Raw genomic sequence first — 144,179 nt, 5'->3', positions numbered from 1 at the left:
TTCCCTATTGCCGTACAAAAACTGGAGGAAGGGCCTTTGCTATTGATGCCCCCAGGGTCTGGAATGCTATTGCCAATAAACTTTGAATCACTACCTATGAGATCTTCACTCAAAGCTGCTCTAGAGGAGTTGTACAACCCTAGCTGCCACTGCTATTCAGTGGCCTAAAATATGGCTCTAGATTTTGGTGTTATAATTTATTTATGTAGTTTATTGTTACAAATTCGGTCACAGTCCCTATGATCACTGTTACATTGGATTTATGGCTTTTATTTTGGTGATTTCGAAAACGGTTTTTTTTGGCCATGTTTTTGTTTATTGTAGTACGGAGTTAGACTGATGGCCTTAATCTTAGTTGTCTTGTGGTTGTTGTTGTTATTTGACTTGCATCCCACTGGGATTTTTGCACACAGCGTTGGTGTACGGTGCTATTTCAGGAATATTTTGATATTTTTGTTCCTGTATTTTCTGTTTGCACAGTCACATAATCACTTTAAGATGTTTTCTTGTTCATGTTTTTTTGTTTGTTGTGGTTGCACCCGATTCAAGAGCCGAATGGCTCACAGGGCTATACCAAATAAATGAACTATGAACTAACGCCACGATTACCACGTTCGGCGATCCGAGTGCGACCCGCGTTTGTTAATCCTCTGCCCTGCCGATCGTATCTGTGTAAATATATAAATGTGTTGTTAAACCCGCCACCACCCGACACAGCCAACTAGTAAGGGTTGTCACGTAAACAGAACGTGGCCAACTAGTCACTTGTACAGCTCGCAGGTTGTGTGTTGGAGAGCCAAGCCACAACATTTACAATCGACGTACGACGTTTCGCCAGTAATTACAACTAGCTTCATCAGGCGACAGACAGATTTGTGAAGTCCACCTGTTTCTTTCCTTATGTCGTGACATTGTGGGATGTCACTATGTGGTGCCGCCCCTAGAGAGTCACGGCGTGCGGTGTGGCGACATCGCGGGCACCACAAGGGAGTAGGTGCGGCACCGCCCTAGAGAGTCACGGCGTGCGGTGTGGCGACATCGCGGGCACCACGAGGGAGTGGGTGCGGCACCGCCCTAGAGAGTCACGGCGTGCGGTGTGGCGGCACCACCCCCAGAGAGTCACGGCTGACAGCGCTGAGTGGCACCACGCTCTGCGTGCAGTGCCGGCCCCTACAGGATGGGGTGCGGGAATGCCGGCCATGGAGATGGGGGAGCCGTCCATAAATGACGTTACGCATCTATGGGGGGGGGGGGTCAGACATTTGTTACGATGTGTGACGAGGGGGGGGCGGTTTGAGGAATGTGACGTCACATCAAAATGGGCAACTTTTATTAAATATAGACAACACTTAAATTTCGATTTAACAACACGTTCTACTTAATTAAATATAATCTTTAATAAATGTTTTCTCCTACAACATCAGAGTGCAGCAACACATTAAATACGCACTACAATGACAATAGTTTAAAGCGATATGAAGCATGCTTTATTTGCAAAATGGAAATATGGTTTTGGGGGGGGGGGAGGCAGAGCTTTGTGACGTCATATTTAAGGGGGGGTCTGACTTATTGTGACGCCGTGTGACGAGGGGGGGGGGGTCAAAAATCGTCCAAAATCGCGTGACGTCATTTACGGACGGCCCCTGGGGTTACTAAGGGCCGTGGCACTCTGGTTGACCCCAGAGGACACGTGACCGGTAAAGTCTACACAGGGGCCCCAAGTGGGGGCTAGGGGTGGTCACGTGGTCGGGGTCCAGATCCTGCTCGAGGATTCTTTAAGGTGGGCGTGGCCAAGGGCGGGGCCGGCCACGCCGCAGAGGATAGAAGCCGGCTCCCCCAGAGGGACCGGTCTTGTTGTTGTTCATCCTGAAGCAACCTTCGTCAGACCAGGACCCAAGCTGTGGTCCGGTCAGCCTGGTGGTCACGTAGCTAGTTAGGTTGTAATTAGTGTAGTTAGCCTGGTGGTCACGTAGCTAGTTACGTTGTAATTAGTGTAGTTAGCCTGGTGGTTACGTAGCTAGTTACGTTGTAGTTAGTGTAGTTAGCCTGGTGGTCACCACCATAGGTTATTATTCTGTGAAGGGGCAGTTACCCCGTGTGTTGGTGTTCATAAGTGTGTTGCCTCCAAAGAGTACTTCTGTGACTCAGTTGAACTCACTACACTTAAATAGAGGCGTAGATGTGACCACACCCGTGCACTCGTCTTGTGCAAAGTGGGGGGGGGGAGTTAATGAATAGCCGTACCAACGGTAATCCCGATTGAAGTATGGTGGCCTGTATAGGCATGCAATTAAACAATGTATTATTTGATAATAATTCGCTTCCACGCAGCACTAAGTCAGTAGCTATCAAAACGGTTAACGTAATTTTTTATTTATTTCAAATTCAAGTTCACTTCTATTATCCTGTATTCTCTCTTTTAGCACAATTCACTAGCTTTATGTATTATTTGATTCTCTTTCAGTGACTTAATGTGATGAGTTACTTTAACTGTGTGTGGTATTACCTTTGAATCTCTGCATCTTTTGAGGACATCCAGTGAAGACAACAGCTTCATCCGCTTAATTCGGCATTCTCCTCTAGCAAAACGATGCCACCTCTCAACTCCCGAAGCCCCCTTTTGTGGCGGCGAGCAGACCCACACATTGGCATCGAGATTTCTGAACATTCACATCATTAGACCTCCTTTGCCAGTACCAAAATATAATTTATAGGGGTTTTCCCCTTTTTTCTGGCAACAAAACTGAAACCTTTTTACAAGGAATCATGTGTGCATTAACCACAATACTTGTGGTCAAAATGCAAACAAAAAACACACGATTAGAGTGTACGGATGCGGATACCTGATGCACAAATGGAAAATTAAAAACTGCCCGGTGTGCGACTGGTCATTCAGAAGAGACAGCGATGATACACTACTATGCTACTGCCCCTGGCGCTGTGGTTGTCTGGGCTTGAGAGCCTGAATGTGACGTTGTCGTTGTTGCACTGCATCTACATCAGCCGTACGATAGAAGAAGTATTGTGGTAACACTCCAATTTAGAGGCCTTTTTCAATCCACTGTTAGATGAAGGCCGCCCCAACGCCGAGTCTGTCATGGGGATTATTTGACCATACGTCACCATGCTGGTCTTTGGGGTTTGTGAACGGGAGGCCCAGCTATTGGTTCATGGCCAGGCTTCACACTCGGGTCGCCGGGTTCATAGGTTATGTTGTAAGGATAAAGGGGCATCCCTGCAAGTACTTGCAGACGCCACACCTGGCAGCAGAAGGGCCTTCACGAGAAGGAGAGCTCTGGACAGCCCCTCTTAGAGGGTATTTTGACCTTGGAAGAAGTGGGAGAACTCACACTTTATCCCCACCACGTGTGATTTTTCGATCACCTAATTGTGGTGGTGTACCGATTTATACTGCTGGGTGGACACATTCGATGGGATTTAAAGAAATGTGCACCATTAATTCAACTGCAGTTTTGAGAGATTGAACCGGCGTTTGCTGTATCAGTGCTTCTCAACCTTTTTCATTCAACGGATCACTGTCGAGCTGGCTCCATTTTCCCTGCCACACCGAACCAAAACCTCGCTGTGGGTGGATGGGTGGGAGGGATTGCGTTGTAGCCGAGAAAGATTTTGCGCCTGCTTGCTGATGCTCCTCTTATGACAAGAGGGAAATCAATTGGCGCGCTGCCAAATCCGAGGGACAAGAATTTGTCCAACTGTAGAAGTGTATTTTTAGTCTGTGTGAGTGTCTCTGTCTTTGTGTGTCTTTCCGTGGGGAGCAGGAGTTACCGTGCTGCACTCCAAACCCAGTGACCCGAGTTCTATTTACGCTCACAGTCAACACCAGTAACGATTATCTGAACCAGTTTTGGCCCTCCCCAAGGTCGACTCAGCCTTAAATTAGTACCTGGTGCGGTGTTTAAACATCGCCACTGGGGAGACAAAGTCGGCCGGGAATGGTGCTGGTCACCCACTCTCTCATTTTCTGTGCTGGCCCTTATAAGTGCTCGAAAACAGAACTTCCCCCAAAAGCCTGTTAAGGCTATACAGGGATCTTTGTCTGTAGGTCTTTTTGTCCATTTTTTTGTGTGCCACTGAGTGTCTCCCTGTGTGTGTAACTCCGTATCTCTGTGTCTCTCTGTACGTGTTTTAGCGTCTCTGTATTTGTCTTTGCGTTTGCCTCTGTATCCCCATGTGTCTCTTTAACTGCATATGCGCGATCAAGTGAGTTGAGAGGGCTGGGGGTGGGGGATGACGGCTGTCCGCAGTCCTGCGCATGCCTGACAAATGGAGAGGGGGTGGGAGGTGGGGGCTTTAAATTTTATATTTTCCTGTAATTCCGAAAATCCCATGGCACACCTGGGGATTTTCCACAGCACACCGATTGCGAAGCATTGCTCTAGATTGAAATTCCAGTGTGCACCTAATATCAGCACCTTTTCCCCAATCCTTATATATCTCAGGCCTTCCATCTCTTCATGTGCACGTGCCCCCCCCCCCCCCCCCTTGTGTGCAGAGAGGCCGTGAGCGTGCGCTTGGCGTCACAGCACCATGGGCTTGTTTTCGGCCTGCTTCATCGTACTGGATCTTCCCTCATGGCCCCGACGTCAGCGGCTACAGCTCAAGGAGCAACTCACCGCCCATGGCGCAATCATCTCGCACGCTGTCACCTCCCACGTGAGCGCCGGGCCTTGATGGAAAGATTGTTGTATAGTACAACGTCGCATATCCGACCGTCACCTCTCAGCCCTGGCCAATTATGCATCTTGGCCAGACGTCTTGTAGGAAGTCATATTCTATAGATGTTCACAGATCAGGCCTTTTTGCATTCTTAATCGTGCACACATTTTCACACTTCTAATGTACATGGATGCATTTTGATAAGTTTAAAAGTAGTTTTCACTTTTTTAATAACAAAAATAATATATTCTCCTGGTATCCAATTAGTGTTGTGAAGTCGGTAATGAAAGATACGTCTTTGCAGGCGGTTTCAAGTGGTAAGCCTCATGTGGCTATGGGCCGTGTGAAATGAGATCGCAGGTCATATCTTTATCTAGGCCCACAGGCTGCAACTTTCTGACTCCTGCTAAAAACGATCTGCTAGAAGTGAACGTTCTTCTTTGTAGCCCCACTGCTGCATCAAACGGTCGAGTTTGCAATCACTCCTTGTCCCTCTTCACTCACGAGACTTCGGAGTCACTTAGAAGCATGCTTCCGCATGAGACACATGCGTGTAATGCGCGTTGGTGATTGATAATCCCTGTCCCGTAGTGCACGCATCTGGTGGTGTCGGCAGAAGGGGCTGGCTCTCCCTCGCGCTTGAAGCTGGCAGCCAAGCACGGCGTGCGAGTCGTGTGCCCGGAGTTCCTGGATCGGTGCTTCGCGACAGGACAGCTCTTAGAGCCGGCGCTCGCCGACGATCCTGCCGACAACAACAACATCGCCGTCGGCAATGAAGGTCGGTGTCGGTGATTGTAAAGAAGCCACAGTAAAACCCTCTTCTCGAGAGCGTTTTCAAGAACGTAACCCTCGCGAATGCAAAAACCTTTTTCATCGGGGAAAAATGGGGTTACGTCCCTCGTACGAGTGGGGGGGGGGGGGCGAATCGTAAATGTTTCGTAACAACGGCTATATAAATGAATAATAATGATAAAGAACAATGTGTTTTTTTAATTACCTTTGATGATGATGGTTTGGCGACGATAGAGATGATGGTGGTGGTGGTGGTAGTGATGGTGAGGAATTCAGGAGGATGACTCCTCGGGAGATGGATAACGCCACACAGCTGTTATGAGGACAAAAAGGGCAGCCGAGGCCTCGTGCCGAATCTTCGCAGACAGTTTCAAATGTAACAACATTCTGCACGCACCTCCCTGGTGCCGGTGGTCTAGCACTATGTACACTCGTGAATGCTGGAGTCCGGCGGGTCGGAAATAAGAAATTAGTGTTTATTTAGTAACTCGCAAATATGCCAAACACGCAAATCCAGAACTCGCGCATAGCAGGGGTTTACTGTATTTATTAATACAGTAATTAAAACACTCGGGCATTTTCCAGTTGGCTTTTTTACACCGCTGTACAGCTATCTTGAATATCACAGCCATGTGTTTCCGCTGATAATTGTGTTTGTTCCTTGCATTTTGATTCAGAATGTTGTTCTGGCAGTGCTTGTAATGCATATTATTGTTATTCTTTTACAAATTTAGATTTTTTTTCCTTCCCCTTACCATTACCTCTCCCAAACAGAACGAGAAAATGGTGTCGTAACTAGTGCTATCCGTACCAAAACACGAGATCACAAACGAGGACCGCCAGCAGAGGAAACATTTGAGCTCAACAAAGTCAAGTAAGCCACACGTTCTGAATTAAACTGAGAAACGTGTAACTTTTGTTCCTCATTGGCTGATATAGGAATTTACTTCGAATGTACTTTCTACAAATTGACTTTATAAACCCACGTTGAAACTTGTAATGTGACAACAAGAGATCGTCACAGTTTCATTGATTAACATCAGTTCTTACGCTCGCAATGCAAGCATTTAAACATTTAAACATGCTTGAAAAAATCGATTGTTTGGAAATGTATGCTTAATTCTATGCTAATGGAACGAATACTACAGATTGCACATTCATAAAAGACCGGAGAAAATGACACAGAATTTGAGACAGACATTACGATTTAAGAGTACAATTGAAAACACAATTGATACTTGAATTGTGATGTTTAATCGAGTCGCGGAGTGGGGGATTATCACAAGCCGAGTTCACGATATTTTTCTGGAAAAAAATATTGTTCAATATTACAAACACAAAATACATTGTGTCTATATTTCTGCTAATGCTGTCCCTTAAATTGTATTTAAAGTAGAAGTTCATGATTCACATTATGCAATACTCTTTAAGTCATGTTGGCATCAACCCTGTGGTGTAAACGTGGATATACAATACTCATTTTGCAGTATTACAATAGTCGTACTAGCGCGTAGTCTTAGCGTGTTGTCTGAGTTGGAGTTTTGTAATGAATAGTGAATACGGTATGCAGGCTTTGGGTTGATGATGATGAGGACATCAACCGGCCCGCTTTCCCAGAGGAGTTTGAGATGGTGCGATCTGCAATTTTCTGTAAGGTAGGTGTTGTGACAGAGATTATAGAGCACACATTACTTTTTGCACTTTTTTGTCAATTATCTTCCACTTTTGCTATCAGTGTCATGTTCTCATGATATAAAGATTTTTGTTTTTGCAACTCACAGAAAATGGAGTAACATAATCCCACGTTTGAGAATGGCCTCTGAAAGATAACATCACAATATTTTTTTCTGAGGCCCCTTCAATTACCTTCTCACATGCCCTGCTTCATGAACGTGTATTGAAAGAACCAAAGAGTATTGCATAGCAGTTAAAGTACTTTGCCGAACTTAAACCAACCTTAACTGAATGGGTTTTTGTGCAGTCCCAAGTGACCAGGCTGAAACCTTCAAGTCGCTCTACTTTCTTTAAACACAGGCGGCTGAATCCGAGATTCGCCCTTCTCGCACGCCAAGCCACCCGACTGCCACTACGAATTTGCATTCTATGTTTGTGCAATCGTGAACGATGTCAACGCTGACGTTTTGACATTCTGCTCTCAAAGACGAGTGAGAAGGAGCAGACGAAGGAGCAGTATTGGGCGGTCGTAGAAGTTCAAGCAGCTCCACACTCCAGCGGCCTCGTCTTCCGTGTTGCTGCCTACCACGCCACCTGCAAGAACTCCGACAAGGTCAGGTTCTCTTGCACGTCGTTCATAAACTAGGGCATGCTGCCGTGTGATGGTTTCATGGTTGATACATCCGCAGGATCAATCCGGACGACTGCGGGATTCGAACCGGGAACCTCTGCAACAAGTGGCGAACGCACTGGAGTGTTTTTTGTTTGCATTCTGACCACAAGTATTGTGGTTAATGCAGACATGATTCTTTGTAAAAAGGTTTCAGTTTTGTTGCCAGAAAAAAGGGGAAAACCCTATTCTTATATGGTGGTTTTCCGTTATATTGTTTGCATAATACACACATAGTGTCAAATGAAAATAAAGAAATAACATCACATGTTGTAAATGCTTTACTCTGGTTATAAACGGAAATAAATAATATTTACTGGGGCACCCCATCCCTTATTTATCCAGATAATTCGAGGACATGCTTGTACCTATTTGAACCTGAAGGTACTTTGCCTTTGGTGAACCCAGAAACCAGAGTCAACTGTGACGTCTGTGCACAGGTGACCAGCAGACTGACGAAAGTGCGGATGGCTGGGAGTGGACGGGAGGCCGAGGTGTTTTTGGGCCACGCCTGCGAGGTCCTCACAGGAGAGCGGTGCGGCATGGTCAAGGTGGATCAGCTTCCCGGCGACCTCCAACTCGGCTCTCGCTTGTTCCAACAGGTGCTTGGGGGTTCAATGGGACAGTCAGGAGGTTAACAGTCGATTGTTAAAGCAGAGGTGGGGAACTTACAGCATCGGCTCGATCCGGCTCATGATTTAATTTCACACGGACCACTTCATTTTGTACAGCCCACGGCCACTCGGGGCCTACCACTGTGAAACAACGGCCCGTAAACATAATTTATCCATCACCGTAAGCATCTTAGTTACACTTATCAGGTGCTAAACGAGAATATTTTCGACTGATAAAACACCTGGTCATTGTTGCGGTCACCCTTCCTAAAGATTGTAACCACTTGGGCATCCTTCCATTACTGTGGAACTCGTCTTGTGGACCAGATGGTTGTAATTGACATGCACACCACCACCACCACATACTGAAACACCTCTTCTTACACATTTACAACTTCACACAGTTAAATATACCCAATAAAGTGAAGATACACCTAACACGTGTACTTTAGCGGCCAATATTATGATTTTTAACACATTTTTTGGGTCATATATTTTAAATGATGTATAATACTGGCAACTGCCTGATGATGCTGATTGTTCCTATCAGTGAAACGACGTACTTATTTCAATGTTGTGAGATTGCTCTTCAACGTACCGGTGATTCTGCGAAAAAAGCAATAAATTGTCACGTTTGTTCACGTGGCAGCTTTATCTATTTGCTGTGTCACGTGGAGTATGGTTTTACGACACACGTTTTATTTACGTCATCTGAGCCAAAAATCTAATATCAATGGAAGAGAGACTTGGGGAAAGTGTTATTAGTGAGCATCTATTAGAGCCGGCATAGCACATGAGAGGGCGGTGTTGTTAATTTTCTGTGCAACAAAACACTTTTTTACGGATTTGACCCCACAAAGGGTGACGCGTGCCGTAGAGAAGGGGAGGGATGCTAAGTCAGTTGTTGGTTTCTCTCAAGTGGCTTCACGTGGTGCATTGAGGCATTAGGTGCGTCAATCCTGTTCACATCTTTATATATATTTTATTTGTTTGTCCCCACTGATGATGACAGGCACAGACGGAGATCTCCATGGCGAATTTTCACCTGTCCAAGGAGGTCGGCCGTTTTGTGTCGACCGTATGGTCCGAGGCCTTGGGGCATCTCTCCCAGATCCTTCAAGTGCCCATATTGCTGATCGAGCCTAAGCAGGTAAAGCGGAAACCACCATAACATTCACAGCACAGGTGTTTTCCAAATGCGATGGCACCACAACTGCAGTCGGGTGACTTTTTCCTTTTTTCCACTGGCGCATTAGAGCCACGCCATCGTGGGGCCCTTGCGGTACGGGTGGTTTTCCACTGGTTATTTTCCGTGCCGCCGAGTCACAAACCATGAAATGTGGCTAAGGCATCTGAATCTGGTTCAGGATCAAACAAAGCCAGGGTTCGCAATTTCATCGTACTCGTTCATTGTGCGTGACATAAGTAGCGCGGTTCGGGCTCGGCAGTGGGAAAAATCATCTGTGCCTCTAGAGCCATGCCAGGCTGGCTCGTTACAATCCCAGCACAGCTCGGTTGTACAGTAAAAAAAGAAGGTATTTGATAAGTTGTGGATTATTTTAAGGTTGAGTGTGGGATAAACTCGGCTGCGGTGGCAGCTGGATACCTCTAGTTGGCAGTACAGCAAGTACTTTGCCGATTGTATCTTTACAGCGTTTTTCTCCTTTAAAATACTCGGATAAACATTTTTTAAAAGGATATCTTTTTTTGTTGGAAATGATTGACCATAAATAAATCTTTCTTGCCAAATGACTGGAGTGTTTCTACACCCACATGGGCATTCTTGATAGGCCTTCACCACACTTCGTTTTCAACTCTCCTTACAAAGCTGCATAATTGTAGATAACAATTTTAAGGCCTTCAAACTAATGCTGAAAGGAGGGTTATGCATTAGGTTTGTCCGTGTGTCACGGGAGGTCACAATAACTCCCGTAAAGATGATGCAGAATTAAACATTTTTTTTAAGTGTAAAGTTGTGTTGCTATTAGGGATGGGTTCCACAGCAACAGGTTGCATACGACATCGGTGTTCACGAACGTACGGCTTCCTGAGCTGCTGGCGAGAGACGCGGTTGTAATGATTACTAATTAAATACATCCAAGAACAAAACAAATGTTGAAAAGCTGTTGCTTTATCCCATGCGTATGCATGAATTGTCTTCGTTTCCCCATGTCTTATTGTCAAAATAAAATATAGGTCACCAAAGCAGAAGCTATACTGCTGCAGCTGAAGAAGGCAGTGCTGAGCAAAGATGTACATGATGAAGGTGCATTGGAGAGACTGTCAAACGAGTTTTACAAGATCATCCCTCAGAAACACGTGGCTGTTTGTCCACTTACAGGCATGGCCAGTATCTCAGCAAAACTTGACCTTTGCCAGGTGAGTGAGCAAGCAGTGTCGCCGCATGTATTTTTATTTTTATTTGGAGAATCTGCCGTCGTGTACTAGTTATAACGCTGGACTTGCAATCGAGAAGCGTCGCCGGTTCGATCTTCCCAGCATGGCAGTTGAAACAGTGGCCAAGTTTCTTAAATCTTACTGACTCTGCGCAATCAAGGGTCTAAATGGGAATGCCACAGTCAGTCAACTGGTGGTTTGGGTGCGGTGAAGTGTCTGTACTCCCCCTTGATGACCAGCCAGCGAGAAAGAGTAGGCCAAAATACTCTGGAGGGGGGCCCTCTAGAGCTTTCTGCAGTGGAGGCCTTTTCCTGATTATCTGGTTGATTAGAAGCCTAATGTCGATGAACATTCTCACTTGCCTGATGTTTCATCCTGGCAGCTGATCCGCGACGTTGTGGATGCGAACGAGGCGACGAGGAATAAAAACACGGGCGGAGACGATAGCTCGGTGAGTGTGAGTGAGCGAGGAGTGGCGACACATTTTATCATTATTATTATTTTTGTCACCAGCCACAGACATTTGGGGGTGGTCTGGACGTGGATGTAGTGCTATAGGGTCACTTGACTAGGCGGCGGATGGGCTTAAATTTTTGTTAATTAAAAGACAAGAATATTAGCAATTCTTCGCTCATAAGTACACACACTTTTCTTCCACACCACCAGGTGCAACCTCTCAAGTGAGGTATTGCTTGCCTTCCCCCCCCTCCCCCCAGTGTGTTCCGTCTGCCAACTACTCTGGCTTCAGGCCTGCTTCCACTTTCCCCTCAGCAGGCACAATCCTACTGCTCTTGATCTTGTGTAGCAGCCTACTCTCCTCGATGTTGCTGCATTGGACCCATCCCAGGAGATTGGCGTGCGGTGTCTCTCCACGCTCATCCCCCGCTGTCGTTGATTCGTCACAGGAGGCAGATGCTGCTCCATCGCCCAACGTCACCGCACCCCATTTATGAAGGCTGCGTTGATCGTGCCTGGGCCTTGAGAGCCTTGTTTAGTGCATGGAGCTTGAATCTCCAATGTCATGCACACCTCTTCTTGCAAATCCAGTGTTTCTCACATCTGGACTCAGAAGGCTGTGTGGGTGAACACACTTTCAGTGATATTCAGTCCGCTTTGTGTTAAAAAAAAAATTCCCCCTCATTCACTCATACTCGGTCACCATTCAGATCTTCCTTTTTAACCTCTTTTTAATGAATCATCCATACGAGTTGTTCTCACATCACAATTGACACGTATTTTTTACATCAAACCGAACCACTGGTCCCTTTCACTTCTCAACAAGAATGTGTTACACTGCATCTTTAAAATGCATATCTCACAACTTGTCATAACGTGATACACATGTCGGCAGTACTCACAATAGCAACTTGGCTTTTCACACCGGCGTGCTCCTCGACTGAGCCTTGCCTAAATTTTCCGCCTTTATATCCTGATGTCTTTCTCGCTGGAATGACACGCACACCCCACACAATGCATCTTCCACTTTTCACACTCTTCTCCTCAAGTTGGAAAAGCATGGCCACTTGCCATAAACCAAACACCAACCATTAACTCCCCGTTTTTGTAATATGTACAATTGCGCTGAAGTTGCATGAGTGAAAATAATTCACTCCCCTTGTTTCCGTTGTGTTTGGTGGAAATCCCCTTCCACGACGTACAATCTCAGCTCCACAACGTCGTGTGCCAGGTGTGGCCTGTTTTGCTTCGTAATAATTATTTGGGGGTGCAGCTATCGGACGATAGGACAATGGACGTTCAATCAATAATTTTGCCGGTTTGATCTCCCAGGGTGGCAGTTGAAACAATGGCCAAGTTTCTTAAATTCCCCCCCGTCCCATCTCTGTGGGAACACCACAGTGAGTCACTCGGCAGGTCGTGTGTGGTGGAGTAAAGTCTCCACACTCTCCCTTTCTTCCAAGGTGACTGCTCAGCATGCATGGGGTAAGCCAATAAAACTCTCGAGATGCCCTCTGTAGAGCCCTGCAGTGGAATACCCGACTCTGTTGATGATCCGTTCGATCATAAGCCTAATAATTATTAACATTCCACGTGCTAACGTTTCATCCCGGCAGATGAGAAAAGAAAATTTGGCTTTGAAAAAGCTGACGGCGTCGTCACACAGCGCCACGACGCTGGCGCAGTTCACTGCCCTGCGCTGCTCCCTGCTCCACCTGGAGCCCAACTCCAGTGACTTCAACAGCATCCGCAATCAGCTGCTCCAGTCCAGCCACGGGAGGTCAGTGGCAGCACAAAAGGAACGAGGACTCACAGAGAGAGCCGTGATGAGGCTCGGGTTGACCGGATGCGGCGATATATGTTCTATGATATAAGGTCCTTGATAACTGCTTTGTTTTGCAAAATATTGTTATTTAATAATGTTTAAAAAAATCTTATTTCCTACTGCTACTGCCTTTGTGTTGGTGGTTTGCATCATGTCAGATGTTACACTGCACGATTTGGGCTTCTTCAGGATGCAAATTCAGTTCCTCAAGAACCTCTTGAATTGAGGAACTAAATTGGGTCCACTGGCCTGAGCTCCGTTGAATTATCTTCCTGATCTAGAGTAGGGTTGAGCCTCTATCATGCTTGGGTATGTGGTCAACATTCACAACAGATGTTGTGTACAGCGATGTACATTGATAACGTGCTGTGGGCAGTCAAGGACAATGCAGCACAATCCGCTGTTGTACTTTACTGCTGTGCTCCCACATCTATGCTCTTAACCTTCACCAACCCAGACTGTCCAGTGTGGTTGAATAACCCCCAGCGACCCGCACTGAGTGTGCTTGCCCTCGCCCAACAGTGGATTGACAACAGGGCTCTACGTGTACATTATCGGTTATTCTAGTAAATATTTACCAGGTAAGGCCCACTGAGCTATATAGCTCAGCGAAGTGGCTTATCACGTGGAAATCTATAGCAGCCAAAAAACTCTAAATGCACGTTTATAAATGTTGGGGGGAAAATCGGAGGATATGCAAATTCCAAATATACAGCAGGCTTCGGGGTCTGGATCGAACCCACGACCTCCTGTATACCTGGCGAGGTAGTTAACATCTTACCACCGTAGCGTGGCACTTTCTGGATGCTCTCTCTGCCGTGCCATGTCTGGACAGACTCGATGGTTTCAAGATCCTGAAGATTTTTCGTGTGGATCGCCCCGCGGAGATCGGGCAGTTCCGCTCAGAGGTCGGGAACACGCGTTCCTTGTTCCACGCCTTCGCTCCGCGCAGCCTGCTCGGCATCCTGTCCAGGTGAGGGGCGATTTGACGGGATCGTCATCACCATCATCGGCATCGTAATTTATGTCATTGGCATTTTCACTTTCGCTCATCAACAGCTTTGTCAGCATAATCGTGATTGTTTGCATAGTGACGATTGTCAAATTCTTGGTCACGTGCAGCATCGTCGTCAGAAATGTATATCGTCACATCATCTTCTGCTTCATCAGCTTAATCATTATCATTTGCATCATCATCTCCAGCATCTCCGGCAGAAATATCGTCGTTATCACCTGTTTCTTCAGCTTTTTCATAGCAGCAGCATCCTCATCATCAGCAATAGAATAATTAACTCTCTCTTCAGCATCAGCTGCATCATCATCAAGGGCATCAGTATTATCATTCAGATTAATATCTGCAGCATCATAAGCATCATCTACACCAAAATCATCTGCAGCATCAGCATCATCAGCCGAAGCAGCAACAGAATTTGTATTATGACCATCATTTGCGGCATCTCCAGGGTCATCGTCACCATAATATTTAACATCTTTATCACCTGCAGCATTATAATAATAATTACCATGGTATAGTTTTTAAAATTATCATAATTTTACTCAAAGCCATTACAACCTCTCAAAAATGAACATACTCTTTTGTTATAGTAATAGGTTTTTACCCTTTTATCTGGCACAAAAACTGACACCTTTATACAAGGGATCATGTTTGCAATAACCACAACACAAGTAGTCAAAATGCAAACAAAACAGACAACTCTGATAATATGCAATGTCCTTGAATTTGATTGGACCACACCCGAGACGGCTTTTCTTAGAGCCCAGTCTCCACTGGTGTTGCTGCGATTGCCTTTAACTTTAGCATCCATCAAAGAAGCCGATCTTGCTATGATTGATATACCAGTCATTAGAAAAGTCCACTTAGCTCCAAGTCCTCCGATGTAACATTAACTTATCTCTTCTCTAGCTCGGAGCATACCCATTTAGCTTTCTCTAGCAAATGCACACAAACAGACACAATATAAAGATTCCCCATTTAGCCTTGAACAGACTTGTGGCATGTGCTATTAGCGATCAAAGACAAAGATCCCCCGTATAGCCTTAACAGACTCTTGGGGCAAGTGCTCTTAGCCAACACTTATAAAGGCCGGCACAGTACACGAGGGTGTGGGTGGCCAGCAGCATGCCCGGCCGCCTTTGTCTCCTTAGTGGCAATGTTTGCACATCGCACCAGCTACTTATTTGAGGCTGAGTCAACCTAGAGAAGACCCAGGACCGGTTCAGGTAATCGTCACCGGTGTTGGCTGTGAGCGGGAATCACACTCGGGTTGCAAGGGTTCGTAGAGCAGCGTGCTCATCGCTGCCGCTCCCCGCTACAATACGGCTATTGGCGAGCACACACACAAACACATAGACAAAGATCCCCCGTATAGCCTTAACAGACTGTAGGGGCAAGTGCTGTTAGCAAGCACCTATGAAGGCCGGCACGGCACACGAGGGGGTGGGTGGCCAGCACCACGCCCGGCCGCCTTTGTCTCCCTAGCGGCAATATTTACACATCGCACCAAGTGTCGACCTAGGGGAGGCCCAGGACCGGTTCAGATGATCGTCACTGGTGTTCGCCGTGAGCGGGAATCGAATCCGGGTCGCCAGGTTCGTAGCGCAGTGCGCTAACCGCTACACTACCGATCCCCATACAATACGGCTGTTGGCAAGCACCCATACAAACATCCACACGAACACTCACACACTCACATAAACACTCACACAAGCACACACACACACAAACACACTCACACATAAACAACAACAACCGCCATTCACGACTAAGTGGCGGTGACGTCACCACGACGCTTGTGCCAGGCCATGTGCACCCTGAGGCCACGTGAAGTGTCGAACGCCCGTTGGCAGGAGGTCACGGGGCAGACCCAAGTGCCATAGGTCGACTGACTAAGATAACTGGCTGATGAACCACCTGTGCCCCCTACTGTGCCAACCTGCTGTGCTTTAGCCACCCGGCGCTCCGCTCGTTGTTGTGAGCGTTGCTCCTCCGCCCTCCGTTGTTGTTGGAGGGCGACTGCCTCCAACTGCCCAGTAGCATCCTTCACGAGCCTCCTCCACAGAGGCCGATCTTGACACCGCTGTTACCAGTCATCGGCAAGTCCACTCAGCTCCACGTCCTCCTGTACCACATTACTCCATCTCTTCTCTAGCCCGTGCCGCGCCCGTTTAGCCCCCTCGATCCGGCCGAACAAAAGCTGTTTCGGCATGCGGTGGCTGGGCATGCGGGCTACATGACCCAGCCAACGCAGCCTTGCCTGCCGGAGGAGCTTACCGATGGGATCTTGCCCAGATCTTTCAAAGATTTGTGAGCTCCTCACACAATCCAGCCTGGTTCAACCCAGGATGGATCGTAGGCAGGCTAACCGGCGAAGATGTTCCATTATGGGGGTCCACTTTTCGCAAGCGTAGAGAAGGGAGGGAATGACCGTGGCCGAGAAGACCTGAAGCTTAGTGCAGAGCGACAGACTAGGTAGCTTCCACACAGCGTTACGCAACCGATGAAAAGATATTGCCGCTCGACTGATTCGGAGTGAGACCTCTGCTATTAAACTGGAGCAAACACACTCACACAAACACACAAACACACAAACACACACAAACACACCAACACAAACACACACACTCACAAACACACCCACACACTCACATAACCTGTAGTTATTAATTCACCTCCTTGTATCTCTACATTTGTTCAAGGGGCCTGCTGCTGCCCAAGACGGTGGTGGGGGAGTTTGGAGTGGAGCGCACGGACATTGGCATGCTGGGATGTGGCATTTACTTCAGTGACTCCATAAGGTGCTGCCCGTATATGGTGTTGATTAGTCATGGACCGTTCTCCCTTCCACTCTTCTTCCCTCACGATTCGGTGAATGAATCGATCTGTTTATTGCTCCTGTGGTGCGTGGAGGATGTCTAGTGACTACAGAGGTTCGCGGAATTTGTTGCATGAATGGCTGCAGCCTTTTGTAATTTTGGTGACCTCCCTCACTAATCATGCTTTCTTGTGTGCAAGTACGTTGGACTTCTTTCACACCTTACGTAGCCAACCGTGCTATTCAGAGGTGCGGGGGGGGGGTACATAGCCAACCGTTCTTGAGTTCTCCCCAGGTTAAACAAGCGTAACTCTTGATTGCGGAATTATTGAATAAATGAGCACATAAAAAATTGCATATTGTCTGCGTGGACAAAATTCCACACGAGACTGCATGTTTTTTTTGCACAGGAGTTCAAGCCACTGATGACACCTTGTGTGACGTGACGCCGAAAGCACAATCGGAACAAATTTGCCACAAAGACAAGCGGTAGTGAAGCGATCGATCTGTTCCGAATGGAATAATCGTTCCAGTGGTCGCTACGTGTGTGGTGTTGGTCGTGACGACGACGACGACGACGACGGCGGCGGCGGCGGCGGCGGCGGCGCTGCCCTCTGAATGAATTAACGCGAAGGGGTAACGATGGCGGCGTCTTCCCCGCGTGCCCGTGTCTCCCCGCTCGCAGCACGAGCGTGAAGTACGCTCGGCGCGCCGCAGCTCGAGACGGTGGCCGCGTGCTCGCCGTGTGCGACGTGGCGCTGGGCCGCTGCCACTTGGTGCGCCGCCGCGACCGCTCGCTCGCCGCGCCTCCGCAGGGCCACGACAGCCTGCACGGCGTGCGCGCCACCCCGGGCACCGCCTCCGAGTTTGAGGTGAGGGATGGACGCGGCGTTGGCGAGAGGGCAACGCTGCCTCGCGGCTGTTTGCGGTCGTGCCGCGTAGCGCCCCCCGGGGTGTGCTTTCGGGGTTGTCGCGCGCGTCGAAAGTCGCGGCGTCCCGACGTCTCGCTCGTGCTGGGAGCTTCTTCGGGAGCTGCCAGCGAGTGCAGCGGACAGTCGGACATTGGTGTGGAACAACACGTGCATGGTACATCCCAAAAACACCCAAAAACACGAGAGAGGTGGCAGAGTACCCTGTTTACGCTGGTGCATTCAGCCGTGTGGGTAAGCTCCCTTGAACCAGATAAACATCTAAAATTGAAAACCAAAAACTAGACCTCCACGCTGCAGATTCCAATCCCTTGTTTGCCACAATTGCTTGACTCTACCCACGTGAACTCAAACGTGTCATAAAGTAATACAATTACGTTATCAAAATCGATGACGATTCCTACGTCTGTAAACCCATTGTACATGAACAACTATTACAAACAAGTGGTGCGATGTCATCAATATGTATCCAGAAGAGAGCACATTGATGACATCACACCACCGATTTAAGGCCCAAGACTGGAGGGACATTTTCATATTTCTGGAAACTGTCTTATAATGCTGGCTGTGTAACTACCATGGAAAGTCGTGCCAGATGATTAAATGTTATGAATTGGTCTCCAACACACCGTTGTTGCTGAAGCAGTAATAAACTGCAACGTTTGTTTTCATGACAACTTTATTAATTGAATGTTCCGTGTGGAGGAGGGTGTACAACACACAAATTTGCGCGATCTGACCAAAACCAAAAATCTATTGGGAATCATGAAATTGGTTGCGAAGGCTTTTGGGTTCAATTGGACTATTACGCTTTCATATCCTAAATTATAAATGTTTCATGTCTGTGTTTTTATTTTATCTGCGGGCCACCCTCCCCCCAACACGACCTGGGATAATCGAGAGTTGGCTGTATTTCGAACGGGCACAAGTGAATGTTTGAATGCGTGAGCCGCAGCGAACTTCGTGCTGTCATCGTGGTCTCAGGGCATTGGCGGCTAAAGTGGCGACAACCGTTTCTCCCGCTGCGTGTCTGCGTGCGCAGGACGACGAGTTTGTGATTTACGATCCCCGGCAGCAGAAGCTCCGCTACATCGTTCAGTTTTGCCTGGAATCTGACGTGGTGAAAGAGGAGGAGAACTCGGACGCTGAAGAGTTTTATGAAGCCCCAGAAACCCCTGCCGATGAGAGTGAGCACTATGTGTTTACTACGCGGTGGCTTGAGATGCGGTCGTATTTAAAAGCTCTATGAATCTAAATTGTGTTGTGTTGGTGTCAGGTGTGTGGTTAGCGGTGTCTGTGTGGTGAGTGGTATCAGGTGAGTTATGAGTTGTGTCAGGTGAGTGGTGTCAGCGTCTTGAGTTTTTATCACATTTAGACACATTTATATCAATGTAGATATAAACCCGCATTATACCATGATTGGGTTTAATGTAGAATTTCCATCAACGGCTCGGGGCCATCAACTTATGTGAGTGCCGCCCCATGGTCAAGTGCACAGGGAAGACACTTAATTCTTACTGGGTTTTTTTTTTTTTTTTGCATTTTGCTCATCCCAATGTCAGGAATTCTTCCTGAGCCCAACATCCCGGAGTTGCTGCCTGAGCAAGGAGAACCGAAGCAGAGGCTGAGCGGGTTACACTCGGGAGTGGGGTCGCCCGTGCCTCTCAAGGCCGTGCACGTGCGGGCAAACATCCTCGATTTTACCGCCCAGGTGAGACGGGGAGGAGGGGGTTCAGAGCGGCCAAAGAGATTAGAAAACGCATTCAAATCAAAGGTCTCCGATGTATTTATTTGGGCAGTACCCCGTGGGGTTGTTGTTTGGCGTCACGTCCCGACATTTCCCTGCGCCTGCTGGGAGCATCTTCAGGAGCTGAATTCACCAGCGTAGACTTCCTTAAGAAGCTCTCACCACGTGGAGCGAAGCGTCGGATGTCGTGTACTGGACATCTGTGAAAAAAAATGCTTTACAGCTCATCGGATTCCTCTGAAAAAGTTTATGTTCTGATTCTGTGCCAAATAATGCACAGAGTACAGCCCGAAAATACACGGGAGCGCTGTACAGCACAACTAGCAGTAGGTTCAAGGAAAAGAAAAAGTAAACACGGACCCCTCTTATCGTTTCTTGACCATCCACGTTTGTGTTTGTTGATCACCTGCACACAGACTTGACGCTTTCCTCTCCTCAAGGGGCTCAGCAAATCCGGGATTGTCTCCTCGCTCACACTGCTCGTTGCTGTTGCCGCAAATTCCCTCATCACCGGTCGCTTGCCTCTGGCTGTAGCGTAGCGATGCCCACGGGACGCTGCTCTAGTGGGCCACTCTCTGAATTCCCACAAAGTTGTCTTCATTTGAGCGACCGCACCCCCCCCCCCCCACCCCCACCCAGGTGGTGGTGATGCAGGAGTACGACAATGACAGCACGGAGCCCATCGAGGCCAAGTACACCTTCCCACTTGACGAGATGGCGGCTGTGTGCAGCTTCGAGGCCTTCATCAACGGCAAGCACATCGTGGGGCAGGTGCGGCGCTGCCCTTTGGGCCTCTCGCGCCCTCGCGGGCGGCTTCGGTGCACAGCGTCGCCTTCCGGGACGGTGACGCCTGCTCACCGCGCTGTTGCCTTCCTGCTTGTCGGTGGTTCCTCACTGCGCCTCTGAGTCACTCTCTCTTCGAGAGTGAGTGAATACCGTGCACGTTACAAGCTTAAATTATTATGATGACTGCACTCGCTCTATATGCCTTTTCTTTCAGGTGAAGGAAAAAGAGACCGCCCACCAGCAGTACCGCAATGCAGTGAGCCAGGGCCATGGGGCCTATCTCATGGACCAGGAGTCCCCGGTGAATATAACACGCACCACACTCCATGGTCACGGAAAACACGCGGCACACGTCGGTGCCTCGACATCACACCGAGTTGCCGAACCGCTGCTTGCTCAGGTCAGATAAATGTGTCGTGAGTCCAACTGAGTTGCAGACGTTGTCTTTGGGAGCAACACTATTTATTACATCAACTCAACGCAACATAACGTAACCTACACTCGGGTGTTGAACGCCCATCTAACCACGCTACGGCAAAACTAGACACGGTCCCGCTATCCTGGCCCGGGCCACGAGCTGGGTCCCGGACCGCGTGGCTAGAGGCTTCTTCAACCCGATGTGGATCTTCACTCACCAACAGTCAAGAACCCCGAGCCCCACACGGGGCCCCCGTTATATCGGCCCGGGCTGGGGCTGGCTCTGCCTCTCGCCTCGCCCACCTTCTAGATCTCTCGAGCTCTTTCTTGAAGGCTCCCGAGAGCTCCTCTATGCCACGTGACCACCCAGCGGCCCCTGTCCACCAGTGGCCCCCCTCCAATATCATCCGGTCACATGTCGGCAGGTCAACCGGCGTATCGTGCCCCAGCGTAACCCTGGCTGGCTGACACTCTCTCTCGCTCCCTCACCGGGAGCCCGCACCGCACACCGTACGTGGTGCCTCTGCGCTAACCAGCGCTCACCCAAGCCCCGCTCGGGCTGGTATTATGCCCAGTAACCGGGCTGCACATAATGACAACACATTAGCCGCCGTGGCCTTGCAAGCCCGGCACCACACAGTGACATTCACAGTCACTACAAATGTGTTTGTTATGACCAGATCACCCAGAAAATGCGACCGATCTCGTCAGAAGTGAAGCTAGGGTTGCACCTGCTTGGATAGTGCTTGGATGGGTGGCCACCATGCAATGCAACAGGTGCTGGAAGCTTCTGCGAGGCTACGTTGTCAGCAGACGAGGGCCTAGTGCAGCAAAATCGGGGTGCCACGGTGACGAGATGTTAACTACCTCGCTTGGTATACAGGAGGTCCTGGGTTAAATGCTGACCCTGACGCCTGCATATATGGAGTTTGCATGTTCTCCCCGTGGTCGTGTGGATTTTTCTCCGGGTCCTCCGGTTTTTCCTTCCACATTTAGAATCAACATGCGTTTATAGTATTTGGTTGCTATACCTTTCCACGCGATAAGCCACTTCGTTGAGCTATCATTTGTGGCCAGGTCGCTGATGAAAAAGAGCTTTACAGCTCAGTGGGCCTTGCCTGGTAAAATACAATTTTTTTTGTTTTTGTTTTTATAGTTTAAAGCCATTGCTGATTTAAGAACTTATTGGCTCACAGGGAAATTTTAAATAAACTTAACTGAGCTGTATTGTACCATGCTCCATTATCTATACTCCTTGGCTTCACCCACCCACACTGCCCATCATTACACAACCCCTACGACCCGCATGTTGCGACGATTGACAAAAGGGCCGTATGTGTACATCGATACAATTGCAGACAATAACAGGGTTGTTTATACTCTGTCACTGAGAGGGAATGAGGATCTCGACGTTGTGGCCGACCGGCCCTGGTCAGGGGGTCAGGTCGTCCCTGTGAATCTCAAAAAAACAGTCGAGGAGGAAGCGAATATCGGAGGCCCGGCCGTACTCGGAGAGAGACGAGGAAAGAGAGCGGAGGGACTGACGGTTGACCCGATGTCCTCCCCGCCCACCTCCGCCGTGGCAGGACGTGTTTGTGGTCAGCGTGGGGAACCTGCCGCCGGCGTGCCGCGTGCTCATCAAGGTCACCTACGTGTGCGAGCTCGCCGCCGAAGGGGCCGCCGTCCGCTTCCGGCTGCCGGGGAACCTGGCGCCGTGGCAACAGCGGCTCGCCACCGGCGACGTCACTCAGGTGCAGCAGCAGTAGCAACGACAACTACAAACAGCCACCATTCGTCACCTAGGTGGCGGTGACGTCACCGCGGAGCTTGTGCCAGGCTAGGTACACTTGTGCCATGCAAGTGCAGCTCACGCGCGCACACGCACTGTGGAGGCAGCGAGAGCGGATCGCATAAATGTTGCGAAACTCCCCGTAGGTGTTGATTAGTTGCTTGGCTCGCCACAAGTCAATACAGTAAAAAAATATGGGCTCCTCCTGTCAGGATGGGATAGAGTGTTTCCCCCTCGCACACGTGGGTTTTCTCCGGGTGCTCTGGTTTTCTCCCACATGTAAACACTCATTAATTGGCTGATAATGCCGCCTCATCGAATGTCTTGCCTTCCCGCTCGTCTGTGGTTCATCCTCGCACCTCTTGAGTCGTTGTTTCTCTTGGTGAGTGAGTGAATACTGTGCAGTGGCACGTTATAAGTTGAAATTATTATTTTATAATACAACGATATTTATAAAACGGATACAATTATCGCGACTAGTATATCATACTATGCATCATGGTATCGCCATATCACGCCAACCCTACTGACTTAAAATTCTTATGTTTAGCTGTCGCAATAACAGCAGAAGTATTCCCAGTGCCGGATTATCCTAGTAGCAAAAGTATCTACATGCGTTCAAGCTATCAATTCCGGTTCAGTGATTCTGCACTTGCTCTGTTACTATAGTACTATACTGCCATCAACTTTTATACACGACTGGGTGTTTAAGGTTAGCGATTTGCCGTATTATCTGGCTGTATAGCAAGTGAAAAAATACAATTACTTCACTATGCCAGTTAAAAATGTTTTTTAATAGTTATTCTTTATTTTTTCATTTAGAGCATATGCTACAGGCCCCGCACTAGCTTAATCCAGCACTGAGTATTCCCTGGACGTGAAATGTCATGTAAGTTACGAGTGCGGCGCGTTTCCTCCTCCAGGAAACGGTGGAGACGCTGGCGGTGGCAAAGCACTCTGGGTACGAACGGCCTCCATCCGCGAGATACAACGGCCAACATTACCACTTGCACAGCAGCGTCAACACCATGCACTTGTTGTACACACAGGTAGTCCTCGACTTACGAGCAATAGGCTTACGAACAACGGACTTGCGAACATCCACGCTTCGGGTCTGTTCGATTTACAGACGGGTCCCAGGGACATAACCCGTTGGTAAGTCGAGGACTGCCTGTACTTAAAAACACACGAACCTCTTACTATCCTTTACGTAGGCCCACTCACATTGCTTATGCATAAATGGAACCGTTAGTAGGTGGAACTTGAAATCATGTTGGTGAATGAGAACCTTAATTGACAAATGATTCCTTTGTGAATTCTAACCAACTTGTTGCACAAATAACAAACATAAGAACTGGACCGGATTCATTATCGAACTAAAGTAACACAATGCAATGTTTGTTACATTTTAAAACAGATGTTTAATGGTGCCATCTTTTTGCATTCTTAAAACTTCAGCACAATCATCAGCTGCCATGGTTCATCCACTGTTGAATGAAATCCCACTCCATCGCCATTCCTCATGGTGCTGTGATGAAACTATTCATCTCACTCCTACGTAAAAACTCATCGCTTTCATTCCTTCACCAGTCTTATCCATCGGTCATAATTGCTTCCAGCGATGAGTGAAGTCCCGTTGTGCTATTAACTCCCTCGCCTGGCATGCAGGAGGTCATGGGTTCGATCCAGACCCTTGACGCATGTATATTTGGAGATTGCATGTTCTCCACGTCGTTGCGTGGATTTTTCTCCAGGTCCTCCGGGTTTTCCCTCCACATTTAGAAAAATTCGTTTAGAGTATTTGTTTGCTATAAATCTCTACATGATAAGCCACTTCGTTAAGCTATCATTTGTGATAGCCAGTTCGTTTCTGAGAAAGAGCTGTATAGCTCAGTGGGCCTTCCTTGGCAAGATAAAAATATATTCTTAGTTTTTTCGGTAAAGTCACGTTGAAGAGAAACAACAAAATAACAAAATATATATAAAACAATAAAAAAAATAAAAATTCTCTTCAACGTGACTTTACCGAAAAAACTAAGAATATGAATTACTGCAGTCACGAAAGCTTTAAATCAAAATTTAAGATAAAAATAGTTTAGTTTTTTTTGTTTTAGCAACCCGGGTTTCATTCCGCGCCATGGCTAACATCAATGGTGATTGGTTCGGAATCGGTCCTAGACTCCCCTTTCATGATCCACACTGACGAGCGTGGTGAGTATGGTCAATCAACATAAACACGATGAAGAAGGACCATCGCTCTAAACATCGCTTCTTGCATATTGTTATTATAAGGCGACACCCATAGTGTTAATGACGATTGTGATTGAGTTTATTATTTTTTAAATCTATAAATGGGTTTCCCTGTATACACCGTCCACGGGGACTTGGCTGCTGAATTTTAACGGCGCTGTGCGACCTGCGCTGGCTGCTACAGACGCTTGTCGGTGCAGGTGTCTGTGGAAATGCCGTACGAAATCATCAACGTTACCTCTCCCACGCACGCCATCCGCGTCAAGGTGAGCGCCACCCACAAAACCACCCACAAAACCACTGTGGACCACATTAACTTTAGAGCGTCCGATGAATGTATGTTTAATTTGTTGTCCTTCCCCGCACCTCTTGACTATTCACGGGTGGCTATGTATGGTGTTAAAGAAGTTCATCATATACGTATAAAGTTCAACATACATATAGATTGATGTATGAAGTTCAACGAACATGTATGTTGAACTTTCGCACCGTACGTAACCAACCTTCGACTAGTCCTCGGAGAATGACCACGTGAAATCCCCCGACTTAACACGGACACGACATTAACGCTCGCCATGTTGGCCTGTGGCTCAGCGTACGGCATGCAAGGCCGTGGTGGAGCTGGCGTCCAGCGACGACTCGCTGGGGTCGGAGTTCCAGCTGCTCGTGTTCCCGGCCCAGATCCACGAGCCGCGCATGTGGGTGGAGCAAAACCCCGAGACGGACAGCCAGGTGAGCGGCGATGCCCGAGAGCTCGTAGATCTTCTCCCCTGCCCAGGAAAGACCGTCCATCAAGTCTGTTGCGTTTCAGCCGTTCGTGGACAATGGGAAAGTGTTAATCTTGTGGGCGCTTTCCATCCGAAGCTGAAAGCGTTTATGCATTAGAATTAAAATCAAAAGTTTATTTGCCAACTGAAGCCCATTTGAGCTATGTAGATCTCTTTCGAGCGGGCTCGGCCGATAGCTCTGTGTGTTTGGAATGAGGGGGGCTCGATAGCGCTTGTTAACATGGTCCAACATATACCAAACTGCGTTAGAGAGTTGTGTTACCGTTCGGTATTTACTTTGTTGAAAATCGCCCATATTGATTAAAAGTGTTCCCAATTTAGAAACGCGCGTTGAAAGGCGTTGCACACCAGTCGCTTGTCACCCCAACAAGGCCTGCATCCTGACCTTCTACCCGGAGTTTGCACCGAGCCCCTCAGAAGGTGTGGACATCGTCCTGTGTCTCGACTGCTCGGCCTCGATGACAACGCAGCCATTAACCGACGCGAAGAGACTGGCCCTCTTCGCTCTCCGGCACCTCCCGCCCGGAAGCAGATTCAACGTGCTCAAGTTTGGCACGCGTAAGCGATCGATCACGTGCGCGGCGCCCGGCGAGGTTAAAAGGGCAGCTCCTTCCTTGTGTGTATGTTGAACTTCTTTCCCAACCTACGAAGCCAACCATGCTAATCGGAGGTGCGGGGGAAGGACAACAAACTAAACACAAAAAGCATTTCTGAAGAAATTCGTTTTCAATCTAGATTTGCACGGCTTTAGTGGCTTCCTAATATAAGGAAGAGGATTCCAGATGACCGCAGAAGCGCATCTGAAAGCGCGTGATGCAGTGACGATGGTCAGCCAAATGCCGCCACTGCGAGGATGACCGGAGTTTGCGTGATTAAACGTATGAGGTTAACGCCAAATAAAGTGGCCGGATTTACCGTGTCCCGCATATAATGGAAGTTTTTGGAGGACCAATACAAATGTCAATCTTAAATATAATCGCAGTCCTCCGAGTTTAAATAAACAGAACAGCTTGCAAAGCAACGCTGACATCTTGTTAGCTGTGTCTCTACATGGTGCAGAAATGTCATGCCAGGCAGTCCCGATTGTTACTACTCTATTTATAAATTCCAATAGTTGATTGTTCCATTTGCCTGTACTCTGCACACCAGCCAAACTTTAGAAATCACTGCCTCTGCATATCTACACATCCACGAGTTTGCTACCTTCAGGACAAATATTAAGACTTAATTAGGTCACACTGGCTATTCCCAGAATGATTCCTATTTCGTTGTATGATTCTCTTTGTTTTTTACTGAATGATTCTGCCCACGCTGAATGTTTCTACTTCCGTCAGAATTGTAATTTGTTATCATTACATAGTACGCTTCGAGATTCGGTATGAATGTGGATTTTGGTAATTCTAATTTTGGTAATTCTAATTCAACACCAAGAATGGTCTCAAGATTTACGTTGGAAAGGTAGAGTATTGATAACAATGTCTGTAGTAGTATTGAACATGTGGTCATTATATTGGCTTGTTTAAATAGGTGCATCACAGTTTGTCGATAAGCAGGTCACATGTGGTAAAGCAGGACAATGTTATACCTGGACAGCGATTTAACTGTGCACTGTTTCTTTACAGACTACAAGGAGCTCTTCCCTGTTTTCCGTGAATCCAGCCCATCCAATATCGCAACAGCAGTTAGCTTTATAAAGGTGAGTTTTAATGCTGTGAAATAAACTAAGTAACAAATATATATGAATATAACCTTTAAAAAATATTTGTAGCATATTTATAGTTAATTAATTAATACATTTATAACACGCACAATGTGAACTTAAGCAGGACATTCAGAGGCAAGGGAGGATAATAAGTAAGGAAAGAGAAGTCTTCAGATTGCGGCAGAAGGAGGGCACAGATATGAGCAGTGAAGGAGGGATTGAATTCCAGATGATGGGGGCCGAGAGAGAGGAGCAATATTCACTTTGTCTGTTTCGAGGGTCAGCCTTGACAAGGAGGCATCTTGAACCCGATTGGAGGCTGCAAGGTGAACTGTAGGACGAGACGGCAGGAGCGAGTAAGGCAGGTCGACCCAACGCGTGCTGGAACTTCTCCACAATATCCACTTGTACAGTACAGTCGTGGTGTTGTTGGTAAAGCACCTGACTCAAAATCAGAATCTGAAGATTAAAAATCCTTGTTGGGTGTGGGGCATCCACTCAGCCCATCATTCCTCCAAAGCCTAGAAAATAATCACCACCTTACAGGAAGTGGTTGTTGGCCGTTCTATGTAAAGACGAACCCCCCAACGTGACAGTGTCAAAGTTCAACTCTGCTCAGGTCCACCAGTGTAGACGATCGGCATCCCGTTGCTCGTTTGAACTCGGAGACCTCCACGGCTCTACGCACACCAACCCCTCGCCCTTTCTTCCTCCCCGACCCCCCCCCCCCCACCGCCCCCTCCGGCAGCGCTTGCACGCCGACGCGGGCAACACGGAGCTGTGGCGCCCTCTGCGCAGCGTGGCGCTGCTGGCCGGGGGCGTGGGCGGGAGCCGGGACGCGGCGGCTCCGCCGGTGTCCGTGCTGCTGCTCACGGACGGCGTGGCCCAGTCGGAGGCGCGCGCCACGCGGGAGGCACGGGAGAACGTGCGGCTCTTGCGGGTCCTCGCCTGCGGGGTCGGGTGAGCACCCCCTTTCTGCAGGAGTGACCTCGCGTCAGCCAACGCTGCGAGCGTGTGATGGGGCGACGCGGCGCCAAGTGGACGGAAAAGACACTTTAGAAGCCACGTCATCGGGAAAAGAGAAGGAATCTGGCACTGTTTGGACACGTATGTAGGATGGACAACAGGAAAATTAAAAGTATGTTGGGAAAAATGAGAGGAAGACCTAGAAGAAACTGGCTTGATGACGACATAAGGGATTGGTGCCAGAAAGATGTGACACTACTTAAGCATATTAGCACAAGACAGAGGAAATTGGAAACAAATTAGCAAATTTGCAGTGGACCGCCTGTGGGCGATCTGCCCATGGTTCGTGATGATGATAAATTGGAAATGGCCAGGTGGCACATGGGTCAAAGCGGCTGAGCCACCATGGCTAAGGTCCTAGTTTTAAATCTGGGATTCACCCCCCCTGTGATTAAAGCGGTGACGTGGCCGAGCAGTCTAGCGTTTGCCCAGTGGCCATCTTGGGTTAATACGCATGCCGTCTGCTTCACAGTGGATGTCAGAGATACCATGATGTTATTTTAATCCTGAGCCGTACTTAAAGCTATTCCGGAAATTATATTGGCACCACCTCCATCTCACCTTTTTTTGTTTTCAAGATCAATCACATTTATTAGAAACTTGTCCATAGGATTATAGGAATCTACCGTACAATAATATACGATTTGTATTGATAGGTCCACCTTGTACTCTAGTGCCTTACACCAATCATTCCTAGTCCCAAGCCATCCCGGCCTAGCAGTGTCCCCAAAACTATCACGTGAGAAATTAAGCCCTGGTTTGTAACAGATCATGACTAGTGTGTGCTGTGTGTTTCTGTTCGATCAGTGAAACGCCAAACAGATATTTCCTGAATGCTTTGGCACGAAACAGCGGAGGCGCTTGTGAATTCTTCACCGCTAAAAACAGATCAACGTGGACAGACAAGGTGAAAATCCCTCGTAACATGCAACATCACACCTAACAATTTTAGGGAATTTCACCAATGCAATTAAAATGATCTTGGTATTATGTTTGTGTGGTAGTAATGCTGTCCCCAGCACGCCAGTTTCAGAAAATGGTGCAAGTTTTTTTTTTTTTTTAAATCCCCCTGCCCATCTGCCCAGCAGGATAAATGGGAACCACCACCAGCACTTGTAGTGTGGATAATCTCCCACTACTTTAAAGACGTTTTTCACTTATTATTTATTTTACTAGGTTGGGCCCACTGTGCAATGTAGCTCTTTCTCAGAAGCAACCTGGCTATCATGAATGATAACTCAATAAAGTGGCATATCATCTTGTGGAAATTTATAGCAGCCATTTACTCTAAACGTGTGACGTTGATTCCAAATGTGGGGGTAGGGGGTGAGTGGGGAGCTGCCACCAGTGCCAATTTCCATGAGTCTCGTTTGTGAGTCTCGTTTGTGAATCTCGTTTGTGAGTCCCGTTTGTGAGTCTCGTTTGTGAGTCTCGTTTGTGAGTCTCGTTTGTGAGTCTCGTTTGTGAATCCCGTTTGTGAGTCCCGTTTGTGAGTCTCGTTTGTGAGTCCCGTTTGTGAGTCCCGTTTGTGAATCTCGTTTGTGAGTCTCGTTTGTGAGTCCCGTTTGTGAATCTCGTTTGTGAATCCCGTTTGCGAGTCTCGTTTGTGAGTCTCGTTTGTGAATCTCGTTTGTGAGTCTCGTTTGTGAGTCTCGTTTGTGAGTCTCGTTTGTGAATCTCGTTTGTGAATCTCGTTTGTGAGTCCCGTTTGTGAGTCCCATTTGTGAGTCTCGTTTGTGAGTCTCGTTTGTGAGTCTCGTTTGTGAGTCTCGTTTGTGAGTCTCGTTTGTGAGTCTCGTTTGTGAGTCTCGTTTGTGAGTCTCGTTTGTGAGTCCCGTTTGTGAGTCCCGTTTGTGAGTCCCGTTTGTGAGTCTCGTTTGTGAGTCTCGTTTGTGAGTCCCGTTTGTGAGTCCCGTTTGTGAGTCCCGTTTGTGAATCTCGTTTGTGAATCTCGTTTGTGAGTCTCGTTTGTGAGTCTCGTTTGTGAGTCCCGTTTGTGAGTCTCGTTTGTGAATCTCGTTTGTGAGTCTCGTTTGTGAATCTCGTTTGTGAGTCTCGTTTGTGAATCTCGTTTGTGAGTCTCGTTTGTGAATCTCGTTTGTGAGTCTCGTTTGTGAGTCCCGTTTGTGAATCTCGTTTGTGAGTCCCGTTTGTGAGTCTCGTTTGTGAGTCTCGTTTGTGAGTCCCGTTTGTGAGTCTCGTTTGTGAATCTCGTTTGTGAATCCCGTTTGTGAATCCCGTTTGTGAGTCTCGTTTGTGAGTCCCGTTTGTGAGTCTCGTTTGTGAATCTCGTTTGTGAATCTCGTTTGTGAGTCTCGTTTGTGAATCTCGTTTGTGAGTCTCGTTTGTGAATCTCGTTTGTGAATCTCGTTTGTGAGTCTCGTTTGTGAGTCCCGTTTGTGAATCTCGTTTGTGAGTCTCGTTTGTGAGTCTCGTTTGTGAATCTCGTTTGTGAGTCTCGTTTGTGAGTCCCGTTTGTGAGTCTCGTTTGTGAATCTCGTTTGTGAATCCCGTTTGTGAGTCTCGTTTGTGAATCTCGTTTGTGAGTCTCGTTTGTGAATCTCGTTTGTGAATCTCGTTTGTGAGTCCCGTTTGTGAGTCTCGTTTGTGAATCTCGTTTGTGAATCTCGTTTGTGAGTCTCGTTTGTGAATCTCGTTTGTGAGTCTCGTTTGTGAGTCTCGTTTGTGAGTCTCGTTTGTGAATCTCGTTTGTGAATCCCGTTTGTGAGTCCCGTTTGTGAGTCTCGTTTGTGAATCTCGTTTGTGAATCTCGTTTGTGAGTCTCGTTTGTGAGTCCCGTTTGTGAATCTCGTTTGTGAGTCTCGTTTGTGAGTCCCGTTTGTGAATCCCGTTTGTGAATCCCGTTTGTGAGTCTCGTTTGTGAATCCCGTTTGTGAGTCCCGTTTGTGAGTCTCGTTTGTGAGTCCCGTTTGTGAATCTCGTTTGTGAATCTCGTTTGTGAGTCCCGTTTGTGAGTCCCGTTTGTGAGTCTCGTTTGTGAATCTCGTTTGTGAATCTCGTTTGTGAGTCTCGTTTGTGAGTCCCGTTTGTGAATCCCGTTTGTGAATCCCGTTTGTGAGTCTCGTTTGTGAGTCCCGTTTGTGAATCTCATTTGTGAATCTCGTTTGTGAGTCCCGTTTGCGAGTCCCGTTTGAGAGTCACAATTGGGAGTCCCATTCACGAGTCCCGTTCGAGAGTCACGATTGGGAGTCCCGTTCGCGAGTCCCATTCGCGAGTCCCGTTCGAGAGTCACGATTGCGAGTCCCGCTTGAATCCGTGTGCCCCTAGATGCTGGCGCTGATGGAGAAGGCGACGCAGCCGGTGTGCCGCGACGTCACCGTCGAGTGGCAGCGCTTCGACCGCGGCGCCCTCGGCGGCGATCGCGTGGAGATGCAGGCTCCCAGGATGATCCGCTCCGTGTTTTGCGGCACGCGGCTCGTCGTGTACGGAATCGTGCCGCACTGCACGCAGGTGATGGCGCCTTGCACACACCGCCGCGCGGTCCAGCGGCACCGTCGCCAAAAGCCTAGCCACCTGTTGGCGACGAACATGGGTCCTGGCTCATCATGGCAAGGGGTCGGTGGTTCATGTTGAGATGAGATAGTCTGGGTGAGTTTGCTTGGTTAAAGCTGACATGGGTGATGAGTGAAGTCCGAACCGATCCTGGACCCCCGCCCCCTTCACCCTAACGTGCATGGAGCAACGTGGTGAAGCCTTGTCGAGTCATTGTGGAGGGCCTTAATCTACAAAGTGCATTGACAAAGTTCTGTAAACTGTGATTTTAATTGTAAATTATGATGTTCACACAGAGATCGGTGTCGTTTTGCAGGCAACGCTCCATGCCATTATCAACAACCAAGAGTTCTCTACGATGGTGTCGACCAGCAATTTGCAGATCACGCGTGGAAAGGCATGTTCTTTCGTGGTGCCCACACTTGCATACACGCAAGCACACTTCTACGATGTATGTTGCTTATTGTGAGGTACTTGGGTAAGATGTCCTTGAAATCGGGTGAATGGATGGATGGATGTGCCCTGTTCTGCACGTAATGCGGCCTTTTGGGGGAAGACCATTAAAAATGTGTAATGTAATGTGAATTGATAAGCGCTCAAAAATAACATTACAAGCTGTAACCGGGGATACATTTGGTCTTGATGAAAATAACAGCAATTTGTGAAGAAAACGAATATGGCCATTCCACCATTTAATTAGCCCGGTATTTCAAGGACAAGACAAAGATCCTCCGTATGTGCTATCAGCGAACACCAGTGAAGACTGGCACGGCATACAAGGTGGAGAGTGGCCAGCACCACACCCGACCGCGTTTGTCTCCCCAGTGGCGATATTTAAACAGCGCACCAGGTTCTCGTATGAGTCAACTTAGGGGAGACCCAGGAGCAGGTCAGATAATCGTCACTGGCGTTAGTCGCGAGTGAGAATCGAATTCGCGTCACCGGTTTCGTAGCGCTATACTGCAAGGACACACATGAGCACACACACGTGCACATCATACAACAAAGTGCATTGTTCCTGTGCTCACACTTGCCGAACGATCTCGTGACAGATGCTGCACAGGCTGACGGCTCACGCCATCATCCAAGACTACGAGGACGGGAACCTGCATCCGGACGAGACGCAGCACGAGGTTTTTTTTTTTTTTATCCGAGGCTCGCGCCTTCGGCTATGAGCGGTGTCCAAAAGCGTAACCTGCCACCGGCGTTGCCGCCCGGCTGGAGGAGTAGCTGCGGTGTCGTTACCGGGTGTTGACGTGGGGTGCCGCGTCGGACGCTCTGAGCCTAGTGTTTGCCACGATGAGCGGTTGCATGAATCGGTGGTGCTCGAAGCAAAGATAAATGTATTTGAATTTCACGTAGGAAAAGGGTGCAGCCTGGCAGTCAACTAATTGCGGTGCACCCAGTCATGGTGCTGAGTGGACAGAGGCAGGGGGATTTATGAAAACTGCACCATCGTGTCACCTGCCATGCTGGATTGTACATGCAGTGTGTTATCCATTACACCATGGCAGAATCCCTGGGTCTGTAATTTAGATAAATTCCAGTTCTCAGAATAAAAAAATATCGGTTTTGCTCTCATGTAATGGACATTTCTCTCTGTAGTAGGGAAGGTTGGTGCTCGTTGTAGTGTTACGAAGACAAATTATTTTCTCTTTATCCTCCTGCAGACTGATGAGACAAGCGCTCTTCGTGAGTTCGTCCACTGGCTCAATAAATCTACGTCCTTATCCAAACATCAGTCGGCAATCTCCAAAACCATAGACCACATCGTAACGCCACTGCCCATTGCGATATTTCGCCGGGAGGGTTTCAGATATTCACCATGAGGCGTGACTGAAGAAGCTACCGAGCGCGCGTAGCGAAAAGTCTGCCAAACTATACGCAGACGTGAAGATATATATTTTTTCTTCTCCACAGGTCATAATAGCAGAAATGAAGAGTCGAATCATCGAGTTGAGCAAGGAGTATTCGATTATAACGCCGTACACCAGCTTCGTGGCGGTGGAGGAAAGAGACTCTGTAAGTCTACAGTCCACGGTTTGGGCGTGTGGCTATGTTTGAAGGCGGCATATATACAGGCGTCCATCGCACAGCACGCGATTTGTGTTCCTGAAAAACAGCATGCAAGTCGAATCGCACCGTATGTGTATAATATCATTATTTTATCCCTATTGGCAGACTTTCCCCCTGCAACAGTGCCTTTGTGATGGCCTTGTGCTTATAAGAATGACGCAAGTACCAAATGTACAAAGTTGTTATGCCACTGACACTTCATGATTGAGCTCTTTATACGTACAAGCAGAGAAAATTAACCAAAAGGTTAATACAATTATCAGCTTTTGAGCATCTAGTGGCACTGTCCATAGGTTTCACCATGGTGGTTGGATGGCATGCTGTGCCACCTTTGGACGTCCCAGAGATTATTTCAAGACACGGGGTGGCTGAGAATGTGGATGCTTGTGGCAAAACTGTAGAGTTCACACACGGCAGTCTGTGCTTTACGAGGTAAGAGGCACAGCCCAGCAACTTCTTGCTCACGCCACTGCTGGTGGAAGGGCCTTGGCTAGAGGGAGCTCCATAGAGCTCCGGTAAATATTATTTTGACCTACTACCCATCGACTAACTGTGGCGCACCCATTTACACTGCTGGGTGGACAGAGGCAGGGGGATTTAAAAAAAGTTCCCCATTCCTCCAAAGGCCGCGCCGAGAGATTGAATGAAAACAGCGGTCTCTGGATTCAATTCTTGTGCATTGCGGTAATTATGATGCACCCGGGATGCTCTTGAGATGATGTCTGTTGAGACAGTGTAGCAATGAAATCTGCTTGTATGCAGATGCTAGGTGAATCATTACATTGCGATAGATGGTGTTGACTTGGAAAGGCCTTCACCCAGCAGTGGAAAGACTGGCTGATAATTTTGATGATATGAGGGCGTGCGCGCGTGTGTGTGCAAGTGGTCCACCTGAGTGTGAGGCTGTGGTCTCTCTGTGACCCACAGACACTGGCCGATGAAGCGACAGGCCCTGCACTGGACGAGCTGCTCTCCAAGGAGTCTGTGGACTTCCTGCCCTACGTGGGCTGGGTGGAGGAGGAGAAGGCGAGGAAGAAGAAGGGTTCAATGCAGTTCCACCTGCGGGCAGAAAAAACAAAAGCACCGGTCGGTGGAAGAGGAGGCTTGGCCTCCTCGAAAATAAAATATAGGAAAACACGTCCAGCATGTTTTAGTTTGATACCTGAAAAAACTGAACAAACTCCCGAAATTGAATTCGGCAGTGCAGCTGAACGTGCAAATTTGTCTCCGTTTGAAATAGAGGCTGCAGCAGACACGGCCTCTCAGTATCCTTCTGAAATCCAGCCAAAATTTGCTCATGCAAGTGTAGAAGCGGTACCGTGTTCCAATGAAGGTCCATTAAATCTCTCCAGACGAGATGTTAAGGACCATGGTGTGTCAGCTTCACGCATAACCACGATGTCTGCTAGCAGTAGATTTGGTGAACGCCATCTTTTACACCGAGCCGCACCAGTGATCTTAAAAGAAGCATTTGAATGTCGGCGATCTCAACAAGGATTCGGCAGCTCAGCTTACGCACCTCGATCTGTCGTTCACCAACTGAATTCCGCTGAAACACCAGTGCCTCTTATCAGAGCTCAAGCATTCGCCCCATTAACCATCTTCGATAACGTGCAGCCTCCAGGTGTTTCTCTGGGCGTCATTGCGATGGAAACGCCGAGCAGGTTCACTCCACCTTATCAAGACACCTTTGAGCGGGGACAGGCAAGGAGACAATCGGACCGTTTCACTAATAGTGCCTATCCCTTTAAACCTCAAAAATGCTTGGCTCGCGTTAAAAAACCTCCACCTCCACTATTATGTTTTACGGCCCGTAGCCCATCAAGTGCGGCACCAATGCCCGACGTCCACGAGCTTAGAGCTGCTGGTTTAATGAGCAGAGTGCCTGAATGTGCAAAACGAGACGTGTGCGCATTGCAACTACCTAACAGGGATTCACCACCAACTGACTTTCCAGAACCTCCACGTCTCCCGCCTCCACCTCCAGCGCAGCATGCCTCGCGTTTTGGACAACCAATGCACGATGACTTTCAGTCTTCAACTTGTCAAGCAGCCAGCCGACTTTGTGAAGAGTCTCCGTTTGGAGGCTCGTCCAATTTATCGGAGAGTTTCAGCAGCGAGGATGATTATGGGATGCCTTTTGAAAGTTGTCTAATGTTCCACACATCACCTGGAGTTTCCCTGTGTGGCAGCAGTGGGTCATCCGAGTTCTCCGATACGACCCCTTGGCAACACGCTGACTTGAGCAAGATCACGTGTCTTCAAAACAAGGTGATATTAACAGTATGGTAATATACATGCATGCCGTTTATAAATGGACGATACAGTATTAGCACTGGCTAATCACATTCCTTTATCATCTGCAGTGTAAATACAAGTATTATGAAGTAATATACACTTGCTTTTCGTTAAATCTTGTTGAATTGCATAGAACACTGCTAAGCCAGTATGTACGTTTATGTTTGTGTTTTGTCATCTTCCATTGTATATCCACTGCTGGATGAAGGTTACCATGCCATCACCATCACTAACGGTGCTGTGGTAGCACAATCAATTTCGCTTCTGCACTTTGACCTCTGTCCTCTCTCCCACCGGTGTGCACTGCTCGTCACTCTCAGGCGTCTTTTCTCCTTTTGGCGGCCGTTCGGTCACGAGCCTCTTCCTTCAGTCGTCATCCATTCTTGCCACGATGTGTCCTGCCCAAGTCCACTTAATCTCCTTCAGAATCGATGTCTCAGTTTTTACGTTTGATCGCTCATCCACGTTTTCTCTCCGTCATCTCTCCACTCTTCGTTGCGCACTTTTCAGCTTTTGTTTCATTTGCTTTATCAATCGTCATGTTTCGGATCCGTATGTCATGAGGCGTAATGTGCATTGATTAAAAAAAAAACGTTGTTAATGCACATTGGGTCAATATGAGCGATATGAAAGCCATGCACAGCAAGTCTGCATAAAATAAGAGAAAAACTCTAGTTGGTGAGATGGAACTGAAAAACACAGAATATGTATCACTAGGGGAAATTATTGAAGGCAGATCAGGAACAAAACAATAGAATAAAGAGGCACACAACAAAAGGATGGAGTGCCATTGTTGTTAGGTGGAAATTAAGGAAAATAAAAATTTCTATAATGTACTGGAATGCCTCAAAGGAGATACAACCCAAAAACAAATTTATATTATTTTCAGATACAACTGTCTTTTGTGAAACTTGCACAGTAGGGGTCACACTTTTCCCACATACTGCAATAAAATTGTCTAATGGCTGTCACCCTGATCAATTGAAATCTCAATAGATGGAATTTATCCAAATTCAGTGCAAAGCCAAATTTAATTATGTTTTTTGTACAATCTTTGGTGACCAGGCTGGAACCACGAACCTTTCCTGTACCTTACACTTCTATCCTGCTTTTGTATTGTTCTACCATTCTGGCCCTACTGGACATGTGAAAAATAGCATTATAGCTCATCGGATGCCTCCTGCAGTACAAATATTCAGATTCTGATTAAAACAAAGGATGGAAGGCCTAGTTCTGCATCTGCAAGAGCGTTTTATTTTCGGTTGAAATATTCCTTGAAGCCCCTTGGCAAATGGTGACTATTTGAGAACGATAGTTACATTTCCACAATGTTTCTTTGAGTAAATGTTTTTTTTTTTGCAATCAGGATGGGTCCTGGGATGGTGGCGTGGAGCTGTCCTCCCTCGTTGGCTGGAGCCCAGATCACATCACCGTCATTCTGAAGAAGCAGGGCATACAGTCCCTAGGTGCAATGGCTTTAACTTGTTCGAATTTAAGACAATGCATATGATTCTTAACAGTAATTGCTTCCTAGCAGTCGATTTTAATTTGTGCCTTATTTATAAGATGGTCCCACTACTATTTATAATCTGAGTGTCCATGTAAAGATTCAACCACCGATGTGATCTGATGATTATTTTACAAGTCATTTTTATTGTTTTGCATTTTTTCAAGGATTTTGTCACGTGTGTGCAGTTAGTTGCATGAGTCTTAAATTAAAAAAAAATGCTTATGATTCACAAGGACCTTAAACAGAGCATTCTTCAGTGCAAAATTATATTTGTGTATCGTGAGCACAAGAACTAATGGTAACTAATCGCGGCACTTTGAATTTAGCATTATTTTTTAATTAGTGTGTGAAATATTACTGGCATTTATGTCATTATTGTAAAGCATGAATCTTAAGCAGAACTGCAGAAATATCCCAGTGCATTTTCTCTAAATATATATTGTGGTGAAATTGAGTAAAAACCTCACTTGTTGAGGTATACTGTGATTCTTGGAAATAATGAGTCCCTAAATGATACTTAGAAATAATGAGCCAATGCTCTCCCATGAGTAAAATTTTTATTACACTCTGAAAATTAAACATCGCAGGATAGATTTGTTTCAAACGATCGAAAGAGAAAAAATAAGTATTCCGCGTATATGCTGTGCAGCTTGCCGATGTGTTGTTGGGCTTGGTGACCGACGTTCTGCTCCGCATACCTTCTTCAGGGTGATGCTGAACAACACGCAGTGCAACGTCGGATAATCCACACTGCAAAACCGTGAACACCTACGCAAGTCTGATTTCCCCCCCCCCCCCCGCTGTGTGCTTTCACCGAACGCAAACATCCCAGGGCTACGCATGGAGGAAGCCATCGTCCGGCTGGTGTGGACGCTGCTCGTGCTGCAGATCCTGCGCCTGCGCATGGGGCTGGCCTCGAGCCTGAATGAGTTTGTGCTGTTGCTGCTCCGACGAGACGTCAGCACGTGAGTGCCACGCTGCCGTCACTTTACAAAGCGCTCGGCTCGCTAACCCGCTCCTGTCCTTCCACATACACACACGCATTCATGTATGTACTGTGTGTTGAACTTCTTTCGCACCGTACGTGGCCAACCGTGCTAATTGGAGGTGTGGGGGAAGGACAAAAAAACTAAGCACAAAAAGCAGTTCTAAAGAAATTAGTTTTAAAAGTGCATAGCTCCAGTGGCTTCCTAATATCGGAATATCGTTCCAGACAGCTGCAGAAGTGCATCTGAAAGCGTGTGATGCAGCGACTCTTTTTGTTCGATGACAAGCCAAAAGCCGCTGCGAGGATGATTGGAGTTCACGTGATGGTTTATGTCCCTTAACGAGATCAGCGATTCTCCCACGCAATTGCCCTCTCTCTACAAAACAAATACAGGGCGCTTCTAAAAAATGTTAACACTTCGCAGAATTTGCAACAATACCACAAAAAATGTGCCTCCAGGTCTCTGGAGACCACCTGGAAAAGATTCCAAGCATGTGTTGACAATGATGGCGAACAAGTGGAGACTGACTTTTTGAAGCTATTAACATGAATTTGTTATCATGTTACGCTGTATTTTCAGTTCTTTTTCCATTAAAAACGATAGTCCCATATACGTGTTCACATTTTTTTAAAGTATTGCCACCATTTCTGATTCATAATTGATTTTTTTTGGGTCAGATCGCATGAGTACAATGTCAACGTGTCGTACTCCCTCCTCCACCTGACACAGCCGATTAAATACTTTATCATATGAAGTGTCAATTCATTATCGCTTCAGCAGCATCAATTGTGTGGCTGGAGAGCTATTCACACACATTTGACAATTGAGTACGGACGTTTTGGCGGTAGTTACAACCAGCATTGCCAGGCGATTGCGAGAATTGCAAAAATGTCCTCCAGTCCTGGACATTAAATAGGTGGTATGTCATCGTTGTACCCCGTCACATAAATTATGTTTTGACTCACGTGATCTCAGCCAACGTGTTCAACCCACTGTTTCTGTACAACGTCTTGCGGGAGCCACTCTGACTTGACCTTGTTGATGTGGCCTTAGAGGCCAGTCGACTCAGGAGAACAATGCTACAAACGGCAGAGCCAACACTGCGGAGGCCCGACGTCCCAATCTGGGTTTCAGCCACCCGTGATTAAAGCGGGTACCCCCAAGTATAGCCCAGCGGTGGCACGTTTACCGCTTGCAGCGCGGCTTCGCAGTCCGAGCCCGGCGGCCGCCCAGGTTAACACTGCGGGTGTGATGGTCATAAAAAAAAAACATGTTCCGTGTGCTTCAGTGAACTTTAAAGATACCATGAAGTTATTCAAAAGAGAGGGAGGGGTGCCTATGTACCCGTGTCATCGACAATGCATTGGCACTGTCCATCTGCCTGCAACAGGGGGACATGACTACTCTCGTAAAGATGATCCAATATGAATTAAACTTTAGCCCAAGGTTTGTTGTTACCATGAGAAAAACCAAGTTTATCAAAGGTTTACCCAAAACTTGGCAATAAGAAAAAGAGTCCTAAAAGAACAAACCGCATGTTGGATAGCACTTCAGCTTCCATGCATCATTTCAGAATCTCAGAATCCTTTTTAGGCTGGAGGAATCCAATGAGCTCTGAAGCTCTTTTTTTCACAGACTTGCAGTCATTTGACAATGGCTGTGTCGCGTGTCGCCTGGACTTTAGGTTGGCTGAGCTGGATATGTTCATGCCGGGGAGTGCCGACGCATTTGCGCGAGCGGCCTCCTGGATCCGGTCGACGGAGAGCGTGTGCCCGTGCGTGTGCACGCGGCTCGAGCTGGGCCCCAACTGGCAGGCAGCCACCTGCAGTCTGCTTGGAGTGGCCTGATGGAGTCTGCACGTGCCTGCAAATACACACATGCCCGCACACACACACACGCAGCCGTACGCTCGCGCACGCATACACGCGCACATATACACTCGCGTATGTTAAGGGAACTTCCAGAGGAGTATGTCATTTAAGGGTTAAGTGGTTTCGACGATAACGCAAGACGTGATGCACTTGGATGAGACTCTCAAGATTCGCGGCGAATCCACTCGTAAAAAGCATTCCCGATGAACTGGCGCGTGCCCTTTTTCTGGCTCTCTGGGCCGTTCTCTGTTCTTTTCAATGAACCCTTTAACTTCCCGTCCCAGCTCATTGACCAGCCTCCATTTACCGTTTCAACTACGTGGGTATTTACCCTTCAAATCCCCTGGCCAATCAAGAATTGAAGGTCAGGCGTCCCGCCAACCATGCGCGCACGCCCAGCAGCCAGCCAATATTTAGGTGAGCTGAGCACGTGCTCGGCTCGTAGGAGCCCTGGCAAGTGACGGGCTGGCCCATCAAGTTAAAGGGCGCTCCCCGTTTACGTTTTAAGAAATTTAAAGTTTTAAACTGTGAGTCATCACAATGCTGTATGTGGGGCCACTTAAACAATAATAAAGTATCTTCTTTGGTTCTTTCGGTAAAGTCACGTAGAATGAGAATAAAATAATAAATTGATAAAATAAAATAACACAATAATATTGTGAGAATATTATTGTGTTATTTTATTTTATCAATTAATTATTTTATATTGTGAGAATATTATTGTGTTATTTTATTTTATCAATTTATTATTTTATTCTCATTCTACGTGACTTTACTGAAAGAACCAAAGAAGATTAATCCTTGCAGTCACGAAAGCTTTAAATCGAAATAATAAAGTATTTGACGGACCCTACACTCACCGCCCACAGCAGGCTCTGCTAACATTGTTGATAAACCACCTTGTGTATTTTTACAGTTGGGCTGTGTTGTGGTTATACCCTTATAAAAAAATACACATTTAGTGTTAAGAAGGATTACACACATTGTCTCAATCATATGTATTTTAATACTCATCAATGATAATGAGGAAAATTATAATTAATTGGTTAATGGTTGTTTGCATACATATGTTATTTCGTTCAGGAAACGTGGCACCACACATAGGAGACTAACTTGACTTGAGAGCTATGTAACAAGGTTTGGAGGTTGGCTAAGTCCACCAGAGACTCCCCTACTCCAGAGCACGACATTATACTCACAAGCTGTGGCCACACCAGACGCAACTTGAGGCCAAACGTACTTAAAACGACCCTCGGAAATAGGAGGAGAGTCGGTGGATGAGTCAGCTGTGGCCATACCTGGCATGGGACTCGAGGCCAAACACAAACTACCCTCATCCCCGAAATAGGAGGATGGAGTGAAGGTGAAGTTGTGGATGGCTGGTAAATTGTAAGGTCTTCATTGTCTCGCAAGATCGAGAACGTAAATCCAATAAGAAACGCATTCATTCTTATACAATGGCGCATTCAATCAGTACAGCAGTGGGCTAAATTAGTCACCAGTTGCATCAACCACCGGGCTGACGCTGCTCTGTCGCCACCCATCAATCTGCTGCCTGCGCTATGCACGTGACGACTTCACAATCAACAGCACAGAATATGCCTACATGCTTGCTGTCGCCTCAACGCTAGCGTGAGACTGACTACTGCTACAAACTGAAAGCTGATTGTCTTTGTTGAGTTTGCCTTCTAATGATATTAATATTAATCATGAATTTAGCCATTGATTACTTGATTTGTATCACCGTAGCAATCATTCTTTGGATCAAGTGTCAGTTGCGTATTTTATGACTGGCAGTCTGAAGTGGGTGGCTTCCATTCAATGTTTAATTTTGGGTATGCAAGCCACCCATTTTTATTAATCACTTAAAATTTTATAAATTATAGGGCCAAAATACGCAATTGTATACTTGTGGGTGCAAATAAAAGTGTGTGAATTGAAAAACTTTTTACCACTTTTTTACGTTGTCCCAATGTCGTTAACTTAATGAAGACATTAATGTAAATTCTGCCCATTTGCATACAGGAAGCTGATGTAATGTTGAAGTGCAGCAAATAAATTAAAGTTAGAGCAAGAAGGACGAGAGATCAGTGAGGCAGATTTACCCCAACAGTGAGTGGCCTTCAGGACGTCTTTGGAAATAATATTCTGGAAGAAGTAAAGAGCAGATCGAGAGAATACAGAGAGACACTGTATAAGCTAGATGAACGCGTTAACAAATAATGTGATGCAGGAAAGTACGAACAAGAACCTACTGTGGCTGAGTGTGAAGTACGCCAGGCCCTGAAGAAGCTCACAAACAAAGCCCCAGGAGGAGAGGCATATCCATTGAGCTCATCAAGGGAGCAGGAGATGAGGATATTCAGATACAGTTTTGTATCAACAGATTTGGTCTCGCAGCGAGTGGCAAGCGTTCCGTTATCTACCTCTCTATATAAGAAAGGCGACCCCAGCAAATGCTGCAACAACCGTACGAGAGCTCTCATATCACATACCAGCAACGTTTTGTTGAAGATTACTCGACATAAAATGGAGAGCTATGTAGAACGAGAACTACCAGATATCCAAGCAGACTTTAGGAAAACAAGAGACCAAATCGTAAACAGAGAGATAATGTAAACATCAAAAGAATACCGGCAACAGCTGTACCTCTGCTTCATTGATTACTCTTCGTAGAATGAATGAATATTAATGATTTTAATTAAGCTTTTTTTAATGGCATCTTGAATTGTCACACGAGACGAGTCCGTGTCGAAAATTTCAGCTCGTTAGGCTTCGTAGACCCGAAGATATTAAAGCGTCAAATATTTGAAAGAATATAAACGGACAACACGGCATCCTCGAGAAACGTGCATAGTAGAGTCGTAGTGATAACAAAAACATCGAAACGGGTTCCGATTGGTGGCCCGAGATCGCTTTCCGATTAGCGGGTGCCTATCTCTGGCACAAGACGGAGGGAACTGTGCAGTGGACACCTACCGGGCTATCTCGCCAGAGATCGTGATGATGATGATGAAGATCCCCAGGCGCTTGGTGGGAATGGGGAAGAGCAACGCTGATGAGCCGACTGTACCATGCTCGGTGCTGCCGCTGACTGGCGGTGATCTTTGGCACAGCGCTCGACCCCCGTTCGAGCGACTTCCCAACGTGGCACGCAACGACCCCGGCACGGACGAGTGTTGGAGAAGAGCCGCTCCGTGAGCCAGCGCGAGTCGCCGTGGACTTGGGGGGGCCGGGGAGTGAGGATGGAGTCCCGACACTGCGGCACCCTTCAGGCAGTCGTCGTTGCTCCTAGAAGATTAAAAAAAACATTGCGTTCATGTCATTTTATTTCGGGTCTTGTCCGGTTACATTGCCCCCCCCCTCCTCCTCCTCTCCTCCCCGCCTTTCCCTCATCATTCCCTTCACTCCGCCTTGATAGGTATTGTGTCTCAAATCGTTGCCCCTGTGATGGGAGGGCGGCGTGCCCAGGTGCTCCAGGTGCCCAGGTGCTCCAGGTGCCCAGGTGCTCCAGGTGCCCAGGTGCTCCAGGTGCTCCAGGTGCCCCCAGTGCCCAGGTGCCCCAGGTGCTCCAGGTTGCACCAGGTGCCCCCAGTGCCCAGGTGCCCAGGTGCTCCAGGTGCTCCAGGTGATTCAGGTACCCCCAGTGCCCAGGTGCCCCAGGTGCTCCCTGTGCCCAGGTGCTCCAGGTGCCCCCAGTGCCCAGGTGCTCCAGGTGCCCAGGTGCTCCAGGTGATGCAGGTGCCCCCAGTGCCCAGGTGCCCCAGGTGCTCCAGGTTGCACCAGGTGCCCCCAGTGCCCAGGTGCCCAGGTGCTCCAGGTGCTCCAGGTGCCCAGGTGCCCCCGTGCCCCAGGTGCTCCAGGTGCTCCAGGTGCCCAGGTGCCCAGGTGCTCCAGGTGCTCCAGGTGCCCAGGTGCGCCAGGTGCTCCAGGTGCCCAGGTGCCCCAGGTGCCCCGTGCTCCAGGTGCTCCAGGTGCCCAGGTGCCCCAGGTGCCCCGTACTCCAGGTGCTCCAGGTGCTCCAGGTGCCCAGGTGCTCCAGGTGCACCAGGTGCTCCAGGTGCCCCAGGTGCTCCCTGTGCCCAGGTGCTCCAGATGCTCCAGGTGCCCAGGTGTTCCAGGTGCTCCAGGTGCCCAGGTCCCCAGGTGCCCAGGTGCCCCAGGTGCTCCAGGGGCTCTCGTCCGTTCCGCAATCACGAGCGTGTGGTGGTGACTCGCGACCCCAGTCGCACGCTTTGCTACACGCTGCCGTCCTCCACTTGATACCCCTACTGTAATGTGTCACTGGTTCATAAAAAAACAAATGCTGATACTGGATATTAAAATAATGACGAGAGCCACTCCGAGCAGAGCCACTCGGGCCTCGCCGTGTCGCACTTCCAGCGCCGCTACCGAGAGACGTCGACGCGAAGACCGCGCAGACGTCGGGACGGCTGGGGGCGGCGCTCCTCTTCGGTGCAAGGCCCCGCGGCCACTGGCGGCCACTGGCGGCCCCTGGAGGCCTTTAGTGCGGCCCCGATAAGACAGCGAGTGGACACACCGCCCGTCACCATCATCGTGCTGCTGTCAAACCCCCAACTGTTTCAAATGGTGTGGCGGTCCTCACGCTGATGATGTCTCATCGGCGAAAGTGGCCCCCCTCTGAAGATGAGTGAAGACCACTGGCATAGAGTGTGTTCAGAACACCCCACCCTCTCGTTTGTGTGGCTAACAGATAATAAACAATTTTTTGGTGTGCACACGAAATAAGATCAAACCTCTCAATTACAGACACTGTGTACGCTTTGTGTGAGATAAGCGTTAACGCGCATGGGACACCGTTGTAAGACATTCAAAATGTAGCTGAATCATTTCACTGGAATTCCGTAGTTGTTGTTGAAGCCACTGCCACGAACATAATTCAGACATTTGTTTAGATGCTGGTCCATTCTGTCGTCTGAGTTGAAAAAAAAAGTTTGGCGTTAAAAAAAAACTTGCAGGGGGCACCCGGATTTGAACCGGGGACCTCTTGATCTGCAGTCAAATGCTCTACCCCTGAGCTATACCCCCAAGTACCATACATGCCGTGCAGATTATACATTTTATAAGTAATCCTGGGCAATGGTTGGCATCCGAGTGGTCACAGGTAGTATAATCTGTGCTTTTAAGTCCTGCTAAGCGGCTATAACGATGTGGGGGTATAGCTCAGGGGTAGAGCATTTGACTGCAGATCAAGAGGTCCCCGGTTCAAATCCGGGTGCCCCCTTCTTATTGAAAACATTTATTTTGCTTACTCAAATTCAACATACGCAAAAAAAATCGCGAATCGATTCAAGTTATCCGTTAGGGTAGACCTGCTCTAAAATTCACTTTTCCCACCCTGCCCCCCAACAAAACCAAGGTGTATTATGCATCATGATTATGATGTGGGATTTCTTCTGCCAGAATGATAATCATTGTTCCGGAATTGCGTTTTGAGCATGAAAAACACTCAGCGAGGTGCCCTATTCAGTTTTAATTGCGAAAACTGTCGGGAATTCGATTTCAGACGCCAGTGTCGCGTTGTTGCGCCACACGGGGGCGCGTTTGCATTAGCCAGCATCAAGGCCGAACACGCAAGGGGAGGGAGCCACTTCTCCAGGGATCCTAAACGTGAGAGGGCCCGCACAACGTGAGAGGGCCCACCGTGGCATTCAGCCGCGGGGCTCCAGGAACCTTAACATTTTTTTTATTTTACGAGATAATAAGACCCACTGAGCGATATATAGCTCAGTCATAGCAGCCAAATAGTCTCAAGGCATGTTTATAAATGTGGCGGTACAAAAACGGATGACCCGGAGAAAAATACAAGCGAGCACGGGGAGAACACGAAAACTCCAAATATACAGCAGGCGTCAGGGTCATGTCCTCGTGCACACCAGGCGAGGTAGTTAACATCTCGCCACCGCGAGGCAGGAGAAGCATGTTGGTGACGTTGGTGGTGGTGCTGGCCCATGGGGGGGCCCTAAGCAGGGCATTTGTTTGTAAGCCCTCCGTTAGGGCTCACAATCCTCGTGAGATGACATAAAATATATATGGACAAGAAAGATAGACGGAGTGCGATAAGAGAAATACGGACCAAAAATAGAGCAGTTTAACCACGTAGGCTTTCGCGACCATTATTATTCATAATAAAGGTTTATTATCAAAAATAGAGCCTTTGTGAGAAAAAAGATGCAGACGATAAGAGATGAGAGAGCTTCTTGTAATTGACTGTTTATGTTAATTAGCTTGTGGTTATTAGGATTTGATGTGATATTTGATGCACTCCTATTTATTATTAATCCCTCGCTCATTGTGCTGCTGAGGGCGCTGTGCGTGCTCTTGCTTTGTTTATGCCCTAGCGCCAGCCACTCTGTCCCTGTGTCCTGCTTGCAAGAGTCGTTGTAGAGGTTGCGGCTGAGTAATGATGCTTTCATTAAGTTGATGACAATTAATGATCGCGCTCACGGCTCTGCTGTGCTCCCCAAGAGTCGCGATGTACAAATGACAGCGAATCTCGTACAATGTCATATTAGAATACTTTTCCGAGTTAACCTGTTTCATGTCACCCGACTCCTTTGACCGTCTACATTGGCCAGCGGTGATGAAGTATGGTCCACAAAGACGGTGGTCACTGCATCGCGTGGCGCTTTCAGAATCACTTCTGTATAGCCGTCTGTGACGCTCTTCCTTCCGATATTAGGAAGCCACTGGAACTATGCACTTTTAAACAATTTAGATTGAAACCTCATTTCTTTAGAACCTTTTTTGTGCTTAATTCGTTGTGCTTTCGCCGCACCTCCGATTCGGACGGCTGACGACGGTTAGGGCGGCTGACGATGGTGAGGACGGCTGACGACGGTGAGGATGGCTGATGACGGTGAGGACGGCTGACGACGGTGAGGATGGCTGACGATGGTGAGGACGGCTGACGACGGTTAGGGCGGCTGATGACGGTTAGGGCGGCTGATGACGGTTAGGGCGGCTGATGACGGTTAGGGCGGCTGACGATGGTGAGGACGGCTGACGACGGTTAGGGCGGCTGACGACGGTTAGGGCGGCTGACGACGGTGAGGGCAGCTGACGACGGTTAGGGTGGCTGACGACGGTTAGGACGGCTGACGACGGTTAGGGCGGCTGACGACGGTGAGGACGGCTGACGACGGTGAGGGCAGCTGACGACGGTTAGGGTGGCTGACGACGGTTAGGACGGCTGACGACGGTATGGGCGGCTGACGACGGTTAGGGCGGCTGACGATGGTGAGGACGGCTGACGACGGTTAGGGTAGCTAACGACGGTTAGGGCGGCTGACGACGGTTAGGGCGGCTGACGACGGTTAGGGCGGCTGACGACGGTTAGGGCGGCTGACGACGGTGCACTTCCTCGACGCCCACGGGGAGGTCGCGAAACATTTCGCGTGATTCACCAACCCTCGCTTCCATAGTGCTGGCGTGCACGACCAACGCGGAAATCGCCTCGTACCACCCACCGTATGGGGCAATTACTAAAGGTGGATCGACCAACCTGGCCCCGTAGGTATTACTTTCATCACCTTCATCTCGATCGAAACGAAAGTGATGAAAAGAGGCGAACGAGCGGAATGAAGCAGTGCTTGAGAGTTGAAAGTTGGTAATGAAAATCACCATGGTACACACACCTTGGAAAGTGCATCACTTCGGCCGCAATATCAATTAGCACGCATCGGTTGATCTCGTGCCAGTGAGTGCCACCACATCCACTCACCGTGTCAATGAGTCATGAACTCCAGCACGCCCTCCAATGCGTGTTCGTGTTTGGTGGCGTGTGTGTGTGTTTGCATAATCTGCGAGTGCGAATGGCTGGAAAGATAGAAGCTCTATTAACCCGTTTAGGGCACAAGACTGGGCAGAGCGACGCATCGCGTCAGCTGACTTGTCCCGAACAATAGCGCTGCTTCTACCGAGAGCGGTCGGCGTGCCTAATGCCCGTCGCGTTACAGTTCCATTGGGTGCACGCATGACTTATTCCGTGCTGTACGTTTTTTGACGGTATTTTTTTAAATTTCCTATCCGGTGCCATGGAGCCATTCACACGCTATCAGCCTCAATCAGTCTGCCTTTCTCTCTGTCTACCAGTCAGTCTGTCCGTGTGTTGCAGTCTGTCAACATTTTCGCCTGTTTGCCTGTCAGCCCGTGAGCCAGTCTGTCTGACCACCTGTCTTTTTGCCTGCTTGACTGAATGACTTCCAGTATACCAGTCTGTCTGCTTGTCTGTCAGGCAGGCTGACAGACTGCCGATCTGCCAGTGTGTATGTCTCTCTGCATGTCACTCTGTTGGCCTATCTGACTACCTGCCTATTTGTGGCAACATTTGTGAGATTGGCAAGTCTACGTATTTTAAGTTGCGCATTGCAGTGTTTCTGTCTGTCCAATGTAGGTTGTGTGGCAGCGGTGGAGCAGTGGCTAGCGCACCGCACTGTGAACCCAACAACCTGAGTTTGATTCCTGACCACAGCTAACATCAGTGGCGCGTTGTATATGAACCGACCCTCGGCCCTGCTCTCCGGCAACTCGCACTGATGCACTATAGAGAAGCAAGGTCAAGCAACCCCGATGACGGACATGGGATGGGAAGGCCTTCATCCAGCAGTGGATCGACAAAGGGATGAAAATTATTTCGCTAATATATTATAGGATTACAGTATATGATTATAGTATTTTGTTTCTATCGAGGATCTGTCTTCGTCCTGGTGTATAGGGGCAAACCAGATCACATATTGTATCTAGTTAATAGTAAACATGATTTTCCTCACGAATTAATGGAACACCAAAGCTTTCTGTTGAGCACAGAGATAATGGGGTGTCCGTTCTTGGTTAAGGCTGACATGTGCCCTCGCATGAGGCGAAAAACCAATTTGTTTATGAAATTTCATTGAGTCAACGGAGCATCTCTACACCGTGCCAAAGAACAGCCCTGGAAGATGACACCACTTAACTACTTCTCTGGTTCGGCAACACGAGAGGGTAGGGGTGGAATGATGCATTGATTCGCATCAGTTCCAAAGCTCATGTTTACATGCATTGCATCGAAAAAAATATTTTTCAATTTGTATAGGTTATAGGCAGATGTGGGAGCACATAAGCACTTTATAAGATCATGAGATCTCCTTTGCCAGTACCAAAATATGATAATAGGATTTCCCCCTTTTTTCTGGCAACAAAACAGGTGTTACGATGTTAAAGCACCAAACTGAAACCTTTTACAAGAAATCATGTCTACATTAATCACAATGCAAACAAAAAACATACTCTGGTAGTATATGATGCATTGTCTTTTAAACTGATTGGTCCACACCAGAGACAGCTTTCTTTTGAGCCTCGTCTCAAACGGTGTTAGACCAGAGGACGCCTTTTGCATTCTGACCGCAAGCATTGTGGTTAATGCAGACATGATTCCTTGTAAAAGGTTTCAGTTTGCTGTTTTAAGATCTTAACACAGCTGTTTTGTTGCCAGAGAAAAAGGGTAAAACCCTATTATCACTTTATAAGAGTTAGACATGCAGAGCATAAGTAGATTTTATGGACGTCTGCCCGACGTTTGGATTCATCTGAGAAAAAAAAAGTTGGCCTAGATATTACATTATAGGAAATCCAGGAATTATGTATTGTCTAAGATTGATCCGAAAATATGACATCACAAGCAGTGACGTCATTTGAAGTGACGTCACAACCGCATCATCACTGCCGTGCTCTGCCTGTCAAGTGCCATCACGTAAAGTTATATTGACGATAAGTGGCAACACTTTTTGTCTACATTATACAAATATAATGATGTTTACGTACAAACATACAGTGTTCCTGGTGAAACTTAATATTGAATAAGTTCACTGCTGAATGTATAAAATGTTTAAAGTGATTACATTTAGTGCACACACAAATACACCGATGAAAATATGATACATTAAAATACGCAAATGAAATCTCAAATTGAGAATAAACATTTAACAACACAATACTTGAAAAAAATGAAATCCAAAACTCAATTCCAAGTAGATTTTCAATTTACAGCAGTGAGCCTTGACATATAAGAATACTGTTCTATTTATAGCATGTGGCAATATGTTCTAGAGCTAAATGCCAGTGTCGAGGTCTGCTAGCCACGACGAGAGCGCTGCAGGAGAGAGTTTGTGTGGTTTTGATATTCCTCCTCTGTTGAAGGAGCGCAGACCACCTCGGTTTACGATATGGTTCACGGTTTGGATTGCATGGCCACAATCTCACGACTGTGGCTTGTCTTTAGCTATCCCAAAATTAAGCAGATGTTGTGCATCGGTCTGTTGATGTTCTGATGTGCGGTTGATGACTGAGGAATGTAAAAGCCAGGAGGTAGCGATGTTGGGTCCTGAATGAGGTGTTTCTTCGAGACGCTGTTAACCAATGTACTCAATGAGCATGTTAAAAACTGCAGATGCATATGAGGATGTGTCGTGCAAAATAATATTGTTCATGATTGAAGTTCACAATTGACATATCAACTAATATGTCATTTGACGGAGCCTCGGACACAAATACAAACTCACTACCCCCGGAACAAAGTACAACTCTTGTTGTTCATTAATAGCGCGTTGCATTCTTTCCTGGACTAGGATTCCTGCTGGATCGCACAAAGTCCAAAAAGGTCTGTTGCTGCAACGACATTAACGATATCCGTGATGCTGCGTACGGAATAGAATTCCCTTCTGTGCAAATAGTGAATGGCAAATGCGCCCCGAACTCGTCAGATCTCGTACGCGAAGCAGACTTAAGCCTGGATAGCGGTTGGATGGGTGACCGCCATGCATGCCACGTTGATGTTGTTGTTATAGGCTGCTGTTGGGTTGCGGTGTGGGCAGCAGAGCAACGTGGCGCTGTACTTTCGTGCCACCCACGTCCCTCTGCTCCACACACTCACACATCCCGAGTGACGTGCATGGCGAAGCGTGGTTAAATATTCTGCACAACCGACACGGCATGCGGAGGCCCTCATCCAGCAGTGGATTGGCAAATGGCTGTTCACGAAATAAATAGTTGCCTGGTATAAGGATCATTGGTACAAATTAACATGCCAATATTGAATTATGACTGCTACCAAATGTGTGGCTTACACTTCTGTGAGTCACGTCAGAGTTTGACAACAAGACACATTGCCCACGAAGAGACGTCGTACTGTCTGATACATGAGGATGAATAGTAAGAATCATAGCCATTATTTACCCAGGTAAAAAAGTCTTACGACTCATTGGGATGTTAGGCCAATTCTATGATTGTTTCGACGTTATGCGGACGTAAACCCCACGACAAAGTGGCAACACTGTGTGGCCACGACCCATCTCGCCTACGAGTTTGTCTCCTCGCTCCATCTCCCAAGCGGTCGCCCTCTTTGGACGCAGCTCTCCATTGGCTGTCACAACGTCGTCACCAATCGTGTCCATTAATCGTCGTCCCTTCTGGACGTGATGTTTCCTGAACAAGCCCAACCTCATATATTTTTGCAACGTCAATGCGATGCGTTGGATTTGTGTTCCTTTATCTGTGATCAAACAATCAGCGGCCCACTTTTCATCAATAAGCTCAATACATTTGTCAATAACGCTCGAGGTTGAAAGGAAATATAATCGGGGGAGATATTGAGCAATGGCTTTTCGTCATAGCACATACACAGAGAGGCCAGTCGAGACAGAGTGGATAATCAGTCAGAGACTCTACTTGTTTACACCATGGCGCATGATGAGAATACACTTTTTAAAATGTGTTTTGTTTTATTGATATATGAATGGTTACCTAACAGTTGCTACTGTGGGTAACAGACAAACCCTCTTCAGTACTTCCCAACTCTCGAGGGATGTGGAGTCACGAACTTTACAATCATCTGTCTCTCTTTTAACACGTTCATCGTGTTATTTCCCAACCTTGCCTCTCAGCGTGCTTCTCTCGCACGCTTTTCAAGTGTCCATTTGACTCATCTTGAGCACCTCGTATCCCTGTGTTTTTGTTGTGCGGCGCAAGGCGCACAGAGCGCTCGTGGTTGTGCTCCGAGTCACCCTGCGCCAGCTGCCTGTTTGTGCACCGTGGCGTGTCGCTGTCGCGTTTCCTCCGTGCCACTGGTCACAGCGCCAAGACGCACTTCTTCACTTGACATTGTACTTGTGAATACCCACGCGTCAAGCTGTTAAATGCTCTAGAGGGGGAAAAAAACAACCAAATTAAACAATCGATCTTTCCAGCCTGCCTAGAAATCACCTTCTATGTGGGTGCATGAGTATTACTAGTCTCATCCGTGGCCATCCTGAACACACTCCTTCCTCCGTCTGATGAAGTTTCTCATCATCTAGAGAAAGTGTTCGGGTTTATTTGGAGCTGGGCTAACCAATTAACTAAAGATTCTCGATTTTATTACTCAACTAATCGGATAACATGAGCTTATTTTATGTAACCCTCACCTCTATTCACACGTGTGCCGCTGGACGAGAGGTGATGGGCGGGACACGTCATATTTGACGTCAAACATCTGCCGCGTCACGCAGGGCGTGGCATGTAGGGGGGTTTCCCGTCTTCGGGAGGCAAGAGGTATGGAGTCGATTGCAATTTATAGTCGATCAATCAACTGATTTCACGACTTAACGTGGTGCCATGTTTAAAATTGGTTTAAGAAGACAAGTGGTAATTACGCGGTGGCTTCAAGGCAAGCTCGCCTGGGCAGTCCTGCTCGGAGCGCCACCGAAAGTGTTCCTGAGTCTTCCTCCTCGACCATGAGATCATTGCTAAATGTTGTTTCGACGGATTCTAAGGTCTCATATTGAGACGGCCCTGAGTACACCACCGTCCCTTGAATAGAAAGTCCATCACGGGTTTTGGGAAAGGGTTGGCGGACACTTTGGGCATATGGCCACGTCTATAATTTCAATAAACATGTGGTTGGAACCAATTCATGGGTGTTTTATACACGTGGTAGTAAACTGGAGCATCCGGAGAAAACCTGTTTCTTCCGAGGGGGCAACATTCTATACCATAATGATGGAACAGGTTGAAGTCCGCATTTTTGCTGCACAGTATTCACTCGTTATTTACGAACTTGATATCTACGAATCGCATCTGGAACTCTGCACAACTGCATCGAGATAGAGAGAGAAAGTGATGACATAATTTTCACGTATTTGATATCTCATTGAAATATAATTTTAAGGCCAATACTGTAAAATTATACACAAAATGTGCTATTCACGAGCATCCCCGGAACGTATCCCACACATTGGTGTGAGTCAACATCGGTGTGATTCAACATCGGTGTGATTCAACATCGGTGTGATTCAACATCGGTGTGATTCAACATCGGTGTGGTTCAACATCGGTGTGGTTCAACATCGGTGTGATTCAACATCGGTGTGATACAACATCGGTGTGATTCAACATCGGTGTGATTCAACATCGGTGTGATTCAACATCGGTGTGATTCAACATCGGTGTGATACAACATCGGTGTGATTCAACATCGGTGTGATTCAACATCGGTGTGATTCAACATCGGTGTGGTTCAACATCGGTGTGATTTAACATCGGTGTGATTCAACATCTGTGTGATTCAACATCGGTGTGATTCAACATCGGTGTGATTCATATGATTATAGGCGACGTGGGTAGCCGCCACCACACAGCTCATATCTTGAATGGTCTCCACTGAGAGTGAGCAGTCTTAGTGGTGTCTTTATAACCCAAGTAAGCGTGCACAACTCAGCGACATTTGATTAATTGTCAACAAAAAACATCATCCAGTTACTGTTATTATTGTTGATGCAATTAGTTCGAGTCGTAATAGTTGAGTCATAACTGACTAACAGGGCCGAATAAAAATGCTCCTACATGTGCCGTGTTGCTTCAAATCTTCAAATCCTTGCTGATGCAATCCCCAAAGCCCGGCCATTCTCACATCCCCCCGGCTTGTATGCACATCGATGGTTTACACAAAAGTACGCTGCTATGGTTTTCAACGCTTTAAATGGGTTACATTTTTCTGACGATTACGGATTTCTGGTTTTATTCGGCACTGTTGCCAAATATACCGTTACCAGTCAATTCGTCATGTTCATCATGAATTGACGTTACGAATTGCATCAAATGCTAGTGGCAAGCGCACCACTTTCTGTACAACTTGACAACATGCGGGTGGAATGCTTGTGTCTGCAAAAACAATATCACCCGGTGGAGTTTAAAGTTTAAAATGATAAAATGCAGCTGATGTGTGCAAAAACACCAGCGGACTCTCATCCACCCCGTCGCCCCAAGCACTCGCCCGAGCCTTGCTTGAAAAACAGCTGTCGCCTATTCACGCCGCATTGCGACACTAGAAACAATTGGGTTGTTGACCGAATTCGAATACAATTGTTTATTTTACCTGAGTTGGTAGTTGAGTCTTTACTTAACGGCTTTGTTTGTTGTTAACATTTTGACCGTTATGACCACTGCACGTAGGACACGATTTTCATGGAGACTTCATCGGCTGGCTTTGAAATTGTCAGTACTATTGCCGGGCCCTCCGGCGATTCAAGTAATCAATTATTCTACCGATGATTGGCTCGGAAACTCGACTAATCGGGTGAACACGAAAACAGTTAAAGCCTCGACCTCTGTTCCCCCACGTGTGCCGCTGGACAGGAGGTGATGGGCGGGGGCTTCGTGATGCCATCGGCATCATAAGTTGCGACGCGCTGGGTGTGGATTGAGAGGTTTCCCACCTTCAGGGAGGAAGGATGCCGAAGCGACTGACAATTTTTTTACGGGGCCTGACTAATCGACCATGGACATCAAAGTGGTTGATTATCATTTTTAGTCGACTCATCGTCCTAGCTTGAGTCAGTTCGAATGACAGCCGCATCAAAATCAGTTCAAGCTTGCTTTGGCAATACAGATCGCGAGCACGTCTTTCGCCGATATGATCACATTAGTATATATGTTGAACTTCTTTCGCACCGTACATAGCCAAAAGTGCTCATCGGAGGTGCGGGGGGGGGAAACTAAACACAAACAGCAGTCAAGTTTTACGTGAACAGCTGTAAGCACGCAGCGTCGTTGCAGAGTGTGTGTACGGTGATAGTGGATGCTTCATTCGTGGCGGGTAGAGCGGTGGCAAAGCCCTTCGCACACTGCGTTGAGCCCCCTTGTCCGAGTTGGATTCCCAAGCACGGCTAACATCAGTGGTGAATGATAATTGTCCCGACACCCCCCGACCGCCTCGTGCTAACGAACACCGCCCTGACCGGCGTGGTGAACGTTGGTCACACAAGATAGGCCTTCAGCAGCTGATTGTTAAAGGGCTGTCAATCATTACTGGAGCACGTATTACGATGAGTATTGCTTTTTTTCATTATTCTATGTAATTACCCAGGAATGCCTCACTGATTCTCAACAATCTTTTACAAGTGCCATTTGTGCATTAAAAAAAATCCGTGTTATTTCGTGTTTCTGTAAATACTTTATAAGCTCTGGAATGCGCTGTATACGGCTAATGCCATCAACTCTTGCATGCTGCCACTCCGAGCTTGCAAAAGCCACTCACCTATTCGACACTTTTTATTTCTCCCAGTGCTTTGAGTTTATTTACAAAGGGCATGGAAATGCAATTGGTACAAACACCTCCTTGGAGATGCACGCTTGGGTGCGGTGTAATGGTTCGCAGAGCACTGGACTTCAGAAGCCGCCGGTTCGATTCGATCTCCTGGAACGGCAGTTGAAACGACGGCGCACAATGAATTAATTCCCTATGCCTATGCCCACCGGGTAGTTTAAAGTGGGTAGACCACAGTTAGTACATCGGCAGGTCGCATATGGTGGGGGTAAAGTGTGGGTACTCCCACCTTTTCCGACACCAAATCTGAATGTTTTTTTTTTATATCCTGAAGAAATCCGATTAGCTATGACGCTCTTATTCACAGATGCCCAGTATCTGGCCAGAGTGGAAGAGTAGGCCAATGCTGGAGGCCCTTCCACCAGCAGTGGCGAGAGCGAGCAGTTGCAGGGCTGCATTGACACAGCTGATGAAGGCAGATACAGGGTTAGGGGTGTGGTGAGCACAGTCATATCATGTGTATTGTTGGGTGAGTGAAGATTGCATTGTTTATAATCACCTGCACACTTCATCCCAAGTCTAAGATACACATTGGGGTTCACCACACTCTGACGGCGTGGGTTTTAAAGGTCCAAAATGTGTGCTTGATAATGAAAGTACGAGTTAAAGGTTACACATGTGTAACACTTGGGGATTTCCTGATATTCAGAGGTGGCACGGGAAACCAGAGGCAATCAGGAAGGCGGCCAGAACATTCGCTAGCAATCGGCCAGGCTCTGTCTACAAGGGGCACCGCGGTGGAGAGATGTTAACTGCCTCGCCTCGTTTACAGGAGGTCGTGAGTTCGATCCCGACCCTGACACCTGTGTATTTGGAGTTTGCGTGTCTCTCTCTCTGTGGTCGCGTGGATTTTTTTCCTCCGGGTCCTCCGGCTTTCCCCTCCGCATTTAGAATCAACGTGCATTGCGAGTATTTGGCTGCTATACATTAAATACACACAGTTTAGTTCGTATGTCGGGATGGAGCGGCAGTATAGTAGTTAGCTCGCTGCACGACAAACCCGGCGACCCGAGTTCGTTTCCTGCTCACGACCAATACCGGTCCTGGACCTCGCTCCCCTAGGTAGACTCAGTCTAAAAATGATTACCTGGTGCGGTGTGTAAACATTGCTACTAGGCGGCCGGGCGTGGCGATGGCCACCCCCCCCCCCCCATTCCTCGTGTGCCGTGCCGGCCTTCACAGGTGTTACTCGCTAACAGCACTTGCCCCAACAGCCTGCTAAGGCTATACAGGGAGTCTTTGCCTCTCTTTAGCGGGAGCTGCACCGTCAAGAGGTCCAGGAGGTCCAGTGGTTCACTATAAGGGTTGGACAGACCTCCACTCGGGGCAGTCCCAGGTTACTGTGGGCTCGTATCACCATGAACGCGAGGCGAAGCATGGTGGTGGTGGTGATGTTGAATAATGGTGGTGTTGAATGGTGGTGCTAAATGGTGGTGGTGTTGAATGGTAGTGGTGTTGTTGAACAGTGGTGGTGGTGGTGTTATACACCCCCACCGAAGATGAACATCAGTGGCGGGATGCGGGCAACACTAATGAGTCAGATAGATGCCTTCTACGACCTGTGCCAGGTGCTGGCTAAAGTGGCCCCTTGGGATAGAGTCATCCTGTTGGTTGACTTTAATGCCCGATTTGGTCATGACGCAAACACCTGGGCTGAAGTGATTGGAAGGTATGGGACAGATCAGCTCAATACCAATGGTAAGAGGCTTCTGTGCAACCCACAAGCTTGCACAGGAGGATATAAAGCTAAGTGGACTTGCCAAAGACTGGTACCAGCGATGTCAAGACCGGCCTCGGTGGAGGAGGTTCATGAAGGACGCTTCCGGGCCCTCCAGCAATAAAGCTCACAACAGCGAGCGGAGAGCCGGGTGCGTAAAATGCAGAGAGCTGGGACAGTGGGGAGCACAGATGGTGCATCTGCCAGTTATCTCAGCCAGTGAACCCAATGACACCTCGGTCTGTCCCGTGACCACCTGACCTGTCAGTGAGCCTTGACACTCCACGTGGCCTCAAGGTCCACCGTGGTGACGTCACCACCACGCTGTGTGTCTGTGTGTAGGAGCGTGTGTGTGTGTTGTGTGTGTGTCTATTTGTCTCGTATGTTTGCGTGCACGGTCCTGACAAAGGATTATTCAACATCGCTTTGCCAAGCACGCTGAGGGAGAGGCTTGCGTAGCTCCAAAATAACAGAGAACATGGCATTGTTGTCTCTCTCTCTGTGTCTACTAAGTGTGTATTGTGTGTTGTCTCTCTGTCTACTAGGTGTGTGTGTATGTTGTGTGTGTATGTTGTCTCTCTCTGTGTCTACTAAGTGTGTATTGTGTGTTGTCTCTCTGTCTACTAGGTGTGTGTATGTTGTGTGTGTATGTTGTCTCTCTCTGTGTCTACTAAGTGTGTATTGTTTGTTGTCTCTCTGTCTACTAGGTGTGTGTATGTTGTGTGTGTATGTTGTCTCTCTGTGTCTGCTAAGTGTGTGTATGTTGTATGTGTGTATTGTGTGTGTGTGTTGTCTCTCTGCCTACGAAGTGTGTGTGTGTTGTGTGTGTGTATTGTGTGTGTGTGTATTGTGTGTGTGTGTTGTCTCTCTGTGTCTACTAAGTGTGTGTGTGTATTGTGTGTGTGTGTATTGTGTGTGTGTGTATTGTGTGTGTGTATTGTGTGTATTGTGTGTGTATGTTGTCTCTCTCTGTGTCTACTAAGTGTGTGTGTATTGTGTGTGTGTGTTGTGTGTGTATATGTTGTCTCTCTCTGTGTCTACTAAGTGTGTTTGTGTGTGTATTGTGTGTGTGTGTTGTCTCTCTCTGTCTACTAAGTGTGTGTGTGTGTTGTGTGTGTGTCTATTGTGTGTGTGTATTGTGTGTATGTATTGTGTGTGTTGTGTCTCTCTCTGTGTCTACTAAGTGTGTGTGTGTGTGTATGTTGTCTCTCTCTGTCTACTAAGTGTGTGTATTGTGTGTGTGTATTGTGTGTGTATGTTGTCTCTCTCTGTGTCTACTAAGTGTGTGTGTGTATTGTGTGTGTGTATTGTGTGTCTATGTTGTCTCTCTGTGTCTACTAAGTGTGTGTGTGTATTGTGTGTGTGTGTGTATGTTGTCTCTCTCTGTGTCTACTAAGTGTGTGTATGTATTGTGTGTGTATGTTGTCTCTCTCTGTGTCTACTAAGTGTGTGTGTTGTGTGTGTGTTGTGTGTGTATTGTGTGTGTATGTTGTCTCTCTCTGTGTCTACTAAGTGTGTGTGTGTGTATTGTGTGTGTGTGTATTGTGTGTGTATGTTGTCTCTCTCTGTTTCTACTAAGTGTGTGTGTATTGTGTGTGTATGTTGTCTCTCTCTGTGTCTACTAAGTGTGTGTGTGTTGTGTGTGCGTATTGTGTGTGTATGTTGTCTCTCTCTGTGTCTACTAAGTGTGTGTGTGTGTGTATTGTGTGTGTATGTTGTCTCTCTCTGTGTCTACTAAGTGTGTGTGTGTGTGTGTATTGTGTGTGTATGTTGTCTCTCTCTGTGTCTACTAAGTGTGTGTGTGTGTATTGTGTGTGTGTATTGTCTCTCTCTGTGTCTACTAAGTGTGTGTATTGTGTGTGTGTATGTTGTCTCTCTCTCTGTGTCTACTAAGTGTGTGTGTGTTGTGTGTGTATGTTGTCTCTCTCTGTGTCTACTAAGTGTGTGTTGTGTGTGTGTATTGTGTGTGTATGTTGTCTATCTCTGTGTCTACTAAGTGTGTGTGTGTATGTTGTGTGTATGTATTGTGTGTGTATGTTGTCTATCGCTGTCTACTAAGTGTGTATATTGTGTGTGTATTGTGTGTTATATTGTGTGTGTTGTGTGTGTATTGTGTGTGTGTATTAAGTGTGTGTATTGCGTATTGTGTGTATGTATTGTGTCTATTGTGTGTGTATTGTGTGTGTGTATTGTGCGTGTGTATTGTGTGTGTGTGTATTGTATGTGTGTATTGTGTGTGTGTGTATTGTGTGATGTGTGTATTGTGAGTGTATTGTGTGTGTATTGTGTGTGTATTGTGTACTGTATTGTGTGTATTGTGTGTGTGTATTGTGTGTATATTGTATGTATGTTGTGTGTGTTGCTTCGATATTATGTGTGTATATTGTGTGTGCGTGTATATTGTGTTAAAATATTGTGTGTGTATATATTGTGTTCGTGTATATTGGGTATGTGTGTTTATTATGTGTGCGTGTATATATTGTGTGTTTATTGTGTGTTTATTTATTGTGTGTGTGTTTATTGTGTGTGTGTGTTTATTTATTGTGTGTGTTTAGTGTGTTAATGTGTGTGTTTATTGTGGGTGTATTTAGTGTGTGTGTTTATTGTGTGTATGTGTTTATTGTGTGTTTAGTGTGTGTGTTTTTATTGTGTGTGTGTTTATTGTGTTGTGTGTGTGTTTATTGTGTTGTGTGTGTTAATGTTTGTGTTTATTGTGGGAGTATTTAGTGTGTGTGTTTATTGTGTGTGTGTTTATTGTGTGTGTTTAGTATGTGTGTGTTTATTGTGTGTGGGTTTATTGCGTGTGTTTAGTGTGTCTGTATATTGTGTGTGCGTTTATATTGCGTGTATATATTGTGTGCGTGTATTTATTGTGTGTATATTGTGTTATGTTGTGTGTGTGGTTTAGATATTATGTGTGTATATTGTGTGTGTGCGTGTATATTGTGTGTAGAAATATTGTGTGTATATATTGTGTGTGTTTATTGTGTGTGTGTATTGTGTGTGTGTTTTTATTGTGTGTGTGTTTATTGTGTGTGTGTATTTATTGTGTGTGTTTAGTGTGTGTGTGTTTATTGTGTGTGTGTGTTTAGTGTGTGTGTGTTTATTGTGTGTGTGTGTTTATTGTGTGTGTTTATTGTGTGTCTGTTTAGTGTGTTCTTTAGATATGTGTATATTGTGTATGCGTGTATATTGTGTGTAAAATATTGTGTATGTGTGTGTATATATCTATCTTGTGTTCGTGTATATTGTGTATGTGTGTTTAATGTGTGTGTGCGTGTATATATTGTGTGTGTGTGTGTTTATTGTGTGTGTGTATTGTGTGTTTATTCTGTGTGTGCTTATTGTGTGTGTTTATTGTGTGTGTTTAGTGTGTGTGTGTTTATTGTGTGTTTAGTGTGTGTGTATTGTGTGTTTATTGTGTGTGTTTATTGTGTGTGTTTATTGTGTGTATTGTGTGTGTTTATTGTGTTTATTGTGTGTGTTTACTGTGTATTGTGTGTGTTTATTGTGTGTGTGTGTATTTATTGTGTGTTTAGTGTGTATTGTGTGTGTGTATTGTGTGTGTGTATTGTGTGTGTATTGTGTGTGTTTATTGTGTGTTTAATGTGTGTGTATTGTGTGCGTATTTATTGTGTGTTTAGTGTGTATTGCGTGTGTTTATTGTGTGTGTTTATTGTGTGTGTAGTGTGTGTGTGTTTATTGTGTTTAGTGTGTGTGTATTGTGTGTGTATTTAATGTGCGTGTTTATTGTGTGTTTAGTGTGTGTGTTTATTGTGTGTGTTTAGTGTGTGTGTTTAGTGCGTGTGTGTGTATTGTGTGTTTATTGTGTGTGTATGTTTATTGTGTGTTTATTGTGTGTGTTTAGTATGTGTGTTTAGTGTATGTGTGTGTATTGTTTGTGTGTTTATTGTGTGTGTGTTTATTGTGAATGTGTATTGTGTGTGTGTTTAGTGTGTGTGTGTTAGTGCATGTGTGTGTGTATTGTGTGTGTTTATTGTGTGTGTGTTTAGTGTGTGTGTGTTTATTGTGTGTGTGTTTAGTGTGTTTATTATGTGTGTGTGTATTTATTGTGTGTGTGTATTGTGTGTGTTTAGTGTGTGTTTAGTGTGTGTTTAGTGTGTGTTTATTGTGTGTGTGTGTATTGTGTGTGTGTATTGTGTGTGTGTGTTTAGTGTGCGTGTGTGTTTAGTGTGTATTGTGTGTGTGTAATAAGTGTGTGTATTGCGTATTGTGTGTATTTATTGTGTATGTTTATTGTGTGTGTATTGTGTGTGTGTTTAGTGTGTTTATTGTGTGTGTATTTATTGTGTGTGTTTAGTGTGTGTTTAGTGTGTGTGTATTTATTGTGTGTGTTTAGTGTGTGTGTGTTTATTGTGTATTGTGTGTGTTTATTGTGTATTGTGTGTGTTTAGTGTGTGTGTGTTTAGTGTGTGTGTTTATTGTGTATTGTGTGTGTTTAGTGTGTATTGTGTGTGTGTCTATTGTGCGTGTGTTTAGTGTGTGTTTAGTGTCTGTGTTTATTGTGTATTGTGTGTGTTTAGTGTGTATTGTGTGTGTGTCTATTGTGTGTGTGTTTAGTGTGTGTTTAGTGTGTGTGTTTATTGTGTATCGTGTGTTTAGTGTGTGTGTTTAGTGTGTGTGTTTAGTGTGTGTGTTTAGTGTGTGTTTAGTGTGTGTGTTTAGTGTGTGTTTAGTGTGTATTGTGTGTGTGTGTTTATTGTGTGTGTGTTTATTGTGTGTGTGTGTGTGTTTAGTGTGTGTGTGTGTGTTTAGTGTGTGTGTTGTGTGTGTGTTTAGTGTGTGTGTATTGTGTATTGTGTGTGTTTAGTGTGTGTGTTTAGTGTGTGTGTGTGTGTTTATTGTGTATTGTGTATGTGTTTAGTGTGTGTGTTTAGTGTGTGTTTATTGTGTGTGTGTTTATTGTGTGTGTGTTTAGTGTGTATTGTGTGTGTGTGTTTAGTGTGTGTGTTTAGTGTGTGTTTAGTGTGTGTGTTTAGTGTGTGTTTAGTGTGTATTGTGTGTGTGTGTTTATTGTGTGTGTGTTTATTGTGTGTGTGTGTGTGTTTAGTGTGTGTGTGTTTAGTGTGTGTGTTGTGTGTGTGTTTAGTGTGTGTGTATTGTGTATTGTGTGTGTTTAGTGTGTGTGTTTAGTGTGTGTGTGTTTATTGTGTATTGTGTATGTGTTTAGTGTGTGTGTTTAGTGTGTGTTTATTGTGTGTGTGTTTAGTGTGTATTGTGTGTGTGTTTAGTGTGTGTGTTTAGTGTGTGTTTATTGTGTGTGTGTGTGTTTATTGTGTGTGTGTTTAGTGTGTGTGTGTATTGTGTGTGTGTTTATTGTGTATGTGTTTATTGTGAATGTGTATTGTGTGTGTGTTTATTGTGTGTGTTTAGTGTGTGTTTAGTGTGTGTGTGTTTATTGTGTGTGTGTGTGTTTATTGTGTGTGTGTGTGTTCAGTGTGTGTGTGTGTTTATTGTGTATTGTGTGTGTGTGTGTTTATTGTGTGTGTGTGTGTTTAGTGTGTGTGTGTTTAGTGTGTGTGTGTATTGTGTGTGTGTTTAGTGTGTGTGTTTATTGTGTGTGTTTAGTGTGTATTGTGTGTGTGTGTTTAGTGTGTGTGTTTATTGTGTATTGTGTGTGTGTTTAGTGTGTGTGTTTAGTGTGTGTGTGTGTGTTTTTTGTGTGTTTAGTGTGTGTTTATTGTGTGTGTTTAGTGTGTGTGTTTATTGTGTATTGCGTGTATGTATTGTGTGTGTGTTTAGTGTGTGTGTATTGTGTGTGTGTTGTGTGTGTGTGTTTAGTGTGTGTGTTTAGTGTGTGTGTATTATGTGTGTGTCTAGTATGTGTGTGTGTTTATTGTGTATTGTGTGTGTGTTTAGTGTGTGTGTGTTTAGTGTGTGTATTGTGTGTGTGTTTAGTGTGTGTGTGTTTAGTGTGTGTTTAGTGTGTATTGTGTGTGTTTAGTGTGTGTATTGTGTGTGTTTAGTGTGTGTTTATTGTGTATTGTGTGTGTTTAGTGTGTGTGTTTATTGTGTATTGTGTGTGTATTGTGTGTGTGTGTTTAGTGTGTTTATTGTGTATTGTGTGTGTTTAGTGTGTGTGTGTGTGTATTGTGTATTGTGTGTGTTTAGTGTGTGTGTTTAGTGTGTGTGTGTTTATTGTGTATTGTGTATGTGTTTAGTGCATGTGTTTAGTGTGTGTTTATTGTGTGTGTGTTTATTGTGTGTGTGTTTAGTGTGTATTGTGTGTGTGTTTAGTGTGTGTGTTTAGTGTGTGTTTATTGTGTGTGTGTGTTTATTGTGTATTGTGTGTGTATTGTGTGTGTGTGTTTAGTGTGTTTATTGTGTATTGTGTGTGTTTAGTGTGTGTGTGTGTGTATTGTGTATTGTGTGTGTTTAGTGTGTGTGTTTAGTGTGTGTGTGTTTATTGTGTATTGTGTATGTGTTTAGTGCATGTGTTTAGTGTGTGTTTATTGTGTGTGTGTTTATTGTGTGTGTGTTTAGTGTGTATTGTGTGTGTGTTTAGTGTGTGTGTTTAGTGTGTGTTTATTGTGTGTGTGTGTTTATTGTGTGTGTGTGTTTAGTGTGTGTGTATTGTGTGTGTGTTTATTGTGTATGTGTTTATTGTGAATGTGTATTGTGTGTGTGTTTATTGTGTGTGTGTTTAGTGTGTGTGTGTTTATTGTGTATTGTGTGTGTGTGTTTATTGTGTGTGTGTGTGTTCAGTGTGTGTGTGTGTTTATTGTGTATTGTGTGTGTGTTTATTGTGTGTGTGTGTGTTTAGTGTGTGTGTGTTTAGTGTGTGTGTGTATTGTGTGTGTGTTTAGTGTGTGTGTTTATTGTGTGTGTTTAGTGTGTATTGTGTGTGTGTGTTTAGTGTGTGTGTTTATTGTGTATTGTGTGTGTGTTTAGTGTGTGTGTTTAGTGTGTGTGTGTGTGTTTTTTGTGTGTTTAGTGTGTGTTTATTGTGTGTGTTTAGTGTGTGTGTTTATTGTGTATTGCGTGTATGTATTGTGTGTGTTTAGTGTGTGTGCATTGTGTATTGTGTGTGTGTATTGTGTGTGTGTGTTTAGTGTGTGTGTTTAGTGTGTGTGTATTGTGTGTGTGTCTAGTATGTGTGTGTGTGTTTATTGTGTATTGTGTGTGTTTAGTGTGTGTGTGTTTAGTGTGTGTGTGTTTAGTGTGTGTGTGTTTATTGTGTATTGTGTGTGTTTATTGTGTGTGTGTGTTCAGTGTGTGTGTGTGTTTATTGTGTATTGTGTGTGTGTGTTTATTGTGTGTGTGTGTTTAGTGTGTGTGTGTGTGTGTTTAGTGTGTGTGTGTATTGTGTGTGTGTTTAGTGTGTGTGTTTATTGTGTGTGTTTAGTGTGTATTGTGTGTGTGTGTGTTTAGTGTGTGTGTTTATTGTGTATTGTGTGTGTGTTTAGTGTGTGTGTTTAGTGTGTGTGTGTGTTTTGTGTGTTTAGTGTGTGTTTATTGTGTGTGTTTAGTGTGTGTGTTTATTGTGTATTGCGTGTATGTATTGTGTGTGTGTTTAGTGTGTGTGTATTGTGTATTCTGTGTGTGTATTGTGTGTGTGTGTTTAGTGTGTGTGTTTAGTGTGTGTGTATTGTGTGTGTGTCTAGTATGTGTGTGTGTTTATTGTGTATTGTGTGTGTGTTTAGTGTGTGTGTGTTTAGTGTGTGTATTGTGTGTGTGTTTAGTGTGTGTGTGTGTTTAGTGTGTGTTTAGTGTGTATTGTGTGTGTTTAGTGTGTGTATTGTGTGTGTGTTTAGTGTGTGTGTTTATTGTGTATTGTGTGTGTTTAGTGTGTGTGTTTATTGTGTATTGTGTGTGTATTGTGTGTGTGTTTAGTGTGTATTGTGTGTGTGTTTATTGTGTATTATGTGTGTTTAGTGTGTGTGTTTATTGTGTATTGTGTGTGTTTAGTGTGTGTGTTTATTGTGTGTGTGTTTAGTGTGTTTATTGTGTGTGTGTGTGTTTAGTGTGTATTGTGTGTGTGTTTATTGTGTATTGTGTGTGTGTTTAGTGTGTGTTTAGTGTGTATTGTGTGTTTAGTCTGTGTTTAGTGTGTATTGTGTGTGTGTGTTTATTGTGTGTGTGTGCGTGCCATGCCGCGTGTGCTGTGGTCCCTTTAACTGGGTGCCACCCGGCACCGCCACGCGCCGCGCCACCAGCGACGCGTGGCGGAATGCGACCCAAGCGGTGCGCTCAGCGTTTGTCGAGGGGCTTGACCTGGACCCGTGACCACCACGGCGCTCAAGGGAACACCGAGCCCAGGCAGCAGCGGGCGAAGAACAGATAACAGCTGGACGCCGGCCCGATTGTCTGCTTCGTCTTGAGCCGGCGAGGTCGATGAGACATTCCACGCACTGCACCTTGAACTCGTCTGGGGTTGTACTCCTTCCTGGTCGCGTTATTGGACTCTCCGATGGAACTTTTGACAACGTTTCCTTTTGGTCACCTTTCTCCTGCGCTCAAGGGCAAAGGAAATGAACTCAATGATTTCTGTGTGGCTGGCTGCTGCTGAGCTGCTGAGCACAAGCGCAGCGAACAGCACACAACTCAACACGTGCATCAGTGGCACTGCCTGGCGGAGTACAGTCACCGTAGCTCCGCTACATGGATGTCAGCTACACCAGGAACAATAAGGCTGCCTTGAAGGAACATAAATACTCGGCGACGTTTAGGGCAAAGGCGCATACCAATATCTTTGTATTTTACATTGATTTGTATGTGCTATGAAGAAGGGCCATTGACCGAAACGTCTCAAATAGTATACATTTATGTAATAAAACACTGCTATTGACGCTTCTGTTGAGTTTTTAGCCAACACAATACGCGATTTTCCACAGCCGTAAGACATTTATAATATCACTCGCCTTTTACGATGGTGCAGTCGTTAGCCCAGCGGTCGGTAACCAAAATAACAAGGAGAACCATTTATTATTTTTGAATTCGGTAAAAGTGAATATTACAGGAGTCGCAATGCACTCTGGTGAATACGAGACGGCGGTGCTCCTTAATGACGTCACGAAGCAGCAGTCTTGACAGAGCCACAGCAGGCTGCCGACCCCTGGGCTAGAACCACCACTAAGAACCAGACGACCTACACTAGAACAACCACTAAGAACCAGGTGACCTGCACCATAGAACAACCACTAAGAACCAGGCGACCTGCACTAGAACAACCACTAAGAACTCGGCCACCTGCACTAGAACAACCACTAAGAACTCGGTGACCTGCACTAGAACAACCACTAAGAACCAGGCCACCTGCACTAGAACAACCACTAAGAACCAGGCGACTTGCACCATAGAACAACCACTAAGAACTCGGCCACCTGCACTAGAACAACCACTAAGAACTCGGCCACCTGCACTAGAACAACCACTAAGAACCAGGCGACTTGCACCATAGAACAACCACTAAGAACTCGGCCACCTGCACTAGAACAACCACTAAGAACCAGGCCACCTGCACTAGAACAACCACTAAGAACCAGGCGACTTGCACCATAGAACAACCACTAAGAACTCGGCCACCTGCACTAGAACAACCACTAAGAACCAGGCGACTTGCACCATAGAACAACCACTAAGAACTCGGCCACCTGCACTAGAACAACCACTAAGAACTCGGCCACCTGCACGAGAACAACCACTAAGAACTCGGCCACCTGCACCATAGAACAACCACTAAGAACTCGGTGACCTGCACTAGAACAACCACTAAGAACCAGGCCACCTGCACTAGAACAACCACTAAGAACTCGGCCACCTGCACTAGAACAACCACTAAGAACCAGGTGACCTGCACTAGAACAACCACTAAGAACCAGGCCACCTGCACTAGAACAACCACTAAGAACCAGGCCACCTGCACTAGAACAACCACTAAGAACTCGCCCACCTGCACCATAGAACAACCACTAAGAACCAGGCGACCTGCGCTAGACTCAAGGCCTCGGTTCGCACGAGTGGCCGAGTGATTTCTAAACCGAGTGTGGGCTATCCCCCCCACCCCCCCACTGACCCGCGTGGTGAAGTATGGTTAAAAGACCCTTACTGCCTGCAAGGCGGTGGGGATGCTCTCATCCAGCAGTGGATTGACAACGGCGCTATTCGTGTTTCATAACGACAGTAGCGTACCAATGACCCAAGCAAAAAAAAAAGTGAAAACTCCCGTTTTACAGAGTCGGCGGTGGAAATTCCACATTCATATGGCGGGGTCGGGGACGCACTTTCCAAAGGACAACCACTGTTGGACGTCCCCGCTAAATAGTGACGGAAATCAAGCACCGAAGAAGAGTTCCGAGCAGAGACCACAGCAGGAATTGTTGAAAAGGGTTGCGTAAATTTTATTTCTTAATTAAAAGGATTTCATCAAAAGTAGCTCAGCTCACGTCAAGGCACAAACGGAGCGCTTAGCAAAGCATTGCGTAAATCCGATACGCGCGGCTTGAATGGTTCTTAACGCATGCTGGGCTTGCAACAAACACGGCGAGAACAAAAATATAATCGAGTTTATGTTTTATTGTAAAATGAGAAGAGAGAAAAAAAATCAACAACAATAAATGGAAATCTCAACTTGAAACTTTCGTGACTGCAGGAAGTCTTTCGGCAAAGTCACGTAGATAGGTCACGTAGATAGGTTTGAACCTATCTACGTGACTTTACCGAAAGACCCAAGAATAACAATAAAAATGCAACCGTTTAACGTTAGTACTTGGTTGCGAACGCATTGCAACTGTTGCTGTGTCAACCAAACCACACGTGCAAGGCCTATGAACTAGCAAAGCAGACTCAGTATTGTCATCTTCTCCTTCCAAAGAGAAAGCCCGAACACGGATCAAGATCAGCGCTCACCGTCTCAGAGCACCGAGCCGATGGATTTGAGTGCGAAACGTTGCCAGTTCGAATCCGCGTTGTTACAACTACACGTGATGAAACCCGATTTTCGAATTTGGACTTGCTGTGCGTGGGCGCTTGCTTAGATGCCTCAGCCGAACTTCACGTCCAATGTCAACCACTCAAATGCACCGCCTGCTGCAGGCGGGCCCAGGGGAACCCCCAATGGCAGCTGTCCCCGCGTGGCACATGCCTGGGCCCAGCACCGGCCTGCACCTAGCTGCGTAGCGAGTTGCTTACCAGTCAGCATTTGGCTGCGTTAAAGAAAAAAAAAGCCATGTTTAAAAACCCATCTCGTCACAATTGGTTTCATTCACTTCATGAGGCTTTATTCTGGCTAGAAGAATGTATCGTGCTTGGTCTGTATGGCATGTGATGCACATTCTTTGTGTAACACGTGCACCAGCTGATGAGTACAAACAAGCTATTCAAGGAACCTCACAAGGCAGTTCAGTGACACCACCTTCTCGAGGCTGCTTCTGGAACATCAGCTGGCACCCTGCTGTCTCCAGAACGTTGCGAAATGCACGTTTTGTCTCCGTCTTGTGCCACAGCAGGATGCCGAAAGCACGCTTGAAACAATTATGCGGGGAAGCTCCACATTTTAAAAATATCACAAGTCTCAACACTTATTTTGCATGGTCCGTAACCAGTGTTCAATGCCATGCTACCTCGTTGACCAGTAGCTGAGTGATTCTTCATAGTCTTTGATGCTATCTTATTGTCGTTTGCTGTGCTATGATCTATTGCAGAACATCGTAGGATATGACGTTTCACAAATAGTCATGTGTCAGACCAAAAATCCTGTACTGATGGCAGGCGCAGTCTGAAAGATCCAGTGTTGCTGATTAAGCTTCCAGCACACGTGGAGCGAAACTTCGGACAATCGTGCCGAACTCACATCACCCGATTGCTCTTGAGGTCGAGTTTATATTTCTGTATAAAAAGTAGCGACCCATGATATTCATTGCATATGTGGCCACATACACAAAAAGGTCATCCCTGATATCGTTTGTTGTCAGTTCAGGCAGTGATGGTAACACGATAGTGTTTAGTTGTTAATCGCAGTACAGTATTACACTCACGGTAATGCATACTGAGACATTTATACTCTAGAATTGTCTAATGCAAAGCGTGCAAATAAAATGCACAGGAGCGCGGTTAGACGATCGGCAGGTGGTGTGCGTTGGGGTGGAACGTGGGGGACTCCTTCCTCTTCCAGGAAATCTGCTCAGGGGGGGAGATTCGGCCAAATGCCCTCTAGGAGGCGCACGCCCGGCCTCCCCCCTCTCGTAGAGGCCGCATTCTACCAGCAGTGGCGTGAGCAAGCGATTGCAGGGTCTGCGCCTTTAACTCGCAAATATGTTTACGTTCATTTCAATCACCGGACACAGGAGATAAGGCAACACACAGTTAAAGCCTGCATACGAAATATACGTTGCGTTTGTCAAGTATTAAGCAATTAGTGCATATTAAATTAGGTATACTACCATATAATAACAGTGCAAACGTTATTTTTTGACGATACCAATGTTGATTTCCCCATGTGTTGAAACACGTGTGTTGTTTAGGCTTTACTAGACGTAAGTACATTATTTAAAATGCATTGCATTTGTGCATAGATCCAACATCTTTGAAATTACAACATTTTTGGCAAGACATTTCAAATGCATAATCATATATTTCTGTTCTACAGTGGCCTAGAAATAACACGGGTGGATAAGTCGCGGTTTTTGGAGGGGGCGGAGGCGAGGTGGGGGCCGTGGGCTGGCGGGATTTCTGAAGGAACAAATGGAAATTAAATCGTAGCTCTCGATTCTAGAAAACTGAAACTGGTCAAGAGATGATAGTCCAACGAAGTGGCTTAACATGTGGTAATTTATAGCAGCCCAATACTCTAACAAGTGGATTCTAAACGTGGAGGGAAACCTGGAGGGCTTAGAGAAAAGTTCACGCGACCACGGGGAGAGAGACACGCAGACTACAGATAGACAGCAGGCGTCAGGGTCGGGGTGGAACCCACGACCTCCTGTATACCAGGAGAGGTAGTTAACATCTCCTAGCCACCGTGGCATCGTGCAAAGCAGTGCTGACTAATTGTTAATCAAACTATTTGGTGACGCTGCTGCTGCTTGTCCTGGCAGTGGTGGACACGCACAAGTAACGGCACATTCAACACATTCGTCAATAACACTGCGACCTTCAAGGATGTATTTACAATCGGCGACGTGTCGGGCAATGACCCTCGCTGTGCGATAAAGAGGAGTCATTGTCCAACACGTCACCAATTATACGTATGTTCCTTTAAAGGCCACGGTTCTATTGTCGATCGTGTGTCCAGATTGTGTCGTGGCTTGCCTGTTGTTAACCTGAGTTACCACGCTGCACAGAGACGCGACGTTTACGTACGTACGTTGAACTTCTTTCGCGCCGTACGTAGCCAACCGCGCTAATCGGAGGTGCTGGGGAAGGAGAACAAACTAAGCACTCGAAGCAGTTCTAGACGAACTGCTTTGAGTGTTTATGAGCTGGTGCCAAGGCAGTCCCGTTGTAGTCCCCACACCGTGGGGAGCGACTCTCGCTGCTGTGGCAAGTGGTGGATCGTGCGATCCACAGTCAACACAAAGTCACTTTAAGATGTTTTTCTTGTTCGTGTTTTTCGTTTTTTTGTTTGTTGTGGTTGCACCCGATTCAAGAGCCGAATGACTCACAGGGCTATACCAAAATAGAGAAACTGAACCTGAAATCCAGAATTGGGCTTCGCGATGTTTCAGTGGCTGCATTGCTGGTTTCTTTGACTTTCTGTTACACATATATTTTGACATTGTTCTAAGTTATAATTTAATGTCACAAGAAGGCATTTGAATGGCGATGTCACAAAAAGGGGACATGAGAAAAGTTTGGTCTTCGTGAGAATAACAGATTTTTATATAAAGAAACCAGATATTAATGTTTGTATGTAGCCGCTGTAACCCCACCGCTGATTGAGCCCAACATTTCAAAAACAAACTGCGCATCGCAACCCTGCAAGTACTGCGATGATGGTGGTGGTGATGCTCACGGATAGTGTTTAATGCAAGAGACAAGCATTCACTTAGTGTCTGTCGTGCAGGGAGGTGCTCGCTGTCGATGTTTGTACCAAACTACTTTTTTTGGAGCTTTTTTCTTTCTTAAACTCTACATGGGAGTAACAATGACCCCCTCACTCACACGAGAGGCGAAGAGTTGCACAGACGTGGGGCTAGCAACCCACTTGCTGTACGTGTGGTCGCCTTGGTGGATATAAGGTGGTCATAGTAAACATTCCCTATCGATAGTGTTTTTTAATTTACATTCGTTTTCATTACTTTACGTCTTACATTGGTTGTTACGGCTATAAATACTATCTAGTATCGATCACATTCCTGAAGGTGTAGCCCGTAACACGTTATGAATAAGGCTGCATTAATGTCCAATTTGTACACTCGCACATACGACAAAGGCCGCTCCTGAGCCAGGACACGCGCTGTTAGCGAGGGCGCGTGCCGACTGATGCCGGCACAGCGCACAACGAGAGTGGTAGCGCACACACCACGCACTCCTAGGCCGCCTTTGTCTCTAAATGTATCCGAATTGTAATTTTTAATACGGGTACTCAGTTAATGCTGAGTCAACCTACTGGGACACCCAGAGCATGATTAGAATACCATTGACCAACATTGTGCACCGTAGTCAGGAGTCGAACCAGGGAGGTCGTCAATCGCGGTGTTCCGACAGTTCACGCCCATCACACGCCGATGCTGTGTGCATCCATTCGTCGCATTGCCCCTGCTCGTGTGCAGACAGACAGTCTATTATGCATAACATTTATAACCTAAATGTGTGGGTGTGTATATAAATACACGCGGAGATTAATTTATCGCTAGATATTTTCTGAAATGCTGCTGGGCTGGCTTGGAGTAAGGATAACTATCGGCGTAAGGCACTACCACGAGAGTACACGGTATGCCCAGCAGTGATAATCTTGTATTACCGTACCCTTAGAATTACTGTCATCCCATGCACAGGTTTATAACAAATGTGAGGACAAAATATCGTGAGAGGGATGTGGCGTGCCAACATTTTCCAGACCAACGCCCCAGAAATTAGGCGCTGCATAGAGACATGTTACAAAGATCCCCCGTATAGCCATAACAGACTGTTGGGGCAAGTGCTGTTAGCGAGCAGCACCTGTGAAGGCCGGCACGGCACACGAGGGTTTGGGTGGCCAGCACCACGCTCGGCCGCCTTTGTCCTCCTAGTGGCGATCTTTATACACTGCACCAGGTACTCATTTGAGGCTGAGTTGACCTAGGGGAGACCCAGGACGGGTTCAGTTAAAGGTCACTGGTGTTGGCTGTGAGCGGGAATCGAACTCGGGTCACCGGGTTCGTAGGGCAACGTAGCGCCCACCACCACTCCCCACCATATCTGCACAGAACTACACGCACACATGCCTATGCTAAACAAATAGCACAACCAAGAGTCAAAAGTGCTTGCATTTAGCCTACAATGCTGCTCTGTACAGAAGAATTACATTGACATATCTAGCCCATTTTGATTGCACTGCTGGACAAGGGGCTCACCCACGCCGTGCGGGTCATTGGGGTTCTTTTACCATACTTCACCACGCTGGTTCATGCGGGTTGGTTCATGCGGGTTGGGGGGGGGGGGTGCATGGGAGGTGTGAACACAGAAGTAGAATGGACTTTACTGCACACTACCAAAGCAGCTTTGGGCCAGGATAGTGCTAGGATGTGCGACTATAATGCATTCACAGGTGTTACAGGCTGCTGGGGTATCTACCCGCCCACAGCAACCCGTACTGACCATCGTGAAGTATGGTCCAAGTGAACCCTACGACCCTCAGGGAGTGGGGAGGCCCTCATCTATCAGTGGCTGTGCACTTGGTCCATTGTGTTAGCCTGTGAGCTAATCCTTTACCACCTCTACATTGCTGTGTTCACTGCTGTTGCCCGAGAGCTCGTTCCGTCAGACAGTGGTGTGTTACCGTACTATACCGATTACACGATGCACCCCCCATCTGTATTTTAAAGTAAATTTTGTGGGAAAGGGTGCGTATTATAATCCGGTGTGTGTGTGTAAGATTAGATTTGTAGAACTATATTGACACCGATAAAGCGTTGGGGGGGGGGGGGATGGGGGGTATGGAAGAGGTGCCTCTTAATTTTCTGGAACGTCTTTATAATGCAGACAATACTACGGTATCTGACAAGCGACGCCGTGGGACCACGACGGACAACGGCGACTCGGCATGACGTGTCGAGTGGCCGGCACGGCACGGAGAAGCGAGCACGTGGAGCTCTTGGGCTCCGGTGAGCTCATGACACCACATCTTACGGAATGTGAACACGCCAACTTCAAAATTGTACGTACAATCTGACCTGTGAGAGGGGAAGAGAGGGAGATGCGTTGACAAAAATCGTCGCGGCGAGGGATCGATTCTTTGTCTCTCCAGGAATGTGTCACTTGGCCGAGTTGTGATCCATCCACGCAGCTGAACGTGTTTGACAGACCATTGCGTGTCACATATTGATGACATTTTTTAGTGTAAGCCAGTTGAATTATCCATGCGTCACTCTTAAAGGGATTGTATACCCACTCTCTGCGAATGTAAATCTATGAAAAACCTTCAGATTTTTTTTAATTCGACAAAATGGTTTTCACCGTACCTGGTCATCTCCAACTATGAGGCAGTCAATTATCGTCCCATGTTACAAACGGTTCCCTCTCGAAACTACCGGGTATATTTGTCTGCCTATGGTTGTATGCCAATGCAGTCCTTTAATCTGCTTGTATCTATGTTTAACTTTTTTCGCACCGTACGTAGCCAACAGTGCTAATGGGAGGTGCTTCAAGAAATCTTGCAGATTCTGGACTGAAGCTCGCAAATGGAGAAAGCTATTTAATTTATTGGGAAAAGGGGCCCACCTTGATCCATATTGGAACCATGATTGATTCAAATAAATGAGAATCTCACGGTAAAATTTTTTTTTATAAATGTTCTCTCTCAAAACCAACACGCGCGGCTGAGTCGAGGCGGACGTGGGGGCTACACCTGCAGGTCATCTGAGCGCACCCTACTGCTTGCCCTGCTCAACCTCCTCAGATCGATGTCGTGCTCGCCTCCCGAGTGCAGAGGCGGGTCGTGCAACTGCACCGTAGCCGTCAGAACCTCCGCCTCGTCCTCCAGAGCCGCAGCCAGAGCGGCAGCGACGGCGGCCGAGGATGATGGACAGGCGGCAGGAGAGGACGCGGCCCAGGGCTGCAGCAGCAGCAGCGGCGACGCGGGCGGAGGTGGAGCGCCGTGCGGCGGTGGCGGAGTGCGCATCGCGAGGCTGCGGCTCACGGGCTGTGGCGCGTGCCTCGTGTGCCTCGCGTCGCCGCTCGTGGCCTGAGCAACCCGCCGCCTCTCCTCCTCCTCCCAGTTGGCCCAATTCTGCCCGTCCACGCCCTGCGCGGCGAGACGTCCCCCCGCGACGAGGTCTCTGGTCGCCGTGCGGAAACTCGGCGGGTCGTAGTTGCGTTCATCTGTGGGCGGCTGGTAGTAGGTGTAGGAGATGGGCTGCGAGGAGGTCTTCACCGAGTGTTGGTCGAGCGAGGGCGGGTGGTGTTTCATCGCGGACTGCTGCTGCTGCTGCTGTTGCTGCTGCTGACTCATCTTTTCGTAGCGCTTGCCGAGCCCCTTGCGGATCTTCTTCCAGCCCAGGTGGTACATCTCCAAGAGGTTGAGCAGCAGCGAGAGGCAGGCCACCACAAGCATGAAGAGGATGAAGATGGTCTTCTCGGTGGGACGCGAGATGAAGCAGTCGACCACATTGGGGCACGGGCTCCTGCTGCAGCGGTAGAGCGGTCCCAGGCTGAAGCCGTAGAGGAAGTACTGGCCCACGATGAAGCCCACCTCGAAGATGGTCCTGCTGAAGATGCTGAGCACGTAGGTGCGGAGCAACGCGCCCTTGATGCACACCTTGCCCTGGTCGTTCACGTAGGTCTTCCTTAGCTTCGGCGGGCCGCCCTTTCTGCCCTTGCCACCGTCGAGGAGCGCCTTGCAGTCGTCCTCGTCCTCGTTGGGGTGCAGCTTCCTCCATTCCTCGAGCTCCTCCTTCCTGCGCGACTCCATTCGCATGATGTGCAGCACGTGGCCCAGGTAGACGAGCGCCGGCGTGGACACGAAGATGATCTGGAGCACCCAGAAGCGGATGTGCGAGATGGGGAAGGCCTCGTCGTAGCAGACGTTCTCGCAGCCAGGCTGCTGCGTGTTGCAACGGAAACCCGCCTGCTCGTCGCCCCACACGCTCTCGGCCGCCGCTCCCAACACGAGGATTCGGAAGATGAAGAGCACGGAGAGCCACACCTTCGTGGAGCAACAGCGGGGAGGAAGCCGAAGCGTCACCGGTTATTGTGAGAATTATTGTAATAATTAACATGATGTATGTGCTATGATGAAGGGTCATTGCACGAGCTTCGCCTATTATGTGTTATACATTTTAAGGGCGCTATAACGGAGCGTCTACAAATTCAATGGTCGCGATCGGATATGGATACTGGATTGTGTAGACATCCTGGTAAATGTGATGGCTGTAGGGGTTACGCTCTCGAAGGAATGATGGCTGATGATGAAGGAGTTTGTGGTGGAGTGGCGGCCGAGAAATGGCAGGCGGCTCCTAAAGGACTTCAATGGTGGAGATGGAGCGTTGGAACCAGCTCACGCGTAGCGAGATGCCAGATGGATTGTTTAATCGCGAGACGGTAAGAGTTAGCGACGGGTTTTTATTGTACTATTACACGTGTCATTCGTAATCATAGTCATCGTCAGCCATGGTCAATCCACTTATTGATGAAAGCCCGTCTAAGCCGTGTCGGCCACTTGGTCATAAGCGTCTGTTGTGCCATAGTTCACCACACTGGTCACCGCGAGTTGCTCTGAGCTGATATACAGGAGGATGATGATGTCTGCAGACACAAACTGCAGAGCAGGGCCCTTGTCAGCCCCGTTAAGCACAGCCCTAGACACTCCCTGTATTGTACAACCACGACCACCCACAAAGATGAAGCGTGCTCATATAACCACGCACCGTGCGTGGAATTGGCATAACATTAGGACGGCTATATTTATGACAGTGAAATGTATTCCCTTCTTCTGAAAGTGGAACCTCTTTCCGCATTCTCTACTCACTCTCGGCACCACCAACGCCACCATAACCACCACGACCACGTTTCCCCATCTCTTCTCTCACCACCACCATCAACACCAGCCATCCACTCTTCCTGTACATCACCCCGCACAGCACCCACTCCAAGGGCAGAGCCGCGCCGTGCAAGCTATCAATGAATTGGTACCGGTGGTTATTGATGAGATTACAGATAGGGTCCGTGAATTTGCCCCCCCCCCCACTTCATCACGCCATGGACAAAAGGAGTTATAAGGCAAATCATTCCCATACAGTGTATTACATCTACGCAATTACTGCGCCGACTGCTGTGTGTGTGTGAGAGAGAGGGAGAGGCCTCTCATCAGCGTGATCATCGTCTTCACCACGTCGCCTTGTTACAGGGAAAAAACACACTGGGCTTATTCTGACTTGCCGTGACTCGAGACCAGCATCTTGTGCGTCTCTCTTAGCCACGTGATAACAATGTATGGGTGTCTATTCGCCAATAAAAAAAAATGTTGCGGGGGGTTCTCTTATCCGGATTAAAATAAATGTGTGGTTGTCTGTTGGCCATATCTTAAAATGTTGTGGGGTTTCTTTTCGCAATAAATGTTGCGAGTGTCTCTGAGCAGTTTATTAAGCGGTCGGGCTGTCCGGACACCCAGAGTGACTCCGCTCCGAGCACCACTCACCAAGACAAAGATGCCCCCTATAGCCTCAACATACGATTGGGGAAAGTGCTGTTAGCGAGCACCTATGAAGGCCGGCACGGCATACGAGGGGGTGGGTGGCCAGCACCATGCCCGGCCGCTTTTTCTCTCCCTAGTGGCGATGTTTTACACATCGCACCAGGTACTAATTTGAGGCTGAATCGACCTAGGGGAGGCCCAGGAGCGTTCAGATAATCGTCACTGGTGTTGGCCGTGGGCGGGAATCGAACCCGGGTCGCTAGGTACGTAGCGCAGCGTGCTAACCGCTACACCACCGCTCCCTACACTTTCACACACACTCACTTACACACTCACATTCACACACATTCACACACATTCACACACACTCACTTTCACACACACACACTCACACACACACACTTACACACACATTAACACACACTCACTCACGCACTCACACACACTCACACCTTGGCCACGGCTACGCGCGGCGAGTCAAGGCTGCGTGCCTTGCGGACACCAGGCTCTGACCTTGCCGACCACGGTGGAGTGCGTCTGCGCGTTCTCCAAGAGCCTCCCGAGGAAGCTCCAATCGCCCATCGTGCGTGACGCTCAGACCCGAGGCAGTGGAGAGTCGCCGTGCAGAGACACCCGTGGCCTTGCGGTCGCTCGCGAGCGGGGGGTCTGAGGCAAAACGCGCACGGTAAATTGTGTTCGGGCAGACTTGGAATAACATCGACACGGTGGTCATCTTCGACGTTTTGACACGGGCAGCCGTACGAGTCACGACAACGCGGGGTTGGCGGTGGGACGGGGGGGGGGAGTCGCATCGACGAGCGCGCACGGCTCGAAATGACGCAGCCGTCTCTCGGTTCGAGTCGTCGGGCACGGCGAGCGCGAGGGGCGACTGATATGGGGACCGACTAATCTGTGAACCGACTGACCTGTGGACCGACTGATCTGTGGACCGACTGATCTGTGGACCGACTGATCTGTGCACCGACTGATCTGTGGACCGACTGATCTGTGGACCGACTGATCTGTGGACCGACTGATCTGTGCACCGACTGATCTGTGGACCGACTGATGTGGGGACCGACTGATGTGGGGACCGACTGATCTCTGGGCCGACTGATCTGTGGACCGACTGATATGGGGACCGACTGATATGGGGACCGACTGATGTGGGGACCGACTGATCTCTGGACCGACTGATCTGTGGACAGACTGATCTGTGGACCGACTGATCTGTGGACCGACTGATCTGTGGACAGACTGATCTGTGGACCGCTCCTGGGCTCCTCTCACTCTTCACCCACCGGCAGCAATCAGCGTGGGGAAGGATGGTCAAACGATGCCCGCGTGCTGGGAGACCTTCATCCAGCAGTGGATTGACAAACGGCAGTACTTCATTTTTTACCTGTTCATGAATGTTCGTCGTCGCATAGCCAGGCGTGTTAATGACCACGCTGAGAGTATTTCCAGCACGTACTTTCACACTGATAGCGACTGATTAGTGAAGTATGAGTGAGTGTTGTATTTAACTTCTGTCTGCGAGTCAGACTACCCTTCACGCTCTGCATGCGGGCAGCGTTTGGTGAATGGTGGTTTATTACATATATATTAGACGTTGCGAATATGGTTACTGTCTTAATTTATCTACTTTTAATAGAAGGTTTTTTATATTCTTGGTTCAATCGGTAAAGTCGCGTAGAAGGGAAATAATAAAATGATAAAAAATAAAACATAATATAATAAAATTATCACGACGTTTCGGCCACAACGCAAGCAGCCGTCCTCAGGTGATCAGTTTTAGACCGCAGGTTCCAAAGCTCAGTCAAGATATTGTCGCCCACATCGATTGAGAGAAGTCGAGCGACCAGGATCGAGTTTCACTCGCCTGAGCCACTTGGTTCACCGAGATGACTTTACGCAAAACAAACTCAAGTGGAGGAATGGAGTCAATAGAAATCGCTGCAAAAAACAACCGTGTCACAAAAAGCATGGAAATATCCCACACAATTCTTAGCAATGTCAAATACAGTTATACATTCCCTGGAGCGTAAGTTGACTCGGGCTGATTATTTTTGGACATATCATAGTACTATTACAAATGAAGTGACAGAAACATTAAACATCTCTAGGGTGATTTGTACAGTATGGATATTTATAAACAGACACCATTTTTAGCGATGCGTCACAACATGATGGCCCTCTCTCCATCTGCTCTGACAAAGGGCCATTACCCAAAACGTCAGTTGAATAGACAGTTTGTATATTCCGTTGTGAGACGTCGCACCGGATTATCGCGGATACAAGAGCGCTCGACTGGCTTGCGAGTTACAATCCGAATCTGGGGTGCGATTCACTCATCATCATTTCAAGGGAGAGTACCACTTTTGTAGCAAGTCAAACAGTGGTTGCCCTCTGGATACACTTAACCCCGCCATGGGAATGCGGAATTTCCACTACCGGCTCAGGGGTTTCCAAAGGAGATGTGAATCGCCCTGCCACTTGTTTGAGCACTGCAGCATCCTGCCTCTGTCTCTTGCAAGGACAGAGTCTATCGTACAATAAATGTAACATTAGAATTGAATGTCGCAAAAATAATGTATAGGAGGGTGGGTTAAGAGGCCCCCCTAAGGAACATTCCATATTTGTGATGTAAACTAATGTACACTCGACAGACTATTCAGTTCCATCGGTTTGAATGACAAAGTTACAAAGAGTATTTTACAGTTATGTGTCAATCTACGTCTGCATGAACACCTCCCCCACATCATGCCGGTAATGGGGGGTTGTTTGACAATACTTCACCGCAACACACCAGCGTGGTGAAACATGTTTGGCCATACTTCACCGCAACAGACCAGCGTGGTGAAACATGTTTGGCCATACTTCCCCACGTCGGTTAGTAGCGAGGGTAGGAGTACTCAGGACCGGCTGGGACATCAATCGTGGTTGAATCTAACTCAACTTAGGTTGAGGGATTTATGAGCGCACTGCGCTAACCATTGAGCCACCACTCCCCCCCCCCCCCCCCCCATCTCTCCGCCCCCTTAAATGAAATCAGTGGATGCACTTATTTCCACTTCAAATGTAACTTAGCGGAGTCACTTGGAGATTTTGTGCTTCGAATCTCGTGTCTATGTGGGGCATTTTCATCTTCCTCTCCACAACGTTGAGAAGATTCCTCATCAGCCCCACTGCCTGCCCTGCGTGCCCATCCGGGTCTAAAATATAAACGTCTGGTTTAAAAAAAAAACATTCATTAAAAACCAACCATAGGCAAGGTAGGGCCGGTGGCGCAGTGGTTAGGTCAGTGCGATATGAACCCAGCCAGCTGAGTGAGATTTTCCCGGCCACGGCTATAACATCAGTGGCGATATCTCATTCACGACTGGACATCTGAAAAAGAGCTTCATAGCTCATCGGATTCCTCCGGTCTAAAGCAAGATTCTGATTCACTAACCCGCCAAACAACCTCCCTCGCCCCTCTCACCTCCACCCATGGCCGAAGCAACGTGGGGAGGCGTTCAACCAGCAGTGGATTGACGAGGGTGGGCTGTCAGTGAAGCGGTGGGGATGAGAGTCTTACCTGGTGCAGCTCTTTACAGATGACAGCGCGCAGCGAGCCAGATGCGTGAACTTAAGTGTCACTTCAAGAGCCTCCCAGCGCCTCGCACCGATACCCTCACACCACCCCCTGCCCTTCGTGCACGAAGCGGCAGCTGTCAACGTTCGATCTCCTGGCGTGGCACTCGTTCGGAAAGTTGTGATGGGTGCCTGTGACGCGCGCGCGTATGTGTGTGTGTTGTGGCAGTGACCTAAACCCTTCCCACCACCCCTCCTTCGTCTGTAAATAGCTGCCTCGGGTCGTCCTGTTAGCTCATCAATCACTGGGAAGAGGCGCTCTCATTTGCGTACTCGTGGCCACTGTGGTGGTGCCTTTAAGTTGCGCAGGGAGGGTGACGTTCGGGATGGGGCGCGGTTAAGACTTAACTCGTTACTCTCCCGCTCACTGCGTGTGTGTGGGTTCGTGTGTCTCTGTGTGTGTGTGTGTTCGTGTGTCTGTGTGTGTGTGTTCGTGTGTCTCTCTGTGTGTGTGTTCGTGTGTCTCTCTGTGTGTGTTCGTGTCTCTCTCTGTGTGTGTGTGTGTTCGTGTGTCTGTGTGTGTCTCTGTGTGTGTGTTCGTGTGTCTCTGTGTGTGTGTGTGTTCGTGTGTCTGTGTGTGTGTGTCTCTGTGTGTGTGTTCGTGTGTCTGTGTGTGTGTGTCTGTGTGTGTGTGTTCGTGTGTCTCTCTGTGTGTGTGTGTTCGTGTGTCTGTGTGTGTGTGTCTCTGTGTGTGTGTGTTCGTGTGTCTGTGTGTGTGTCTCTGTGTGTGTGTTCGTGTGTCTCTCTGTGTGTGTGTTCGTGCGTCTGTGTGTGTGTGTCTCTGTGTGTGTGTTCGAGTGTCTTCTGTGTGTGTGTTCGTGTGTCTGTGTGTGTGTTCGTGTGTCAGTGTGTGTGTGTGTTCGTGTGTCTCTCTGTGTGTGTGTTCGTGTGTCTGTGTGTGTTCGTATGTCTTCTGTGTGTGTGTTCGTGTGTCTCTGTGTGTGTGTTCGTGTGTCTCTGTATGTGTGTTCGTGTCTCTGTGTGTGTGTTCGTGTGTCTGTGTGTGTGTGTGTTCGTGTGTCTCTGTGTGTGTGTTCGTGTGTCTCTGTGTGTGTGTTCGTGTCTCTGTGTGTGTTTTCGTGTGTCTCTGTGTGTGTGTTCGTGTCTGTGTGTGTGTCTCTGTGTGTGTGTTCGTGTGTCTCTGTGTGTGTGTACGTGTGTCTCTGTGTGTGTGTTCGTGTGTCTGTGTGTGTGTGTGTGTTCGTGTGTCTCTCTGTGTGTGTGTTCGTGTGTCTGTGTGTGTGTTCGTGTGTCTCTGTGTGTGTGTTCGTGTGTCTCTGTGTGTGTGTTCGTGTGTCTCTGTGTGTGTCTCTGTGTGTGTGTTCGTGTGTCTGTGTGTCTGTGTGTGTGTGTTCGTGTGTCTCTGTGTGTGTGTTCGTGTGTCTGTGTGCGTGTGTTCGTGTCTCTGTGTGTGTGTTCGTGTGTCTCTGTGTGTGTGTTCGTGTGTCTGTGTGTGTGTTCGTGTGTCTCTGTGTGTGTGTCTCTGTGTGTGTGTTCGTGTGTCTGTGTGTTCGTGTGTCTCTGTGTGTGTGTTCGTGTGTCTCTGTGTGTGTGTTCGTGTGTCTCTATGTGTGTGTGTCTGTGTGTGTTCGTGTGTCTCTGTGTGTGTGTTCGTGTGTCTCTGTGTGTGTGTTCGTGTGTCTCTGTGTGTGTGTTCGTGTCTCTGTGTGTGTTTTCGTGTGTCTCTGTGTGTGTGTTCGTGTCTGTGTGTGTGTCTCTGTGTGTGTGTTCGTGTGTCTCTGTGTGTGTGTACGTGTGTCTCTGTGTGTGTGTTCGTGTGTCTGTGTGTGTGTGTGTTCGTGTGTCTCTCTGTGTGTGTGTTCGTGTGTCTGTGTGTGTGTTCGTGTGTCTCTGTGTGTGTGTTCGTGTGTCTCTGTGTCTGTGTTCGTGTGTCTCTGTGTGTGTGTGTCTCTGTGTGTGTGTTCGTGTGTCTGTGTGTCTGTGTGTGTGTGTTCGTGTGTCTCTGTGTGTGTGTTCGTGTGTCTCTGTGTGTGTGTTCGTGTCTCTGTGTGTGTTCGTGTGTCTCTGTGTGTGTGTTCGTGTGTCTGTGTGTGTGTGTTCGTGTGTCTCTCTGTGTGTGTGTTTCTGTGTGTGTTCGTGTGTCTGTGTGTGTTCGTGTGTCTCTGTGTGTGTGTTCGTGTGTCTCTGTGTGTGTGTTCGTGTGTCTCTGTGTGTGTGTTCGTGTGTCTCTGTGTGTGTGTTCGTGTGTCTCTCTGTGTGTGTGTTCGTGTGTCTCTGTGTGTGTGTTCGTGTGTCTCTGTGTGTGTGTTCGTGTGTCTCTGTGTGTGTGTTCGTGTCTGTGTGTGTGTGTTCGTGTGTCTCTGTGTGTGTGTTCGTGTCTGTGTGTGTGTCTCTGTGTGTGTGTTCGTGTGTCTCTGTGTGTGTGTTCGTGTGTCTGTGTGTGTGTGTTCGTGTGTCTCTGTGTGTGTGTTCGTGTGTCTCTCGGTGTGTGTGTCTCTGTGTGTTCGTGTGTCTCTGTGTGTGTGTGTCTAGTGGGGAGCGGTGGTGCACGGGTTCGATTTCCGCTCACGGCCAACACCAGTGACAATTATACTAACGGGTCCTGGGACTCCCCTAAGTCGACTCAGCCTCAAATTGAGTACTGTACCTGGTAAGTGTCTAAACATCATTGCCATGAGGGAGACAAAGGCGGCCGAGTGTGGTTCTGGCCACCCACTCCCTCGCGTGATGTGCCGATCTTCATCGCTGCACGCTAACACCACTTGCCCCATCAATCTGCTAAGGCTGTTACGGGGGAACTTACCTTTATTGGCCGGATAGAGGGGAGCTAAACGGGCGCGGCATGTGCTAGATAAGACAGGGGCTGATGTGGTAGAGGAGGATGTTGAGCTGATCGGATTCCCCGATGACAAGGACCAGCGGTGTCACCATCCGCCTCTACGGAGGCGTCTCTAACGTCACTGGCGAGCGATATTATAGCCGCTCCTGCAACTCTCTCCTAAGTCGACTCAGCCTTCAAACAAGTGCCCGGTGCTGTGTGTGTCAAACAACAACTCGGCACTGGGGAAATAAAGGCGGTCGTGGCTGGCTCTGGCCACAGCATTCCGCGTGTACACCGCCTCGGCCTTCGGAGGTGCTACTCGCACTTGCCTCACCAGATTGCAAATGCCTACATGGGGGGGGGGGGGGGTCTTTGTAGCTGTTGCGTCTGTGTGTGTGCAGTACGCATTGTTGAGACATCAGCCTCGCGTACACCCCTATTCAACGGAATATAAGATGCACTGTTTTTACCCCCCCCCCCCCATCAAACATCTAAACAACTAAACAAAACCACCAAAAAAACCCCCAAAACACCATTCTAAACCGGTAGATGTTTGTGCGTCGTGACCACATTCGTTCATTCAACTTTGTCGAAGAGCGGGGCAACAGCTCTGACGGTTGCCGTCTTCCTTGGCGGAGCGTCTTCTGAGTCGTGAGAACGCGGCCATGGGCCTCCACGTCTCTCCCACAGGGCTGCGTGCTGCTTCTGCGTGTACCCGGCACTCACGTGGATTAATAACAGCGAGTGCTGCTGCTGCTGCGCATTGCTCAGAGGTGCACGACCGCCGCAACTGCGACTGAGTTGCGTCTGGGGCGTCCGTACATCGTGAGACGAATGCGGCTTACAGCACTGGATCTCTGGCACACTCGTGGTGGCGATTGTTGCATCGGACGACAAGCGGTGGGCCTCCGAAGGCATTCGTCCAGCAGGGGATTGACCACGGCCGACGGTGATGATTACACGAGGGGGTCTTTTACATGGCATGTTTATTCTGCAGTTGCTCTATGTATGTTGAACGACGTCGTCGACCGTGCTAATCGGAGGTGTGTCAATAAGTCATTGCAGGGCTGCGCCTCTAACTTGTCTAACTGCTGGGCGGGCGACGGCGGCTGGGCGCAGTGGCCATGGCACAGCGCGCTCCTCGTGAGGTTCGCTCGGTGACTGGCTCCCATTCCTGCCAGCGGCGAACATCAGTGGCGAGAGAGAGAGATCTGAATCCCTCCTCCGCTTCACAAACCCGCAGTGGTCAGCGAACTGTGGAACAAACTCAAACGCCGACACGGCATTCATCTACAAGTGGGTTGAAGACGTGTTGTTAATTGGTGTTATTGGAAATGTGACTTTAACACGAGGGCGATTTATCTCCATTTGTTTCACGGCCCTCGTCTCCACGAGCCACGTCGCACTCGTGAGGAGGTGTCCAGTTTAAAGGGCACAGAGGGTCCACGCCCTTGTACAACATCGATCACTCAAGCTTGATTTGAAGCTTTCGTGACTGCAGGAAAGCTTCAAAGTTTGACTGTAGGAGTTAGACACGGGAGGGGGAGGAGGAGTTTGGCTGTAGGAGTTAGACACGGGAGGGGGAGGAGGAGTTTGGCTGTAGGAGTTAGACACGGGAGGGGAAGGAGTTTGGCTGTAGGAGTTAGACACTGGAGGGGGAGGGGAAGGAGGAGTTTGGCTGTAGGAGTTAGACACGGGAGGGGAAGGAGGAGTTTGGCTGTAGGAGTTAGACACGGGAGGGGGAGGAGGAGTTTGGCTGTAGGAGTTAGACACGGGAGGAGAGGGGGAGGAGTTTGGCTGTAGGAGTTAGACACGGGAGGAGAGGGGGAGGAGTTTGGCTGTAGGAGTTAGACACGGGAGGGGAAGGAGGAGTTTGGCTGTAGGAGTTAGACACGGGGGGGGGGGGGGGAGTTTGGCTGTAGGAGTTAGACACGGGAGGGAGGGGGGGAGTTTGGCTGTAGGGGTTAGGCACCGGATGGCCTCGTGAACAAATCTCTGATGGTGGCCCGAGGGTTTGCAGAGTACCTTGGTCTCGGAGAAAACAATGTCACGTGTTATCAATGTCACGTGTGCCCACAGCGTGGAAACGATGATCCGCCACCGCCGAGGTGTTGGTTCTGCCGTGTTTCAAATCCGCTTTGTGCTCGCGAACCCGGTCTGAGACACGTCGCTTCGTTTCACCAATGTAACTGCTGCCGCAGACACAACTCAGCTTATAGACACCAGGACATTGCATGTCCGGAATCACATCCTTCACCGATGGGATCAAATCACGGATTTTGTGTACTGTATTGAACCGAACTTGGATCTTGTCTTTGTTTAAGATTTTGGCAATCCTTTTGGTAACCCCTACTATGTATGGTACGGTGATGGTTTTGATTGGGTCCTCAGATGGTTCTCTACCCATGGTTGGGGATGCAGCTTTGCGGATTGTGCGGTCAGAATATCCATTCTTCCTGAGAGCCTGACATACGTGTTCAAGCTCACTGGCTAGGTGGTGCTGGTCGGACATGCAACGGGTCCTATGGTGTAGTGTTTTGATGAGGGAATTCTTCTGGGCTGGATGGTGGTGGGAGTCAGGCTTTAGATAGGCATCCGTGTGGGTGGCTTTCCTATAGACAGTGTCTCAACGAGCCATCAGGTCTCATCTCGATCAAAAAATCCAGGAATGGTAGCTTGCCATCATTTTCCACTTCCATGGTGAATTTGATAGACGGGTTTATGGAACTGATGTGGTTGACAAATTGGTATTGTGCCATCCAGCCATGTGGCCAGATGACAAACGTGTCATCTACGTATCTCTTCCACAAGGAAGGACGTCGGGTGGATGTCTGGATGGCATCTGTCTCAAATTTATCCATGTAAATATGATAGCCAAACCTGTAGCGAGCCTCCCCTAGGTCGACTCAGTCTTAAAAGTATGTCCTACCCGGCGCGGTATGTTAAACAACAAGGACGGCCCAGGGTGGCGTTCTGGCCACGCTAAGCCGAGGTCGACTTCCCCTTTAATAAGTATCCTACCTGGTGTGGTGGGTAATCATTAGTAACGGGAAGACAAAGACGGTCGGGCGTGGTTCTGGCCTCGCCACCGCAGGGTTGCCGTCTCGGACTCAATATGTACTCGCTAACAGCACTTACACCCTAGAGTCCATGTGTATAAACGGGAGCTATGTTGTAACTGTGTGTGAGTCTCGTGCTGGCCACCCGCCCTCGCCTGTGTCGTGTCAGCCTTAATAGGCGCTCGCTAACAGCACTCGTTTTAGCATTAAATCTAAATCAGGGCAGCGTGTGCCAAGTCGGAATGCCGCTGTGGTATAATCCCGTACAGGCTATACATTAACACAGTGCGGTGGAGCGGTGGCGCAGCAGTTAGCGCAATACGCGAACGAATGCGGCCACCTGAGCTCGATTCGTGGCCACTGTTAACGTCAGTGGCGAGTGATAATCTACACCGGGAGATGCGGTGGGGGGCTCCGGAAAATATTGCAGTGGAAAATTGTCAACACAGTTGCCATGAGACGCGTGTAAGGAGTGACCGGCCTCGTGTCGTGATGTGGCACGGACGCAATCTCTCTTATTAAAATCCTCGAGTTGATGGGCGGCGTTCGGGACTTGGCGAAAGTGATTGTTGTTCCTGGTGCTTCGCGTCAACTCCCCCTCGCAAGTCTCTGCACATTGCGGTGTTGCACGAGGCTCACACGCGGCGTGCTGCTCCCACCACCACCACAGCCATCGTCATCCCCTCTCGCGACGACCACGGAGCGAATGGCGATGAACTCGCGAGGCAAGTTGACCAAGTCAACCCAAGATATGACATTTGTCATCATGTTGACCTATATAGAGCCAACATGGAGTTCCTTTACAAATTTAGTAACTGTTAATTGGGAAGGATGAGACAGCTGCTTGTGTTGAAAATAGAGCCTCAAAGACGTTTACGGGAATCATGCAGTCCGATATACCCTTCAGCATGAACTTACACACCAAACCCAGATATATCGTATCGTACATGAATACGGGTCATACTATTCCTTTGTTTCAATCCACTGCTGGATGAGGGCCTCCCCACGCCGTGGGGGTCATGGGGGGGGGGGGGGGGGGGTGAGGCGGGGGGGGGGTATTATTAAACCATACTTCACCACGCTGGTCAATACGGGTTGGTGAAGGGAACGTTCAGGACTGGTTCAGGTATCACTGGACGCTGCCGGTGACTTTTGCATGAATGCACAGAAGGCGGTGTTTACTTTCCACACGAATGTACTGTATATGCTTTCTGTTGAACTTCTTTCGCGCCGTACGTAGCCAACCGTGCTCATCGAATCGGAGGTGCGATTAGCACGTGCCGTTGAGTGTTGTTTGAAACGTCTGGTATCTGCTATGGCGATGGGTAATCTCTCGTCGTTCACAGATTTTTACATGAGACTGGAAGTGTCGCTCTTGGACAATCGAGCTTCGTATTTGCAGCAGAAGTCGGTGGACCTCCCCAGGGGTCGGCAACCTGCGACTCTTCAAGGAGCGCTTCGTGACGATGTTTATTGTTTATTATCTAGCAGGGATCGCCGTCTCCTGCTTACGTGCATTGCGGCTCTTGAAATGTTGAGGTTTATATTTTTTTTACCGAATTCGATTAAAACGTCTCTTCCTGTTATTTTGCTTGCAGAGCTCTGATCTATGAGAAAGACTGAAGCGATGACACTGGTCTTGATGCCTTATTCTCTTTGTGTGTGTGTGTGTGTTTTTAAAATGTTACAGCCGGTGAGCTTTTACGCATGAGTTGACGTCGACTCTCAAAGCGGCCACTACACAATTCCACTCGAAGCTGCAGAGGCTGAACACTTTCCGACACACGCACGCGTGTTCACACAGACGTGTTCACACAGACGTGCGTGTTCACACAAAGATCAAAGATGTGTTAGTGTGTTTGTGTGTTGGTTTGTTGGTGTGTTGGTGTGTTGGTGTATTTGTGCGTTTGTATGTTTGTGTGTTGGTGTATTTGTGCGTTTGTGTGTTTGTGTTGGTGTGTTGGTTTGTGTTTGTGTACTTCACAGGAGCTCGCTAACAGCACTTGCTCCAACAGTCTGTGAAGGCTACACGGGGATCTTTGTTTCGTAGATCAGCAGCAATGTAGTGGTGAGAATGCTGCGCTATGAACCCGATGACCCGAGTTCGAATTCCCGCTCACGGCCAGTGGCGAATATCTGAACCGGTCCTGGGCCTCTTCTGGATCCACTTGGGCCTTCAACGAGCAGCTGGTGCCGGTGTGTGAACGTCAGCACTGGAGGCCCGGCATGGTGCTGGCAAGCGACCCCTCCGTGTGCCGCGCCAGGGGATTGCTGATGTCACGTGTGTCTGTGTGTGAACACGTGTGTGTGTGTGTGTGGGAGTGTTGGTACACTGCGCTACGAACCCGGCGAGCCGATTTCGAATCAATACCACGGCAATATTGCACAGTTCGCTCGTGAAGTCGGAGTCAGGTTTCGTAAACACGGCCACGTAAGTGTTCTCACATCAGTGCCGACAAGTTTGGGCCTCCCTTCGTTCAACTCAGCCTTAAATTAGGAATTGGAGACAAAGGTGGTCGGGGATTGCTGCTGGCGCCGTGCAAGTCTTCATGTGTGTATGTTGAACTTCTTTCGTGCCGTACATAGCAAACCCCGCTAATCGGAGGTGCAGGGGAAGGACAGCAAACTAAGCATAAAAAGCAACTGTAAAGAAATGAGTTTTCTATTTAGATTTAAAAGTGCATAACGCCAGTGGCTTCCTAATATCGGAAGGAAGAGCGTTCATAGCTGCTCGAGAAGAGCAGTTGTCCCAAGCAGTCTGTGTTCGGCTATCGCGGGGATCTTTGTCTTTGTTGGTCTTAGGGGGGGCAAATCCACGAAAAGTGTGGGCACAATCGTTAATGCACAGGGCGTGGGGCTGCGCGCACGCGTGACTGAGCGCTGTGTTGGATGTTGCTCGTGCTCGCGATGTTGTGTTCAGGCTGTCCTGCCAGGGGTGTCGCGTCTCGTGTTTTCTCAAGACGTCGTCACGGAGCGGTGCCCTCACAGAACCAGCTGAGGTTCTCTGATTCCATTTCTCAAGCATCTCCCCCCTCCTCTTTAACTTTTGAGAACTAAACCCTCAAATCAGCACGGAACGAATGTTAACTTGACTCGTTCGGTTTATCAAAACAAAAGAAAAATCCCATCCGTGTGCTTACATTATTTGGCAATCTTAGAAGTGTCTATTCGAAAATGCAACTGTGGCTATGTGTGTGTAAACACATATGAGGAGCGGTGGCACAGTTGTTAGCGCATTTCTGTTACAAGCCTGGCCACTCCAGAGTCCCATTCCTGACTGCACAGTACATACGGCGCAAAAGAAGTTCAACATACATACTTGCCTGAACCGGCCGTCGGCCCACCTTAACCGATCCGCACGAGACCAGCGTGGTGGTGAAGTATGGTTAAACACAGAGGAGGGGGGGGGGTCCCACCTTGGGGAGGCAGGAGTGAGGGTGACCACACTTTGCAACGTGTACGAGTTCAATCCTTGGTTAGGGGTGGGGGTTTGACTCAGCTCATCACCCTCCAGGGTCGATAAAATGAATGTTTATTTGCGGAGAAGTGAAACATCGATTGCTCTATGGATAAAGCCGCCCCCGCCAAAAGAATGTGGAATTTACATCACTGGCTCTGCAGGGCTGTTTGAGCCGAAATGAAATCTGACTTTTGTTGACCAAGCAATCCACCACGACCGTATTGGTCGATGCAATATCTCGTTGATTCAACAACTTAATCGACGAATCGTCCCAACTCGAGACTAAACAAACACGTGACTTTGCAATTGGCCCGTAACGGCTCAAGTGCTCGGTTCGAGCGGGGTGAGTGAGGGGTGACTTGGAGCAGCCTGCAGCGGTGTGCACTCCGTTCGCAGCAGGAGGTGGGAGTATCCCAAGGAATTTAAGGGAGGATATCCGTATTTATTGATGCATATTGCTGATAATGTATAAACCCACGGAACTTTGATGTCTGCCCACTAATTTAAACCCGGGCGCATACCCGATTTCTCTGAGCGTGTACGAATTACGGACAAATCACACGCGGCCGCTCGCTGGAACAGTTCGCCCCCGCGATTACGCCGTCCGATTGCTTGTTTGCGCACTTTTGAAAGCGAATGATCACATGGAGTGAATCGAATGCAGCTCTCTCCGCTTAATTATCGCTCGAGGCTCCGCGACGTGGCACCATTCTGTGATGCCATGGCCTACATCTGCTACCGTTTCACCCATTTCGTGAGAACAACTTTAAATCGACAAACAAAATGTGTTTGCTTGTTAAGCCCTTTCTAGATCCACTGCTGGATGGTGATGAGTTTGTGTGTGTTATGGATTTTTTTGCGTGAATTGGGCCCCTATAATGTGAATAGGGTGCTCTTGCCAATGAGATTTGGCAACCCAGCAGCATTCAACAAGACTACCCCTGCTGATCTGATGAGACCCAGAAAGTCGAAATTGGTTCAGTTTGATCGCTTAAATAAACGCTGTTTGATATCGGCCTGGAAAGCCAACAGGTTGGTGGGCTGGACGCTTGACCGCCATTTATGTGTGGAGACAGAACAGGATTATTTTGGAATGCAAGTTACTTTAACCCATAATGCTCCACAGAAAACGCTCAATAAAAAAAATATCTGTAAATGCCGAGAACACCAATCGTTAATGATAAATTAGTGTATCGCGGAAACCAGTTTCCTCTCGGTGGAATTTTGTCCAACTCTTCCACACTGACCGTACGTCTTGGAAGAGGTGGCCAGGACCCACACTTTATCCGACCACACGCGATTTGCCGATCGACTATGGGTGTACACAATCGCAGTTCTGGATGGACAGAGGCGGGAGGATATAAAATCGATCTTGCAGCATTGTTTCATCTGGCGCGCTGGGAGAAGGGAAGCCCAGGCTGATGACCACTGCACCACGACAGAGGGCCCCCTGTGCCCGCTCCAAGGCGGGGCCGGCTACCTGCAGCTCCTGAGCCGCGCGTGGCTCGTGAAGGACAGCTTCTTGACGTCATTCATTCAGGACCACCGTAGCCTATTCACATGGCATTGCGGCTCTTGAAATATTGCAGGTTTTTTACCGTGTTAGAAAAATGTCTCTTCTTTTAATTTTGGTTGTCGGCCCGTGGTCTCAGGAGTTTCAATCGCTGGCGTTCTTGGTCGACTTCTGGTTGGCAACAATCCTGAACTGTTGACGACTTTGACCCGAGGAGGAAAAAAATAACAGACGCCACTGTCAAGGCTTGGACAGCGTGGATTAATAATTCATGAGTGGAGTGACTGACTGCAACTCCCCACGCTTTAACAAAAAAACAAATTGCTGATGCGATAATTAATATGGCCGGGCTCGAAATCTTAATCTATTTCTGTCTGTTTCTCATGCGAGCGCCCCCCATGTCCCATCGTGCCATGTGGCGTTGCACATGCTGTTGTTACTACGCACGTACCACATTTTATTGCATTTTAAAAAAAGTGTAATTGTGACAGTTAAGGGCCTCGAAGGATGACGAGGTTTTACGGAGGAGGCATTCGTCCGCTAGTGATGTCTGTAGATGATAAATGTTGGTGATTGCAGTAGACTTGCTTGGTATTGCAGTGCACACGAGTCTAACCAACTAATACATTTAACACGTAGTAGGCTTTCGCGACCAATATTATGATTCATTATAGATTTTGTTTCGGTCAGATCGCCAAAAAAATGTGTATCGTACACCCTCCTCCGCCCGACACAGCCAAGTAATAAAGTTGCAAATGTAACAAACTGCCTGTTACATTTGCAATAAAAACACGGGCTGATAATGAAAATATAGCATTGGTATTCTTCCAATTGATGGAGCATGTATGTACTGTATGTTAAACTTCCTTCGCACCGTACGTAGCCAACCATGCTAATCGGATGTGGGTGAAAGCAACTTCCATTGGTAGGGAATTTGATTGCTGGCCCCGGCTATCGTAAGTGGAGAGTAACATCTGAACGGGCCCCAGGCCGCCCCACATCTGAACGGGCCCCAGCCGCCCTGCATCTGAACGGGCCCCAGCCGTCCCACATCTGAACGGGCCCCAGGCTGCCACACATCTCAACGGGCCCCAGCTGCCACACATCTCAACGGGCCCCAGCCACCCCACATCTCAACGGGCCCCAGCCGCCCCAAATCTGAACGGGCTCCAGGCTGCCACACATCTGAACGGGCCCCAGGCTGCCACACATCTCAACAGACCCCAGCCGCCCCACATCTCAACGGGCCCCAGCCGCCCCACATCTGAACGGGCCCCAGGCCGCCCCACATCTCAACGGGCCCCAGCCGCCCCACATCTGAACGGGCCCCAGGCTGCCACACATCTCAACGGGCCCCAGGCTGCCACACATCTCAACAGACCCCAGCCGCCCCACATCTCAACGGGCCCCAGCCGCCCCACATCTGAACGGGCCCCAGGCCGCCCCACATCTCAACGGGCCCCAGCCGCCCCACATCTGAACGGGCCCCAGGCTGCCACATATCTCAACGGGCCCCAGCCGCCCCACATCTCAACGGGCTCCAGGCCGCCCCACATCTGAACGGGCCCCAGCCGCCCCACAGCTGTCCACCAACCTGCACTGACCGGCGTGATGAAGTATGGTCAAACGATCCAATGACAAACACGGCACAGCAGTGGATAAAAAAAAAACTTAAATCATTAACACGGGGTGTGTTCGCCAGAGTAATAGCAAATTTGTCAATTCAGTGACATACAAAGACAAAGATTTCCCGTATAGCCTTAACAGACTGTTGGGGCAAGTTCTGTCAGCGAGCACCTATGAAGACCGGCACGGCACACGAGGGGGTGGGTGGCCGGCACCACGCCCGGCCGCCTTTGTCTCCCTAGCGGCAATGTTTACACACCGCACCAGGTACTAATTTGAGGCTGAGTCGACCTAGCGGAGGCCCAAGACCGGTAAAGACAATCGTCACTGGTGTTGGCCGTGAGCGGAAATCAAACTCGGGTCGCCGGGATCGTAGCGCAGCGTAGCGCTAACCACTACACTACCGCTCCCCCCACACACACACGCACATAGACACAACCACGACAACATGCAGGCCAATTTAACAAAAAAAAAGTCAAAGCGATGCCTCTGCGCTACATGTAGTTAAGATATTACACGCATTTTTGCAAGCCCAGGCAATTGAAGATGATATGGGTAAAGGGCTTGGGTAATTATGCCACATTGTGATGGCTTATGCCTGCGGTGTGCGTGTGGATCGCTTTCCCCAGATTAACATTCCTTGGCTGCATATACGATCTTAGCAGCCCGGACTCAGCCGCCAGTGATTGTGATGTCGGATTAAAGTTGCGCGCAACCACTCCACCTCTTCTGTGTACCGCGACACTGATCGAGCTCGACGGCAGATGCAGAGGCCGTGCAGGGTCGAGGGTTCGAAGCGCTGCTCCTCAGCAGCAGAGCGAGCGTGGAGCAGGCGGGGGGGGGGGCCTTGCACCCCCACACCCCCGGTGGCCAAAGCTGCGAGTTGAGACCCCCTTGTATGTTTTTATGAAAATGCCTTCATTTACGTTCCACGCTTTATTTTAATTTAATTACAGCAGTATTGGGGCCCCACCTGACCGATTGCCGAACCCCTGAGCCGATAATTCACACTGCCCAACCGCGCGCGTGTGGCCGAGCGAGTTGAGAGGGCCGGGTGTGGGGGCCGACGACTGTCTGCTGCCGCGCTGCGCCGCGACCAATGGGGAGCGGAGAGCGGCAGGTGGCGAGTGGGGCCTGGGTCGGCCACTGAACGCCACGGAGGGTTCCTCTGCCCCAGCTCGTGAACCCCGCGAGCTTCTTTCCTCGATTTCAGAATAAGCAGCGGCACGCCTTGGACTCTGCCGTGACGACACGCCGGCTGAGAGGCACTGAGTGAGATGACACTGGGTGAGATGACACTGGGTGAGATGACACTGAGTGAGATGACACTGAGTGAGATGACACTGAGTGAGATGACACTGAGTGAGATGACACTGAGTGAGATGACACTGGGTGAGATGACACTGAGTGAGATGACACTGAGTGAGATGACACTGGGTGAGATGACACTGGGTGAGATGACACTGGGTGAGATGACACTGGGTGAGATGACACTGAGTGAGATGACACTGAGTGAGATGACACTGGGTGAGATGACACTGAGTGAGATGACACTGAGTGAGATGACACTGAGTGAGATGACACTGGGTGAGATGACACTGAGTGAGATGACACTGAGTGAGATGACACTGGGTGAGATGACACTGAGTGAGATGACACTCGGTTAGAGTACATAGGGCACCTGCACAGATGGGGAAATGTCACCGCTTCTTCGCTAAAAGGGGGTTTATCGCATCACGAGAGTCCAATGGTCAGAATCACAATCTGTATTTAGACTGCAGGAGGAATCCGATGAGCTATGAAGCTCTTTTTCACAGATGTCCAGTATGGGCAAGTCAGCGAGTTACAAGAGCAACGGAGGTCAAGGACTGGACGGAAGCAGCTGGGAATGGAGGAGAATGTGGGAGGCCTCTACCCAGCTGTGGGGAGTTGCCGGCTGACCACAACAAGTCTCGCTCTAGAGCGGCGCTCTTCTTCAGTGCAAGGCCCCGCGGGCTACTGGCGGCCCCTGGAGGCCTTTAGTGCGGCCCCCGACAAGACACAGCGAGTGGACACAAATGGTGTGGCGGTCCTCACACTGATGTCTTCATAATAGACGTTTTTGGGTTAGATCGCGTTATTTATAAATGTGTCGTAACCCTCCACCATTTATAAATAACGCGATCTAACCCAAAAACGTTTATTATGAATAATATCGGTCGCGAGAGCCTACGTGTTAAACTGATGACATCTTATTGGCGAAAGTGGCCCCCCTCTGAAAATTAGTGAAGACCACTGCTCAAAAGTAAGACCTCCTCTCCCTGTCGGGCAATGTGAGGGATGAACTTCGCGGATCCTGTTATTCTGCAGGTTTGTCCGCGAAAGTGCTCCATTTATCCGCGCAAAAATAAATCGAGGACGTTTGGAAGCCGTGAAGCAACGTGGGATGAGGTGTAGGCAAGAGTGATCACGGCTCAGAGGCAGACGAGGGCCGTGGATTGTATGAGGTTGTGCGGACTATACGGGTGCCGCACATGCTTACGATTCATGGGGAAAGAGGGCCATTGATATAGAGTTCAGCTGTTTGACACGCGATTGACTCATGGGTCAATGGCGCCCTCATTCGGATAAAGCGTGAGCTAAGTGCACCAAACGCCAATTCATTTTAGCGAGCACCGATTAAGGGCATCACCACAGCAGCGAATGGGCATGGCCAGAACCACTCCACTCACACCGGTCTGCCGTTGACTTTCATAATTTGCATACAGTGAGAGCGGTGTCCTTAATTGCAAGGCCCACGGACAACCGGCGGCCCTGGTGGCCTCCATTGCGGCCCCCGACAGTCCACATGGAGTGAGAACCACCCCCGTTGCAGGCGGCGTGGCGGCCCGCACGCTGATGATGCCTTCTCGACGACAGTGGCCCCCCTCGGGCTCCCTGAAAAATTAGTGAAGAACGTCGAGTTACAGGATCCATCTTCAGGTGGCAGTTCGGGGAGAGGTCCGTGCCAGGGTGCTGATAGCGGCGCACGGGGCACGGCAGCCCCGTGCGGTGAGGCGCGCGCCTCCTCCGCCTCCTCCGAGTGAGTTTGGGGTCACGCTCATCGGGCGTGGGCTTCGCCGTCACGACGCTCCCTCCGTTGTGCATAAATGTTGGTCACGGCGGTCCGCGACAATTTTCTCAACAACAGAACAGCCGCAGGACTCCTCCGCCGAGTGTCTGCTGCGCACTCTCTATCCACGTCGTGGCAGGCGCTGTCCGGGTGGCGCGTCGACGAGATTTAAGACATCGCCAATTTAAACAGAACAACATTTCTGCAACCTCGCCACGAAGTGAAACGAAGGATGACGCAACGTTCCGATCTGCACATCCGCGGGGGGGTGGGCTGCGATTTCACGTCGCCGGACGGACTCTCTGTGCGTGTGCGCGTCCGAAAGAGCCCCACGGTGTGTGGCATTAAAGGCGTCACGACGCAACTACGGGAGGCATCGCGGAGTCGACGTAGCGGGGAGATTCCTCCGGTGGCGGGGCACGTTTCAGTCGCTTCACTGTCTGCAAGTAAAAGTGCAGCTTGAGCCACTCGGCATTGGGAATACGTAAAAAAAACCCCACCCCAATTACAACCCTCTTGATGTTTGGATCGGTTTCAGTCGAGTTGACGACAAATCTCTTTGCGAACTATGCCCTGGAGTGTTAACGCAGCCAGTGGCGGGGGTATGGAGGGTGCAAGCGGTGCGACTGGGTCCCAGGCACCGCGCTATCAAGGGGCGGGGGTGACATTTGCCAGGTCGCCCTCTTGTATCGCTCGCACCGTGGAGCGACTGAACTTGACCTCTTTAACGGGGCCTCTCTCGCACCGAGGCCCCCCTTGTACGTACATCGTTGTCGTCCGATAAAACTGTAGAAGCGTGCAGTCCCCAATCATAATAATAATTAGGTTAATATAAAGCCGTATATTTTGTGCCATTTTGTTGACCTGTGTCTCGAAATGGCTGTCCGAACAGGTTCACGTTCATAATAAAGGTTTTTGGGTTAGATCGCGTTATTTATAAATGTGTCGTAACCCTCCACCATCCGACACGGCCAATCAGCAAAAAAAAAGTGTCACGTTGACAAAAGACAAATAATTCACTACTTTAGCCCACCGGTGTGTTGAGGAGTGAATCCACAACATTTACAGTTTGAGTACGACGTTTCGCTGGTAAATACATCCAGCATCATCGGGGTTCACGTTAAGTTAAAATGAAAACTTTGGAGGGGGTCAGGCAGTCCCCAATTCGGCGAGGGAAGGCATTCCACAAGCTTTGGGCCGTATAGAGATAAATAATGTATGGGCCGCAGGTGTTTGTGATCGCGCCTTGTGGGTGCGTTTAGCAATTGCCACCTGGGCCCATGCCAGCCAAAGAATCGCCACGGCACACCGCTCGTGTACAACCGCGTGCTTGATGTCCGATTACGTTCAGTTGACGCGTTTAGTCAGTTCACAAACAACACCGTCGTTCATTCAACGTCCGTGAGCACGATGCTAATTTCATAATTGTCAACCGCCACCAAAGTGAGAGTGCAAGAGGAGGGCCCCGGTTATCCGCCGTGCCACGGGGGACCGATATCGCTGGACCCTGTTATCCGCGAGGTCTTCCGCGATTGTTTACTCCACGTGTGTGAAAAAAGAGCTTCATAGCCCATCGGATTTCTCCAGGATAAATAACAGCTCCCGCGGATAATAGGAGTCACGGAAAATAGGTTCACGGATAATAGGAGTCACGAGTAATAGGTTTGCAGACAATAGGAGTCACGGGTAGTAGGTTCGCGGATAAGAGAAGCTCTGCTGTATGAACATTAAACATCCCCTTTTATTGTATTTGATCATACAGTGCACATACATTGTCGAATGCGTCCACTCCGCGCAAAGGAAACGCCACGTGCTTTTGTTTCAATGAGGGACAAACGACTCTAAATGTAGGAAAGAGTTGTAAAGGAATGGCCTCAATCCCCAGATAGATCACTGCATGGCTGAAATGTTAACTCGTTTTTGTCTCTTACATGGGACACAATGCGACCACTGAAGCAGCAGTAGGTTAATACAGTCTTATACATACATCTCTTAATTGTTTAAATACTCATGACTTTAAATAATTGGGACATGTTACAGATATAGCTTAAAGAGTAAAGCAGTTGGGCTCCCAAACGTGTTACTCATTACATTGGGGTAGAGCTCAATTAGTCAAGCAGCAGAGCTCCAAACCTTCAAGTTCCGAGTTCTAATCCAGGCCCGAGTTCTTTCAGCCTTTTCATCGTCACTGCCCTAACCACCTTCCCCAGACGAGGCTCAATTCAAGAGTGCGAATGGGCCCTGGCATAGCAACGTACAATTGACACCAATGCTGCACGACGTCTGATGGAGATGAGCAGCACCCTGTGTTTAAATGACCTAAACACCGCATACGTTTGTTAATGTGTATAATGGTTTATACATGTTTACAATTGTTTATAATTGTGCACCGTATTAGCATTCGTCATCACAGTCGTCTGTCGTTACGTTTGCTGGAGGAAGGCCTCTCGTGCCTCGACAGCCAGGAGGGAGGGGGTTGTTTGTCCATACTTCACCACGCACTTCCGCCACGGTGCAGTGGTGGGAGCAGTTGTCAACTCACTGCACTGTGAACCCCGGAGTTGTGAGTTAAAGTCCCCTGCCAGGGTTAACATCAGTGGCGAGCGAAACCTGCACCAAATCCTGGGCCACCACCACCGCCACTCCCCACCGCTTCCTTCAGTCTTCACGAGCCCACGCTGACCAGCGTGGTAACGTGAGGTCAACACAGCCTCCACGACCCGTACGGTGTGCGGGAGGCCTTCATCCACCAATGGAATTTGACGAATGCAGATACGCTCATGACACACCTATCATCGTTGAATGATTCCCATGGTGGCAGAGACAAATGTGAACATCCGGTGCAGAACGTGTGTGTATTGTCTGTGGTCGCTAACAGCACTTGCCCCGGCAGCATATGTAGGCAATACCGAAGGGGACCTTAATCTTTGTTCTACACACCCACATATATACACATATAAACCATATATGTATACACCCATACTATAGGCTGTACAATGCTGGCACTGAAATGCGTGTGTGCATCACATACCCAAGACAAGCTTAGTCACGCACGCACAAACTGTAATACTGCTGAAAAGTGCAAACCTGCTTTTGTCCATCACCACTCACGGAGCTAACTCCCTCATCAAGCTGCTTAGCCAAGTGGCCATGCCAACCAGCGTCAATTACAACCGATCCCGTCAATTGCCCCCCCCCCCCCCCCCCCGAACGCCCCGACTGAGCCGAGCACCTCCATCGTTGCGCGCACGGCAAAGAGGCGAAGGCGCAGCCTTGCAATCGCACCGCTCGGGTCACTGCTGGCGAAACGGAAGAGCCTGTGGGGAAGACGGAGCTCTAAGGCAGGCAACTCCTAGCACGCTGATTTTGGCCTACTCTTCCACGTTGGCCAGGCATATTGAAGAGATGGGAAGTGCCCCGCACCGTTAGCACACCGCCGCACGTGACGCTGCCGATCATCAGCTCGCCGCCGTGGGCTCAGACCGCTGGGTTGGGGCCGGGGATTGACGAATCTTGCACCGTTGTATCGACCGCCACATTGGGCGGCTGGGCGGGCGACGTCTGCCTGGATTGCGAGTCGAGTGTGCGAACTGTAACACGTCACTGTGGCAGCATCCCCGCTGGATGTATTTCACAAAACCACCTCCAGTGTCATGTCATGTATTGCAGATCAATCGTGATCATCCCGCAACGCAGCTGTCATGGTTACGCTGGAACCTTCGCTCGATACAGTGGCCGGTTCCATAAAAAATGAAATAGACCTCACCCTGCCATAGGAATGTGTAATTTTGACAAATTTCCAACGAGATTAGCAGTGGAGATGAGTTCTCGCTTCGTACTCTTTGGTTCTATTGGGTAAAGTCACGTAGGTGAAAATAAATCTAGAATTCTCGCTTCGTGTTCAGAAAGCATTAGAAGGAGGCTTTCAAACCGAGCGCAACAAGGCGATTGACATTTTAATCGGCGCGCACTGCCTTGCGATGCCATGTGCACGCGAAGCACGTGGAGACAGACAAAGAGGAATAAATTAAAGCTCAAAGGTTCTTAAAGAAGCACGGAGAGATGCAAGCTTGGCAGACAGTGGAGTACATGGTCTCGAGAACATAATCAGGGTCAAAGACGTCATTTGGACTGTTCAGAAAAGTGAGTGGCTCAGCGAGGACACGTGAATATGTAAGGAATGATGGCCCGTGGCCGAGATATACTCGTGCGCGGCAGCCAAAGGAGTAATCGCGCCAAAGAGCACGTCCACCGCGGAGATGGAGCGAAGAGATTGGGGCTCCTGTGCAGGCGCTACCGGGGGATTGTCGCATCGCGGCATCGCGAAGGATGACGGCGTCTTGGGGATGATGTCGAGTTTGCACGTGTGTCTTATTGCAAGTTTGAGTCATTTATTTTACCGGCGCGTCTTCTATGGATCAGTGCTGCAACACCAACCCGGGGGGTATTGAACTTGCCAGGGGAAATGTACGACTTCAACTCGATTTTTTTAGTAAGTTATGAAACGGGATATGAGTGGAAATTTCCACACGAAGTGATGATGAAATTGAGTAATTTTCTGTGTGTAGATAAATAATGTTTTGTTAAAATAAAACACAGAGCTAACCACTTATTTGCCAAGCAGGGGAGTGTCATTGGTGATTGTGTAAGCTAGGCCCTTAAAGTATGTTAGGTAAAGGTAGGTGTTGCCATTACTTTACTACTATAATGACCCAAGAATGTCTGTGTGTCCCGCGTGTGACGTCCTCCACATGGACACCCCCCCTCATTAATAATCATGAGCGGGTGACGTCCTCCACATGGACCACCCCCCCTCATTAATAATCATGAGCGGGTGACGTCACTCCACATGGGGGGGGGGGCGAGGCGTCTCCTCCCCCCTCTTCAGCGTCAACTTAGGGGCCTTCCTTTATGTCCGTACGCAAAAATCTGTCAAGACTTGACCCCTCCCTGTACGCAGGCGTACTTCTTACCCCCCCCCCCCCACCTGGGTACGTACGCCTGACGCACCCCCCCCCCCGAATCCTATAGAACGGCCGATATTTAATCCACGCAGAAACGATTAAGGATTAATAACATTAACGTGTTTAAGCAAACAGATAGTCCACCGCCGGACTATCTAACTCATTTGAAGGCCAATGTAGACAAATTATTATCGAGGCTTCACCTTCCCCCCCCCCCCGTTTCCTATACGTACATTGTCAGTAGACCCCCCCCCATACACAGGCTACGCATTTGGGTTAACCCCCCCGTCCCCCCTCCATGCACACGTACTAAATGGATGGCCCCTTACAACCCTCGCTACAAAGGCAGAACCCTCACGTCACGCGATCTCCGTAACGCTGTTGAGACATCAAAGTAAAAAGGACGTCTTGATGAACAAAGGATTATAAACTTCAAATGAAATACTTCTGTGTCACCGCACCCTTACTAATTGCACGCAAATTGATGCAATGAACATCACGTCGCGGTCTGCTTTTCGCTTGCAAGTTTCAGATTTACTGCAATACACCCGTCCTTGGACGGGCAAAAAGCGAGTCTATCATAAAGCCCACAGTGTGGTTTGCTTTGCGGTGATAAGGGGAGTTTTAACAAAGGCAATGTGTCCCGTGTGTGTAGGCCTATCCGAAATCTCAATTTGCACTGGCTTGGTGATTTGTGACAAAAGACACAAAATTCTATAAAAAAATAAATCTCTTTCTCAAGTGTGACAGAGTATAAACCCACGTGTGTTTTGCATGTATTACACGGCGCAGTGTGATGGTAAATGTTTTTCTGGACCAACTTATAAAACATACCCTGAGCGTTAACCAAGTGAAGCTCCCACTGCCTTTAAAATAAATCCGTGAAAATGTTTTTATATATGTATTTTAAAAATATGTATAAAATACAGTTGTGTATATTATAGTATTTGTTGATGAAGGTTCTTGCTCTGTGATGTCCAATCTTGTTTAGAATTTATTTTTTATTGCCATCGTTTGGCTTTCAAGAGCCCACAAGGAGCCATACTGAACTCACTCTGTATCCAGTCGAGACTTAACACCTTTGTCAGTACGGCTTTAATTACAATGGCTGTAAACAATGGAAGAACCCTTGAATTGAAAGGGAATTCGCCACCCCTGGCAGTCACCACCCCTGTCCACTTCAGAAACCCAGCAAGAGCCCCTTGCAGCCAAATCAACAAGAAACTGCCGCATGTGGTTCTGTACTTTGCCTGCGATAGCTTTGAATCTATGTCAGACCAAAATATTGTTCTTGGTGACTTTTTTTTATTGAGATGGCAGTTATTGCCATCGTTATTGCTGCGTATTATTTTAAACGATCGTTCAGAAATAAAGTAAATAAAGTTCCACGCCGTGTGGCGCTGTGAACGGAACCGCCCGGGTCGAGAATCTGCAGAGTTCAAATCCCCGTCGGGGTGGGCGTCCACTCGGTCCATCATCCTTCCCGTGGTCGGCGAAATCGAGCACGGCTTTGTGGGAAGCCAACAGCGGTCATCTTCTAGAGAGAGCGGTCCCCCGTCACGATCGTGCGAGATTTCCACCGCGGGCTTGTGGAAGCCGACAGAGATGAGCACCACCTAACGCTTGGCTCGCGAACGGACAGTGGCGACGCTCGGTGTACGCAAACCATGCAAAGGTGTGCGCGCCCAGTAGCTCGAGGGGCCCTGGAGGCATGACACCATTAATGTGGTGCACCAAAAAAATCACCTAGAATTCAGATTCTTATATAAATCGTAATTCTAATAACACTATTAACATAATTACACTATTAACATAATGTTAATAGTGTAATTAGTCCATTGCCTTAATTACATCGCACAAAACTGCGCACGACGTAATAACGTTACATCGCCTGCTCACGCATACACCGCGTGGAGTCGGGCGAGGCACCCACAAGGGATGTCTCCTCAGGCCTCCTCCCAGCTGGGCGGGCACCACCGCCACCGCTGTTGCCCGGCCCTGCGGTCACCACCGCCACTGCCCGGCCCCGCGATCACGCCTCTCCGATCTCCACCGCGTCCTGGTGGGCACCCTTCTTGGCGTGCGCCACCGCCCCGTTGGCCAGGGTGATGGTCTCCAGGTGCGAGTTCCTCTTGTTCTGCTCCACCTCGCTCAGCAGCGCGGCGCCGGCGCCGCCGCCGCCAGCGGACCTGCCGGGCGCTTCTCCTCCGGCGAACCTCTCCGGCCTTCGCCGCCCCTCCGGCGTCCTCGACCGACTGCGTCCCCTCTCGCCGTCGCCCTTCCGCTGGCCGGGGGGCGCCCCGCCGCCCCCCTCGCTCGCCGACGAGCCCCCCCCCCGCCTCTTCCGCCGGCCGCGCCAGCCGCCCCCTCCGCCGGAGGGGCGCTCTGAGCCGCGGCGCCGGCAAACGCGGCTGCAGTAGCGCACCAGCAGGTAGACCAGCTCGGCCAGGTTGAGCAAGAGGCAGACGGCCGACACGGCCAGCATGAAGATGGTGAAGATGGTCTTCTCGGTGGGGCGCGACACGAAGCAGTCCACGACGTTGGGGCACGGCGACGCGTCGCACTTGATGAGCCGCGGCATCTTGACGCCGCTGTAGATGAAGTAGAACGCGTAGAGGAAGGAGCACTCGAAGGCGACGCGGAAGAGCACGCTCACCACGTACGTGCACAGCAGCAGGCCGTCGATCGGCGGCTTCCGCACGGCGACGTCGTCATAGGCACGCCCGCACCGCCGCGCCTTCCGCTTGGCCCTGCGGTGGCGGTGAGCGACGTGCATGGCCACGAGCAGCGCCGGCGTCGACACGAAGATCAGCTGCAGGGCCCAGAGGCGCACGTGCGAGATGGGGAAGTGGTGGTCGTAGCACACGTTCTGGCAGCCCGGCTGCAGCGTGTTGCACACAAAGTCGGACTGCTCGTCGCCCCACACGCTCTCGGCCGCCACCACCAGCACCATGATGCGGAAGATGAAGAGCACGGAGAGCCACACGCGGCCGATGGACGTGGAGTAGCGGTTGGCGCCGCTCAGCACCTCGTAGAGGCCGGCCCAGTTCATGGCGCCAGCCGGCCTCGTCTTGTCGCCAGGTGCTGAGCGAAGGGGCTTGGGTTGATGAATTTACTCGGTTCCACTCTCCCGTTCCCTGTTCAAAGACAGAAATGGAGATAAACGAGTTTTTTTTTTATCTATCGCGCGCGGGGATACGTCGAGTCATCGATTCGTGTAGATTTGTACGCGTTCACGACACGTGCATTCGGTAAAGCCACGTAGATAGAAAAAAGTAATAAAAAATCACAATATCACGACGTTTCGATCGCAACACGAGAAATCGTCTTCACCTGATTACGATTGCTTGTGTTTCGATTTCAACGTTTCGATCGCAACACAAGCAATCATCTTCAGGTGAAGACGATTGCTTGTGTTGCGATCGAAACGTCGTGATATTGTTATTTTTTTTTAATAATCTTTCTATCTATGTGGATTTACCGAAAGACCCAAAGAATATGAATTCCTGCAGTCACGAAAGCTTTAAGTGACGATAAAGAGGACCGCAGAGCTTGGGAAAGTGTTGGTAGTGGCAGCTCACTGTATGGATGTTGCCGTCCCACTTCTCTGTGGTTTCTCGCACCTGACACATTGTTTCTCTTCAGAATCAGAATATTTATTTCATACTGGAGGAATACGATGAACTATGAAGCTCTTTTTCACAGATGTGAGCAACAACGATCGCACACTGCTCCGGGTGTTGCGCTGGGCGCGTGTCCCTTCAGTGCAGGAGCAAACGCGCCAGGGGGCCTTCAATCGCGGCCAGGTCTCGGGTCGTGGTGGTTGGGGCAGCCTTTGCAGCGCTGACTCCCCGCCAATACGAGGAGACGGTGGCAGTGCACGAGAGGGGTTCGCCGGGTTCGCGGGAGAGGAGGGTGGAGGTTGGTGAGTGCGCTCCGCTGTGTGTGGTCGGCCTGGCCTCTGTGCCCTCTGCAAGTGCCCTCCGGCCCTTTCCCGAAACACGCAGTGCTGAGATCCGCGCAAAAGCAGGGGGCAATTACGTCCCGTCTGCCCTCCGCCAAACAACAAACACAACAACAAACACGAGTGGACGGAAAGTTTTGCGTAAATTCTCGAAGCCCAATTGTGAATTCTGGGGGAAGGGATGGGGTGGAGGGGTGATACAGGGGACATGAACTGCTGCTTCCAACGCGCATCGCCAATAGGTACGGCGAGGGATTGATTTCAGCCGGAGCTGTCCAGGGCAGAGCTCTGTAAAATCTTTCCTTAGTGGGAGTTAGGTTGTGCGCAAGGGGGTTGCATGTATGTATCTTGAACTTCTTTCGCACAGTACGTAGCCAACCATGGTCATCGGAACTGCTTTTTGTGTTTAGTTTGTTGTCCTTCCCCCGCACCTCCGATTAGCACAGTTGGCTATGTACGACGCGAAAAAAGTTCAACGTACAGTACATGCATGGTCAACAAGGACGAGTTTGCTCCAGGGTCAATGCGACCCTGGCCACGCTCCAGGGTCAATGGGATTGGAGCGTGGCCCACTGTTGACGCTTCCCTGGGCCCCGTCGTCACCCAGCCTCCTGCCAACTCAAAGCTGGTGGCACGACTTTCCACGTGAAGCCGTCTGGTTGCGAACGTTGCTGCAGGCAGTGCCACTAACGGCTTTGATTGGCTGGAATTGACCAGGCAGGCGTGAATGTGGCGGCTCATTTTCTTGATGGGAACGCTCAATAAAGATGGCTCCAAGCCAGTAATTCTCACCCAGAATGCTCATAAGCAGCCTTACTCGTGAAATCTGAATAAACTCCAGCGTCTTTGTTGCCATTCATATAAAAAATAAGGCCATGATCCACTTTGCTGTTAATACATTCCGAAAAGAAACGATTGTATAGTTGTATGCACGATGAAAGTGTCAAAACAGCGACACAAAGTGTTGATTTGATTTATAAAAAAATATACATATGAACCTATATTTCATAATTTTGGGCTATAACTTTAATCCGATCTAATATGTGTACTGGTATGTACACTTTGTTGAATTCAGCAATGATTATAATTTATAATTTATTAAAACCACTATGCAGTATATCGCTTACAGACGGATGTAAACCCCACTATATTAACCTGTACCGTTATTTTTTTCCACTGCAACTTCAATACAATTTAAATCATTCAACATAACTGTCATTATATTAAGATATCATACATACATGAACGCCGGTGAACATTTTACATACATCTATGGAACCCTTTTTGCCAGTATTAAGATGATACAAAGAAAAGGCTGTACCAATATTATTGCCAGAAAGGGGAAAGTATTTACTTATTTTTACTATCTTAATACAGTCCCGTCAAAAAATTGTCCCGTAGATGGAACTGCATAACCCGAGCTATTCGTGCTTTGGCGATTGCATTGCCCTTGTACTGTTTGCCTTTTGTCGTTTCGTGCTCGATGCTATAAAGGAAGCTGTCTCTGGTGTAAGCCAATCAGTTTTAAAGTTCACTACTTTAGCCCACCGGTGCGTTGACGAGTGAATCCCCAACATTTACATTTTGTATAATTACCACTTTACATACATTTCTATTTTCCCAGTATTCTGTTAACATAATTAATTTAAGTCACAATAAAAAATACTAAATTTTACATTGTTAATCCACTGCTATGAATGCCTTTCTTACGCCGTGTCGGTCATGGGAGGTGGTTTGACCATCGCTATCACCACTCTGGTCAGTGCGTGTCCAGGACAGGTTCAGATGTCACTCCACCCACTGACCTTAGCCATGGCCTGGAATTCTAACTCGCATAGCTAGCTATTGTAGCAGAGTGCGCTCACCAGAATGCCCACCGCTGCATCACACAGTGAGAAGTTATCCTGCTGAAATGAATAAATAAATGTGCTTCACATCATAAGTAGGGCGACGTGCTTACACAGACCTTTGTCACGACCGCTCAAGAGAAACCGCAAGGACACGGCGGGCTTTATGGCAAATAAAATAAATGCGTCAGTGTAGCTTGGAAATTGGATGCCAATTTTGTTGGCCCTATGTGAATGATACGATTCCATGACATGACGGCGGTTAACTAAGTAAGACTTAATTATGACTGAAATCCTCTCGGAAGGAATAAGTCTTATCCAGTCCAATGTTCTCATGCACATACTGGCCAACAGGGAATAGTTACAACAAAACGTTGCTTAATTTCTTTGACAGAAAATGAACGGCTCAAGTGGATTACAAACTCCCAGATCCAGGAGGTGGGAAAACGCCGCAGTTAGAGTGAAATCCAGGTCGTCGCGATCCAAGAAGCGACAATCTTACAAAGGAGGTTAGCGGCAGGTGAAAGTGCAGCCCTGCACTTGCTCGCTAACGCCACTGCTGGCGGAAGGGCCTTCACCACTAGAGGGAGCTCTAGGATAGGCCCATCCAGATGGTATTTGGCCTACTCTTCCACACTGGCCAGATGTCTTGGAAGAGGTGGGATTATCCTAATTATACCCCACCGCACACAGCCTGCTGATTGACGAGGTGCGGTGCACCCGTTTGTCCGACTAAGTGGACAAGAGAGGTGGATGAAATCAAGAATTGTGCACCCTTGTTTCAACACGGTGGCGAGGAGATGTTAACTCCCTTGCCTGGTATGCAGGAGGACGTGAGTTCAATCCCAATCCCAATCCCGACCCTGACGCCTGTATATATGGAGTTTGTGTGTGTCTCTCCCTGTGGTCGCGTGCATTTTTCTCCAAGTCCTCGGGTTTTTCCCTCCACATTTATAATCAACACGCGTTTACAGTATTTGGCTGCGAAACATTTGCGCATGAGAAGCCATTTTGTTGAGCTATCATTTGTGGCAAGGTCCCTTGAGAACAATAACTATATAGCTCAGTGTGCCTTACCTGGTAAAATAAAAAAAACATTTGAGATGTATAGTTTTAAAAATCGTGCCACGAGAGTTAGTGCTGGATTATAGCCACCCGGCTCTAACCACCACAACCAATCACAGCCACTACCACCACCACCAAGAGGCATCCACGAGGTGCCCACAAACATCACTTGTCTCTCTGTGCCTCCGTTTGTCTCTGTAGCTTCATCTCGCCGTGTCTTGCAACACAGAGAGAGAAACGTGTTTGAAGCGATTCAAACACGTCCCTCTCTCTGCTTTGCAGGAAGTATAGAATATTTTCTCAATATCAACGTGCAATTTTTCGAGTCGATACGCAAATATGAACCGGTTTAAACCGGTTTTCAGTAAGCGGGGAACCGAATCTTCCAACGCCATATTGAATAATTCCAACCGTAATCGATTTAATCAGTTCTAAATTAAAACCACACCCGAAATCCAATCGGTTCGACTCCCTTGGTGACTACATCTCTCCCATAATCTCGCTCGGAATGTCGACAGTGAAAGGGATGTCCGAAAAACGAGGTCTTATTAGGGCCTCCAATGGGCCAACAGCACTGCCGGTGTAGGGAAGCCTCCATCCAGCAGTGGATGGAGGGTGTAGGGAAGCCTCCATCCAGCAGTGGATGGAGAGTGTGGGGAAGCCTCCATCCAGCAGTGGATGGAGAGTGTGGGGAACCCTTCATCCAGCAGTGGATGGAGAGTGTGGGGAAGCCTTCATCCAGCAGTGGATGGAGAGTGTGGGGAAGCCTCCATCCAGCAGTGGATGGGCGGTGTGGGGAAGCCTCCATCCAGCAGTGGATGGAGAGTGTGGGGAAGCCTCCATCCAGCAGTGGATGGAGGGTGTGGGGAAGCCTCCATCCAGCAGTGGATGGAGAGTGTGGGGAAGCCTTCATCCAGCAGTGGATGGGCGGTGTGGGGAAGCCTCCATCCAGCAGTGGATGGAGAGTGTGGGGAAGCCTCCATCCAGCAGTGGATGGAGGGTGTGGGGAAGCCTTCATCCAGCAGTGGATGGACGGTGTGGGGAAGCCTCCATCCAGCAGTGGATGGACGGTGTGGGGAACCCTTCATCCAGCAGTGGATGGGCGGTGTGGGGAAGCCTCCATCCAGCAGTGGATGGAGGGTGTGGGGAAGCCTCCATCCAGCAGTGGATGGAGAGTGTGGGGAAGCCTTCATCCAGCAGTGGATGGACGGTGTGGGGAAGCCTCCATCCAGCAGTGGATGGACGGTGTGGGGAAGCCTCCATCCAGCAGTGGATGGAGAGTGTGGGGAAGCCTTCATCCAGCAGTGGATGGACGGTGTGGGGAAGCCTCCATCCAGCAGTGGATGGACGGTGTGGGGAAGCCTCCATCCAGCAGTGGATGGACGGTGTGGGGAACCCTTCATCCAGCAGTGGATGGGCGGTGTGGGGAAGCCTCCATCCAGCAGTGGATGGGCGGTGTGGGGAACCCTTCATCCAGCAGTGGATGGACGGTGTGGGGAAGCCTCCATCCAGCAGTGGATGGGGGGTGTGGGGAAGCCTCCATCCAGCAGTGGATAGACACAAGAGCTGAACATGTAGTCATGTACACAAATCGCGTGGTGCACAGAATTGACCATTGCACCCTCTTTAAGCGGCAACTGAATCAAGCACACCGGAAATGCTCTGTATTGTTGAACTTCTTTCGCACCGCACGTAGCCAACCGCGCTAATCGGAGGTGTGGGGTAAGGACAGCAAACTCAACACAAAAATACGTTGTAAGGAAATTCGTTTTCTATCGAGGTGATTTAAAATTGCATAGTTCCAGTGGCATCCTAATAAAATCTTTGTTCGATAGCCAAAATCCGCTGCGAGGATGACCGGCGTTTGCGTGATGGTTTATTTTTCATTGACGAGATCAGCGAGGTTTGTGTGGTTCATTCGTTGCAAGCACTTTGTGCGTCATGAGTGCCATCTGGTGGACGAGTCAGTCATGTTAGTTGCTATGAAGAAGGTCCATTGCTCGAAACAACACCTCATATACAGTACCTTTTATGTATTTAAAGACAGCGTTATTCACTAGTTTATTGTTACCTTGCTGAGATGTTGGCTTTAACAGCAACGCAGCCCACCTCCAGAATGTGAGCTATATGTGAAGATTTTTTAAAATATATAAACATCAGCTTGAGTGCGAAGATAAATATATAGGGGACACGTGCTGGACAAGTCCATGGCTAAACGGGATGATGATGGTCGAGATGAGCGATGATGAGACCCACGTTGGCTCGAATTCCTTTGGCCAATGATGGCAGTGAGAATAGCTTTACCCTTCCTGGTTAATGCAGACATGATTCCTTGCGAAAGGTTTCTGTTTGGTGTTTTAACATCTTAACGCCTGTTTTATTGCCAGAAAGGGTAAAACCTATTCTTAAATTTGCTACTGGCAAGGGAGGCACCATCATGCGGTGGCAGCACGATACGCGCAACGATACATTTCTCATATAACGCACTCGAACAAATATCGGACCGTAGTTTCCTACTTTACCCCTGAACCAAAAAATGTTGTCCCTTACCTTAGAATTTGTTTTGGAACCCTACCACTACGGTCAAATAACCACTACGGGCAAATGTCGTGTGCCGTAACTTCGCCCCCTACCGTCCCTGGCCCCACCACCTCGCTCTGATTGTCGCCCATTGCCTTGAAGCGTTGTGAGTGGCACCTCCAGCACTACCATCACAACAAGGTGGCACCTCCAGCACTACCATCACAACAGGGTGGCACCTCCAGCACTACCACCATCACAACAGGGTGGCACCTCCAGCACTACCATCATCACAACAAGGTGGCACCTCCAGCACTACCATCATCACAGGGTGGCACCTCCAACACTACCATCACAACAAGGTGGCACCTCCAGCACTACCATCACAACAGGGTGGCACCTCCAGCACTACCATCACAACAAGGTGGCACCTCCAGCACTACCATCACAACAGGGTGGCACCTCCAGCACTACCATCACAACAAGGTGGCACCACCAGCACTACCATCATCACAACAGGGTGGCACCTCCAGCACTACCATCACAACAAGGTGGCACCACCAGCACTACCATCATCACAACAGGGTGGCACCTCCAGCACTGCCATCACAACAGGGTGGCACCTCCAGCACTGTCATCACAACAGGGTGGCACCTCCAGCACTACCATCACAACAAGGTGGCACCTCCAGCACTGTCATCATCACAACAGGGTGGCACCTCCAGCACTACCATCACAACAGGGTGGCACCTCCAGCACTGTCATCATCACAACAGGGTGGCACCTCCAGCACTGTCATCATCACAACAGGGTGGCACCTCCAGCACTGTCATCACAACAGGATGGCACTTCCAGCACTACCATCACCACAAGGTGGCACTTCCAGCACTGTCATCATCACAACAGGGTGGCACCTCCAGCACTACCATCATCACAACAGGGTGGCACCTCCAGCACTACCATCATCACAACAGGGTGGCACCTCCAGCACTACCATCACAACAGAGTGGCACCTCCAGCACTACCATCATCACAACAGGGTGGCACCTCCAGCACTACCATCACAACAGGGTGGCACCTCCAGCACTATCATCATCACAACAGGGTGGCACCTCCAGCACTGTCATCACAACAAGGTGGCACCTCCAGCACTACCATCATCACAACAGGGTGGCACCTCCAGCACTACCATCACAACAGGGTGGCACCTCCAGCACTACTATCACAACAAGGTGGCACCTCCAGCACTACCATCACAACAAGGTGGCACCTCCAGCACTACCATCACAACAAGGTGGCACCACCAGCACTGCCATCATCACAACAGGGTGGCACCTCCAGCACTACCATCACAACAAGGTGGCACCTCCAGCACTACCATCACAACAGGGTGGCACCTCCAGCACTGCCATCATCACAACAGGGTGGCACTTCCAGCACTGCCATCATCACAACAGGGTGGCACCTCCAGCACTGCCATCACAACAGGGTGGCACCTCCAGCACTACCATCATCACAACAGGGTGGCACCTCCAACACTGCCATCACAACAGGGTGGCACCTCCAGCACTGTCATCACAACAGGGTGGCACCTCCAGCACTACCATCATCACAACAGGGTGGCACCTCCAGCACTACCATCATCACAACAGGGTGGCACCTCCAGCACTACCATCATCACAACAAGGTGGCACCTCCAGCACTACCATCACAACAGGGTGGCACCTCCAGCACTACCATCATCACAACAGGGTGGCACCTCCAGCACTACCATCATCACAACAGGGTGGCACCTCCAGCACTACCATCATCACAACAGGGTGGCACCTCCAGCACTGCCATCACAACAAGGTGGCATCGGAGAGCTGGACATGACAGTGCTGGCTGCTGCTTCGTTGGTGCACAAGCGACGGACGACAATAAATAAACAATCTAACGCGTAGGCTTTCGCGACCATCATCAACCATAATACTGATTGTAAATGTTGTGGCTTGGCTCTCCAACACACCGGTGTGCTGTACTAGTGACGAATTGGCCACGTTCTGTTGATGTGACAACCTTTACTAGTTGGCTGTGTCGGGTGGTGGCGGGTTTAACGACACATTTATATATTTACGTGATCTAACCCACAAAAAACTGTATTATGGATAAGAGACATCTCAACAGGTACACTCTCCTCAACAACACTGGCCGTAATAGACAAATATACATCATCTGTGACGTTTCGGGAAATGGCCCTTCTCCATAGCGCACACTAAACAGAGGCCAGAGCAACAGAGTTACGCAGGTTTGGAGACGGCACTTAACACCATGGGGCCTCAGGAGAATTCCGTGTTATGTTTTCTGATTACAAGTTTGTTTTTAAATAAGCGTAAGATTAGTTACTAAATCGTAGCTCTTGACTAACAGCCACATCCTTCAAAACTCACAAAGGTTGTACTACTAAATAAACTCATTTATTTTAAAAGGACATTTTTCATTCGACAGCGGTTTTATTCTGAGCTCGACTCCTGTGTGTCGTGGTCAAATCTTGTAATCAACATTTAGTCTACTTCCTGTTGTCCAATCAATTCCACATTTTGTTCACGCACTCAGATCCGGTGACAATGCATGCCTCTGTCAAAATCGGCATCAATTAATCAATTAATTGGCTCTTTTAAAACAAATTAACATTTTGTATTGATGGCTTATTAATTAAATATCTATTTGTTTAGGCCAAAACGCCGCGGTTTCTAAACTCTGGAATCGCCTCGCCCAATGAGCAGGCGCCACGTGTCTCCACTTCCGTTGTCCAATCGAATGATTCACTTTTTAGTGAACTTTAAAATAAAACCGTTGTTTAAAAAAAAAACTTTCTTGAAGGAGTTTATTTTTACAAATGTCGCTGGCACAATGCAATTAGATGCCTGGGGAATGCACTGCGCAGGAGAGCTTTAAGACGACTATAACTCATCGCCCCCCACCCCTCCGTGGATTCGGATCCGTATTCACGTCTTATCAAGTATGGACATGCAGTTCCTGAAGGAGCTTCCGACATGGGACTCCGGACACCGTGCCCAGCGACATCACACCGGACACCGTGCCCAGCGACATCACACCGGACACCGTGCCAAGCGACATCACACCAAGCTCCACGCGGTCACAGCCTGGGCTGTGATCGTCACCAGAGGGGGGTCTGCACGGAGTGACCGCTGACACAACAGAGACACGCCGTGTCCCACACAGACCCGCTGACACAACAGAGACACGCCGTGTCCCACACAGACCCGCTGACACAACAGAGACACGCGGTGTCCCACACAGACTTGCTGACACAACAGAGACACGCCGTGTCCCACACAGACCCGCTGACACAACAGAGACACGCCGTGTCCCACACAGACTTGCTGACACAACAGAGACACGCCGTGTCCCACACAGACTTGCTGACACAACAGAGACACGCCGTGTCACACACAGACCCGCTGACACAACAGAGACACGCCGTGTCACACACAGACTCGCTGACACAACAGAGACGCGCCGTGTCACACACAGACTCGCTGACACAACAGAGACACGCCGTGTCCCACACAGACCCGCTGACACAACAGAGACACGCCGTGTCTCACACAGACTCGCTGACACAACTGAGACACGCCATGTCCCACACAGATTCGCTGACACAACAGAGACACGCCGTGTCCCACACAGATTCGCTGACACAACAGAGACACGCCGTGTCCCACACAGACCCGGGCGTCTTCACGTCCATGGCAAGCAATGACGATGCAGAAAATCAGCTGTTTCTTTTTTAATGCTATTATCTTAGTCACTGGCGCCTTATAAAAGGGAGTTTTCTTAACTAGACCCATTAGAAGGGTCTCCAAAAACCACCGTCTTTAAAATGAATACCTTCGATGAAACAGAAAATGTCTCTGAGGTCTTGGTAACAAATATTCTCTCCAGCCAGGGCGCAGACACAACGTGAAGTCTGCCACCACCCCCCCCTAAACAAACTTCTCGTTTCCCAGGTGCCCCCGCAAACCAGCGCCGCCCCCCAAGACCTGCGTGGCTGTTGTCTTGCACTCGTGCTCTTGAAGACGTCCAGGGGTGCGTTGCAGACAACGCCGTTCTGCGTTGCAGTGCAAGGCGCAGCCCTGCGATTGCTTTGCTTGCTGCTGGCTGAAGGGTCTCCGCTTAGAGGGCTGGAGGAGCCCCTGGCACGCACGTTTTGGTCAGGGGCTGTCCACGCTGGTCACACGTCTGAGAAGAGGTGCGAGTACCCACACTTCACCTCGCCACGCACGTGACTGCCCGAGAGACTGACTGTGGCGGTGCCCATTAATAGCGCCCGGTGTACAGAGGCAGGTAACTACGCACCTCTTGTTTCAGCTGTCGCACCTGGAGGTTGAATTGGACCAGCGAGCGGTGTGCTCACCATTACACCAAAGCCGCATCCTACGTTCATGTAGCTCGAACATTGTATAGCAATCATGCACAGTCCTTTGTCAATCCACTGCTCGATGAATTACTCCCCATGCCATGTTGGTTTGGGAATTGTTTGACCATGCTCAACCAATGGTGGCCCCATCTAATGAATGGGGAATTTCCACCATTTAGCTCAAGGGCCGCGAGCAGGAGATGAATACCATCCCAAAGATCCTTTACAGCAATGCATGCATGCTGAACATCTTTCACACCGTTCGTAGCCAACCGTGCTAATCGCAGAGGTACGGTGGAAGGACAACAAACTAAACACAAAAAAACAGTTCTCAAAAATGAGTTTTCAATCTAGATTTAAAAGTGCATAGCTCCAGTGGCTTCCTAATACCGGAAGGAATAGTGTTACAGATGGCCACATAAGCGTAATGATGTGTTTTTAAAAAAACCCAGCGATACGCACTCAAATATCTACTGCTCGATGAAGGCTTTCTTCCCTGAGTTGGGAGTCTACAGGAGCACGTTTGTGAACTGGGCTGGAGAAACTAAACCACAGCATCAGCTATGGGGTAAATCGGCTGTCATGCTCCATCCAAATTACAGCACCACAATTATAGCCACTGTGTTGGTATATCCCATGCGGGCCTGCCCAACGATCAACCCACAAGTCCACTCGATGACAGAAAACTTTTAGTAACGTTTACCTCCCCATAATCCACGAACTGGGTTTCCGATCATCGGAACGAGACATTCACCCCACTTATACTGGGGCATTCCTGGGGACCAGATCACCCAAAATGCACCTAATCCCGTCAGATTTCGAAATACATTGGCATTTAGCCCCTGCACATATTGCCATCACCGCAAGCAGAGAAAACAGAAAGCGGGATTTTTTCCACGTGACACCGTCGTCGGATGCAGACTGCCATCAACGCCAGTATGCGTGCTCACTGTTTCTTTAGTGCATTTGGTCAGAAAAAAATAGTAGACGTCAATATTTGTTCTGGTCAAGAATGGGCTACGCTTTTAAAGGAGGCGTTTGATATTTTATCCATCCTATCGATTCTCACAAACTCTTTAACTTAAAAAACCCAGCACTTATTCAAGCAAATACAACTCCTACCGGAAACTTGATTGTTTTTTTACTTTATAAATAATAAAAATTCAACTGACCTCCGTTGGTTCGGTGTCCCTGCATATACGTATGTTCAAGCCCGTCGGTATATTTACTTTCCGGGCCAATATTTTCCAGTGGCATTTGTTTAAGCAAGCAAACCTCTGAACTGGCTTCGACCTTCTCTGGGTCTTATGAGCACAGTTATCCTTTGTTGAAATGTCCAAAACGGTCCACAGGTTTACTTACTTAAACAAATGCCACTGGATAATACTGTTCTGGAAAGATATCCGGCTGATGGTCTAAATAATGTGTATGTGGAGACACATAACAGTGGCCGGTTTATATATGTAATTATTTATACATGTAATTATTTATACATGTAATTATTTACATGGCATGCTCCAGAATGAGACTTGACTCAAAGCATAGTTTGACAACACAACAGTTTGAGCACGAATACACCACACACGTGCCCTTGTGGAAAATTCATTATCCAGAGATGACGATGCTGCTGATGCTGCGTTGGCAGTGGTGTACAGTCACAATTAACAAAAAAAACACTCATTAACACTATGGCCTTAACATAAAAAAATCATAACATGGGCAATCTCCCGGGCAGTAATGGTCCTTCGTCATGTGCTATGAAAAAGGGCCATTGCCCGAAACGTCATATACAGTGAGGGAAAAAAGTATTTGATCCCCTGCTGAGTTTGTACGTTTTCCCACTGACAAAGAAATGATCAGCCTATAATTTTAATGGTAGGTTTATTTGAGCACTGAGAGACAGAATAACAACAACAAAATCCAGAAAAACGCATGTCAAAAATTTTATAAATTGATTTGCATTTTAATGAGGGAAATACGTATTTGACCCCCTCTTAATCAGAAAGATTTCTGGCCCCCAGGTGTCTTTTATACAGGTAACGAGCTGAGATTAGGAGCACACTCTTAAAGGGAGTGCTCCTAATCTCAGCTTGTTACCTGTATAAAAGACACCTGTCCACAGAAGCAATCAATCAATCAGATTCCAAACTCTCCACCATGGCCAAGACCAAAGAGCTCTCCAAGGATGTCAGAGACAAGATTGTAGACCTACATGAGGCTGGAATGGGCTACAAGACCATGGCCAAGCAGCTTGGTGAGAAGGTGACAACAGTTAGTGCGATTATTCGCAAATGGAAGAAACACAAAATAACTGTCAATCTCCCTCGGCCTGGGGCTCCATGCAAGATCTCACCTCGTGGAGTTGCAATGATCATGAGAACGGTGAGGAATCAGCCCAGAACTACACGGGAGGATCTTGTCAATGACTCAAGGCAGCTGGGACCATAGTCACCAAGAAAAGAATTGGTAACACACTACGCCGTGAAGGACTGAAATCCTGCAGCGCCCGCAAGGTCCCAATGCTCAAGAAAGCACATATATACATGCCCGTCTGAAGTTTGCCAATGAACATCTGAATGATTCAGAGGACAACTGGGTGAAAGTGTTGTGGTCAGATGAGACCAAAATGGAGCTCTTTGGCATCAACTCAACTCGCCATGTTTGGAGGAGGAGGAATGCTGCCTATGACCCCAAGAACACCATCCCCACCCTCAAACATGGAGGTGGAAACATTATGCTTTGGGGGTGTTTTACTGCTAAGGGGACAGGACAACTTCACCGCATCAAAGGGACGATGGACGGGGCCATGTACCGTCAAATCTTGGGTGAGAACCTCCTTTCCTCAGCAAGGGCATTGAAAATGGGTCGTGGATGGGTATTCCAGCATGGCAATGACCCAAAACACACGGCCAAGGCAACAAAGGAGTGGCTCAAGAAGAAGCACATTAAGGTCCTGGAGTGGCCTAGCCCGTCTCCAGACCTTAATCCCATCGAAAATCTGTGGAGGGAGCTGAAGGTTCGAGTTGCCAAACGTCAGCCTCGAAACCTTAATGACTTGAAGAAGATCTGCAAAGAGGAGTGGGACAAAATCCCTCCTGAGATGTGTGCAAACCTGGTAGCCAACTACAAGAAACGTCTGACCTCTGTGATTGCCAACAAGGGTTTTGCCACCAAGTACTAAGTCATGTTTTGCAGAGGGGTCAAATACGTATTTCCCTCATTAAAATGCAAATCAATGTATAACATTTTTGACATGCGTTTTTCTGGATTTTGTTGTTTTTCTGTCTCTCACTGTTCAATTAAACCTACCATTAAAATTATAGACTAATCATTTCTTTGTCAGTGGGCAAACGTACAAAATCAGCAGGGGATCAATAACTTTTTTCCCTCACTGTATTGGCAGTGCTATTGACAAACGCGTTGAGTTTTTCTTTGTTCTATGTCGAAAATAGAAATGTTTACTCAATGGCCTCCCTTCTCTCTCTCCCACTCGGTCTGGAATAAAGACCAAATGATGGACCTGCATGGAAGACTCCCTGGCTGCACAGACAGGAAGTCTATAATCCTAAAGCTACTCCATTATCAGTGAATTGATCATACTTTGCAGTGTGTTACAGTTGCGTTTAAAATCATTTCAGCCCTTTGTTAATCCATTGCTGGATGAAGGCCATGGGGTTGTTTTTACTTTGTCCATATGAAGTTGGAGGGAGGCCCAGGACCGATTAATATATGACTCGCCACGGGATTAATTAGCCATGGCCGGTAATCGAACTTAGATTGGCGGGTTCATAGCGCAGTGCGCAAATTGTAGTGCCACAGCACCCCACACACGAGATAACTATGCAACATAAGACCCATTTTCTAACTGCACCGTGAGAAATGCTCTCAGCTTAATGAGATTAATGAGTGTGACAACCTATCAATTACACCATCTCTCTGTACAGGTCTAACCCTAACCCATCACACCATCCCTCTGTACAGGTCTAACCCAAACCCAACACACCACCTCTCTATACAGGTCTAACCCTAACCCATCACACCACATCACTGTACAGGTCTAACCCTAACCCATTACACCACCTCTCTGTACAGGTCTAACCCTAACCCATCACACCATCTCTCTGTACAGGTCTAACCCAAACCCATTACACCATCTCACTGTACAGGTCTAACCCTAACCCATCACACCATCTCTCTGTACAGGTCTAACCCTAACCCATCACACCACCTCTCTGTACAGGTCTAACCCTAACCCATCACACCACCTCTCTGTACAGGTCTAACCCTAACCCATCACACCACCTCTCTGTACAGGTCTAACCCTAACCCGTTACACCACCTGTCTGTACAGGTCTAACCCTAACCCATCACACCATCTCTCTGTACAGGTCTAACCCTAACCCATCACACCACCTCTCTGTACAGGTCCAACCCTAACCCATTACACCACCTCTCTGTACAGGTCCAACCCTAACCCATTACACCACCTGACTGTACAGGTCTAACCCTAACCCATTACACCACCTCTCTGTACAGGTCTAACCCTAACCCATCACACCACCTCTCTGTACAGGTCTAACCCTAACCCATCAGACCATCTCTCTGTACAGGTCTAACCCTAACCCATTACACCATCTCTCTGTACAGGTCTAACCCTAACCCATCACACCATCTCTCTGTACAGGTTTAACCCTAACCCATCACACCATCTCTCTGTACAGGTCTAACCCATCACACCACCTCTCTGTACAGGTCTAACCCTAACCCATCACACCATCTCTCTGTACAGGTCTAACCCTAACCCATCACACCACCTCTCTGTACAGGTCTAACCCTAACCCATCACACCATCTCTCTGTACAGGTCTAACCCTAACCCATCACACCATCTCTCTGTACAGGTCTAACCCTAACCCATCACACCATCTCTCTGTACAGGTCTAACCCATCACACCACCTCTCTGTACAGGTCTAACCCTAACCCATTACACCACCTGTCTGTACAGGTCTAACCCTAACCCATCACACCATCTCTCTGTACAGGTCTAACCCTAACCCATCACACCATCTCTCTGTACAGGTCTAACCCTAACCCATCACACCACCTCTCTGTACAGGTCTAACCCTAACCCATCACACCATCTCTCTGTACAGGTCCAACCCTAACCCATTACACCACCTGACTGTACAGGTCTAACCCTAACCCATCACACCATCTCTCTGTACAGGTCTAACCCTAACCCATTACACTACCTCTCTGTGGGGAAATCCCTGTTGTTGTCGAAAGCATTGCTAGAACTATTTTCCCATACATTACAGAATATCCCTGACTCTACTCTCCTCCCTGTGGTGCGCTACAGGTAAAACGTCGCTGTTTTATAGAAATTGCTGCTGGCCGTGGTGAAGCAGCCATGTTGCGCCATCCACAGTCGTAGATTCAAGCGGTTTCACTCAAACTGGGTGCTGCTCGTGGCACAGGTAAGGGAGTATCTTGGTAAGGGAGTATCTTGGTAAGGGAGTATCTTGGTAAGGGAGTATCTTGGTAAGGGAGTATCTTGGTAAGGGAGTATCTTGGTAGGGGAGTATCTTGGTAAGGGAGTATCTTGGTAAGGGAGTATCTTGGTAAGGGAGTATCTTGGTAGGGGAGTATCTTGGTAAGGGAGTATCTTGGTAGGGGAGTATCTTGGTAGGGGAGTATCTTGGTAAGGGAGTATCTTGGTAGGGGAGTATCTTGGTAAGGGAGTATCTTGGTAGGGGAGTATCTTGGTAAGGGAGTATCTTGGTAAGGGAGTATCTTGGTAAGGGAGTATCTTGGTAAGGGAGTATCTTGGTAAGGGAGTATCTTGGTAGGGGAGTATCTTGGTAAGGGAGTATCTTGGTAGGGGAGTATCTTGGTAGGGGAGTATCTTGGTAAGAGAGTATCTTGGTAAGGGAGTATCTTGCGTTATTATCGCAGGAGACACCCTTGGACCCTCCTAGTATGCAGTGAGCACTGGCACTTCGATGAATTAATTAGCAGCACGTGGACAGAGGAGGAATTTAAAACAATGGCACGCCGAGATGCTGGTGAACGCCTCGTGGGACTCTGCCACATCTCAATGCCGTGGGAAATCAAAGAATCGCCAAGCTGCGACTGGCATAGCCCCAACCCTTAAACATAACACCGCACACCCTGGCGGTATCGCTGCAATCTGTACAGCGTCTACCACGGCTTTGGATTGCTTGAAGGACCTTAACGTTCTCCACAAACTGTTGCCTCCCAAATACCACAGTGGTGGCGCCGCAGGGCGCATTGCAGCACGTGATGACTTTTTGTTATATGAACTTTGTAACACGCTGCCGAACAGTGCTCTATCCATTTGTTCTCGAAGAGAGAGAACATCTGCGCGTCGCGAGGAGGAACCCCATTCAAGTGGGGAGGCAGCCGAGCGGTGAGCCAGTGCCGACAATTACCGAATTAACGCATCCCGATGATGTACGTGTGTACGTCGTCTGTTTTTCTTCTGATTCCGTTCCGATGACGTACCTATACATCGTCGGGAGGGCGTGTGGCCAGTTTGGCGCTAGCTATCGTAGAGTGTGGCGGTCGTGTCGCTACAGTTCTCCGTGGTGAGTACAAGGTCTTTAAAAACAGCGGCGCTACGGCTCTCTAAATAAAATTAACGCTAACCGGTTATGTGTTCTGAGATTCAGCAGTGAATGGGACACCCACCCTGCAACTTACAGTCGTCTCGGAACGGGAACGGGTTAATGAGTGTTTATACATGTGGGAGGGGGCAACACTCTATTCCACGCAGATGGAACAGATGGAGATAAGTCCACGTTTTTTTCCCGTAACGCATTCTCCTGGCAAGCCAGGGTATGGCTCCTCTTAAAAGCCCATGGAGAGAAAGTTTCACAACATCTGTCCAGCGATCCACCAACCCTTGCTGCCTCTACAGGACTGGATTACAGGCAGGCAGCCACGTGCATAACTCCCGCCACCCCCCTTGCACCGCTTCCCCCTTTGCACAATCACCTCCCCACATCTCCCTGCGCTTTGTGATGCGTGATGCAGCACGTCCTCGGCGCAGCAACCCATCATCTCGAGTGAAAACGCATTTCTGTAGAGTTGCTTTTTTGTGTTTAGTTTGCTACCCCCCTCCCCCCACCTCTGATTAGCGCGGCGCGAAACAAGTTCAACGTACGTGGTACGTACGTTAGATTTTTTTTTCCGTGTATATTCTTGCATCGCAGAGTGAATGTTAAACGCACGTGGGATTACAACTCGAATCAGAGCGATTCGCAATTACATTTTGGGTGAGATCGCCGTAAGTAAAATGTGTGTCGTACACCATTATCCACCTTACAAAGCCCAATTAATCGATACTAAAGGTTTCTTTAGGGTTAGATTGTGTAAATATAAATGTGTATTTAACCCGCCGCCACCATCCGAGATGCATAGTGACCCATAGAGATACACAGTGACCCATCGAGACACAGAGATATACATAGATGCTCATAGCGATACACAGTGACCAATAGACATAGATGCATACATAGTGACCCATCGAGACACAGAGATATACATATCTCTGTGTCTCTGCTGCAGTCTGGAGCCCAATGTGTCTCTGCTGCAGTCTGGAGCCCAACAGCTCTGCATTACTCTTGGGTAGTTCCAAATCCCTGACAAGGTCTTTCAGTTCACCTTGTGTTATAAGGTGTGGTTCAGAGGAGGAGGATGGGAGAAAACCTGGGTCATGTGACCTTGATGGTTTAGGACCAGAAGTTTAATCCTCTTCCTCGTCTGACTCAATTGAGAATGATTCTGGTGCATCAGGAACCGGCAGTCCTTCTCTGTGGGGTACTGGGCGTATAGCTGATGGAATTTTTGGATAATGCACAGTCCATGCTGAAGTAACAATTGCTGATATGATCTGTTGGCTCTCTCCAAATCATTGTCACTGCAAAAGGCATATATTTCTTTTACCTGTTCAACCATTCGCGAAGATTTGTTGCACAAGTGTTGCAGCATATGTGTGGGGCCCACATATTGTCCTGATCTCCAATTTTGCAGCCAAAATAAAGGTGATAGGATTTCTTAACCATAGTGGTTATACTGTGCTTTTGTGATACGAATGTTACTTCACTACAAACATAGCAGAAGTTATCTACTTTGTTCACACAAGTACAAGGCATCTCTGCTCACATTGGCAAAGCAGAAATGTGTCCATTTGCAAAATCAAACACTGACAAATAAGAGAGCACGACACTGCATGAATTCTAGAGCTGATATAGGGCAATTTGGTTAGCAGAGGGATGTCAGCCTAGTTAATATTGCATAATCCATGACTTTTAGGAATAACATGATGCAACTCATATCATGTATGATGCAATACCAGGTTCAGATTTCATCCTTAATGTTTTGCTCAAAAAGCAAGTACTGTCCAAACCCAGTCATTGATTTATTCATAGATCCAGTAAAATATGTATTTTAGTCATTTCTGGTTCAAATTGAGACCCCTTCCCTTTGCAACTCACTTATCATCCACCATTCCCAAGTCAAGGGTCGTATATACTGACCCAGTAGCATAGCTTGAAAACGAGAGCCAATCAACAAGTTTAAGCATCATTCTCAGTGACCCAGAATTAGAAAAGTTGGACGACATTTATTTCGGAAGCATTTAGGCTGCAGACCAGTGTAATTATTTGGGTAGTTTTTTTCTTACAGCCATGAAAGTGTTCACACTTAGAGTATATATCAAGTTTTCATGTATAATGAATAAGTAGACATGCATATTAATGCATGTATAGTGAACACAATCAAAATATCAGGTCGAGTTACAAGATAGACATTGTTGTTTAATCTCTGCTGCAAGTAATTAGTGATTTTGTTTGTATCAAGACATATAATATACGTTTACGCATATTTAGTCTCCACAAAACACACACACTTCGCATAATGATCTATTGTCTGTTTTCAAGGCCACATCGAAACGTTGAAGCGCAGACGACACAAGCCAGCCCCAGTGTCGTCTGCGCTCCTGAACTCTCAACTCACGAGGCACTCGTCGTGCCAGCCAGTTGGCTCCTAAACGTATCGCTGTCACACGCAAGAATAGCTTTGCATTAAAAAAAAATTATTATTACTTAAGCCCTGCGTTAATCCGCTGGTGAAGCTGGGAGCTGTCAGGACCGGTTCTGATCATCAACTCGCCACTGATGTTAGCCGCGGCTGAGAAGCTCACGTCCACAGCACAGTCCGCTAACCCAGCACTGTCGGCGTTCATAGACACGATTGCTACCAATTTGCGGTCATCAATAGTGGTTACAAGATGGACGTAATGGCTTCCGCCATGCCAACGTGGAATTTCCACCAGAGATGAGAACCGCCCAAGGCTCGTTTGAGTATGCAAGCATCATGCACAAAGTACTGTACTCTATACACACATGCCTATACACTACTAAACTCTATACACACATACCTATACATTACTAAACTCTATACACACATACCTATACACTACTAAACTCTATATACACATGCTTATACATTACTAAACTCTATACACACATGCCTATACACTACTAAACTCTATACACTACTAAACTCTATACACACATGTCTATACACGACTAAACTCTATACACTACTAAACTCTATACACATACACTACTAAACTCTATACACACATGCCTATACACTACTAAACTCTATACACACATACCTCTACACTACTAAACTCTATACACACATACCTCTACACTACTAAACTCTATACACATGGCTATGCACTACTAAACTCTATGCACACATGCCTATACACTACTAAACTCTATACACTACTAAACTCTATACACACATACCTATACATTACTAAACTCTATACACATGCCTATACACTACTAAACTCTATACACTACTAAACTCTATACACATACCTATACATTACTAAACTCTATACACTACTAAACTCTATACACACATGCCTCTACACGACTAAACTCTATACACACAGTCATGCTATACATAACGCAGAGGACACTTCGTTGATACGAAACAAACTCAACACAATCGTCAATAACTGCGGCCTTAAAAAAGGAAATGTATTGTGTACATGATAGACGACGTTTCAAGCGATGACCCTTCACAGCAAATGCCCCGCTCATTCCCTCACCCCGCTCATTCCCTCACCCCGCTCATTCACTCACCCCGCTCATTCACTCTCCCCACTCACCCCACTCATTCACTCCCCCCACTCATTCACTCTCCACACTCAATCACTCACCCCACTCATTCACTCACCCCACTCATTCACTCTCCCCACTCATTCACTCACCCCACTAATTCACTCACCCCACTCACCCCACTCATTCCCTCACCCCACTCATTCACTCTCCCCACTCACCCCACTCATTCACTCTCCCCACTCATTCACTCTCCCCACTCAATCACTCACCCCACTCATTCACTCACCCCACTCATTCATTCACCCCACTCAATCACTCACCCCACTCATTCCCTCACCCCACTCATTCACTCACCTCACTCACCCCACTCATTCACTTACCCCACCAATTCACTCACCCCACCAATTCACTCACCCCACTCATTCCCTCACCGCACTCATTCACTCACCTCACTCACCCCACTCATTCACTCACCCCACTCATTCACTCACCCCACTCATTCACTCTCCGCACTCATTCACTCACCGCACTCATTCACTCACCGCACTCATTCACTTACCGCACTCATTCACTCACCGCACTCATTCACTCACCCCACTCATTCACTCACCCCACTCATTCACTCACCCCACTCAACGCACTCATTCACTCACCCCACTAATTCACTCACCCCACTCATTCACTCACCCCACTCACCGCACTCATTCACTCACCCCACTAATTCACTCACCCCACTCATTCACTCACCGCACTCATTCACTCACCGCACTCATTCACTCACCCCACTCATTCACTCACCCCACTCACCGCACTCATTCAATCACCCCACTAATTCACTCACCCCACTCACCCCACTCATTCACTCTCCGCACTCATTCACTCACCCCACTCACCCCACTCACCGCACTTATTCACTCACCCCACTCATTCACTCACCCCACTCATTCACTCACCCCACTCACCGCACTCATTCACTCACCCCACTAATTCACTCACCCCACTCACCCCACTCATTCACTCACCGCACTCATTCACTCACCGCACTCATTCACTCACCCCACTCATTCACTCACCCCACTCACCGCACTCATTCAATCACCCCACTAATTCACTCACCCCACTCACCCCACTCATTCACTCTCCGCACTCATTCACTCACCCCACTCACCCCACTCACCGCACTCATTCACTCACCGCACTCATTCACTCACCCCACTAATTCACTTACCCCACTCACCCCACTCATTCACTCACCGCACTCATTCACTCACCGCACTCATTCACTCACCCCACTCATTCACTCACCCCACTCACCGCACTCATTCAATCACCCCACTAATTCACTCACCCCACTCACCCCACTCATTCACTCTCCGCACTCATTCACTCACCCCACTCACCCCACTCACCCCACTCATTCACTCACCCCACTCATTCACTCACCCCACTCATTCACTCACCCCACTCGGTGCCCTTGAACGCGGCTCACATGGCAGCAGTCGTGCGGGGAGAGCCCCACGGCTCAGCGACTTTCATCCGCGCACGCAGCTCGACTCCAGCACGGGCACCATCCCGCGTCCGTCCGTCGGTTGAGCAACAGGCACCGCCGCCGAGTCAATAACGCAGGGCGCACGATCATCGTCTCACTCACCCCACGGGCGAATGGGTGAGTGGGGTGGGGAGGGTGGCGGTGTAAGTGGAGAGAGAGAGAGAGGTGGGGAGTTGTGGGGATGTGGCCACGAACGCCTCCAGGTGTCCCGGCCACAGAGGCGCGCCCCAAATACAGCACGCGCCTACGTCATGCGTAGAGAAAGTTCTGCTCATGTGGTGGTCGAGGTGGTGGTGGTGGTGGTGGTCGAGGTGGTGGTGGTCGAGGTGGTGGTCGAGGTGGTGGTGGTCGTGGTCGAGGTGGTCGAGGTGGTGGAGGTGGTCGAGGTGGTGGTGGTGGTCGAGGTGGTGGTCGAGGTGGTGGTCGTGGTCGAGGTGGTGGTGGTGGTGGTGGTCGAGGTGGTGGTGGTGGTCGAGATGGTGGTCGAGGTGGTGGTCGTGATGGTGGTGGTGGTGGTGGTCGAGGTGGTGGTGGTGGTGGTGGTCGAGGTGGTGGTGGTCGAGGTGGTGGTGGTGGTGGTGGTGGTCGAGGTGGTGGTGGTGGTCGAGGTGGTGGTGGTGGTCGAGGTGGTGGTGGTCGAGGTGGTGGTGGTCGAGGTGGTCGTGGTGGTCGTGGCTTGAAGATTCTTGCTCGGCTGCCTCTCGCCGACAATCCTTATCCTGTCTGCGTGTGCTGTGAATCAGAGGGGGCCGAGACAGACAGTCCTTCGTTTTGAGTCATTCGTCATTATCAGCAGTAGCAGCACTCATTCACTCACCCACGCATTCACTCCTCACCCACTCATTCACTCACCCCACTCATTCACTCACCCACGCATTCACTCCTCACCCACTCATTCATTCACCCCACTCATTCACTCACCCCACTCATTCACTCACCCACGCATTCACTCCTCACCCACTCATTCACTCACCCCACTCATTCACTCACCCCACGCATTCACTCCTCACCCACTCATTCACTCTCCCCACTCATTCACTCACCCCACTAATTCACTCACCCCCCTCATTCATTCACCCCACTCATTCACTCCTCACCTACTCATTCAATCTCCCCACTCATTCACTCACCCCACTAATTCACTCACCCCCACTCATTCATTCACCCCACTCATTCACTCCTCACCCACTCATTCACTCTCCCCACTCATTCACTCTCCCCACTCATTCACTCACGCCACTCATTCACTCTCCCTACTCATTCACTCACTCCACTAATTCACTCTCCCCACTCATTAACTCTCCCGACTCATTCACTCTCCCCACTCATTCACTCACCCCACTCATTCACTCTCCCCACTCATTCACTCACGCCACTCATTCACTCTCCCCACTCATTCACTCACCCCACTCATTCACTCACCCCACTCATTCACTCCTCACCCACTCATTCACTCACCCCACTCATTCACTCACCTCACGCATTCACTCTCCCCACTCATTCACTCTCCCCACTCATTCACTCACCCCACTCATTCACTCCTCACCCACTCATTCACTCACCCCACTCATTCACTCACCCACGCATTCACTCCTCACCCACTAATTGACTCACCGCACTCATTCACTCACCCCACTCATTCACTCACCCCATGCATTCACTCCTCACCCACTCATTCACTCTCCCCACTCATTCACTCTCCCCACTCATTCACTCACGCCACTCATTCACTCTCCCCACTCATTCACTCTCCCCACTCATTCACTCTCCCCACTCATTCACTCTCCCCACTGATTCACTCTCCCCACTCATTCACTCACCCCACTCATTCACTCTCCCCACTCATTCACTCTCCCGACTCATTCACTCTCCCCACTCATTCACTCTCCCCACTCATTCACTCACCCCACTCATTCACTCACCCCACGCATTCACTCCTCACCGACTCATTCACTCACCCCACTCATTCACTCTCCCCACTCATTCACTCACCCCACTCATTCACTCTCCCCACTCATTCACTCTCCCGACTCATTCACTCTCCCCACTCATTCACTCACCCCACTCATTCACTCTCCCCACTCATTAACTCACGCCACTCATTCACTCTCCCCACTCATTCACTCTCCCCACTCATTCACTCTCCCGACTCATTCACTCTCCCCACTCATTCACTCACCCCACTCATTCACTCTCCCCACTCATTCACTCTCCCCACTCATTCACTCTCCCGACTCATTCACTCTCCCCACTCATTCACTCACCCCACTCATTCACTCACCCTACGCATTCACTCCTCACCCACTCATTCACTCTCCCCACTCATTCACTCACCCCACTCATTCACTCACCCCACTCATTCACTCTCCCCACTCATTCACTCTCCCCACTCATTCACTCTCCCCACTCATTCACTCTCCCGACTCATTCACTCTCCCCACTCATTCACTCTCCCCACTCATTACCTCTCCCCACTCATTCACTCACCCTACTCATTCACTCTCCCCACTCATTCACTCACGCCACTCATTCACTCTCCCCACTCATTCACTCTCCCCACTCATTCACTCTCCCGACTCATTCACTCTCCCCACTCATTCACTCACCCCACTCATTCACTCACCTCACGCATTCACTCCTCACCCACTCATTCACTCTCCCCACTCATTCACTCTCCCCACTCATTCACTCACCCCACTCATTCACCCACCCCACTCATTCACTCTCCCCACTCATTTACTCTCCCGACTCATTCATTCTCCCCACTCATTCACTCACCCCACTCATTCACTCACCCCACGCATTCACTCCTCACCCACTCATTCACTCTCCCTACTCATTCACTCACCCCACTCATTCACCCACCCCACTCATTCACTCTCCCCACTCATTCACTCTCCCGACTCATTCATTCTCCCCACTCATTCACTCACCCCACTCATTCACTCACCCCACGCATTCACTCCTCACCCACTCATTCACTCTCCCCACTCATTCACTCTCCCGACTCATTCACTCTCCCCACTCATTCACTCACCCCACTCATTCACTCACCCCACGCATTCACTCCTCACCTACTCATTAACTCTCCCCACTCATTCACTCACCCCACTCATTCACTCACCCCACTCATTCACTCTCCCCACTCATTCACTCTCCCCACTCATTCACTCTCCCCACTCATTCACTCTCCCCACTCATTCACTCACCCCACTCATTCACTCTCCCCACTCATTCACTCTCCCCACTCATTCACTCTCCCGACTCATTCACTCTCCCCACTCATTCACTCTCCCCACTCATTCACTCTCCCCACTCATTCACTCACCCCACTCATTCACTCTCCCCACTCATTCACTCTCCCGACTCATTCACTCTCCCCACTCATTCACTCACCCCACTCATTCAATAACCCCACGCATTCACTCCTCACCCACTCATTCACTCTCCCCACTCATTCACTCTCCCCACTCATTCACTCACCCCACTCATTCACCCACCCCACTCATTCACTCTCCCCACTCATTCACTCTCCCGACTCATTCATTCTCCCCACTCATTCACTCACCCCACTCATTCACTCACCCCACGCATTCACTCCTCACCCACTCATTCACTCTCCCCACTCATTCACTCTCCCCACTCATTCACTCACCCCACTCATTCACCCACCCCACTCATTCACTCTCCCCACTCATTCACTCTCCCGACTCATTCATTCTCCCCACTCATTCACTCACCCCACTCATTCACTCACCCCACGCATTCACTCCTCACCCACTCATTCACTCTCCCCACTCATTCACTCTCCCGACTCATTCACTCTCCCCACTCATTCACTCTCCCCACTCATTCACTCACCCCACTCATTCACTCACCCCACGCATTCACTCCTCACCGACTCATTCACTCACCCCACTCATTCACTCTCCCCACTCATTCACTCACCCCACTCATTCACTCTCCCCACTCATTCACTCTCCCGACTCATTCACTCTCCCCACTCATTCACTCACCCCACTCATTCACTCTCCCCACTCATTCACTCACGCCACTCATTCACTCTCCCCACTCATTCACTCTCCCCACTCATTCACTCTCCCGACTCATTCACTCTCCCCACTCATTCACTCACCCCACTCATTCACTCACCCCACGCATTCACTCCTCACCCACTCATTCACTCTCCCCACTCCTTCACTCACCCCACTCATTCACTCACCCCACTCATTCACTCTCCCCACTCATTCACTCTCCCAACTCATTCACTCTCCCCACTCATTCACTCTCCCCACTCATTCACTCTCCCCACTCATTCACTCTCCCCACTCATTCACTCTCCCGACTCATTCACTCTCCCCACTCATTCACTCTCCCCACTCATTCACTCACCCCACTCATTCACTCTCCCCACTCATTCACTCACGCCACTCATTCACTCTCCCCACTCATTCACTCTCCCCACTCATTCACTCTCCCGACTCATTCACTCTCCCCACTCATTCACTCACCCCACTCATTCACTCACCCCACGCATTCACTCCTCACCCACTCATTCACTCTCCCCACTCATTCACTCTCCCCACTCATTCACTCACCCCACTCATTCACCCACCCCACTCATTCACTCTCCCCACTCATTCACTCTCCCGACTCATTCATTCTCCCCACTCATTCACTCACCCCACTCATTCACTCACCCCACGCATTCACTCCTCACCCACTCATTCACTCTCCCCACTCATTCACTCTCCCCACTCATTCACTCTCCCCACTCATTCACTCACCCCACTCATTCACTCATTGGGTTGCCCTCAGTCTGTTTGTAGAAAGTTCCATTCCAGGTGAAGTATGTGTTGGTTAAGCAATGTCTCACCAGAGGGGGTACATCAGTATGCAGTCCTTGATGAACCAGGTCTTCAATGATAGCGATGGTGTCAGGTACCGGAACTTTGGTGAATAAGGCAACCACATCAAAACTGACAAGCAGGTCGTCTGGGGACAGGGAAGACTCTATACCATAGAGCCCAATGCATTTCCGACCAGGAACACATTGCCAGTGAACTCAAGCACGTACACCAGGCTCTCAGGGCTAATGGTTACTCCGACTACACAATCCGCAAAGCCATCACTCCAGTCATGAAGAAGGATCCTCAAGAGCAGCCACTAAAAACCATCACCTTACCCTACATTGCAGGGGTCACTAAAAAAGATCTCCAAAATCCTGAATAAACTCAAGATCCAGGTCCGATTCAACACAGTACATAAAATCCGTGATCTGGTTCCATTTTTAAAAGATGCTGTTCCAGACATACAGTACCCCGGCGTTTACAAACTAAAGTGCCTCTGTGGTAGCAGCTACATTGGAGAAACCAAACGACATATCTCGGACCGCATCCGCGAACATAAAGCAGACTTGAAACACGGTAGGACGAACTCCTCTGCCGTGGCAGATCACCGTTATAATTCAGTGGGCTCACATGACATTGACTACTCCAAGACGGAGGTTCTTTGCAAGCCAACCGGCTACCATGAGAGATTCGTTCATGAGGTTATCCACAAACACAAGCACAGAGACAATTTCAACCGAGAAGATGGATTCTGGCTTAGTAACCATTGGAAAGATGTTTTAAACCATTTCCGTTCTTAATTAATTGTATTTTACGATGACCTTCAGGCCGCAGCTCTTTCGCTGGCATTGCCTCTTACCTCTCACACCACGGTTAATGGCATGGTTTATAACATGGAGTATAACAGCGCCTGGCAGCTGTCTCTCTCCCCCCTCCTCCGTTCCGAGCATGGATGGACTCGTCCGTCTGAACGGGGCTCGTCGCTGTCCGTGGTGCTGACGTTGAGGGGAAGAAACCGCCACCCATTTTTTCGCCATATGGCATTGTGATATATAACCACTTATTGTTGGTGGCTCAGCTGATTGGAGAGTATATAGAGTTTATTGATAACATTGAGGTAGTTTATATTTTAGTTTTTTATTGGTTTACTATATGGTATTCATCTTCTTTGGTTCTTTCGGTAAAGTAACGTAGAATGAGAATAAAATAATAAAATAAAACAATAAAATTCTCACGACGTTTCGGCCACAACACAAGTGGCCTTCTTCAGGTGAAAGGAACAGACCTGTCGGGACGACAGAGCTACAATGAACGCTGCTAAGATTCGCAGCGTCTTTTAAGCTGGGTGAGAGAAGTGAGGCACCATGCCAAAGGGGTTTACATATCAAACAGGAGAATTTAGCATTGAAACAGTTGAGGGATTAGCTTGTGACTGGTCACAGAAATAGCTATGTTAAAGTCAAAGCCTACACATCCACAGAGGCACCTCGTACATGGACGCCAAAGAGGCTGCAATAACTCAACTATCATACAGTAAACCGATGTGAATAAAACCTAAGTCTAAATTACATCAATATAATAAATGTACTCAATATATTCTTAAATAAGCAGAGCTATTAACAGCAACTGGGTATACACTACACTATATAATGAATACCCTATAGTAAACAGATAAAAAACTAAAATATAAACTACCTCAATGTTATCAATAAACTCTATATATTCTCCAATCAGCTGAGCTACCAACAATAAGTCGTTATATATCACGATGCTATATGGCGAAAAAATGGGTGGATTCTTACCCTCCACATCAGCACCACGGACCGCTACGAGCCCCGTTCAGACGGACGAGTCCATCATGGTCGGAACAGAGGAGAGAAACAGCTGCGAGGTGCTGTTATAATCATGTTATAAACCATACCATTAACCGTGGTGTGAGAAGTATTAAGAGTTAATGCCAGCGAAAGAGCTGCGGTCTGAAGGTCACCATAAATAATTAATTAAGAACCGAAATGGTTTAAAACATCTTTCCAATGGTTACTAAGCCAGAATCCATATTCTCGGTTGAAATTGTCTCTGTGCTTGTATATGTGAATGGCCTCATGAACGAATCTCTCATGGTAGCCGGTTGGTTTGCAAAGAACCTCCGTCTTGGAGAAGTCAATGTCATGTGAGCCCATTGAATTATAACAGTGATCTGCCACGGCGGAGGAGTTCGTTCTACCTTGTTTCAAGTCTGCTTTATGTTCGCGGATGCGGTCCGAGATATGTCATTTGGTTTCTCCAATGTAGCTACTACCACAGAGGCACTTTAGTTTGTAAACACTCGGGTACTGTATGTCTGGAACAGCATCTTTTACAGATGGAACCAGATCACGGATTTTATGTACTGTGTTGAATCGGACCTGGATCTCGTGTTTATTCAGGATTTTGGATGTCTTAATTAAAACGAGACCTGATGGCTCAATGAGCCACTCAGTCTGTTCCCTCACTGTTCTTGACCATTTTTTTTAATTAGCAAGTTTTGCCTGCTGGCTGTAGACGTGCACGTTGCTAGTTTAAGAATGTTAAACGCCTTTCTTAGCATATACTGGTGAACATTGGCGTATTGGTGCATTTTGTATACTTGTGTGTACTGTAATGGTGCATATTGATATACGTATCGATAGATAAGTGCACTTGTGCATAACGGTACAGTGTTTGTGTCGTTGGATAGCAGTGTAGCTGGCGCTGACAGTCCAAAGGTTGATGGCTCACGTGCGGACACAGGGGTTACCTCATCCTTCTTCCCTCCTGGGTCGAAAAGTTCAATCTGGTCATCCTGTGGAATCCATGGCCCCGGGCATACTAATGTGGGATTACCACTCATGAATCGTATTGGTATAAACCAAAACATTCCAATCCTCCAGGCTCTGTTATACTTCCTGAACAATAATGTAAGCCCAGCACTTGCGTGTACTTCTGGAGTTACACCGCGGTATAGAACTTCAGAGACGTGCCTTACCGACGCACCTCCTCCAATTGAAGGCACAGCAGCAGAGAGACAAAGGCGGATGTGGTGGTGGTGGTGGTGTTTGACATCGTTGAGTGGACCCGGGCGAGGTGCCGCTGAACGTCGCGAGAGAGGCGACGATGCCCTTTGTCGACCCTCGAACGCGGGGGGAACCGACGCCAGCCGATAGACGGCGGAGGACTTCGAGGCGACGCGAATTATGCTGGGTGCTGGTGGTGGTGGCGGTGGTGAAAGTTGAATCTGCTTCTCATCAGGGCCACGGGGACAGGTCCCTCTGGAGGGACACGTGACCTCGAGCTCGCCCGCCGTGGAGATGGAGCAGCAGCAGCAGCAGGCGGGGTCTCTGTGCCATCGCAGGAGCGTGAAGGGTGGCGACGGGCTGGGGTGGGGGGGGCTCATTCAGCAGTGGATTGAGAATGGCTGTTAATGATGAGCGGGGCTTTGGGACATGCTTGCCTCTTGCCTTTTTTAGACATTCTGACTCATGCTTTTACCAGATTTAGCAGTCGAACACGGATTGTAGCGAACACGGTAACAGCCCCACCATGTGCGGTGAAAGAGATGTGGGGGCGGTTAATAGCCCGGATAAAACAAAAACACACACAATGCAAAACCAATGTAAATCAGCCTATAAACCCGGACTTATTATTTATCTATGTCGGATGGGGGGGGGGGGGGTATGTGAGTGAAGGCGTGGAATGAACGAGTCGTGTCTGTTTTTATTTATTTTTAGAGCAATCGGATTACTCGCCAACGTGTTCGCGGTCACGTGGGGTACTGACCCTCGACGAGTGAGGAGCACGCCTAGGGAATGAGTTAAGAGGAATGAGTTAAGAGGGGTGCAACACGGAAAACCCCGTGCACCCCTGTGCACCGTAGCAGGGTACCGCATCACAAATGGGAACAATCGCAAAAGCCTTCACAGCCAGGGTCCGCAAGATAATCTCACGAAGCATGCAAACGACCACGCGCTCAAGCGTCTGTTTGGATTCCTCGCTCAGCAACAGCAGTGTTACACTGCAGGCAAAGACAAAGATCCCCCATATAGCCTGTAACAGACTGTAGGGGCAAGTGCTGTTAGCGAGCACCTATGAAGGCCGGAACGGTACACGAGGGGGTGGGTGGCCAGCACCACGCCCGACCGCCTTTGTCTCCCTAGTGGCGATGTTTACACACCGCACCAGGTACTCATTTGAGGCTGAGTCGACCTAGGGGAAGCCCGGGACCGGTTCAGATAATCGTCACTGGTGTTGGCCGTGAGCTGGAATCGAACCCGGGTCGCCAGGTTCATAGTGCAGCGCGCTAACCGCTACACGACCGCTCCCCACTGCAGGCACACACCCACACACAAACATTCCATCATTTAAAGCTAAGCGAAAGTTCGTGTGATTGTTTTGTAAATGCGTGTACTTTGCTGCATATCCAATGCCTGCTGTGAAGTGGAACATGGGCAGTGACGAGCAACTCAGAACCGAAGCTAAAAATTGCTCAGAGAAGTGTGGAGATAAGTCCGCGTGGCGGTGCATCGAGAGACAGAAATAGAGAGCGACACGGGTTAAAGCAACGGGCCAGAGACGTGCGATTCAAACTGTGAGGCCAGGATACGTCCACGGGTGCTAGAGACACGATGGTGGAGACTGTCCATGAGGTCGTGGCTCTCAGAAGAGAACGAGTCAGAGAGAAGGAACTTTAATCTCGGAGGTGGAGCGATGACATCGGCTCGTGTGGCGGTGCTCAGATGATGACACCGCAGGGCCGTGAGAGATGGCAAACGGCTCGGGAACAGCATCATCTAGCAGTGGATCGATACTCGCTCATGATGATGGTGAAGTGAGAGTAGGCCACGTTCAGAGAGAGATGGATCCCTTTGCAATGGAGGTCTGGAGAATGAACCAAACCATCAGTGGCGAGTGCAATATGCACCGATGATGGGGCTTGCAGCTTTACCAACCAGTGTTGGTTTAACATGTAGGCTTTCGCGACCAATATTATTCATAATAAAGGTTTTTGGGTTAGATCGCGTTTATTTATAAATGTGTCGTAACCCTCCACCACCCGACACGGCCAATCAGCAAAAAAGTGTCACGTTGACAAAAGACAAATAGTTCACAACTTTAGCCCACCGGTGTGTTGAAGAGTGAATCCACATTTACAGTTTGAGTACGACGTTTCGCTGGTAAATACATCCAGCATCATCGGGCAATTCGCCAAAATGGTAAAGCCCTCGCTTGCTCCCGGTCTTAAATAGAGCAGCAGGGTGACGTCATCACTTAACTCATATCAGGTGCAGTGATTAGAGGCGGAGGGGGGGGTATTGTAATTATATAATCGATTAGTAATCAGTCATTGGTTATGATTAGTAATGAGTTGTAGATTCGTAATTCTTTAAATCAAAATGTAATGTGTATTATTTAATAATACGCTTCCAGGCTGCACTAAGCCTGTAGCTGTCAGAGCGATTAAAGTTATTCTTGTTCCTCTCAATTTCAATGGATTCTCTAATTAGTCTTTGTGTTGACCAGTGTGGTCAAATATGGTCAAGTAAGCCTCGCGAATCACGTGGCGCGTGGAGGGCTTTCATTCATCAAGGGGACAAAGGACTGTGAATGATAATATTTGTTGTATTAATTATATATGGTAAATCAAAGTCATATTGCATTTTATTGTCATTACTGTACCGCCTCTGTATGTTTCATGCTTCATGAAATCTACGTCAAATGTCATTTTTAAAACAATACATAGCAATGCCATAGATTTGGTCTTACGAGAGCCTAATGGAGCGAAAGTATTATTAATCAAGATATTATTAATGAATGATAGTTTAGCTGCTGGGTGCAGGCATCCTCCCACTGTCTGTTGTGGGCAGTACCGGTTGCAATGAAGGGGGGGGGGTGATGGGGGATAGCCCCCTCCACCATCCTTGAGCCCCCCCCCCCCCAAAATTGGTATTTTCCCCATACAAATATAAAACTAAAATTGTTGTTTATTTCTTCTAGATTTGAAGCTTTCGTGACTGCAAGGACCAACACCACCTGACCAGTGAATTAAAACATGTACACCTGGCCCTAAAAAGGAATGGATACTCTGACCGTACCATCCGCCAAGCTGTTTCTCCCTCCATACAGAAACAACCTCTTGATACTCCGGTCAAAACCATCACACTACCATATATAGCAGGCGTTACTAAAAATATCTCCAAAATTCTAAACAAACACAAGATCCAGGTCCGGTTCAATACAGTACACAAAATTCGTGATCTGATCCCATCCGTGAAGGATGTCATTCCTGACTTACAGTACCCCGGGGTTTACAAATTGAGTTGTACCTGCGGTGATTGCTATATCAGGAAGACGAAACGACATGTCTCTGACCGAATTCGCGAGCACAAATCAGATTTGAAACACGGCAAAACGAATTCTTCTGCCGTGGCTGATCACTGTTACAACGCTGTGGGTGATCACGATATAATTTTCTCCGATACCAAGGTTCTTTGCAAACCCACGGGTTTTTATCAGAGATTTGTTCACGAGGCAATTCAGATCTACAAACACAGACACAATTTCAACCGAGAAGATGGTTTCAAATTAAGCAACCATTGGAAAGATGTTCTAAATCAAACCAAACATTAAACTAATTTTTCAATGGTACAGTATATTTTTCAAGTAGTGGTACCCCAAACTTTCGCAGCTTAAAGTCCCCTTTTCACACCACCAGCACGTGGACGCTGCCGTGCCCCCTCGCCAGCCTGCACAGGTCGACCCCCTCCCTACCTTTCATCATGCTAAGTCTGCCTATTAAAATGCAAATTTTTAATGCTAATTCCTTTGTCAAGGCACCTTAATTACTCTCACACAGCTTAAAGGTCGCGGTCTGAGCTTGGCTCTGTTTCACTCCAGCGCTGTCCTCGAGACAGTCTGGTCCCTTCACCTGATGAAGGCCGCTTGTGTAGTGGCCGAAACGTCGTGATTTTTGTTGTTTTATTTTTTACCTACGTGACTTTACCGAATAGAACCGAAGAGTATTGTTGTTTATTTATACATCAAGGTAGAGGGTCATATATTTATAAAGCTTCACAAATCAGTATCCACCTCTCACCCACCCCGCTTGGGAATCCGCCTGGTGTAGAAATGGGGGTCGATTGACGAAACATCCCCACGCTGGTGTGACTGGGGAGAGCGTGAAGACGTATTGGTCAGTGTGACTGGGTAGAGCGTGATGACGTATTGGTCAGTGTGACTGAGTAGAGCGTGATGACGTATTGGTCAGTGTGACTGGGTAGAGCGTGATGACGTATTGGTCAGTGTGACTGGGTAGAGCGTGATGACGTATTGGGCAGTGTGACTGGGTAGAGCGTGATGACGTATTGGTCAGTGTGACTGGGTAGAGCGTGATGACGTATTGGTCAGTGTGACTGGGTAGAGCGTGATGACGTATTGGTCAGTGTGACTGAGTAGAGCGTGATGACGTATTGGTCAGTGTGACTGGGTAGAGCGTGATGACGTATTGGTCAGTGTGACTGGGTAGAGCGTGATGACGTATTGGTCAGTGTGACTGGGTAGAGCGTGATGACGTATTGGTCAGTGTGACTGGGTAGAGCGTGATGACGTATTGGTCAGTGTGACTGAGTAGAGCGTGATGACGTATTGGTCAGTGTGACTGGGTAGAGCGTGATGTCGTATTGGTCAGTGTGACTGAGTAGAGTGTGATGACGTATTGGTCAGTGTGACTAAGTAGAGCGTGATGACGTACTGGTCAGTGTGACTGAGTAGAGCGTGATGACGTATTGGTCAGTGTGACTGGGTAGAGCGTGATGATGTATTGGTCAGTGTGACTGAGTAGAGCGTGATGACGTATTGGTCAGTGTGACTGGGTAGAGCGTGATGACGTATGTGTCACTGGGTAGAGCGTGATGACGTATTGGCCAGTGTGACTGGGTAGAGCGTGATGACGTATTGGTCAGTGTGACTGGGTAGAGCGTGATGACGTATGTGTGACTGGGTAGAGCGTGATGACGTATTGGTCAGTGTGACTCGGTAGAGCGTGATGACGTATTGGTCAGTGTGACTGGGTAGAGCGTGATGACGTATTGGTCAGTGTGACTGGGTAGAGCGTGATGACGTATTGGTCAGTGTGACTGGGTAGAGCGTGATGACGTATTGGTCAGTGTGACTGAGTAGAGCGTGATGACGTATTGGTCAGTGTGACTGAGTAGAGCGTGATGACGTATTGGTCAGTGTGACTGGGTAGAGCGTGATGACGTATTGGTCAGTGTGACTGGGTAGAGCGTGATGACGTATTGGTCAGTGTGACTGAGTAGAGCGTGATGACGCATTGGTCAGTGTGACTGGGTAGAGCGTGATGACGTATTGGTCAGTGTGACTGGGTAGAGCGTGATGACGTATTGGTCAGTGTGACTGAGTAGAGCGTGAAGACGTATTGGTCAGTGTGACTGAGTAGAGTGTGATGACGTATTGGTCAGTGTGACTGGGTAGAGCGTGATGACGTATTGGTCAGTGTGACTGAGTAGAGCGTGATGACGTATTGGTCAGTGTGACTGGGTAGAGCGTAATGACGTATTGGTCAGTGTGACTGAGTAGAGTGTGATGACGTATTGGTCAGTGTGACTGAGTAGAGTGTGATGACGTATTGGTTAGTGTGACTGGGTAGAGCGTGATGACGTATTGGTCAGTGTGACTGGGTAGAGCGTGATGACGTATTGGTCAGTGTGACTGAGTAGAGCGTGATGACGTATTGGTCAGTGTGACTGAGTAGAGCGTGATGACGTATTGGTCAGTGTGACTGGGTATAGTGTGATGACGTATTGGTCAGTGTGACTGGGTAGAGCGGGATGACGTATTGGTTAGTGTGACTGGGTAGAGCGGGATGACGTATTGGTTAGTGTGACTGGGTAGAGCGGTATGACGTATTGGTCAGTGTGACTGAGTAGAGCGTGATGACGTATTGGTCAGTGTGACTGGGTAGAGCGTGATGACGTATTGGTCAGTGTGACTGAGTAGAGCGTGATGACGCATTGGTCAGTGTGACTGGGTAGAGCGTGATGACGTATTGGTCAGTGTGACTGAGTAGAGCGTGATGACGTATTGGTCAGTGTGACTGAGTAGAGCGTGATGACGTATTGGTCAGTGTGACTGGGTAGAGCGTGATGATGTATGTGTGACTGGGTAGAGCGTGATGACGTATTGGTCAGTGTGACTGGGTAGAGCGTGATGACGTATTGGTCAGTGTGACTAGGTAGAGCGTGATGGTGTATTGGTCAGTGTGACTGAGTAGAGCGTGATGACGTATTGGTCAGTGTGACTGGGTAGAGCGTGATGACGTATTGGTCAGTGTGACTGGGTAGAGCGTGATGACGTATTGGTCAATGTGACTGAGTAAAGCGTGATGACGTATTAGTCAGTGTGACTGGGTAGAGCGTGATGACGTATTGGTCAGTGTGACTGGCTAGAGCGTGATGACGTATTGGTCAGTGTGACTGGGTAGAGCGTGATGACGTATTGGTCAGTGTGACTGAGTAGAGCGTGATGACGTATTGGTCAGTGTGACTGAGTAGAGCGTGAAGACGTATTGGTCAGTGTGACTGAGTAGAGTGTGATGACGTATTGGTCAGTGTGACTGGGTATAGTGTGATGACGTATTGGTCAGTGTGACTGGGTAGAGCGGGATGACGTATTGGTTAGTGTGACTGAGTAGAGCGTGATGACGTATTGGTCAGTGTGACTGAGTAGAGCGTGATGACGTATTGGTCAGTGTGACTGGGTATAGTGTGATGACGTATTGGTCAGTGTGACTGGGTAGAGCGGGATGACGTATTGGTTAGTGTGACTGGGTAGAGCGGGATGACATATTGGTTAGTGTGACTGGGTAGAGCGGTATGACGTATTGGTCAGTGTGACTGAGTAGAGCGTGATGACGTATTGGTCAGTGTGACTGGGTAGAGCGTGATGACGTATTGGTCAGTGTGACTGAGTAGAGCGTGATGACGCATTGGTCAGTGTGACTGGGTAGAGCGTGATGACGTATTGGTCAGTGTGACTGAGTAGAGCGTGATGACGTATTGGTCAGTGTGACTGAGTAGAGCGTGATGACGTATTGGTCAGTGTGACTGGGTAGAGCGTGATGATGTATGTGTGACTGGGTAGAGCGTGATGACGTATTGGTCAGTGTGACTGGGTAGAGCGTGATGACGTATTGGTCAGTGTGACTAGGTAGAGCGTGATGGTGTATTGGTCAGTGTGACTGAGTAGAGCGTGATGACGTATTGGTCAGTGTGACTGGGTAGAGCGTGATGACGTATTGGTCAGTGTGACTAGGTAGAGCGTGATGACGTATTGGTCAATGTGACTGAGTAAAGCGTGATGACGTATTAGTCAGTGTGACTGGGTAGAGCGTGATGACGTATTGGTCAGTGTGACTGGCTAGAGCGTGATGACGTATTGGTCAGTGTGACTGGGTAGAGCGTGATGACGTATGGTCAGTGTGACTGAGTAGAGCGTGATGACATATTGGTCAGTGTGACTGGGTGGAGCGTGATGGCGTATTGGTCAGTGTTACTGGGTAGAGCGTGATGACGTATTGGTCAGTGTGACTGAGTAGAGCGTGATGACATATTGGTCAGTGTGACTGGGTAGAGCGTGATGGTGTATTGGTCAGTGTGACTGGGTAGAGCGTGATGACGTATTGGTCAGTGTGACTGAGTAGAGCGTGATGACGTATTGGTCAGTGTTACTGGGTAGAGCGTGATGACGTATTTGCCATCCAAATGGCCGTGTGAATGTACGTGCAGTCTGTTGTTGTTGTGGCTTCGCGTATCATCGCCCATCGCTGGGCCATTCGCGTGACGCGAGCCAATTCAACAACCGAGAAGCGGTGGCAACGTGTTAACTTTAATTGTCGCCGGGCAGACAACACGTCGTATACAACACACGTGTTTATCCTATTACACACTTAAGAGTGCTCGTAACTGATCGTTGACATGCTCATTCAAAAACAAACCCAACAATTAACTCGGTGCTGCCGTCACGTAGGTGGTTCGAACCCTCCGTGTGCGTACTTCGTGCCTCTTGTTTTGAAGGAAGACAACACGTGCCCCTTTGCGCCACGTGGCATCGGAATTCCGAGGAACTGGTGGACATTGAACCCCGTCGTCCAAACTCTTGTCTCCTGGCTACCCACAACTAACCCCAATGGGCAATCCGACCGTGACTTGCGCTCAACTCGAGCCGCAGTCGCGTGAGGCCACGCAAGAGACGAGTCACGGCTTGGGCACGTGCCGAGGCGGTGGGCACGAGGCGGGGGTTGAGCTTCACGAGCGATGTGAAATCCCCTTCCGGACTAGCCAGGAGAACGCAACAAGCGTGGACTCTCAGCTGGTTTGCACGCTGGACTTTTGCGAGCCAGAGGTCGCCATCTCGTCGCAGTTGCAGTAACGATGGACACGTTTTATTGAATCCCGCAGCCCTCAGTTCACCCAGCAGTAGAAACTGAACGGGCACGCCGGCAGTTAAGTTCATCGGCCCGTGCTCGACCGCAGTCTGGATGCTTGAAGCTTTTCAAACATGGTGTTTTCACATCTTTATTTCGGCTGCCACTGCAGTTCGCGAGGCCCCCAAGGTGTAGATAGGATACATTCCACGGCCGATATGTTGTCGCTGTACGACAGAAATAAAAATCCCATCGCACAGGCATCTCAAGAAGCCGCGCAGACCGGCTAGTGACTCGCCCATTAAAGCGACGAGGCGGTTACTAATACAGCAGACCCAAGGGCAGTGGGACGCGTGGCCACGGAATCATCGCCCCAACATCGCAAGCAGGACTCGAGAGAGTCCAGTTCAGTCTGCAGGCTCACCATT

General features: G+C 48.5%; 3 protein-coding genes and 2 non-coding genes across 8 annotated transcripts in view; 2 read left to right on the top strand and 3 right to left on the bottom strand.

The window, feature by feature from the left end:
* Nucleotides 1-42,576, top strand: part of PARP4 (poly(ADP-ribose) polymerase family member 4) — a 45,215-nt gene extending 2,639 nt beyond the window's left edge. Inside the window, exons 2-34 of one of the 3 annotated variants that reach the window (XM_032972842.2) lie at nucleotides 4,517-4,677; nucleotides 5,272-5,458; nucleotides 6,247-6,346; nucleotides 7,043-7,127; nucleotides 7,634-7,759; nucleotides 8,257-8,418; nucleotides 9,443-9,580; nucleotides 10,627-10,809; nucleotides 11,210-11,278; nucleotides 12,900-13,063; nucleotides 13,944-14,081; nucleotides 16,826-16,924; nucleotides 17,627-17,813; nucleotides 18,913-19,057; nucleotides 19,433-19,581; nucleotides 20,257-20,388; nucleotides 20,618-20,704; nucleotides 22,407-22,571; nucleotides 23,533-23,570; nucleotides 25,044-25,125; nucleotides 25,454-25,591; nucleotides 26,019-26,205; nucleotides 27,270-27,343; nucleotides 28,098-28,309; nucleotides 29,183-29,282; nucleotides 31,664-31,846; nucleotides 32,205-32,285; nucleotides 32,941-33,021; nucleotides 33,809-33,910; nucleotides 34,892-36,235; nucleotides 37,629-37,728; nucleotides 38,605-38,737; nucleotides 40,446-42,576. In XM_032972842.2, the coding sequence (XP_032828733.2) occupies nucleotides 4,552-4,677; nucleotides 5,272-5,458; nucleotides 6,247-6,346; nucleotides 7,043-7,127; nucleotides 7,634-7,759; nucleotides 8,257-8,418; nucleotides 9,443-9,580; nucleotides 10,627-10,809; nucleotides 11,210-11,278; nucleotides 12,900-13,063; nucleotides 13,944-14,081; nucleotides 16,826-16,924; nucleotides 17,627-17,813; nucleotides 18,913-19,057; nucleotides 19,433-19,581; nucleotides 20,257-20,388; nucleotides 20,618-20,704; nucleotides 22,407-22,571; nucleotides 23,533-23,570; nucleotides 25,044-25,125; nucleotides 25,454-25,591; nucleotides 26,019-26,205; nucleotides 27,270-27,343; nucleotides 28,098-28,309; nucleotides 29,183-29,282; nucleotides 31,664-31,846; nucleotides 32,205-32,285; nucleotides 32,941-33,021; nucleotides 33,809-33,910; nucleotides 34,892-36,235; nucleotides 37,629-37,728; nucleotides 38,605-38,737; nucleotides 40,446-40,608 (5,460 nt within the window). In that variant the 5' untranslated portion in view covers nucleotides 4,517-4,551 and the 3' untranslated portion in view covers nucleotides 40,609-42,576. Of the gene's footprint in view, nucleotides 1-4,516; nucleotides 4,678-5,271; nucleotides 5,459-6,246; nucleotides 6,347-7,042; nucleotides 7,128-7,633; nucleotides 7,760-8,256; nucleotides 8,419-9,442; nucleotides 9,581-10,626; nucleotides 10,810-11,209; nucleotides 11,279-12,632; nucleotides 12,769-12,899; nucleotides 13,064-13,943; nucleotides 14,082-16,825; nucleotides 16,925-17,626; nucleotides 17,814-18,912; nucleotides 19,058-19,432; nucleotides 19,582-20,256; nucleotides 20,389-20,617; nucleotides 20,705-22,406; nucleotides 22,572-23,532; nucleotides 23,571-25,043; nucleotides 25,126-25,453; nucleotides 25,592-26,018; nucleotides 26,206-27,269; nucleotides 27,344-28,097; nucleotides 28,310-29,182; nucleotides 29,283-31,663; nucleotides 31,847-32,204; nucleotides 32,286-32,940; nucleotides 33,022-33,808; nucleotides 33,911-34,891; nucleotides 36,236-37,628; nucleotides 37,729-38,604; nucleotides 38,738-39,219; nucleotides 39,372-40,445 lie in introns of those variants that run through there. The other 2 variants (XM_076074687.1, XM_032972845.2) reach the window with 2 other exon arrangements.
* A 3,033-nt stretch (nucleotides 42,577-45,609) lies between these two features.
* On the bottom strand, nucleotides 45,610-45,681 carry TRNAC-GCA (transfer RNA cysteine (anticodon GCA)). Its single transcript has one exon. It is a non-coding gene; the product is annotated as a tRNA-Cys (tRNA).
* A 124-nt stretch (nucleotides 45,682-45,805) lies between these two features.
* TRNAC-GCA (transfer RNA cysteine (anticodon GCA)) lies at nucleotides 45,806-45,877 on the top strand. The gene has a single exon. It is a non-coding gene; the product is annotated as a tRNA-Cys (tRNA).
* A 22,446-nt stretch (nucleotides 45,878-68,323) lies between these two features.
* On the bottom strand, nucleotides 68,324-81,826 carry GJA3 (gap junction protein alpha 3). Its single transcript, XM_032972719.2, has 3 exons — nucleotides 81,359-81,826; nucleotides 78,292-78,444; nucleotides 68,324-76,290 (listed from the first exon to the last, which is right to left on the bottom strand). Exons 2-3 carry the CDS (start codon nucleotides 78,358-78,360, stop codon nucleotides 74,989-74,991), a joined length of 1,371 nt encoding a protein of 456 aa, XP_032828610.2. The 5' UTR covers nucleotides 78,361-78,444; nucleotides 81,359-81,826; the 3' UTR covers nucleotides 68,324-74,988.
* Nucleotides 81,827-102,180: 20,354 nt separating this feature from the next.
* On the bottom strand, nucleotides 102,181-127,720 carry LOC116952991 (gap junction beta-2 protein-like). 2 transcript variants are annotated; one of them, XM_032972781.2, is made up of 2 exons: nucleotides 127,358-127,720; nucleotides 102,181-105,046 (listed from the first exon to the last, which is right to left on the bottom strand). In XM_032972781.2, the coding sequence occupies exon 2, from the start codon at nucleotides 104,959-104,961 to the stop codon at nucleotides 103,942-103,944; it is 1,020 nt and encodes a 339-aa protein (XP_032828672.1). In that variant the 5' UTR covers nucleotides 104,962-105,046; nucleotides 127,358-127,720; the 3' UTR covers nucleotides 102,181-103,941. The 2 variants fall into 2 exon arrangements, with proteins under 2 accessions (XP_032828672.1, XP_075930801.1); XM_076074686.1 differs by having other exon boundaries at nucleotides 127,387-127,720.
* Between the last annotated feature and the right edge of the window lie 16,459 nt (nucleotides 127,721-144,179).

Source organism: Petromyzon marinus, chromosome 49, assembly GCF_048934315.1.
Source record: "Petromyzon marinus isolate PM22_M1 ecotype Great Lakes invasive population chromosome 49, UKy_Petmar_22M1.pri1.0, whole genome shotgun sequence".
Classification (NCBI taxonomy): domain Eukaryota; kingdom Metazoa; phylum Chordata; class Hyperoartia; order Petromyzontiformes; family Petromyzontidae; genus Petromyzon; species Petromyzon marinus.
This window is presented reverse-complemented; position numbering and strand designations above follow the sequence as displayed.

Bases quoted from the DNA above. Each gene is read 5' to 3' on its own strand.
- GJA3 (XM_032972719.2), bottom strand. From the start codon at position 78,360: ATGGGCGATTGGAGCTTCCTCGGGAGGCTCTTGGAGAACGCGCAGACG. The intron at 76,291-78,291 runs GTCAGAGCCTGG...TGCTCCACGAAG, and splicing joins ACTCCACCGTGGTCGGCAAG to GTGTGGCTCTCCGTGCTCTT.
- LOC116952991 (XM_032972781.2), bottom strand. From the start codon at position 104,961: ATGAACTGGGCCGGCCTCTACGAGGTGCTGAGCGGCGCCAACCGCTAC.